This window comes from Oryzias latipes, chromosome 14, assembly GCF_002234675.1.
Source record: "Oryzias latipes chromosome 14, ASM223467v1".
NCBI lineage: Eukaryota > Metazoa > Chordata > Actinopteri > Beloniformes > Adrianichthyidae > Oryzias > Oryzias latipes.
Window position 1 is genome coordinate 24,108,050 of NC_019872.2, and position 139,270 is coordinate 24,247,319.

The 139,270-nt window shown below is 45.3% G+C and overlaps 9 protein-coding genes across 14 annotated transcripts; 4 read left to right on the plus strand and 5 right to left on the minus strand.

Moving 5' to 3' along the window:
- The first annotated feature begins 388 nt into the window (after positions 1-388).
- On the plus strand, positions 389-9,922 carry ncbp3 (nuclear cap binding subunit 3). Its single transcript, XM_004076670.2, has 13 exons — positions 389-709; positions 1,523-1,588; positions 1,929-2,034; positions 2,108-2,233; positions 2,312-2,431; positions 2,509-2,633; positions 3,153-3,261; positions 4,847-4,946; positions 7,196-7,305; positions 7,705-8,011; positions 8,379-8,527; positions 8,597-8,773; positions 9,233-9,922. The coding sequence occupies exons 1-13, from the start codon at positions 530-532 to the stop codon at positions 9,520-9,522; spliced, it is 1,965 nt and encodes a 654-aa protein (XP_004076718.1). The 5' UTR covers positions 389-529; the 3' UTR covers positions 9,523-9,922.
- A 4,623-nt stretch (positions 9,923-14,545) lies between these two features.
- pcf11 (PCF11 cleavage and polyadenylation factor subunit) lies at positions 14,546-25,131 on the plus strand. Its single transcript, XM_011483856.3, has 16 exons — positions 14,546-14,940; positions 17,424-17,549; positions 17,797-17,979; positions 18,981-19,184; positions 19,800-20,746; positions 20,818-20,989; positions 21,056-21,422; positions 21,497-21,640; positions 21,734-22,833; positions 22,906-22,966; positions 23,036-23,279; positions 23,355-23,538; positions 23,955-24,110; positions 24,226-24,318; positions 24,402-24,437; positions 24,519-25,131. The coding sequence occupies exons 1-16, from the start codon at positions 14,773-14,775 to the stop codon at positions 24,747-24,749; spliced, it is 4,416 nt and encodes a 1,471-aa protein (XP_011482158.1). The 5' UTR covers positions 14,546-14,772; the 3' UTR covers positions 24,750-25,131.
- A 66-nt stretch (positions 25,132-25,197) lies between these two features.
- ccdc90b (coiled-coil domain containing 90B) lies at positions 25,198-32,226 on the minus strand. 3 transcript variants are annotated; one of them, XM_004076672.4, is made up of 9 exons: positions 32,001-32,226; positions 29,749-29,868; positions 29,442-29,545; positions 29,169-29,270; positions 28,988-29,029; positions 28,818-28,889; positions 27,274-27,327; positions 25,476-25,590; positions 25,198-25,407 (listed from the first exon to the last, which is right to left on the minus strand). In XM_004076672.4, exons 1-9 carry the CDS (start codon positions 32,050-32,052, stop codon positions 25,352-25,354), a joined length of 717 nt encoding a protein of 238 aa, XP_004076720.1. In that variant the 5' UTR covers positions 32,053-32,226; the 3' UTR covers positions 25,198-25,351. The 3 variants fall into 3 exon arrangements, with proteins under 3 accessions (XP_004076720.1, XP_020564767.1, XP_011482161.1); XM_020709108.1 differs by having other exon boundaries at positions 32,118-32,213; XM_011483859.3 differs by lacking the exon at positions 32,001-32,226 and adding an exon at positions 31,842-31,923.
- Positions 32,065-39,799, plus strand: alg8 (ALG8, alpha-1,3-glucosyltransferase). 4 transcript variants are annotated; one of them, XM_023962580.1, is made up of 14 exons: positions 32,065-32,161; positions 32,640-32,741; positions 33,270-33,348; positions 34,923-35,116; positions 35,506-35,618; positions 35,727-35,794; positions 35,869-35,995; positions 36,201-36,304; positions 37,545-37,665; positions 37,734-37,873; positions 38,056-38,234; positions 38,308-38,405; positions 38,601-38,673; positions 38,898-39,799. In XM_023962580.1, the coding sequence occupies exons 2-14, from the start codon at positions 32,662-32,664 to the stop codon at positions 39,121-39,123; spliced, it is 1,602 nt and encodes a 533-aa protein (XP_023818348.1). In that variant the 5' UTR covers positions 32,065-32,161; positions 32,640-32,661; the 3' UTR covers positions 39,124-39,799. The 4 variants fall into 4 exon arrangements, with proteins under 4 accessions (XP_023818348.1, XP_011482159.1, XP_011482160.1 ...); XM_011483857.2 differs by having other exon boundaries at positions 32,087-32,199; positions 38,898-39,484; XM_011483858.2 differs by having other exon boundaries at positions 32,087-32,199; positions 38,095-38,234; positions 38,898-39,484.
- A 719-nt stretch (positions 39,800-40,518) lies between these two features.
- LOC101164495 (guanylyl cyclase-activating protein 1-like) lies at positions 40,519-47,536 on the minus strand. The gene is made up of 4 exons (XM_004076763.4): positions 45,207-47,536; positions 42,992-43,141; positions 41,182-41,269; positions 40,519-40,941 (listed from the first exon to the last, which is right to left on the minus strand). The coding sequence occupies exons 1-4, from the start codon at positions 45,399-45,401 to the stop codon at positions 40,805-40,807; spliced, it is 570 nt and encodes a 189-aa protein (XP_004076811.1). The 5' UTR covers positions 45,402-47,536; the 3' UTR covers positions 40,519-40,804.
- A 1,267-nt stretch (positions 47,537-48,803) lies between these two features.
- LOC101164741 (capZ-interacting protein) lies at positions 48,804-64,099 on the minus strand. The gene is made up of 6 exons (XM_011483860.3): positions 64,018-64,099; positions 51,014-51,106; positions 50,857-50,922; positions 50,209-50,286; positions 49,890-50,126; positions 48,804-49,804 (listed from the first exon to the last, which is right to left on the minus strand). The coding sequence occupies exons 1-6, from the start codon at positions 64,030-64,032 to the stop codon at positions 49,427-49,429; spliced, it is 867 nt and encodes a 288-aa protein (XP_011482162.1). The 5' UTR covers positions 64,033-64,099; the 3' UTR covers positions 48,804-49,426.
- A 3,342-nt stretch (positions 64,100-67,441) lies between these two features.
- LOC101164993 (stromal interaction molecule 1) lies at positions 67,442-88,926 on the minus strand. The gene is made up of 14 exons (XM_023962634.1): positions 88,798-88,926; positions 87,346-87,477; positions 83,616-83,746; positions 83,402-83,516; positions 82,951-83,062; positions 81,578-81,693; positions 80,115-80,289; positions 75,341-75,518; positions 72,914-73,081; positions 72,069-72,169; positions 71,526-71,761; positions 71,331-71,417; positions 70,161-70,224; positions 67,442-68,253 (listed from the first exon to the last, which is right to left on the minus strand). Exons 2-14 carry the CDS (start codon positions 87,473-87,475, stop codon positions 67,806-67,808), a joined length of 2,061 nt encoding a protein of 686 aa, XP_023818402.1. The 5' UTR covers positions 87,476-87,477; positions 88,798-88,926; the 3' UTR covers positions 67,442-67,805.
- A 5,597-nt stretch (positions 88,927-94,523) lies between these two features.
- Positions 94,524-109,385, plus strand: LOC101162944 (rho-related GTP-binding protein RhoG). The gene is made up of 5 exons (XM_004076673.4): positions 94,524-94,902; positions 102,169-102,270; positions 105,382-105,527; positions 105,727-105,897; positions 107,579-109,385. Exons 3-5 carry the CDS (start codon positions 105,399-105,401, stop codon positions 107,852-107,854), a joined length of 576 nt encoding a protein of 191 aa, XP_004076721.1. The 5' UTR covers positions 94,524-94,902; positions 102,169-102,270; positions 105,382-105,398; the 3' UTR covers positions 107,855-109,385.
- A 2,091-nt stretch (positions 109,386-111,476) lies between these two features.
- LOC101163350 (post-GPI attachment to proteins factor 2) lies at positions 111,477-120,764 on the minus strand. Its single transcript, XM_004076675.3, has 6 exons — positions 120,451-120,764; positions 117,750-117,918; positions 114,810-115,059; positions 114,629-114,735; positions 114,402-114,510; positions 111,477-113,107 (listed from the first exon to the last, which is right to left on the minus strand). Exons 2-6 carry the CDS (start codon positions 117,915-117,917, stop codon positions 112,977-112,979), a joined length of 765 nt encoding a protein of 254 aa, XP_004076723.1. The 5' UTR covers position 117,918; positions 120,451-120,764; the 3' UTR covers positions 111,477-112,976.
- Positions 120,765-139,270: the final 18,506 nt, after the last annotated feature.

The window sequence follows — 139,270 nt, forward strand, 5'->3', positions numbered from 1 at the left end:
GAATGAAGGTCAGCTGGGGGAAAAACAGAGTATCGTTGGCGTTGCTCACTTCATCAACGACCACCGGGCACGGCGGGTCGTTCTGGAACAGGATCCGGGCTGCAGACAGTCTCTCCTCCAGGCTCTGGTGCTGACTGATGTCATAGTTGTTGGAGGCCCAGCCATCAACTTTGACAAACTGACTTTGAACATTTTCAATTCATAGCAATCTGTTTCTGTAATTTTTCTTTTGTAATACATGTATCTATGTACCATCCCCTGGCATTCTCGTTTTTAATGACTGTTGTTCTTGTTATACATATTTGTTCTATTTGTTTTGAACAATAAAGTTTAAGAAAAAAACTTTGACAAACTGACTGTGACGGAACGGTGCGATAGGGGGCGCCAGACCCCCGACTCGGTTACATTCCCGTCAACGAAGAAGAAGAGCAGGGAACGTCTGCCGGGTCACGGTACCACCGCACCGAACCAGTGCCGGGTCACGGTACCACCGCAGCCTCAGCAGCCCTTGTTCGCAGTAGTTAGCGCCATGGCGGCGGTGCGCAGCCTGCGGGTATCGGTGAAACCAGACAGCGGCTCAGAGCACTCGGAACCGGATTCCGAGTCGGACCGAGATGACGCTCGCGAAGCCGAACCGATGGAGGTGGAGGAGGGCGAGGTGGATGCAGAGGATATCTCCGTTAACCGCTCTCTGAAGGAGCTTCTGCCGGTAAGACCCCGAACTACTTAGGCCCGCAGAGCCGGGGACTGGAGTTTTGCTTCAACATACAGAGTCGGCATGCGATTATTACCCGAAGCTCCGTCTAGTAGTTCCAGGAATTAGTCGGTGACGGGCGCCGCTGTTAATGCTCGCTGCAGCCACGGGGATTTTCTCTTTTCTGGGCCCCTTAGCCAATAGAGAGTTGTTGTGTCGCTCACCTGTTGATCTTTACTTACCTAAGAAACGGCGGTGAGTTTGGAGAATCCGTCTAAAAACGTGCATATATTATAAGCAGAGCTTTCTGCGGGGATTCAGCTAAAATGATCGATTAGCTACTGTCAGTCCATTATAATTATAACCCAGTCTCAGGTCCGGGCCAGCCCATTTATGACCTAGTCTAAGTCTGGGTCATTCCATCATGACCCGGTCTTGAACCAGCTCAGTAGCCTTGGGTTAGTGTCCGCCCTGTGACTGGAAGGTCGTGAGTTCAAATCCAGCCCGAGTCATACCAAAGCCTCTAAAAATGGGACCCAATGCCTCCCTGCTTGACACTCAGCATAGGGGTTAGATTGGGGGAGTTAATGAATAACCCCCTATATGGTGGATTAACTTAATCCACCATAAAGTTCCGTCCGAGCGCGGCTGTGTCCGCAGCTCACCGCTCCCCCAGGGGTGGGGTCAAATGTGGAGAACAAATTTCACATACCTAGTTAGGTGTGTGAAAGTTAACGGTACTTTAAGTTGTACTTTTCTTTAGTCTGGCTCGGCCCATTATGACCCGGTCTGGCAGATGACCTAGTTCTGCCCGCTCTGTCTCTGCAGGACACCAGCCGGCGTTACGAGAACAAGGCCGGAGCGTTTATCACCGGGATTGACGTCAACTCAAAGGTACCGCAGCCTCATCACGCAGCTGCCATGTGATCAGCTCGTTGTTGGTAAAAAGCATTGAAAGCATGAAATAAAGTTCCAGTCCAGGTCCAAAAGTGCAAGGCCTCATGAAAAAGAACCTCACTGAATCACCCACCTGGGTGCCGACCTCTCCAAGCCTGGCTTGGGAACGCCTCGTCTCTCCTCAGACTGCTGCCTCTGCCACCCAGACGATCAGAAGAAAGTAGACGTGTGACCTGCCTTCACCTCCAACCACAAACCATTAACTCTGACGTGAAGGAAGCTGTTACCATGGTAGCCAACTACAAACCGGGGTATGACACAGTTGTTTGTGTTTTAGGAGGCGATTGAGAAGAAGGAGAAGCGAGCGCGACGTTTCCATTTCTGCGGCGAGCAGAGCGTCAGTCAGAAGGCCGTCGTCCTGGACAAGGAAACCATAAAGAAAGGTGGGGGTGGCTCCGGGTTTTGTCGTGTCCCGAGGTGGTGTTGGTGTATTGTTGACGTTGTCGTCTGCTTCAGCCATTCCCCGCCTGCGGCTGGAGGCGCTCCACGTCACGGGCGTGGACGACATGAGCACGCAGGACATCTTCGGCTATTTTAAGGAGTATCCTCCCGCCCACATCGAGTGGATTGACGACGCGTCATGTGAGCGCACGAACGTTTGCAGGACGACAGGAAACCCAAAGAGGGTCCTGAGGTTTAACCACCGCTTCCATCCTTCAGGTAACGTGGTCTGGTTGGACGATGACACCTCCATCCGAGCGCTCATCAACACTAGCAGAATGCCCGACCCGGAGGCCGTTACCACGGAGACCGGAGAGCAGCCAGGCAAAGAGAGCAAAGGTCAGCGAGTGGAAACATGCTCTGACTTTCCGAGGCCGCAGTGCAGCCTGGGTAATGGCTCTATCTGCACACAACAGCTCAGCGAGGTCCAGACTCAGAGGATGAGGAAGAGGAGGGTGAGGTGGGCGATGAAGAGGACGGGGCAGCCAGAAGGAGCAGTGAAGTGCAGGAGGAGCAGCAGCCGAAGGAGCGCGGAACACAGGTAGCTGTCACCAACCGCACAAGCTCATTGGTCAGTCAGAGAGTGGGGGGTGGGGGGTCTAAAGCTGCGTTCACACTGAACGGGAGTGAAGCGTCAGAAAGATTCTGGCGAGCGGTGAATATTCTGGCTGAACTTTGGTCACGAATTCGCGTCACGTCAACCAATCAGGGAGTCAGCTTTAGCCCAGGATGCTTTGATGACGTGATCAGCATCTGGAGGCCAAAACCAACATGGAGGACAATCTGACCGCTCTCCTCCTTAACTTTATGATTTTTCTTTTTTCCATAGAGACAAAAATAAAAAAAAATTCTGGGATTTTCCAAACCTTTAGCCCCTCCCACACACAGCAGGAGCGTCAGGTTTACGACAAGCTTCCAGGAGCAAATTTAGCGCGTGTCAAAACGGAGGAAACAAATTCGCCAGGAGAATTGAGTTTGCAGTAAACTCAGCAAGAGGCTGGAGTCAGGAGGAGCTGTTGACACGTTTATGTGTGTGTTTATGTGTGTGTGCACGACTCAGGTGGACGACCTGTCGCGGGCGGAGAGAGAGTCGCTGCTGAGGAACGAGCCGCGGCCCGCCATCAAACCCTTCAAGGGGAACAAGCTGCTGCTGCGCTTCGCCACACAAGGTGAGCCGCCGTGTCTGTGGGGACACGCCCACCAGGACGGCGACTCTCAAACCCTGAAGCCCACCTGAAACCACAAAACCCACTTTTGCAGCACGTTCCAAATTACACCAATGACATTTTTCTGTGATTTCTCTGTAATTGTCAACGCAAACGTCAGTCAGCAGAATGTTCAAGTCAGTAAGCGTTAGAGTATAAATAACGGTAAATGTTACTGAACACAACCTAAAGATAAAACCCTCAAAGTCACTGTTCCACATTATTACACACAACCGAGTTCCACAACATTTGATAGATTCTAAAGAACTGAAAATGGTAGTTTGCTACATGTTCGTATTTACTGAAATGTAAAGCTATTCCAATCAAAAACATCTTCATAGGTCAAGTTCCATTTGAACACAGGACCCCTTATCTTGTAGTAGCTTCACAATTGTTGCATCTATTGAACTTTTTGGAGAGTTTCTGCTTGAATTTCTTTGATGTCAGAATATCCTCCCAGAGCTGCTGTTTGGATTTGAACTGCCTCCAACCCTCAGAGATATTTTACTTGAGGAATTCTCCAAAAGTTCTGAATAGGGTTGAGGCCAGGGGAGGATGGGGGCCAAACCATCAGTTTATCTCCTTTTCTGTCCATAGCAGCCAACGATGCAGAGGTTTTCCTTGCAGCATGGGATGGTGCATTGTCATGCATGAAGAGGATTTTGTTACGGAAAGCACGGTTCTTCTTTTTGTACCATGGAAGAACGTGGTCAGTCAGAAATTCCACCTACTTCAGGGACCCTAAAAGGGCCGACCAGCTCTCTCCCTATGATTCCAGCCCAAACCATGACTCCCCACCTCCTTGCTGACGTCACAGCCTTGTTGGGACATGGTGGCCATCTACCATCCACCCACTACTCCATCCATCTGGACCATCCAGGGTTACACGGCATTCATTAGTGAACAAGACTGTTTGAAAATGAGTCTTCATTATGTCTGGGCCCACTGCAGCCGTTTCTGGTTGTCAGTGTTGTTTGGCGAATAGAAGGTTTACTTAGAACTACAAGCCTCTGGAGTGTCCTACACCTTGATGTTGGTGGGTCCCCAGAGACACCAGCAGTTTCAAATATGTGCTTGCAGCTTTGTCATGGTATTTCAGCAGCGGCTCTCTTAATCCCATGTATTTGTCTGGCAGAAATCTTCCTCATTCTGCCTTTATCTGCAGCAACCCGTCTCTGTTCTGAATCAACCACAGATTTCTTAATAGTACAATGATCACACCTAAATCATTGTGAAATATCTAAGGTTTTTATACCTTCTTCAAGGCATTTCACTATTTCACGGTTCAGCAGCAGAAAGATCCTTTTTTTCTTTCCCATATTGCTTGAAAAAGTTGGTCTGCTTAATAATTTGGAACGTCCTTCTTTAGTTTTTCCTTTAACTAAACTCACCTTTTAAATGAATCTTCGCAATGTCTGAGACTGAAGTCAGTAAAACAATATCATCCATGAAAAACAAATAATTTCATCTTTTTATCGCTTCAATATAAATTGCATAACAACTGGAAACACTGTAGTGTGGTGTTCATGTCGTGTCGTTTTGGTTCCAGATGATAAGAAGGAGCCGGGGGCAGCGCGGCGCAGCAGATACTACATGAAGTACGGAAACCCCAACTATGGAGGCATGAAGGGCATCCTCAGCAACTCCTGGTGAGACTTGCAGACAAGTTAAGATGTTTTTAAAGACCCACAACAGGGAAAATGGTGTTTTTAACATGTTCTTAGAGCATTTTCTGATGTTTGAGAAAAGAGAGAGAGTGAGTGCTGGAATATAACTCCTGTCATTTATATAAGAGTTTTTCTTCCCTGTGTATTTCGTATTGATTTTATTGTGCTTCTACTACAACTGAATTTCCCTACAGGAATTACCTGATTTAACTCTAAACACGTGTTCAATCGTTTTGTAGGTAAAGCCCGGAAACAGTTGTAAAAATGTGTGTAGCTACGCGTGAACACAGGAGTTTGGAAGGCAGAAGCTGGAATCGTGCGTTTCCATAGACTTCTCATTGGAAGTGGTGACTTGAACAGAGCTGCATGCCAGGCTTGGAAAAGGGCTTCTAAAGTGACACAGAGGAAGAAGGATTCAATGGATTTAGTGATTTGAAGCGATGTATAGAGCTTAGCTGACTTGTGACTATGTTCTTTATGCAATGGTCATCTGAAAAATTGTTCATCTGTTGCGCTAATGTAAAAAATAAGTGCACAATAGCTACCAGCACAATGCCAAAGAGAAAAGGCAGATTTAAACAGATGAGTCGATGTTACGGAGGGCAGGAGGGAGAGAATTCCTGAGTTTGGGAAAAGAGTGGCTGAAGGTTTGGCTCAAACTGTTTTACGGTAGTGAAGTGTGTATGGTATATATTCAGTCTATTGTTGTTTATTCCTTTATTAGAATTTGCCTTTCAAGATGAAATGTCCGTTCTAGTTCCTATATTTCTTTGAATACATTTCTCCCAAAAGTGTGACTTGTATAGTGGGATAAAAAAGAATTTAGTCAGATGCTAATTGTGACACTTAAAGATATGAGAGAGGTCTTTAATTTTGCATCATAATTTTACCTCAACTATGAAAGATGAAATGTAAAAAACAAATCTTGAAAATCACATTGTCTGATTTTTAAAGAATTGTTTTGTGAATTATGGTGGAAAATAAGTATTTGGTCGATAGCGTAAAAAAGTTCAACTCAATACTACATTTTACCTTTGTTTGCAATGACGGCAGCCAAATGCTTTCTGTAAGTATTTTGGTCCATTCCTCCATGCAGATCTCCTCTAGAGCAGTGATGTCTTGGTGCTGTCGCTGGGCTAAACAGACTTTCAACTCCCTCCAAAGATTTTCTGTGGGGTTGAGATCTGGAGACTGGCTAGGCCACTCCAGGACCTTGAATTGGTTCTTACGAAGTCACTCCTTCGTTACCCGGGCAACGTGTGTTTGGGATGGTTGTCATGCTGAAAGACTCAGCCACGTATCAGGACGTTGACTGACAGTCTCTATTCTCCAAAGTTTCTGTTTGGTGATAAAGAAACAGTGAAAAGTGACATTTCTGAATGGAAATCAACACTTTTCAAACAATGTGTGAAATGACAAAACAAATGTGTGCACCAGACCCTGCTGTTTAGTAAAATGACACACCAAAAAGAACTTTAAGGAAGGCCGTGGCTCCCAACTGATTTGATTCTTGCAGATTGTTGACTTGCAGAGCAAATACATGGAAAATGCCAGAAAGAAAGGGAATATTCGCACGGAATTTTCCAAACACGTGCTGAACGTTTTTCTTGGCTGCACGAACACAAAGGAAGGGTTACGTTTAGGGTTACGGTTGAGCTGCGTTCACACCGAACGCGACTCGCTCGGCAGACAGAGACCCGCTGTGGGATGGGGAGCCAACTGGCTTGGGCCTCCAGAACTTTATCATATTTCTCTTATTTTCAGCGAGGCAAAAATAAAAAAGGTCCCCTGATTTTTCTTCTTGTTTTTATTTTTACCCTCTCTGGTTAATGCGGGACAGCAAGCCTTCAAACTCGGTCCTAGAGAGATTAAACCAACAACAAAATCCAGCCTTGGACACACTTGAAATGCGTGCGGCGGGCAAAGCAGCAAAGTGCCTTCTTCCCTCGTCTCTCACTTGACCTTGTGCGCCCTGGACGGAGCTTGTGACATCACAGCAGCTCATTAATTCAAACCGATCGTCTTTGTTACAGTTTGATTGACAGCAGTTTAAAAGGAGAAATACTCTGAAATGCATAAATGAAATGATTACATTTGTCATAAGAAAAATGCCACAAGGACATGTCAAACACACAAAAAAAACATGATTTTCATTGAAGGGGACTTTGAGTATCGTTTCCTGCTGACGGTGGAGCTTCATGACGTCCAAACTCTGATTTTTGTCCATTCAGGAAGAGGAGGTACCACAACCGACGCATCCAAAGAGACGTCATCAAAAGCAAGAAGCCTCTGATTGGAGACAACATGGGACACACGCCGCCGTACACGCACCGGCACTCCGGTGAGAACGCCGGGGATCCGGCCCAACTCCATGAGGCTGCATTCACTGACGCATAGTCTTTAGAGTTTCCAGTTTTCAGGTTTTAATCTAAAATTCATTCAGTTTTCAGTCAATCTGAAAGGGCTTTCCTTCAACAAAGAAGCAGAATTTTCTCATAACTGAATTAACCTTTTAACACAGGAAATGTCACCGGTGAATCCTAAATAACGCATGCTCCATCATATCCCATAACTCTTTGATCGTCTACACAATGAACCTAATTCCAGGAAGCTTCAGAATCTCCTGTTTCACCTTTATGGTGTTAAAGGTCAAAGGGTTATGGTAGTTGAAATAAAGTTGGTATAAAGGCTCAAACCAAATAAAGGCGGGGCTAAAAATCTGTACTCTCTCTCCTCTCAGCTGACCTGGTCAACCTGCCTGAGGAGCCCATCAAAGAGGAGGAGGAGGAGGAAGAGGAGGAGGACGCCAGTGACGAGGACATGGACTCTGATGACAGGGTGGTGGAGTTTAAGGACAAAGGAGGCAGCTCACGTTCTGGAGGGGCGGGGCTTCGCAGCAGTGCGGAGCGATCTCCGTCTCCGTGGTCAGAGTCGGATGAGATGGACTACGACCTGGAGCTGAAGATGATCTCCACGCCGTCGCCAAAGAAAAGCAAAAAAATGACCATGTACGCCGACGAGGTGGAGAGCCACCTAAAGAGCATCCGGTGAGCCCCGCCCACCGTCATCTGTAGTCATGTGACACAGTTGGACGGGCTTTTATTGTGTAAAGCAAGTCTTCAGATGGTAAACTTTTGTCTTTAAACTCCATAAATCTTTTTTGAGGGTCAGGAAGTGAGACATGGATCATTATTGGTTTTCAGAAACTAACATTTAAGAAATTTTAATTCATTGGAATCTTAATCGAATAAATGTTAATGTTTTCATCATTGTGGTTCAGCTTGTAGGGTACTTCCTACAGAGTTTCTAAATTATATTGTTGGGGGAGTGTTCAGAAACTGCCGACTCGTCTGCATCAAGCCCGGGTCAGGATGGGTTCAGAAAAGCTTTTATTTTGACGTTTTCCTCTGTCAGGAACCGCATCGGGACATCGGGGACCCAGAGCAGAGCCAAATCCTCATCCCCCTCCAAGTTAACGGACGTCCGGCAGCTGCTGCTGGAGAAGCGGCAGGGGCTGTCCCATCACAGACAGCCCCCCCCTGTGGCCAGCGGCGGGAAGACCGGTGAGGGGCAGCCGCCGCTTCTGCCGGGGTGTGGACTCCGTCCCCTCTGACTCTACGTCTCTCCCGCAGATGTCCGGCAGCGGCTCGGGAAAAGGCGATACTCTCCGGACAGACGCCGCACCCCTTCCCCTGCCTCCCCCAGAGACACGCCCCCAAGCAAAGAGCCAGTCAGAGATGTGCACAGCAGACTTGGCGTGGCCGGTCAAGACAGAGGCGTCTTCTCCAGCTCCAAAGACAGAAAGACGGGTACAGTGTTACCGAGTTACCGTCTAAAAATAACCGAAAATCCTTGAAGTGGAATGTCAGATGATCAAAGCAGTAAATCTCCTCACTACACACTTTTCTCAGACAGACTTAAACATTCTCACACTTTGTTTCTCTCTTTTTTAAACTCTCAAAGTTCAAACCTTCATAGAAATGAAGTATTATAGAATGAAAACAAAGATTTCTGTAACGCATTCTGTACAGGAGACATGGCACTGATGAGATTGATTGACAGTGGTCTGCAGCCAATCAGATGACAAAAAACAGTACGCTGTAAAAAAAATGTAAAAAGACGGCAAAATTGCACTGAAAATATCAGAGAGACGGCAAAAGGTGTACCGCCATGTTGGGAGGGAACACAACAGCAGTCCCGATCTGACTTGCCGAACTCTCCAATCCAGAACGGAGGTTCTCACGTTCTTAATGCCGTTTCCTCCTCAGGCGACCTCTGGAGCAGACTCGGCAACATTGAGCGGCGAGGGAGCGACCACTCGGCTCCGTCCTCCTCCTCTTCAGGTCGGAAAGAAGGCAGCGGGAGAGCAGGCAAGAAAGCAGAGGGTGAGGAGAAGGAGGAGGAGGAGGACGACTCGATGCTGCAGAAGATGTGGGGCGCCATGATCAAACAGAAGCAGGAGCGCCTCGGCCACAAGGGAAAGAAGAGCCGCCTGGACAGCCTGCCGTCGCTGCAGATCGAGATCAGCCGTGACAGCAGCGACGACTCTGACGCCTGAGGACGACTAGGAACTCGGCCAGACTCTCCTGAACTTCAGAGCTCCAGCCGGGCCCAGGCGGCGGACCGGACCTGCTGGTTCTGTCATCGCGTCTGGATTCTCTCTCCTTGAAAATGTTTTTCAGTTTCCTGAACTTCTCAAAGGTGTTGTCTGATGGAGCAAAGCATGACGGGAAACTCTAACCCTGCACCTGCTCTACATCATCGCCATGCATTCCTGTTACCACGGAGACAGACTCCGCCTCCAGCTCTCTTCCTGAAGCAGAGGATCCTCCTGTGTCGGAAGAAAAGTGTGAACTGGATCTCCTGGTGCTGAGTTGGTTGTTTTTTTCTGAAATGTTGTGGGTCCACAGACTCCAAGCTTCATGAATCCTCATTAAAAAGATGGCTGATGTTTTTTATTCCTGATGTTTCTTCTCTGCACGGAAAACCTGCCAGGTTTCAGCCCAGATGGCAACTCCACCTTACGCTCTCAGGCCGCGCTCCGCTTTGATTCTCTTACAGTGCAGAAGTTTCTTTAGATCATTGAAATACTTGCTACTAAATAGACCAGTGAAGTGTACAGTATTTCTATGAAAAGTACTCACAAGAACACCTGATTCAGGCCTGGATGGTCAGACTCACTCTGTCGATGAAAGAAAAACCACACCGGCACTCGGAGAACTTCAGACTGACTGAAGTAATAGCTGCCACAAACAGCGAGTAGGGAGACATCTGCTGGCTGAGCACCAGGAAAAGCCTAAATGCTGCCTATTGTCTCTATGAAGCCCACCTTTGTGTTGTAAATGTTATTTTTTAAGAGGTTTATTGAAGTCATTCAAAGCTTCTGGTATGTTTGATTTTATTTTACTGTAACACATCAAAGTAGCTGCATTTTATTCCTCAGCACTGATGTAAACTTCAGCTCCCCAAGTCTGTTCTCCTCAAACGACACACCAAGATGACAGGCAGAAGCTCAACTCAAAAGTTGGAGTAATTGCCGCCGTGCGTGCAAATCGGTCCTTCAAAACTTCATGCTTGGAAAACCAAAAACAGCCTTGTGTGAAAGAAAAGGCTCCACAGGTGGTTCTTTTAGCTGCATCACGTCTGTGAGGCAAACACTCAGAGAATATGAGTCAGAAGGAAGCAAAAAAAAAGCCCAGCTGTGAATGATAATGAACACAAGACTTCAGCCATGCGGGTTGAGTCGGTCACTGAGGGTCTGCTGAGTTAACAGAGAACGGGAAGGGAAGAAGAAGCTGACAGCAGTAGCAGCAGCTTGAGGTGAAACCAACCACCTTCACACAGTAAATGATGGTCTCTGTGACCATTTCCTGTATGTTGGGCTCATGTCTGTCGGCTCTGGACTTTGATGATAACTTGAGCCCAACGGTCCCGACAGAGCTTGACTTGTGGTTGCACACAGTGGCGTGAAGTCGTAGCAAGGCCCCGCACATGGGTGACTCCAACCACCACCTTTTGGCCCCCGGCCGCTGCTCTGCCTCTGACGGGAAAAAAAATAGATCTAAGAAGGAAGCTTTGCATGTTTTTGTGCTTCTGACTGAGACTTGAGCAGATGTGATCCACTGAAACATCATATGGTGCCCAGCCACCTATCAAACAATCTGGTTCAAGGCCTCCGCCAAGCAAAGGTCGAAGGTGTCCAACATCTTGGCTGATGGGATGGTGCAGACAAACGATGCAACGGTGTTAGCTTCATGGAAAGGAATATTAGATGGTGGTGCTCCCAAGCTTCAGACCTCTATCTGTGTTCCATCAGATATTTTAGAACAGTCTTTGACATGCAACGATGACACGTATTTGTCGTTGGTGGAGGACTAGTAAATAACATGTATTAACTTGGATATCCTGCCCAGACAGACTAGACTGCAGCACATGTCTGTCTGAGGACCGTGTGTTGGTGCAGAGGGCCCCAGAGGTCCTGAGCTTTTGACCTGGGCTCCGACTTAAAGGCTGATCCTAAACCAGTTAGTTAGTTAGTTAGTGGAAGTCAAAAGTCTTGTGCCACATATAACTATTAACAAAATGGTTTGATGAAATGATGAACTTGTTCACCAACTGGTGATCCAACCAAAGATGCTCTCACCACATTGGCAGGATTTTTTGAATGAGGTGAGTTTGCTTAGAACTCCACACACGGCACACGAGTGTTCAGCCCCACGAGAGGCCCATGCTGCAGCTGGTGCAGGTCCCATCGCTCCGTTCAAAGTGTCAGATTCTCAGTGCTGGATTGCTCTCTCTGTCTTTGCTGCGTCTATAGCAGCAAAGCTGGAGGCGGTATTTCCTGCAGACAGGCTTCATGCTGCTGAAAAGCTGAAACCGTAACCCCTTAAAGAGGCTCAAAACCATCCTCTGCAGCCCCTTTCTTTTCATAAGAGTTTTAGCCCACTGCCCTGCTGTTGCCACTGTGGTACTTCTCTTGTAAAAGTGTTCCCAGTTGTCTTTTATTTCTGATTTTACCACTTTAATCCATAGTCACAGACCTGGGTTTTTTTCTAGGACATACAGTAGTTTCTGCAGAGCAGCAGGAGTTCATTAGAAATACACCTCTGAGTTGTGGGCGGGACAGTTGGCGGGGAGCACTGATCTGTTTACATGCTCTCCCCCTAGCTTACAGGTCATCGCAACCCCAACCTAGCCTTACCGGTGCAACAAAAATGGCGCTTGATATTGGAGTTATTTAGCCGTACAGTTTAGATCCAGATTCCAGCTCGGATGAGGAAAACAAAGACTGTCACGGATCTATTTGTCTGACAGTGGATGCATCAGAATGGAGCAGAGCAGGGAGCTTGTGGCCCGCTGAGTATATTTTTACATCACAGATAAGCTTCTTTTCAAAAGTCATTTATTTGTCTCTTCCTGATTCACAACAATTCGAATAAAAAAATACTCAGAAATACAATTTTAATCTTAATTTTCTTTATATGTGTCCCCCATCGTAAGAATAAAGCCCACAAGAACAAACCATAACTTTCAGTTCAATAGAGGTAAATCCAAACAATTATTTCCCACTTCAAAATTGACATTGTGTGGAATTACCTCTGTTTTGGGATCACTCTTCTTTCCATGTGATTACTCTGCATTTAAGTAAAAAAAGAAGATAACATAATGTTATCGATGCCTAGATTTAAACACACAAAGCCTGACTTCTGTGCTTGGACAATTTTAAGGGTTGGTTGGCTGCTAACTTTTAAAGTTTGCAATTATTAAACACTGAAGTTGCTGCTTGGGTCATTTGGAAAAGGACTGCGCATCTCAACTGTTTACTGCCACCAGCCTTGGTGCTGTCAGGGACGGTGATTTAGTTGGATAGTTAGATAAACGGGTCAATGCCATGGGCAAAACCAGGCTTTATTGTCTCTGGCTAGCATCCTCTGCAGCAGGAATAAAACGCTTCATAAATGTGAAACAGGCTTTGATCTCCTTCATGTTTGGACTACTATGTTCTGGATTCTAGTCAATGCTAAAATGCTTACCCCATGTGCTATCCTATGGGGTCCAGATGACCCGATCCTTACATTGATGTGTTATCCCTACCATGACAAAGGTGGATAAAGGTGTATTTCATGTAATCCATGGACACCAGTGAAGATCACAAATCATTGAAGAAAACAGGTTTAGCCCATTGTCTAGTGGGGTCTAGATGACCCAACTCCCAATGTTAAAGTGCTTAGGATAGCACAAGGGTTACAGTCATTTCAAAACTGATCCATTAGTCTCTTAAAAAAACATCAAAATCAGAGCTCTACCCATCATTTGGGCATCTTGTCTTTCTTTCCATATAATACATGATTTTAGCATTTAATCATGTAATGTTTAGCTTTCAGCACATCCCTTCAGGGGTTGCCACAGCAAATCAGCTTTCACTGATTCACACAGGTAGTTTGGCTGAGAGTTTTACACCAGATGACCTTCCTGACACAACCTTGTCTTTTATCTAGGCTGGGGACCAGCACAGGGGGATCCAGACTTGAACCAACCTTGTGGGTACATATTTAGTTAGTAACGCAAAGGGTCTTGCCCAAGGACCCACACTGGATGAAGCTCATTTCATGCCCTGGGAAGTGAACTCTGGTTTCCTGCACGCAGCCAACTAATCCGTCCAGCTGCTTATTTTAGCATTTTGTTATACACCTTTTTAAAATCCTTTTGACAAGCTGGCTTCTCCTTACATTTTGTATTTGGTTTAACGCTAGATGGTCAAGCAATCTTTGAAATGTAAAGGCCTATTCCCGACACACCGGCTGGGCCACCCCAACCTCCACCGGCATAACAGAGGGTTTGTGGCTCTATTTCTACACTCAGTGCTCTGGCATGGTATGCTGGTTTAGTAGGGGATGGCATTCACTGGCATCAGCCATGAGATGGCTTAGGGCTGATGATCGCTAACAGGCCGCTAACATGGACCAACAGCCATTTACCAAGACCACCACCAGAGCAATCCCTGGTGGAGCCATACTTTGGAGCCAGATGGACTCTCGCCATATTTGGACTGGTGTGCTGTGAAAATGCCAAAATGGCCTGAGTAAACAAGAGGAGAGAATGAAGAATGGAAATTAGGGGACCTACTTGGTCAAGGACTGGGGGACAAAATTCAATGAGAGTGGCCTCCATAGTCATGATATTAGGTCTTGTTTAAAAGATCTTTTCTCTTCATTTTCTTTTGTCCATTGTGTGGTCCTATGATGATCTATGTTTGTAGCCTGTTTTCTTATTTTTGTTTTCATTGCAATTAATATCATAATTTAAAATTTTCATTCCTTTATTTATTTTATCTTTTTTTTTTTGCATTCACATTCTAACACAGTTAGGGGGAGCAAACATTTGAAAAACAACGATATAAAAATAATTAAGGACAAGGCAACAATGTTCAGTGTTGTGTTCGTTATATAATGGTGACACATCTTCGTCCTGATTGGTAGAATTGTCTGTCTGTAACCGTGGGAAGCTTCCAAACCAGTGGAGGAGGGGCAAAGTTCAGCCAATTGAATTTGCCTGACGTAATGACAACTATAATAGACTACGGTCACGTGACACCCTTCACTAGTAGTTGAAGTCGCCATTTTGCTTGTCGTCAAAATCGGATCAAGCGCTTCCAACGACGGCAAAAAAAATAAATACGAGTCTGACTTTGTAAGTCTTCGGCTGATAGCGGAACGGTTAGCCGCACGAGTTCACGGACAGTTTGCTGATCGGCGGTGATGCTTCCGGTCAGACTCGTGTAGGTTTCTGCGGCTCAGTCTTCTCGAAGATGGAGGACGGCGCGGCGCGCCAGGACGCGTGTCGGGAGTACCAGTCCTCCCTGGAGGACCTGACGTTCAACAGCAAGCCGCACATCAACATGCTCACCATCCTGGCCGAGGAGAACCTGCAGTTCGCCAAGGATATCGTCGCAATAATTGAAGCTCAAATAACCAAGGTTTTTATGAAATAGAATACTTTATCTTTCAGCTGTAGGCCGAGAAAAGATGGCGGCCAGTGTTGTAGTACCAGCTCAGCACGTTTCATGTCTGCTTGAAGCCGCTGCCCTTAAAATCTCCGTTTGTTTGTGTGACAGTGATTTGAAATATTCGGTGCGCTCATTACATTAAACCTTCTTTGACAACAAGTCAGGCTGATGAAACTCTTGTCGGATTGGCCGCAAGTCGATGTGGTCTCGGCTTCAACCGAAATCAACGCTCGTCGGCGCCGTTTCTGAGTTAATTTTTGCTGTTCTGAATCTCGCGAGACTTGTCATCCGCAACGCCACAATGAAGGGCCATGTTGGCAGATGGCAAAGAAGCCCTCGTTTTGTCATTATTAGTGCGTTCATGTAAACGAGATATTATGTTCTTTAACAGATAACGGCCATTAGTCTGCTGTCCTCCACCATAGAAACAAGATAATCTGACTCGTTCTGTTCTCTGAAAACCGTCAAGTCCCAGAAACGAGAGACAGTCTGCCGTCATGTCGTTCATGAGCAGTTACTTAGTTCTGGTGTCGGTAGGTCTGAGCCACACAGGCTGCAGGCGTGAACACCATCAGCAGTCACATGTTCCACAAACTGTCAGATGATCATTATTGTAATCTGATTACTCATGTTTCATGTTTTTGTGTGATATGTCTACAGGACTTAGTAGAGCGGAGCAACCTTTGACCCTGAAACAGTTAGATCATTTTCTTACTGCTTAAATCCCAGCATGAGGCAAAATACCTCTTCAGATGATTACTTAATGTTTTTGAAGCCAGTAATCTATAAAATGTAGTGTTTAAATATTTATAATTAAATTATAGAAGTGTTGTAATTCTTTTTTTCACTTGTAACACATCATCTATCTTTGACAGCAGCACATGTTGGCTCCTTTCAGATATAAAACCCACCTGCTTCCTGCTGGGGCAGATAGACTGATTTTTTGAATGCAAACCCCGTCACACAGGGCATTTTCTATCATTATTGCTCGGACATCCTAATCTTTTTTTCTCTATTTTGCTATTGATGAAGAACATTGGTGGAGAATTAATTTTAGGAAAAAAAAAATCTATAGATTTGAATGCAATGATGTACTTTGCATCTAAACAGAAACAAGACATTACTGTGTAAGAAGATCTGTTCTTATTCAACAAAATGAACTACTCTGCAATAATCTTTTTCGTCCTTGTACCCAGTTATGACATTTTGAAAATGAGAAAATAAGTGGCAAAACTTACCTTAAAAAAAAAAGCTAAAAAACTGCCGAGCCCCATGGCGGACGAAGAGCTGCAAGTGGATCTGGAGCCTCGTTCTGCAGACCCTGATCTGTCAGTCGGGCCTCAGAACTGTCATTTTTGAAGGCCAGTTGGAAAAAACAAAGTTAGGAGGATTTTTATTGATACGGTTTGGAAATAATTATAAAAATGTTTGTTTAAATCTAGTTACGTCACTGAAACGGACCCTAAAATTAGACTGAAGAAGAGTCCTAATAACAGAGAGCAGGTTTTTAAAGGGAGCGTCTTTGTGGAACGACAATTGGAAAGCAAGCATCGGTTGTTGAAGACCACGGCGTGACCGTGTCAGCATCTGGCGTGCTTCCTCCTCGGTCGGTTGCCGTGGATGCAGCCTCCACATTGATCAGAATTGTAATCTGCGCACGTTGAGGGCCACTGGGAATTGGGGGGTCCTCAGACCCGCCGGCTCCCGGTTGAAGCCGGACCACATCGCTGCCGTTGAACTGTGTTGTTGTGAAGCGCAGCGGCACGGCCCCCCATGCAGGCGCCCACAGAGCAGCCCTCCCTGCATGCTGAAGCTGTGGTGATAACAGCCTCTGCACGAATCCACTCGTGAATCTTGACTTCCTGAATTGTGACTGAATAATATAAATGTTGATAATAAAACATGTGAACTGTGCTTTTTGTCATTTCTTCTTTCCCAGTGTAATTTGTGGTTATGGTTTACATGAGCAGACACGTAGACAGTGACTCAGCTCTTTGGGACAAACGGGTTCAGTCCAGCGCCGCAGCTTACCGCTGCAGACAAATCCATCATTTGCCGAATTTGAGCGCAGAAAAGCTCTGAAAGCTCAGACTGAGTGAAGAGGCTCACGTGGAGCTGAAGTGGCTGATGGGTAAAGTACAAAGAGGGTCCTTCAAGACCCTCTTTGGAGGTAAAGGACTTCTGAGGACTGGACTGTGAACAACAGATTTTTCGTTTTCCTCCTGGAAGGATTCCCGGCGGCTCCTCACAGACTGAAGACGAGTTTTTGGAGCGCTCGGGTCCGCTCAGACCCGCAGACTGCTTTCATGGATAATGTGAAAACGAAAGGAGCTGGACGCTCCGGTTTTCCCGCCGAGCGAGCGAGCGGCTACAACTGTTCTGACTGTTGTGTGTTCTGAAATGTTGCTTTAACCCTTGTTGTGTTCTAAACTTGTCGAGTTCTCTTGCTCCAGGCGCCATCCTCCGAGAAGCTCCCAGTTTTGTACTTAGTGGACTCCATAGTGAAGAATGTCGGAGGAGAGTACCTTGCAGAGTTTGCTAAAAACCTAGTCACTTCATTTATATGTGTCTTTGAAAAGGTACAGTTCTCTTTGATGTGCTCGTTGTTTAAGCACTAATGTTAGCAGCACAGCTCACCTCCCTCCTGTCTGTCTGTTGCTTGCTGTGTGTGAACTCCTGTGTGTAGTTGTGTGCTTGAGATGTCCGGTGGAGGGATAGGCAGCTTTTCCTGCAGACAATGCTAAAAATGTCAAGCAGCTGCTGTGATGCTTTTCTTGAGCTCTGGCCGTTTTGTTTCTGTGGACCAAGTCCTGTCCTCTGTTGTAGGTGGACGAAAACACCCGAAAGAGTCTGTTCAAGCTGCGCTCCACGTGGGACGAGGTGTTCCCCACAAAGAAGCTGTATTTGCTGGACGTCAAGGTCAACTCTCTGGACCCGGCCTGGCCCATCAAGCCGCTCCCGCCCACAGTCAACTCCAGCATCCACATCAACCCAAAGTTTTTTAAGCAGGTGTGTATGCGCAGACGCCTGCGGGTGAGTCTGCAGAACTGACGGGAGCTTTCTGGCTGCACAAAATCCTGGTTCTGACTGGAGCCGCTCCTTCAGAACAGGGGCAGCTCAGTGGCCTTTATGCCGAGACTGTTGGAACCCTAAAATCCCCACAGCTCCAGATCAACGACCGCTAGAATCTTGACTTGATTTACTCGTTTGCTTTGGGTTGTTCTCTGTGAAACGAAATAAAGAGAATTGCTTTTTGCACAAGCGAGCGGACGCTGACCTGAACCTGTACTCCAGTGTGGGGGGTGGGGGTTGTCTGCTGTGCAAAACTTGGGTTAAATAAAGATAATACAAAAACCTGACGGCACCTGGGATGGAGCTGCAAATGTTTACGTTCCTTTTTCTACTCAAGCTAGTTCAGTCGATTCAGCAGAATGAATGTGTGGAGGCCGTGAAAATCCAACTTTTACTTATGAAACGTGATGATCTGCAACTTCAGAAACACGATGGATGTTAACTCCTGGTGAAACGTTTCTTATTTAGCCCCAGAAAACGAGTACATACTGACAATCAGCCACTGATCTGAGTCTTGATTCTGCTTTGGCCTGGATGGGCAAACGGTCTGACATGAGGGGACAAAAGGCGGGAAAAGGCTGAGGTTGTCGTACGATCAGTGTGTGTGTGTATAAAAACTTTTGTTTTAAAGACGTGAAACATTCTTGAATTTTGGATAAAAATGTTTTTGTCTTAAAGTGTTTAAAAGTAAGTGAACTTTTGAATGATTGTGAGACGCGCTTCAGAACCATAAACATCTGATCTGTTTCATTTTGAAGAAGCTCTTCTTTTGCCAACGCTTCATTTCAGCACAAAAACAGGGTTTTACTGCTTTTCTCTTGTACTACACCTGCCCTCAGGTAACCTTGGTAATGGCTGCAAAGCCCCTTTAGCTGGGGTTAAAGATGGTTAAAGGCTAGAGGTCATGCTGGTAAATTGTCGCCCTCCTTCATCTTCAGACTGAGGAGGCGCCCTCTCCACAGCCAGCCCCCGCTCAGCCTCCCCCGCCAGTGGTCACGCCCAAGCCTCCCAGCGCCACGGGACAGTCCAGCCTGACCCAGGAGCAGCTGATCCGCAAGCAGCTGCTGGCCAAGCAGAAGCAGCTTCTGGAGCTGCAGCAGAAGAAGATCGAGCTGGAGCTGGAGCAGACCGAAGCACAGCTTGTGAGCAGATTACCGTCTTTGACCGATTACCTTAGGTGTTCCTTAGAGCCCAGGCAGGAACAGGGAAGCTGAACGACCCTTATATTTTAACTTTGATTTGAATTCAGGGGAAAAAACAGGAGAAAGTACCTTTTGTTATGTAATCTTCCTGTATTTGCTGTGAAAATCAGAACCGGTGTAAAACCAGGAGTGTCAAACTTCAGGCCTGCAGAAAACCTGCTTTATCTGCTGCTGATTACCTGGATCCGGTGTTTGTGTCGTTGAAAGACGCTGCTCCTCAGGCCTGCAGTTTGACACCTGTGGTTTGAATGCCAAGTGTCACATCCCCTACAGGTGTGAATCCACCCTGTGTAATCCCACCCATTTTCCCTGTAAAAAAAAAAAAAAGTAGGAGCCCTTATTTCTCACATTTTCTTTTAAAAAAGCGTGAATTTCACGTACATTTGTCTCAGCTGGACTGAAAGCAGATTACAGCATTAAATCCATTAAATGAACTCTTTTCCATAGAGAAAGGAGAGAGCGACCTGCTTCCGGTTACTCTGGATTTGAACATTTGTTCTGTTTGCATAAAAGTTTTTTATTTTTTATTTATTTATTTTTATTTATTTTTTACAGGCAATCGGATTTAACCTCCAACAAGCTCCTGCGGGTCCCCCACCGGCAGCACCGAGCTTAGCACCCAAGCCCCTCAGCCAAAGCACCTCTGTGATCCGACCCTGGATCCCCCCCCAGCCTCCGACTGACCCAAAGCTTCCCACCCGAGACCCACGTCTGAACCGCCCCGCTCCTCTGACTCCAGCTCAAAGCAAAGAGCCTCCAGCTCCCAGAAAAGAGGTCTCCCCCAGCGTCCAGAATCTCGCCATCATCCCTGAGAAAAGGCTGCCAGAGAAGCCCGTTAAGCCCGATAGAACTAGAACCTTCAGGAAAGACATACTTGATGAGAAATCCAAGAACAAACTGCCAAAAAGCGTCCAGAACCAAAGGGAGGTGGCTGGGCCTGACCCAAAAGTCCCGGAGAAGAAGGATCCTCGGCTGAAGAAGCGACCACTGGAGCGCGGCCCCGAGCCAAAAGAAGACGAGGTAAAGGACAAGAAGAGAAGTAGCGACAAGAAGGAGCGAGATGACACCCCGCGTTCCAACAAGGGCAAGCTGCACAACGGGGCGGCGGCCAAACACGAAGACGTCGGCGACAAGGCCGAGCCGAAGAGCGGGGGCAACGCCCGGACGCACGCCAGGAAACGCACCCGATCGCGGTCACGTTCTCCAAACGCTTCTCCCAAGCGGAAAGACAGGCGGTCGCCCAAAAGCCGACCCAGGAGCAGCTCCCCGTCCCCCCACAAGCCAGGAAAGCCCCGGAGAGTTCGACCCGACAACCTGACCCTGAACAAACCCGGCCACGATGAGCGGCTCGCCCCCAAGAAGAACCAGGCAGACGGCAGGCGGCCCAAAAGGCCTGCAGAGGAACGCCACGGCGAGTCTAGGGACTCCCTCCGCATCAATGATGGGGGGGCCAAGGAGGGTAAGGAGGGTCACCGCTGGAGGAGCGGCTGGGAGAACAAGCAGTAAGTCCAAAGTGATCCATTAGTTCTGGTTCTGGTGGTGTGATGTCGCCTCAGCGTTGTTTGTCTTTCAGCCTGAAGTCAGAAGAGTCTCACCCGAAGGCCGGACCTCTGAGGCACAAACCTTACGGGGGCCCGGCCCGGCCCAGCACCCCTAGAACCCCCAAACACCGCCTCAGCGTGGATGCCAACCTGCAGATCCCGGAAGTCTTGAACTCTGCCTCCAAGAAAGACCTGCTGATGAGGGTACGTCCACAAACACAGACCAGGCCAAGCCCCCACCCCACCCACTAACAGCAGCTTTCTCTGCAGGCCAGCAAACGTGTGGAGAGCGGCGAGATCTCTCAGGAGGACTTCCTGAACATGGCCCACCAGATCAACCACTTATTCCAGTACCAGGAGGAGAAGCAGCTGCGCTCCGAGAGCTGGGACGGACCCGGGGAGTTCCCCACCAAGAAGCAGACAGGGCAGGCCCATGTCTCCATGCCCCACCCCCACATGGACCCCGCCGAGCTGTCCTACTACGAGCACAAGTCCAAACTGAAGAAGACTCAGGTCAACCATCGAACCGCCAACGAAGAGTGGGAGAGCCAGGACTCTCTGGAGGGCGGCGGTGACGCGGAACAAGCCATGCACCCCCCCACACATAAATTCAGCAGACCCCCGAGAGACAGACCAGGTGAGAGAGTCGGGAAAGATCAGAGCTGAAGTTCTGAAGTCAGAGATTCATCCACGCCTTCTGTTGTTTCCCAGGTGAACGCCAGAGCAAAGAGCGGGAGGACTCCCGCCCCCCCCTCGCCCCAATGATTGAGGATTACAACCACGGCAAAGAGTTTCCCACCTTGAAGTCTCTCCCAGATCTCCGCTTCAGGAGGAGGGCCGACCCTCGAAAGTCCAGTAAGTCCTGCAAGCCCAGATCTACTGTCATGTGCCCCCCCCTTGGGGGGGTTCTGTTAGCTACAGGGATTTCTGAACTCCTCCTCCTTCCAGGCGAGCGGGAGTGGACGTCCCCACTGGAGCGGCAACTGTACAAGGAGAAGAAAGGCGGCTACGACGCCCCACGGCGCTACGAGGCCAGACACTCAGAACCCCGCAGACCTGAGGGTGCCCCCCTCCCCGAGGCACTGCCCCACAGAAAATGCCCCAGCCCGGTGGGTCTGGAAGGTCTGGCTCCGCACTTCAGGCGTGAGCCCCTGTCCCCGCCACGACAGGTGAACGCTCCAGACAGTCCGGTGGCGCGCTTCGAGAGCCCCAACAGCGAGCACTCAGACGACGGCCCCCTCATTCTGGATCCCCACATGCCCCCCCAACACATGCTGACGGGGGCACCTTTCCGACCACATGGCAACTCCCCAGGACACACCCCTCCTCACGACGGAGTACACCCTCCTCGATATGGCGGCCCCGCCCTCATCGGGCCTGCCAGGCCACACCCTCCAGGATGGACAGGGGGACACATTGAAGAGCCTCACCATCAGGGGCCAGGCAGGTTTGATGATGGGGGGCCATCTCATCTGATGGTAGATATGACTGAGCCCCCCCAGGGGCCAGGCAGGTTTGGTGCTCCTATTGGCCAGCAGCCGGTGTCGGGCAGGGGGCCGGGCCCTATAGACGGGCCAGTGCAGCATTTTGAGCCCTCTGGTCCCTTCGGCGGTCCCATGGGCTTTCATCAGCAGCAGCGACCCCCCCACTTTGAAGACCTGTCGAACCAACTGAGGCCCCCCCGGCTAGACAACAACGTTTGCTTTGATAGACCCAACCAGCCGGGTCCCCATTTTGACATGGCCAACGCTCCTGTGCAAGGAGGGGGGGCACACTACGATTTCATCCCCGGTCAGCAGGGGCCCCCCAGGTTTGGTCCCCAACCAAACCTGCAGCCTCATGTGAGGCAGATGGCTCCCGATGTTTACAACCACCCGGTGCCCATCCAGCAAAACTTTGCTATGACCCTCCAGCCGTTCCAGGAGCCCATGAACCCTCAGTTCCCCCCCGCGCCAATGGCGACCGGAAACTTCAACCCGCACATCGGCCAGCCGGGCCCCGGGTCCTTCTACAACCCTCCGGCCCCCAACATCAACATGCAGCAGCCGGTGAGCCCCCCGCCCTCATTTATCAGACAATTGTGTTTCTAGGATTCTTCCTGAAAAAAAGCTTTTGTCCAGGTGATGGCGAGCATGAACGCCCCCTTCCTGCCCCCAAACCAGGTGTCGTTTGAGCCGCAATGTGAGTATGCAGTCACGCGCGTACGCCAATGCCACAGCAGGGGCCCCCGTGACCTCTGTGTGTCTGCAGTCCCTCAGGCGGCCGCCAGCGGGGAGCACTTCGGTCAGGTTGACGTCGAGTCTCTCCTGAGCAAACTCATCTCCACTGGCATCATCAAGCCGTCGCAGCCGGACCCCGCCCTCCCCGCCAGCAGCGGTGAGCCTGCAGCTGTGGCCCCCCCTGCCGCACCTGAGCCCGAGGAGGAGGAAGACCAGGAGGTTGAAGAGAACGACATCCCGGACCTTACCGGCTTCAGCATCGATCACATGAAGCTGTGAGTCCCGGCCCGGTTAGGCTCTACGCGACCTCCAAGTGCTCCGCCTCATTCTGTGCTGCCGTGTTCCCTCAGGCGGTACGAGAGCGTGGTAACCAAGCTGTACACGGGGAACCAGTGCTGCCTTTGCAGCATGCGCTTCTCTGCCACGCAGACCGACTTGTACGCCGACCACCTGGACTGGCACTTCCGGCAGAACCACGCCGACAAGCAGGCGAGCAAGAAGGTGACGCATCGGCGCTGGTACTACACTCTGACGGTGAGAGCACAGCACTTCCTGCCCCTTTCACAGTAAAACTTGTCTTATCTATGCTTTGTTTTGAAATATCCTTATGAAAGACAGATTCTGAAAGGTTGGGCTACAAGGGAAAAAGAACTAAAAGGCCACACTTTTTGTTATTTAGCTCCGCCCACTCTGACCTGTTTTGAAGCATTTGTTTCTACATTTCAGGTTTCACTGTCATAGTGCAAAAGCTTTAAAATTAAAGCCCAGTTTCTGAGACTAAACTCTATTGAAATGCAAAAGAACGTATATCAGATTTATCATGTTTTTATTCTGTATAGATGTTTTAAATGACATTAATGGAGAGCATTCAGAAACATCACAGATGTTTGGGTCAAACGTGTGACCGCATTTTGAGCGTCCTCATGAACGGCGTGGCGTCCCTGTTGCAGGATTGGATCGAGTTTGAGGAGATCGCTGACCTGGAGGAGCGAGCCAAGAGTCATTTCTTTGAGAAGGAGAATGAGGAGGTGGTGCAGAAGACCCAAGCAGCGGCCAAGGAGAAGGAGTTTCAGAGTGTGAGAGCCACCAAGGACCAGGTGGGAGAGGTGAGAACCCAGACCTCCATGGAGGGGGCGGTCCTTCCTTTGGATGACGATAAGGGGGTGAGGAGGAGGAAGGTGAGGCTGACGGCGTTCTGAGCTGTGGTTGTTTTGTCTGCAGTCGTGTGAGATCTGTCAGGAACCCTTTGAGACGTACTGGGTGGAGGAAGAGGAGGACTGGTTCTTGAAAAACGCCATTAAAGTGGATGAGAAGGTAGGTGACCCCCCCCCCCCCCTCCCCCCATGCTCCGCCCCTCTTTGTTGTTGTTCCGTTTTAATGTTTGTTTATCTCCACAGAACTTTCACCCATCCTGCTTTGAAGATTACAAAAAGGTGAGTCTACCGTTTCTTTCAGTCCTCTGTTCATCCATCTTCCTCCGTTCACCGTCTCCTCCTCCTCCTCCTCCTCTACAGTCGTCGTACCTCGATGCCACGCCTTCTCCCAGCAAGCTGATGACCGAACACCCGCTCGGGGCTTTTAAAACAGAGCAGGAGTCCACTTCCTGTGCATTGGAGGCAACATCCGTGAAACAGGAAGTGGAGCCTCCACAGGAAACGGATTGTGAACCGTCCTGTTCTGAGGAGACGGTTGGCGGGGCTCCCGAGGCCGTGGTGGACTCTGTGCCGTCAGAAGATCCAGCGTGACCTGCTGCTGCTGCTCGCCATCGTCCTGTGGGGGCGAAGGCCTTTTAGCACTTGAATACATTTTGGTATTTGATCGTGTGGCCGTTTCAGAGCCGCTGTTTCTGTGAAGAAATGTTTCGTTTGCTCAAAGCTGTAAATGATTTAATTTATAAATTAAAGTATTTTTGGTACCTGTGGTCTAACGCTGGTTGAATGCGGAGCGTGGCATCGCTGCAGTTTGAGTCTCAGGTGTTGAAGGTAAGCATCATCTGATTGGTGGCCAGGGACTGAGAAGTTTCCTTTTTTTTGCTTTGATCTTTAATAAACGAGTCTGAAACGTGTTTGTGTGTGATCCACTTCAGTTTGATGTTCAGGTCCAACGTTACAAATAAAGTTTCTGTGGTTCAAAGAGCCGACTGCTGTCTTTCTTTCATGGTTCTGAAAACTTACAGGAATGAACGGACTCCAGTTCCTTACAAGACAATTTATTTAAAAAGTGTCACTTCAGGAGAAGTTCACTGATCAAAAGAAACGCACAAAGATTTCCTTTAATGTGGAGCAAAACATTCACAGACTTATAAAACGAGGTGCAGCAGGAACCGGGCCGCTCCGCTGGAGCTCCTTCACCTCCACAGTCTGTAGAACCCCAAAGAGATGGCCAAGCAGGCGAACAGAGTCGCTGTGGAGGAGCAAACGCTTTAGGATTCATCATGGGACAGTCTGAGCCACACCCCCAGACCAACCCACCTGCCAGGTACCGAATGGTCTCCAGCTTGAGGGACTCCAGCACTGTTTTCAGGGACGCCACCTGCAGGTCAATCTTCTTGTTGATCTCCATGTTGTCGTTTTCCAAGTCGGCTTTCTGAGAACATCAGACGTTGATGTCATCAAGACGCCCATCCGATCCAAAACTGTTGCAAAGCCCTTCGGTGGCGCTTTCTAGTTCATTTGAAAAACGTTGACTAAACGGCTTAAAAACCACAGTGGTTTGTACTTCTAAATTAGATAACTATTTGTCATATTCCTGTTCACATGATTAACATTTATAAGTTTACATTGAGCATTTAATCCTGAATAATATGAAACACCTCATATGAACCCAGATTCAATGCTAACAAAAGTTTTTATTTTCAAACAGACATTTTTATTTTAGCTCTGGTCTCCAAATACGAAATTCACGGTCTGCCCTGTGTAAAGAAATGAGTATCCCACTGCAAAAAAACATTTGAATAAACAGTTAATCTGCATTTCAAGCAATTAGAAGGTTAGAAAGAATGCATGCCGACCAAATCTGGCCCTTTTTGCAAAAAGGTTGGACTAAAAAAAGCTTGCAGAGGGACACAGACCCTAAGCTGCAAACATCTCGACATATAGAACTTCAAAACTCGTTTGACCCAGAATGAAGACTGTTAGAGCAATCATGGACCATCTACAGAATACGGACCTTTCATTTATTATTATAACCATATCTGTAACTTGGTTCAGCTGCGACGAGGAAACTTCCCTTTGAAGAAAATATCTATAAATATATTAATGCAATGTTCTGATCATAAATATTAAGTTTGCTTTGTTACAAGCACTTCATTTAGATACTTGACCTGTCAGTGATTTCTGGAATCTTTTAAAACAATCCATAACAACTTCATCTTCGTTATTTAATATTAATACTTACGGATTTGATAAATATCTTCACTTGGACTGGTGATGTACAAATAAGAAGTTACAAACTGGATTATTGTAACGTAACCCTTGTGCTATCCTAGACACTTTAACATTGGGAGTTGGGTCATCTAGACCCACTAGACAGTGCTCTGATCCTTTTTTCTTTAATGATTTGTGAACCTCACTGGTGTCCATGGATTACATGAAGTCTTTCCACCTTTATCCACCTTTGTCATGGTAGGAAGAACACGTCAATGTAAGGGTGGGGTCATCTAAGATAGCACAAGGGTTAAAAAAAATAAAGCTAAACTGGAAAAGCATATCAGGGAAGGGATTATATAAAGTCGCTTCTTCCTTTTCAAGCAATTAATGAAACCATTTTTGACAAACCTTTCATTTAATTGATTCAGTGTATCGTGTATTGCATCTATAAGTCTTTTTATGATTAAGAGTAACTACAATGGCATCATTTTCATATGGATGTATCTTCTTTTACTTGATTTTAATTATTTTCTAACCAAAGTCACAATCACTCGTCCAAAGTTTTAAACATCTATATATAGATATATACCTTCAGTTTCTTCTTTAGTATTTTTTGTCTTTATTGCTTATAATAAAGTCCAGATCCTCACAACCTTCTACTGTAAACACCACTAGAGGATCTAACCCATCACTTCAAAACCTGGAGAAACAAAAACCTTTGCAGAACTTTTTACACAAAAGGAAGAGAAACATCAAAGCAGTAAAAATACTCTTTGGAGTAGAGTTTTTTGATAAAGTCACTCCCCATGACCCTGGTGAGTGGTGGGGTTCTGTGGGCTCAACAGAGCCATGAACTGAGTTTTAACGTTGTGGCGTTGAGTACGCCCCACAGTTGGGTTACCTTGTGATGGAACTCAGACGTGGCCTCCATCAGCTTCTTCTCCTGTTCAGTGAACTGGCAAAAAAAACACACAATCCGTTTCAGACATCAACTTCTTGATTTGCTGCCTTAAAAGAACAAACACTGAGCTTTCCGTCGCGGGGCGACGGGGATCTTTGGGATGAGGGGTGAGAATTTCCACGGATTCAGATCGGTTTGCTCTGGTCTGGATCTGTGATGTCACAGATCACAGCAGATCTACTTGGAACGCTTTATAGAGATGGTGATTCAAACACAAGAGCATAAATGTCCTCGTGAGCAGATGAAGAAAATCCTTTCCTGATGAATTCTGACAGTCTGTACATGACAGTCTGTCATGTACAGACTGTCATGTACATGGTAGACTGTCTGTACATGACAGACTGCAGAGAGAAGCTTCCAGCCCTGCTGCTGCTGTCACGCTGGAAGGCAAGAACCTTTCAGGTCGAATGTTTCCATCTGGGAAGATAAAGTGAGCTGGACCCTCAGGGCTCCGTTCTTTGTTCCTTGTTTATACCATGGTCCAGGTGAATAATCAATTCTGATTGGCTGCTGGGTGTGCATTAAAAAGTGATAATGCACAGTGATAACTGTACGCCGTAAAAAGAAGTTCCGGTCACATATCTTCAATGTTCTGTATCACTGTGCCGGCTTCTTTAAAACAAACTTTAGCTTCATCATCTGGACAAAAACAAGCGGTAAGAGCTGGCAAAGGGACATTGTCACGGTAAAGTGACAATGCGCCCAACTACATAACAAATAGTCCTCTTTTTGTGAAAAAAGCGATCCAAACAGAAAAAGTAACAATAAAGTACTAAAAATGGATTGAATATGTATTTATTTAGTAAGTGACCATGGTATAAGCGGGTTAATGGCCTTAGAAGTTTGCTTTATCGGAAATAAACGCACCGCGTTTCACGTCGTACGCTTCAGGCTTCCACGGCGTGCATTAAGTAAGGGTTAATGGCCGGCGAAGTATGCATTATCACTTTTTAACGCACGCCGTGGAAGCCTGAACTTGCTTCCGCGAAGTGCATAAAAATTTATAATACACACTTGGAAGGCCATTAACCCGCTTATACCATGGTCACTTACAAATACAAAAGAAATATATAGTAAAGTTTTTAGTCCTTAATTCTGTTTTTTTTTCCGATTTTGGATCTTATTTTTTACAAACTACTATTTGTTACGTGGTTCGGTGCCTTGTCATGGTTTCGTGACAAGGTGCCGAACCACCACTGCAGTCAGGAAGATTTAAGATAGGTGACCGGAACTTCTTTTTGGGGCGTGCGGTTATCACTGTGCGTTATCACTTTTTAAAGCACACACAGCAGCCAATCAGATTCGAGTATTCACCCGGACCGTGGTATAATTTCTGATAATGCGCACTTCGTCTGCCCTTATCCCTTACTTATTTGGTGCTGACTGCAGCTTTGCGGATGACACCTCCATATGTTTTCAGTTGTGACCCGACAGCCTGAGGCTTCACCTGAACTCATGACAAATCGGATCTTCTGAGCGCTCACCATGTCAGAGATCCTGCTTCTCTCCAAGTTGATGTCCAGCTTGGTTTCTGCTCTGACTTTCTCCGTCTCCTCCTGGACAGAAACACCCTCGGAGGTGAACGCCTCTCCTCATACCCAGAGCAGAGGATGGCGAGTAACCTGTTGACGGATAAACTCCACAGGGACCTTACCTTGAGTCTGTTGTGCAGCTGCTCCAGCTCGTGCTTCATTTTCTGCAGAAACAACAGATGTTGTGACGCAGAACCTGCAGAACCTCACAGACTAAAGAAGCTCAGACTGAGGAGACCCTTAAGCAGATTTTTTTTCCAGCTTTAAATATGATGTGAAGTGGTGTTAAGGTAAATCTGTTACTGTGTTCTCAGAGCGCAGGTTGGAGAACTCGCTCTTCTCCAGGATCACCATGTCCTTCCTGATGGAGTCCAGGTGAGACATGATCTGCTGGACTGCGATCTCCTGAAGAAAAATGTATTTTCTATGAACTGTCGTTTAACGTTTTATTCCAGTTTTTAATAGGCATTTTACGATAATAAAGTAAGAGCCAGCAGACAGAGGATGACGGTTTATTTTTACAGAAGCCTCATCTTAACTGCCTAAATAGTGCACACGTCAGCCTGGAGGTCCCACCTGGTGGGCTTTGGTCACCATATCTTTGTAGACGATGTCCATGTTGGCCGTGGTGAGGGTGACCAAAGCAGAAACAATCAGCTCTGCTTGCTGCTTGTCAAAGCCTACACAAGAATATAAACATGTTAGCACACCAGTTCAAGTCCTGAAGTTTCAAGTCTGAATCAAGAGGGTTTGAGAATAAAGAGTTCAAGAAGCATCTAATTATAGATATAGGTTCAGAGATGGGAGAAACAGGTCCCAGACAAACATGAAGTACTAGTCTGTTTGTTTCTAAGGCCATAAAAACATCTCCTGTCTGGCTCACCGCTGGTCTCCAGCTCCGCCGCCATGGCGTGCGAGTCGAAGGTGAGTTTTCGCTGCTCCAGAGGCGTCAGTTCAATCCTCCTGAGGTCGAAGGTTGTCAGCCGAGCTCCAACATGGAAACCTGCCCCACAAACAAACAAATAGTTTTTGCTTTGAGGAGATGTGAGAAGAAACATCAATGATTTATCAGCTGTTTCTCAAGAACTCCTCAAAACATCTTAAATCCGTTTAATCCAAGAACCCAAAGGAAAAACATTGGAGACTCGTTATGATCATTAGTCACAGTTCAGATCACAACTGTCCAGGTCTGTAAGCTTGGTGGAATTGGAACCTTCCCTTCCCAAATTCACAGCAAAGCAGGAAGTACTAAATGTTGCAGTTCTGCAAAGGACCACTTCATCGGAACACGATGAAGCAGGTTCCTATGCACTCTAGCGTTTCATTGAGTCAAAAAGCTGGAAAATCACAAACATGTGATCAACACCACCCAAGATGAAAGACTGCACTTCTAGACGTTTGAGATCGTTCTGTAGTCCCATGAGATTGGTGACTATCAAAAGTGAGTTGAGCTGCTCTGCTACAGGCCCGCTCCTCTGAGTGCAGTTCAAGAGCAAAACTGTTGGGGTCGCCAGTTAAAATAAAGCTTTTTTTAGCGATATGGGGGGACTTTAGGTTCCGGTTGAGGACTTCTGGTTCTGGACATCGATGTCTGCAGCTAGGTCCTCTTGGCCAGACATCAGTAAGTAGCGGTCCGAGTCATCGTTTCAATGGCAACCACTCTTGCTAATCAGGTGCTGAAAGGCCACACCCCTTCCACTTGAAACTTGGGAATCCCTCATTCAAATGTTTTGAACGTGTGATGTGAGACTGACTATTGCTGTTTATTACTCTATGGAGATCTATTCACGTGTGGTTTCTTGGAGCCGGCAGCTACTTCCTGGTTGGAACGCAAGGGAGGGGGCACTCAGTCCAGTCCTCATTCTTCCATATCAAACTGGAATTGTCCAAATCTCCTAGTCAACATTCAGAGTTCCTTTCAGGGAAAACATGGGCAAAGCCCTCATGACAACAAGCCCATACCACGATTCTCCCTCCACCAAACATCACACTTTCAACCGTTGAGTCTGAAAGTATGATTGTGGTGGAACCTCCGAACCCAGAGTTATCCATCAGATGGGCGGATGGAGAAGTGTCCAGACATCCTTAGTTCTAGAGCTGCAACTTTTCCATGTTGTATCCAAACCCTGCAGGCCCTGAAGATGGATGACTGGATGCAACAGTGAGTCTGACGCTGGAAGATGAAGGTGTGATGTTGGATGTTGTCAGAGGTTATCCTCTCCAGCTAGGATGTGAGTTAGAGGAGAAGCAGAAATACTGGAGGGAAACGGATGAGGAGATGCAGAGTAGACTGGAGACTGGATCAGACTTTAGCAGACGTGTGTGAAGGAAACAGGAAGTGATGGAGGAGTTTAAGGTTTTAGGGGTTTATTGCCGTCATAGGAATTTTTCCACAGCAGCTCTCAAGTCAAGGTAAGGATAAGGAACAAAATTTGAGAAAGAGAGGGGTAGAGTAGAAGATACAAATATAAAACAAAAATACAAAAGTATAAAAATATAAAATATTGCAGCGTCCCAACCTTTTTCATTATTACACTTTTGTCAAGTGTTTGACATATTGTGGTAGTTAATTGTTCATTGCACTTTGTGTCCCACCAGTTTGGTGTTTAGGACAGGAATGCAGAAGGACAGGCAGTGGTGGACTTTGCTAAAGAATGAATAACATTGGAGGGAGGAGAACACAAGCCGTGCAGATGTTTGTGCAGATGCTGTAATGTGAGACAGAGCAGCAACAACAATGATGCGGTTGGGGAGAAAGATGAAGGCAGTGAGGAAGATGAAGATGACACGAGCAGAGCAGAGGATCAAATGGTGAAAGTTGAAAAAGAAAGAGCGCTGTGGGGCTTTAAATAAGCTTTGGGGAGAGCAGGAGGTTCTTCCAGATGACTGGACAGCTACAGCTAGAGGATCAGCTGCAGACTAGATCATCTACTGTTTTAGTGACAGAAGTTTCCCTGCTCCACTCCATCCACCTACCAACGTCCAGGACACGCAACCTGGGTTTGTGTCTGTTTGTGTGACTGTTGTTGGCCTGATCACACATCGACCCAGCTCCCTGTTTTCGAAAAGTTGACGTCAGATCTTTACGCAAACACTAGTCCCCCACCCCCCCCTAATTCTTTAACGATGTCCTACCTCTCCGCGTGACCGCCAGCCGCCAAACGCAGCGCCGCAGCAGCGCGTTCATCCCGGAAGTTCCGAACTTCGACAGGTCACGCACGAACACGCAATAACTCCCAAACGCACACTCACATGGAGGCACGGATCCACTACTGAAAGTCGAAGCGCGTGACCAGGTGCTGCGTTCAGGGACACACGACTTTCCAACTGAAAGGTTGTTAGTTTTTGAGCATGTTCGACAAAGATCGACAGCGCCCCATATGGCAGAAATGGCTAACTCAATGTTTACAAAACGAATACTCAATAATAATTCCTATAAATCAATAGAATAGAATAGATTTAAACTTTTTTTTACCTAAAGAACGTGACTTTACTGGATTTACACTAAAAAAAATTGACACTACAAAAAATAAATGTTAGAGAAAAGACAAGTTTATTTCCAGTTCTATGTTGGACAGAATGAGTTTGGAAAATACCTACAAAATAAGGTGGCATTTAACAGATAAACATCTGTGGAATAAACCAAATTCTGGTTTTGTACGCTCGTGGGACTGTGCAAATGTAAAGCATTTATGTCTCTGGAAAGGTTGGGTCAATCAAATCTAAAGTGTGCTTGTTGTTCTGAGGAAGGTTTTAAATAAAGTTTTCATTCAGGCGCGTCATCGGTCGGGCTGTCATGGCGGCGGACGGTTGGAGCTGGTTTCCAGTCTTAGCGGCGGGAGTTTCTCTCTTCAAGTGCCTCTTCATCAGCTCATAGTGAGTGGAACAGTACCGCCATGGACAGCTTTTCTTTAGCGCCTCGGTTCCGGCTCGGTCGAGAATTTGTCGGGCCAGATTAACTGGAGCGCAAAAGAGTCTCTTGTTAGCATATTTGCTAACAGCTGAAAGAGTTCAACCCGTTTCAAAGTCTAGCAGACTTGGACCGCGGTTCGGTTCTGTTCAGCATCAGATTCGAATTGAATTTACCCGTTTCCACGTTCGGCAGGGATGGTTTTCTTTTACAGAACAAGTTTTTCCTCCTCCGCTTTTAGCATGATGTGTCGTAAATCCGCCCGAAGATGGCGCTGTCTCCCGCTAAACTAAAGCTGGCTGAGCTGAGCGGCGGAAATTGTTCTGATCGTCCTGTAGTCATGTTGTTCTGACACACATGGCGCATAATCGTTCAAATCCATAATCAAGGATGTTTATTAGAATGACAGTCATAAGTATTGTCAGGGTTTTTGCCTCCAACAGAGGAGGAAGACTGTGCCCTTCATCATCTGCTCCTGCTGTGTTTGTGTGCAGTCGGTCCACAGACTTCGAGGTCCACAGGAACTGGCTGGCCATCACACACAATCTGCCCGTGTCCCGGTGGTACCATGAGGTCAGTCTCTGCTGCTCTTTGTGTTTGTGTCACCATCTCACGTCAGAAAGATGAACGTTTCACCTCTGAAACGATGTGAAAATAGACATATTCCCTGTTTTCTGCTTCTTCTATTCTGGATTTAACATGAAGTTTTAAACATTGAAATATTTTTTCAAATGCCGGTGAATCAGAAGCAGACAAAAAAATAGTTTTTGTTATGTCTTGCTGCTTCTGCTTTGCTGCATCCCGTCATTCTGCTCACCTGGCAGGTGTGGCCAATGATCTTGATCAGCACCTGCCAGGTATTTAAGTCATAGGAGGCCACAACCAAAGGGAGAGGCATGCAGAGAGAGCAGAGCAGGAGGCTGAGGAGCAGTGGGTTTGAGTTGGAGCTGTGCTGGTTGGTTGTTTCCATCTTGATTCCCTCTTGGTCCTCAGCAGTCTTATACTGCTGGGTTTTGTTATTTTAGTTTGGGGTTGGACCTTGGTAGTCCTTATTTGCGGGCTTTGTTTATTTTGTTTCAATAGTTACATTTTGTTAGGCAGCCTTAGCAGGGAGCTGCTGACTCCGACGGTCAACGTGGCTGAGTCAGTTGTCTCCCTGAATTATTTTCTGTTTGGCCAAGGCTCCAATCCCTTTGTTTTGTCTTTTGTTGGGACCAGCACAGTAATTATTGCTTTCTGTTTTACAGAACACAGGTTATTTCTACCATCTAATAAACCGTGTTCCTAAACTTTGGTGTCCATCGTCCATATGTTTTGGCCCCTTTTTGATTTACCCCTAGACTGGGACAGGTTTGCCTGTCGGGGGCCGTAACAGTTTTCAGCATGCATCCACTGTCGGACAAATGGATCCATGCATGTTTTTATCGTGTGAGCTGGAATCGGGATCTGGATAGCTCCAATATTGCTGCCATTGTTGTTGCACCGGTGTGTGTGTGTGTGTGTTTGTGTGGGTCTGTGTGTGTGTGTGTGCGTGTGCGTGCACGTGCGCGTGTGTGGCTGTAAGCTAGCAGGAGAACATATAAAGAATCACAATCAAAGGCCGGTGTCCTGCATTGGAGCTCCTTGTTGGGTAAACACACCTGATCCAGGTAATCCCCAGCAGGATTTCTGGGAAAGCAGCGGGACACTTGGAGTTTGACACTCGGGGATGATGGGAAGTCAAGGCAGGCTTACTCCACGCCTGAATTTCTGATGATGCTCACATTCTTATAACAGATGCCTAAAAGGCCATTGTCCTGCTTATACTACGGTCACTTACAAAAGAAATGAATATTAAATTCATGCTTAGAGGCGGCTGGATGGCTGGGTGTAGGACTGGTGCGCAGGAAGCCTGGGTTGGGTTCCCTGTCCCTTGAAATTACAGGGTGGTGTCAGGAAGGACATCCGGTGTAGAAACTCTCTGCCAAAGCTCCTGTGTGAATCGGTGATCGGTGAACGCTGATTTGCTGTGAACCTGTGAGGTTCGGGGTTCTTGCTGTCCCTTTTTAGCCCGTGAACGCCTTTATGTTCTCAGAAAGCCCTTAGGCTCATGGTACAATTCCGTGACAAGAGGGCAAACCGTTTCGCCTTCTCTTCCTCACCCGCAGAATTCCTCGGAGTGGACTCTGGATTACCCGCCGCTCTTCGCCTGGTTCGAGTTCGGACTCTCCCACGTGGCGCGGCACTTTGACGGAGACATGCTGCTGCTGCACAAGCAGAACTACGCCAGCCCGCCCACCGTGCTCTTCCAGAGGCTGTCGGTCATCGTCACCGACGGGGTCTTTATCCTCGCCGCCAGAGAGTGAGTCCGAGCCCCGCCCACTGCTAGAGGAAAGGCCGCAACCAACCAGTCCAGTGCAGACTCGCAAACCGGTTAACTGCAGTCTGCTCTTCTCTGCCGATGCTGTTTGAAGAAATATATAAGAAGCGAGGCTGCAACTCTGAGACAGAGTGACAGCTGGAGTGTAACACACAACCACACACACACACACACTGTTCTTCTAGGAACTTTTGATGCTTCCTGGTTTGTTTTGTCAAACTGAGGAGCTGAAAATGTTTGACTGACAGTTTAAATAGTTGAGATGACGATTAGATGAAAAAGACAAGAAGATGAAGGTTCAGATTCTTCACATGTAAGTTTTTACTTGAGCCTGAAGGCATCACACGGTCTGTTTGGCTGTCCTCCTGCAGGTGCTGCAGGTGTGTTCAGACACAGAGAGCCTCTCAGAAGGCTGTCCTGAGCCGGCCGTCCTTCATCCTGGCTGTGCTGCTGCTGTGGAACTTTGGCCTCTTCATCGTGGACCGTATCCTTCAGACCGAGTGGACTCGTACTCTTCCACCAAGGTTCCTAAACACGTCTTTAGCCTGGAGACGATGAAGACTATGCTTCCTTCACCCCCCACCTCACACAGACATCCATTTCCAGTACAACGGCTTTCTGTTTGGTTTCCTGCTCCTGTCTGTGGCCAAGCATCTGCAGGTACAAACCACACGGACCAGGTCTGCTCGCTGACCTCTGACTCATTTGGCTGCTTCTGTCTCGGTGTGGTGCAGGCGCAGCACCTGCAGGGGGCGCTGCTGTTCGCCATCCTTCTGAACCTGAAACACATCTACCTGTATGTTGCTCCGGCGTACGGCGTCTACCTGCTGAGGAGCTACTGCTTCACGGAGAGCAGCACAGGTCTGACAGCCATCCATCCTGAGGAGCCCTGTACACACACACACACACACACACACACACACACACACGTACTTACACACACACACTTCTAAACGTGTCACTAATGAGCAGACAAGACATTAAAGTTGTTAGCTGATTGTTTGTTTGTGCTGCGTCTGCTTGTTTTTGCAGACAGTGAAGTCAGGTGTTGTCTGTGTTTGTGCAGACGGCGGCATTCGGTGGCGGAGCTTCAGCCTGCTGCGTCTGCTGGCTTTGGGCAGTGTGGTGATGGCGGTTTGCGGTCTGTCCTTCGGTCCGTTCATTGTCATGGTGAGTTCAGTGTTTTGGAGCCGAGCTGCACTTTTTCCTTGACAAAAATCCTGCAGCACACCAGCAGCCAAAAAAATGTAAAAGAAGAGAAACTCTGTAGTCTGTATTGTTGGACAGTCTCTCCATGATCTCGCCTGCATTTCTTGCAATAATTGAGGCAACAAAAAACTGAAGTTGCATCCGTTTATCCAGAAAGCTGTGAAAGTTTTCAATAATTTTCAACTAAATTAGTTAAAAATTTGTCTCAGTAGTTTTTCCCTCCATTTTATTAAAATGCAATTTCATATAATCCTAAAAAAACAAAACAAATAAAATGACGTGAACTCTGGAATCTCTGATTTTAATTTCTTTGTTCTCCAACAAAAACCTTGAAGGAGCAAAAAACGGTTTATCTCTGATTTCATCAAGAAGTTTTGAAAACTGATGGAACAGATGTTTGCGTTTGTTGAGCTTCATGACAGTTAACAGCAGCGCAGTAAGAGACACCGTCATATTAACCCACTGCATCATGGGAGTTGTAGTGAAAAGCAGTGGTGCTGATGCCGGACAGACTCACTTTTTCCACAGAATGACACCAGATCCTGCAGGAAGCTGTGGCTGAGCGGATGATCCGTGTGGATCCCTAGCCCCCCGTTCTGCAGAGACATGTGCCGCGGTACCCCCCCCCCCTTTTTTGTTTTAACCTGCGAAAAAGTCACTGCTAGACGCTGCGTGTGGGAGGAGCTACCGTCAAAAGGTTTTCTCGTCCTACTTATGAAACTCCTGGAAGATGACATTCTGGTGAGATGACATTCTGGTGATGGTTAACGTTTTTAGATCAGTGAAAATGTGTCATTTCCCGAGGCACAGTAATGTTCCGTGAGAGATGGTCCGGGGTGCCGCAGGAAATGACACATTTTCACTGATTTAAAAACGTTTACCATCCTCAGAATCCAGTGGTGGACCATGCATCACACACCTGAGCCTTCGGTAGTGCTCCGTCTGAACCACTCAACCCGTCATGAACCATTTTACGGTGCAGAAACCAGCTTTGCATTATAGATGAAAAATTCCTGTAGCCACAATAAATGCCTCTAACTAAACTGAATAAACAAAACAGTAAACATACCCGCCTCAGCAGCAGAGCAGGACTCACACATTCATTTGATTCTAAACTAGACCAAAACGGGAGCAGCAGCTCATCCTCGCACAAACATCTCCTCAGAGGAGAAGGTTCATTTTCACCCTTCTTTTCTTTCAGGGCCAGCTTCCTCAGGTCCTCTCTCGGCTCTTTCCCTTCAAACGGGGTCTCTGTCACGCATACTGGGCCCCAAACGCGTGGGCGCTCTACAACGCTCTGGACAAAGTCCTGGCGACACTCGGTGAGGTCCCGCCCTTCGCTGAAAGATGCTTCCTTAACAGACGCGATGTCTGACTGATGTTTTTGCAGGCGTTCGTCTGAAGCTGCTGAAGGAGGCGGAGCTTCCTCAGGCTTCCATGACGGGTGGACTGGTCCAGGAATTCCAGCACTCTGTGCTTCCCTCTGTCTCTCCCTCTGTCACACTAGTCTGCACTCTTCTGTCCATCCTGGTGAGTTTGGCAGACTGCTGCGCACATTCAGGAGTCCCAGTAACCATGGAAACGGGTCCACAGGCGTAACTGTCTCCGATTTGGGTTTTTTGCTGACTTTCACAGATTATGTTTCTTTGAAATTCAACAACAGCATGCATCAACTTCCACTCTTTCAATAAAGTAACATTTTCATGAAAAAGGTTGAGACAGTTCACTCGTGTGTGTTCCCTCGCCTGAAGCCGGCGCTGGCATCTATATGGAGGCGTCCCCGCGGCGCCCGTGGCTTCCTGCGCTGCCTGCTGCTCTGCGCTCTGGGCTCCTATATGTTCGGCTGGCACGTGCACGAGAAGGCCATCCTCATCGCCATCCTGCCGCTTAGGTCAGCCGCCACCGTTACAGTTTGAGCGAGGGGTGGCGTTGAGGTAATGACCCCCCTCTGTGTCTTCCTTCAGCATCCTGGCTGTGGAAAGCAGAGAGGATGCTGGGATTTTCCTGCTCCTGAGTACTACAGGACATTACTCGCTGTTCCCGCTGCTCTTCACCCCCACAGGTAAGCAAGGCAATGAAGCACTGCAGCTCTGGTCTTCAAGATCCACCACTGTTGTCCAAACATCCACGTTCGTCCTGATGCAGGATGGTCCTGGAAAGGTTCATGTCTTCAAGTTCGAAGGAGAAACTATGAAGCTCCGCCCCCTGAACCCCTGAATGTGTGTAAATGTTGACAATTCTGTTCTCTTTTTCTCAGAGCTGCCAATCAAAGTGTGTCTGATGCTGATGTTCTCCCTGTTCTCCTTCTCCGCTCTCAGGAAGCTGCACAGGTAAGCACAGGTGACGTGGTTTAGAGCCCTCCACCACTTAGTCAGCAGCAGTCGTCCTTTCCATTACCGCCTCAGCAGCAGAGCAGGACTCACACATTCATTTGATTCTAAACTAGACCAAAACAGGAGACCTCTTGTTTTTGCAGTGACGTAAAGCAATCACATCATTTAAAAAACATTGTAGTTTTTGGTAGCTGGTTGACTGCAGATTGCTCTCCCCTCAGTGCTGATGGATCCCTGCTGCACCCCTTGGAGGTCGTGTATCTGCTGGGCTTGGGAATGGTGGCACTGTTCTCCGAGGTGCTATTCCCTCTGTCACCATGGAAACAGAGACTGCCCTTCTTGCCCCTGCTGGCCACTTCGGTGTACTGCTCAGTAGGCGTGTCCTACTCCTTCCTGCGGCTGTATGCCACTTTGCTGCGCTCGGACAGCAAACCCAAACAGCATTAAGGCAGCACGCGGTGTCCTGCACACTCGCATCATCGCGCCGCTCTACCTGCTACCGATGCACGAGGAAAAACGCCAAAGAGGGTCGGTGACGGAGGAGGACGTCCATCTGGCACTTTCTTGTTTTGCTTAAAAGATTCGGTTTCTCAAACCTGCTGAAGCCCGATTATTTTCTGGAGAAATGGATGAAAGACTGTTTTGGAAATTAGGATCTAAGCAAACTAGAGGAAGAAAGGACTTGTCTCTAGAGAATACACAGACCAAAGCACAACACAATAAGTCTACACTATAAGTCCTTTTTTCAACATGGAGGCATAAATGGACGTTGTTACTAAATTAAATAATGCAGAAGTCTTGAACCTGAGCCTTGGGGTACACACCTATGCTTAAGTGAAACCATCTGAAGAAAACCTAAAAGAGTTCAAATGATCCAAATGATTTCCGACGGGAACTTTGTTTAAAAACTTTATTGGTAAGGCAACACAGAACATGGTTGGTTCAAAAGATCAAACGGGAACTCTAAGCTGATGACACGGGTGCTAACCGGCAGCTCAGAGCTTTCTGTAGAAGTTCAGCTGGAACTGAAAGAAGGGAGATCTGATCTCTGAGATGATCCTCAGTCTTCACTGGATCACCATCCTCCTCCTGTTAGGCTCTTTGTTTGATTAAAAAAAAAAAAGGGTTTCCACTTTTAAAGGGGAGGGAATGGAGAGGATGACTGCAGATCAATAAAGGCTCAACTTGACATTAGAACCCAAGTCAAGCACAGGATTATTATTGGCCAACTTTGTTCATTAGGTTTATTTCCAGCGCGAAAATAGGATGAGTTCCTGGTTAAATATGAATGTTAAATCTGGAAATCAGAGACAAACATGTCTGAAAATTCACAAGGACTCTGGAAGAACTTATCTAGCAAATAACTTTCAGGAGGGAGTCTCCGTTTGGAGAGCATGGCGCTCCACTTTGGTCTCCTCCGTCCAAACTGAATGAATTTGATCAGAACTCCGTCTGTTGTCAGCTGTGCTGAAAAGTGCAATAATTTCATAAAATGCTGTCATAGAGGTGCAAACTATTAGAGATTTACAGAGGATTTTTGTTGACGTTTGAAACCAAACATTCATGCAGAGGAACCTGTAGTGTCATTCCACCGATGGCCACTAGAGGCAGGCTCTGAAGAGCCACGACTGGAGTTCACAGCCCCGCCCCCCTCCACACACAGTCCAAGCAGCGTCTGTAGACTCCCAGCATCCCCCTCTGTATCACTTCACAAAGTTTTCCTTCATCTTCTCTTCTCGTTAAAAGTTAACATTTTGGCTTCATGATGCTGCAAACCAGTTGAAGATTTTCAAAATCAAAGAACTCCTAATGTAGCTAAAAACAAGCTAATGAAAACTAGACAAAAATGTCAGTGAAGAAAAGAGCCTTGAGGAGTCTTTTAGCTTTAGTGTTAAATGGTTTTTAGGAAAGATGCTGGATTTGGGTATTAATGTTCATAGATCTAAACAGGAAGTCCAGACAAAAAACGAGAAGCCAGATTGAAAAGAGGAGTCTGAGAGGTGGCTTTGAAGAAAGTTTTGTTTTGTCTCCTGAAAGTTCAGAGTTTGTTCAGGAGCAGGCAGGAGCTTGGAGGCCAGAAGACGTCTGTTTGGCTCCTGGGAGCAGAATTGGGCCGTTCTGAGCACGCTCAGTCTTTGATTTTATTCTCTCTGCCCTTTACGATGATCTCCAGAACCGGGGTCAGGTCCATAAGGTTCTTAAGCATTTCCGTTATGTCTGGATGCTCCTTGGCTCCTTCAATGAACTCCTCCAATGTCAATTCACCTGTGGGGGTCAAAGGTCAGCCGTCACATTCAGATAAAAGCGGCTGCATCTGAAACGACTCAGTGAATCAGCTCGTCTGGAGGGATTTTCTGCTGTCTGTCAGCTGACGTGCTTCTTTTTTCAGACACACTGTGTTGGTTGCCACGGCAACCAAATGGTCTACGCTTCACCTGTGTTGCGCAGGTGCCAATCGTCAGCAGACAGGTGAGTGCACCTGTGTGAACACTAGAGAAAGCTCACCTTCACCCTTCACATCGATCTTCTCAAAGATGAGCGCCACAATCTCTTCAGGGTCAATTTCCCTGTTTCGTGTGATGTCCTGGATGGCCTGTAGGGGGAGACAAAAACAGGCAGCAGCTGTTTCAGTTTAGACGAAGATTTGCCAGACTAGTCTTCATCACTAGAAATCACTGCAAAGATTCAATATTGACCATGTTTCAGACCCAGAGACTAGAGATGTAAATTTGATCTTCTTGGCAGATTATTTTGTTAGCAAGTAAAAACTGACAATACTGGAAAGAAATTTTCATTGAAGTGCTTCTGTTGAGTTTTATGGTGAGAAAAATTACATTTGACAGAAAATGCTCAACTCCATGTTATGAGTTGATGTGAACAGTTTTCTATCATTTCAGTGAAGTTCAAAGCCTGACTTTCGCCGTTCTGATGACCTCCATTCCGCAGCAGTTTCTGTGCTTTCCTGCGACTGGGACAGCTCGCTCCTTCAGCAGATTAACTCTTGTCTAATTTCAGAGATAATCCAGCAGAATCACTGCAGGCTGCTGGTTCCAGCCCAAGCTAGAGGTTTGGAATTTCAGGCACCAGGCAGACCCGCTGTAGTTCTCTTGAAGACTGCAGGTCTGTCGGGGAAACCTGTTTTCAGGCGGACTGAATCTGGAGCAGAACAAAGCTCCGGATCATCAGCAGCCAAAACGAAGCCGCTGTTCCTCTATGAGCCTTTGACCTGTTAAAGGTCCACACTGGCAGAGGTTGAGCCTTTTCTTTCAGATCTTTGGGGTTTCACTCCTTCAGACAGCACCTGACCTTTTCCTCCATGGTTGTGGACCAGCTCGGTTTAAAGGGGGCGGGGCTTTCAGGGAAACGCTCACAGAACCGGACAAGCTTAGCAAGGATTGAAGTTCTCCTGGGTTGATCAGCTCAGACCATTTTAGATGTGCTGGCTCTGTTTCTGAGCTTGGCTTTCACACAAGGAACAAAGGGATTATGGGAGGACTGAGCGGCTTCTGTTTGTAAACGCATCAGGCCCGAGCTCGGCCGGCAGCAGAGAGGAGGGAAGCTCACAGGGGTCATGAAATTCAGAGGAGTCCGGACACAGTTTACAGAACTGCTGAGCTTTCTTCGTTTTTGTCTCATCAGAAGTTCCACCTTTAATCCAGGGTTAACAGTTTTTGATGCCTGTGCATTTGATTAAATCTATTGAAATCCTGATTCTCTGTGTAGAGTCCAGGTCATGTTCTAGACTATAGGGTTCGATCTGGCAGAGGTTTCTCTGCTCGTTCAAGCATCTACAAAGGCAGAAGCAGAATTGAAGAAGCTGCAGGAACCTTTGAGGTCCAGCTGCTCTGAAGAACAGAACCCTGCAGAATCCTAATCCTGATTGTCTGATTTAATATCAGATGAAAGGTAATGAGTTTGGATCTTCTTAAATTGAATTGTTGGCCAAGTTTAAACATAAACACAATCATCAGTGAGCTTGTGCACATTATGCAGTTATTATTTAGAAACCAAGATACACTTTTTACCTGATTTTTAGCAGTAAGTGCTAGTAGTTTGAGTAGTAATCCTGCGGGGTATTATTTTCCTTGAGCAGTTCTTTGAGCTGCTCTTCTGTTCCGACAGGAAACACGACTCGATCAGCTAAAAACCCCATGACTCTTCCTTACTCGTCTTTGTTTTCCTTTGGCCCAGAGTTCTGCATCCTCTCTGTTCAACCTCATCCATCCACCTCTTCAGATCCTCATCAAGGTCTCTTTCATGTCTTCTCTGGACCTCAGTTCTGAGTCCTGATCATAAGGTTCTTCTATGATCTTACCGTGAAGATGGTCTCCAGCTCGTCCTTGTCGATCTTCCCGTTGCCGTCCTGATCGAACAGCTTGAAGTACCACTTCAGCTTCTGGTTGATCTCTCCCTTCAGCAGCAGGCTGATGGCAGCGATGTACTCCACGAAGTCTATGTAGCCGTCCTGCAGACACAAACCCGCCGGCCTGTTAGGATCTGACACGAGGTGAAACTTTAGTGTCAAAGATCTTTCAGCGCTTGGATGTCTGCGCAAAACCAAAGCAGGGAGAGAGAGCTTCATCTTAAACCAGACTTCAAGGCCTTTCAGGTTCAGCTGCAGAAACCTAGACATGATGTAAAAAATAATAAAACAGAACCATAACAAAGTAAATAGAGGCTAAAGACCCCTGAACGGTCCTTTTTGTGTCTTCATGAGGCGGTTCTGCACCTTCAGGCTCCAGGTTCAGTTTGTTGTTCTTTGTGCCGCTCCGGTGCTTGTTGGAGCTCTCTTTGTGGTCCCTGCCTTCATCAGCCTATCAATCAATGCCATCACAGAAGCTCCGCCCACTCTTCAATATGCCACCCAGAGAAGCATTTGGCTTCACAAAACACCTGCACAGCCAACCAGACTGGTGGTTTCTGGTTGGTTCTGCCTCCAGCCTACCAAGGAGCACCAGAATAGTGACTCCGCTTCCTCCTCTTTAGTCCACATAAGGATCTTCTGGAATGTTTGTTTTAAGTTTTAATTGATGAAAACTGCCCTCACTCTGTAGGTCAAAGGTCACCTACTCCCGTTGACTGTTAATAGGAACTGGACTTAGTGACACCCCCCCCCCCCCCCCGCCCCCCTCGATCCAACCAGGAAGTTCCTGCTGGTTCCAAGAGGCCAAAATCCCAAAGACTGCTATAGAGAAATGAACAGCTGTTAGTCATTCTATTGGTCAGAATAACCATTGTGAGTCTGATACACTTTATTAACATGATAATAATCTTGATAGTCTTCTTTTTTTTATTTATACCAGTTTATTCAAGTTATAAACTGACCAATCAGTTGCCTCAGTAAAAGCTTGTGGTCTCACATCAAACGTTCAAAACTTTGATTGACAGATTCACCTCAGCCCACTTTCAAGGGGTAGGGGTGTGGACTTCTAACAAGCTCAGTCCTGATTGGTGAGAGTGGTTGTCATAGAAATGTTGACTCAGACTGACTTGGACCAATCACTGCTCACTAATGTTGTCTGGCTCCAACATGGCGGCGTCCATATCATGAAAAAATGGCGACTGACTTGACTTCATTTGGTTGGAGCTGAAATAAGTGTTTTTGTATGAATGATGTCATACCCACTCAGTCCAGTTCTCTGATACAGACAATGGTTCATCTACTAAAAATAAATGAGCTAAAAGAGAACTGAACGCTTGGGGCTGTTGAGGGTTGTAAGATTTTTCCAGGACCAGAGGTTTAGTAAACTTCGAATAAAAACATGCCAACCGCAACCTGGTCTGTCCCCCACTTTGTGAGTCATGAGCAGATAAATGTGTAAAGACCGCTGTGGAATTAAACAATCACAATAAAAAGCTCAAAAATCACCAAGGAGAGGAGAAAACATCTAACAACAACATCTAACAACAACAACTAACAGAAAGGTCAATAATATGACCTTGAAAGCTGAAAAGACAAATGGATTAATGAAAAAATGATGGAAACAGCTGAATTTTGGTCTCTGGATGCAAAACATTGAAGATTTGAAAAAGTCTTAAAAGACATCTAAAGACCATTTCAGCCAAAAACACAAGTGGCTTTGGAAACCTGAACTGTCTGGTGTGAAAGTCAGAGCCGCTCTGCAGTCTCCGGTTCTCTGCAGATTTGCTCAAAGGAACATCAGGTCTGGGACACTCAGAAGTGAGTCGACGTCTTTGTGTTTTTCAACTCATCTGTGGTTTACCTAAACCGTGTACATCAGAAGGAGAGTCTCTGTTTACCTGCAGATGAACTCTGGTTCGGTTCACTTCAGTGTGAATGCAGACAGAATATTTGAAGTGAGATCTGCGTTTTTTTTTAGCCTGCGGATTGTATTCTGCTTTTTAAAACTTACCTGGACATAACCAGGTTTTGTCATTTTTGCTTGTTTTCATGCAATGATTCTAAAATCAGAGACAAACCTTGTTCTGCATTATTGCCCCTGGAATCAAACCAGCACCTAAACGCCCCACTTTGACAGAGCCGGTTCTGGTCTAATGTGTGAACGCACCCCGTCCATGTCGAAGGTGAAGAAGACCTGCTCCACGTAGCCGTTGGCGTTCTCGGTGATGCCCCTCAGGTTGAGGATGGCCTTCAGCTCGAACAGGGTGATCAGGCCCGACGGAGACTCCCGCATGAACTTGTTGTACCAGTGGTGCATGTCCTCGGCCAGGATGTCGTCCAGATTGGAGCCGTGGTTCCCCATAGTGCAGAACCTGGTGGGGAGGGGGCGTCAGCCGCCGCAGGCCTTTTCCGACCCACCTCAGCTCAAGACACCTGCTGTCCTAGTTTGGGTCCTGAACCAGACACGGACCCGGATAAATGTCCCAAGGATCGGAAGCTGAACCAGTCCAGGCTGCCGTGATTCTGCAGGTAAAGAGCACACCTCAGGACTCTAACAGTCTTAAATCCTGATGGAAGACGCCCGATGGGACCTAAAAATATCCCCCTAACGAGATGAGCTGCTGTCCTGCAGGGCGGTGCTGCGCAGCCTGGGGCGGGTCCAGCTGAGTTCCCCTGAAAGCAGAGATCTGGCTGCTTATGTAAGCGGCTGAACCTCAGACAGAAGGATCTGACCCGAGCTCTGTTCCAGCAGAATCCATACGTTTTGGTTCCTAGAAACGCTCAGAGGTTTTAGTCCCAAAGGTAAGACGGAAAACAATGACTGAATGGAGGCTTTGTTTCCTGTCTGACCTTCCCAGACTAAGCCTTTGATTTGTCACAGCAGCAGATGAAGAACGAGGAGCTCCGACTACATCTGAAGTCATAAACCATTGATCCTTTATTCTACTATTTGGACTCAGTTTGGTCTGTCAGAACTGATTTGTCTCCTGACAGCAGAGTGTGATGATCTACCTGATGTTCTGTTCTACAGTGGAGGAAATAAATATTTGATCTCTTCCTGATTCTGTAGGGTTTTTATCCACTTAAAAAGAAATGGACAGTCTGTCATCCTAATGGTAGAAATGATAGAAAATCACAAAGAAAATCAAGAAATCCGCGTAAAAAGTGTACATGCATTTCTTTGCATTTCATTGGGGGAAATAATTATTTGAACCCTCCTGCCAGAAAGATTTAGTACTTTGAGACTAAACCCTTATTAGCAGCACAGAGGTGAGTCGTTTCTTGTAGATGATGATCAGGTTTCTGCACATATCAGGAAGAACTCTGGTCCACTCTTCTTTACAGATGACTTCTACATCATGCAGACCTGGTCGCTGTTGCTTAGCAACTCTGAGCTTCCGCTCTCTCCAGAGGTTTTCTATAGGATGGAGATCCAAAGACTGACTGTACCACTCCATGACCGTGATCTGCTTCTTCTTCAGCCATTCCTTGGTTGTCTTGGCTAAATTGTTTTGGCTCATTGGCCTGTTGGAAGACCCATCCACCACCATTTTAAGCAAGGCTAGATGTAGGCATAGGTCAGACCACAGGACTCTTTAAAACTTTTAGAACCTAAAACCACAACTACTCCCCCCAAACATGATGGCCAGCTAAGTCCAAAATCTGAAGAAAAAAAATCAAGGGTAATGTTTGGAAAGACAGACGTAAAAATAACATAAAAAAGCATAAATATGCCTCAAAAGGCACAAGCCAGTGTCTTTTTTGTGTTCGTCCCAAGACCGGGTAAATGCAGAAGGGAGTGTCAGGAAGGCAGTGGTGGGCCGTCAGGGCCTTCAAGGTCTTCTCTGAAGGCTTAAAAAACATCTGAATCATGTGTTAATTATATTTTGTCAATGCACTCCTCATTAAATCATTCTAAATGGTCTGTCTATTCTCTTTTATTGTGTTTATGATGGTAATGCTGCCTCCAGACAGATGTATTTTCACATTGGAGCATTTCGTATTTCAGCTGTCCTCTGTTGCCAGGCAGGGTCAGGGCTAAAGAGGTCTTCACTATCCGTTCTGAAAGCCTCCTAATGTGAAATCCTTGTCGAACATTTATTTTCTTCCTCCAATCAGATTTTGAGTTGGTGTCAGCAGGGCCTTCTAGCAGGCTTGGACAACGTCACAGTTTTCTGACCTTCTGATTGAACAGAAGTTTCAGGAAGTCACAAGCAGCCGTTTCCAGTTTGGCACAGAGACACGGAGAACATTTTGACCTGTCTCAGTTAAAAACAAACAATAATCTGATTTTTTGATGAGGGAAATAATAAATACCATGACAACAGTCATGCAGAAAAACACTCAGCTGGTAAAAAGTTTTTTTTCAAATCTTCAGATTTTTGTTTCACATGTTGTGCAGTGGGGTTTTTCCAGGTGAGTCCCTGTGAGCTGCTGCTGCATGAGGAGAGCTGTTGCTGCATGAGGAGAGCTGCTGCTGCATGAGGAGAGCTGCTGCTGCATGAGGAGAGCTGGTGCTGCATGAGGAGAGCTGCTGCTGCATGAGGAGAGCTGCTGCTGCATGAGGACAGCTGGTGCTGCATGAGGAGAGCTGCTGCTGCATGAGGAGAGCTGGTGCTGCATGAGGAGAACTGCTGCATGAGGAGAGCTGGTGCTGCATGAGGACAGTAGCTGCATGAGGAGAGCAGCTGCATGAGGAGAACTGCTGCATGAAGAGAGCTGGTGCTGCATGAAGAGAGCTGGTGCTGCATGAGGAGAGCTGGTGCTGCATGAGGAGAGCAGCTGCATGAGGAGAGCTGGTGCTGCATGAGGAGAGCAGCTGCATGAGGAGAGCTGGTGCTGCATGAGGAGAGCAGCTGCATGAGGAGAGCAGCTGCATGAGGAGAATTGCTGCATGAAGAGAGCTGGTGCTGCATGAAGAGAGCTGGTGCTGCATGAGGAGAGCTGGTGCTGCATGAGGAGAGCAGCTGCATGAGGAGAGCTGGTGCTGCATGAGGAGAGCTGGTGCTGCATGAGGAGAGCAGCTGCATGAGGAGAGCTGGTGCTGCATGAGGAGAGCAGCTGCATGAGGAGAGCAGCTGCATGAGGAGAGCAGCTGCATGAGGAGAGCTGCTGCATGAGGAGAACTGCTGCATGAAGAGAGCTGGTGCTGCATGAGGAGAGCTGGTGCTGCATGAGGAGAGCTGGTGCTGCATGAAGAGAGCTGCTGCTGCATGAGGAGAGCTGCTGCTGCATGAAGAGAGCTGCTGCTGCATGAGGAGAGCAGCTGCATGAAGAGAGCTGCTGCTGCATGAAGAGAGCTGCTGCTGCATGAGGAGAGCTGCTGCTGCATGAGGAGAGCTGCTACTGCATGAGGAGAACTGCTGCATGAGGAGAACTGCTGCATGAGGAGAGCTGGTGCTGCATGAGGAGAGCTGGTGCATGAGGAGAGCTGCTGCATGAGGAGAGCTGCTGCATGAGGAGAGCTGCTGCATGAGGAGAGCTGCTGCATGAAGCGAGCTGCTACTGCATGAAGAGAGCTGCTGCTGCATGAGGAGAGCTGCTGCTGCATGAGGAGAGCTGCTGCTGCATGAGGAGAGCTGCTGCTGCATGAGGAGAGCTGGTGCTGCATGAGGAGAACTGCTGCTGCATGAGGAGAGCTGCTGTTGCATGAGGAGAGCTGCTGCTGCATGAGGAGAGCTGCTGCTGCATGAGGAGAGCTGCTGCTGCATGAGGAGAGCTGCTGTTGGTGGAGTTTATTTTTTATCAATAATAGCATCTACTGTCACTTTTATTAGAAACATTTATTATCGGACTTTCAAAATAAAACTTCAGGTTTTCATGTTGGACTGACACCTGACACCAGCCAGTTTGAACCTGAAACTTTTCAGTATATCTAATGAGATAATCTAATGAGATAATCATCATCATCTTCATCATCTTCATCTTCATCATCATCATCATCATCATCATCATCATCACCATCATCATCATCATCATCTCTCAGAACTCTAAAAGCATCAAACTTAAAAAAAGTTGCACACATCATTGTTTCCGGTGGATGAGCAGAGCTCTGCTCATCAGCTTGTTTCTGATCTAAAGTTAGGAACTCTAGAACCAAAGCGATGAAGAAGTACCTGCCCTGTCCTGCAGGCCTCATCGGCCTCATCGCTGCAGGACGTCCTCCCAGAGGCTTGAAACAAAAGCACCGAACTTTTGGACTCCAAATCGGTTTGAGCAAAGATCAGTGCACTGAGCTGAGTCTGGAGAAACTTTGAAGCTTCCCTGAATCCAATAGAACAGAATTTTCCTTTTCAGGCCAGACATTCTCTGTGTGTTTGTTCTTCCTCTTTGTGTTGTTTGCTGTTTACAGTCATTGTTGTTTGTTTACAGGTATCAAACCTCCCTTTACTCTTCTTTTTCATCTTTTCCAGGTTCTCTTTCAGCTGAATCTTCTTCCTGGTTTTCTTTGCTTTTCTCCTCTTCTACCTTTAAGGAGGATGAAGGAGGCTCTTCTTCCTCTGCTCTTTCTTCTGCTCCTTCTTCCACACTGCTCTTCATCTCCTCTTCATGGATGTCTTCCTGCTGAGGAGGACTTTCTATCTGATCTTCCTTTGGCGGCTCCTCTCCTCCTCCTTCCTGTTCTGTTGCTCTCTCCTCTTCCTCACTGCGGGGGTTTGGCGTTGAGTCTGAGGTGTTGTGGTTGATGCAGGCCTCGTCTCCACTGCTGGACTTCCTGTTGCGACGGGACGGAGGACGGCGGCGGATGGAAACTCGAGCTCTGGCCTGGACAGCAATGGAAGCAAAGACACAAAAGAATCACACAAATGGACTCATGATGGGGCAGGAAGTGACATCAGCTTTGCCTCACCTTGTTAATGCTCGTTAGGATGGCTCCCTCTGCAGCAGAGGGAGGGGCTTCAAAGGAGACGGGGCCTTCTTCTTCAATCACTGGAGAGGATAAAGGGCTGGTGGGGCTTCCCAGGGACACTGTGGTTACCGTGGAGACCAGCGCAGAAGCAGGTGAGGGCGGAGTGAAGGTGAGAGGTGTGGCCCTGATGCCCGGACTCTTCAGAGGGGGGCCCGTCGGAGAGAGAGTGAGGTTGGCCTTGGAGAAAAAGAAAGAAAATATCAGAGTGCAATGCTGACGTTTCACCAGAAGGGGCAGCAGAGTCCAGACTCTAACCTACCTGCAGTTTTTCGATCAAAGCCGAGTTCCTCTTTGGTTTGGAGGACTGAGGAGAAGGGAGGCCTGGAGGGGGCTGAGACTATGGGGTGAGATAACTGTCAATAAGTAATGTATTCATATAAACAAAGTGGAGCACAAATAAATACTTTGTGCACAACCGCTCTGTTAACGAAAACATACGTCACGGGGTCAACCGCCACGTTTACATCAAGTCCTAAAACATCCATTCAACTGAGTGAGTATGCGCCTCATTGATTAAAGTACGCTAGAATTTAACTTTTTAGAATGTGATTGGTCCAGTGGCAGGGAAGTTCTCGTGATACCGAATCTTTGCTGACTAAATACAATAAAATACAGATTATAACAGTGATGTCCTGCCACATTTTGTCAGGCTAGAACAGCTGATCGTTTAAACAATGCACCAGATCTGGAAAAGTGGTGGGAAAAAAGAGCAGCAGACATCCCTCTTTCAGAAGGATTTTGTTATTTCAGTGTTTTAGGAATTTGCAGCAGATGTGATGTAAAACAGTGAATATTTGCTAATATTAAGCTGAATCTGCGGGACTGAAGGCAGGAAGAGGAGGCCCGAGGGCTCAGAGTCACTGAAAAGCGAGGATCTCTGTGGTTTCAGCTTCTCTGCAGGTTTTACCTGCTCGTCTCCTGAAGCTTTGGGAATCTTTAAGGTTTGAGGCGGTCGTCGTCTGACCGGCTTCACCTGCGGAACAAATGATTTCAGGTACAGGAGGCTGAGGGTTCGATTCTCTGATGTCTAACTAGCTGTTGTTGCAGGAACCGATGAAACTCACAGGTTCCTTCTCTGCGTTGATGTTCTGAGCAGCAGACGAGTCCTTGAACTTTTTGGCAAGCTCAAACACTGAGCGTGGGGGCGGGGCTTCCTCCTGAGAAAAGACAGACAGGTGAGTTTCAGGAGTCACTCACGTAAGACGGCTCTAAACAAACACAAATTATGTCAGTTGTAGTGAAAACAAAATTACAAGAAGAGTATTCCTGTAACCTTTAGTGTACTTTAAATGTCCCAATTTAGTCTGAAGAAGTCTTCATTTAGTATGCGCTATACACTACACATGCATGGCCTGTAGTACACTTGCTACTGTACTCAAGTTTACTTAATAAAACAAATATCAAGTGTAGTACTTTTTGCCAAGGGGAAAAGTCCAAAGCATTTGAATAGAACACAGACAAAACAGTTAAGACAAGATAATTAATGCAGCATTTTACAGCTCCAAGCTGAATAAGACAAAGAAAATCCAAAGCTGCAGGGAAAGCAGAATGATGGCCAGCTTTGATAATAATGTCCGTCTCAGTAGATCCTCAATTAACTGAACAAACAGTTATAAAAACAGATCACCAAAGAATACAGAATATAATACTCAAACTATCTGTGGATGTCATCACCTCTGGGCTCTGACACACTGATGATAAAGAAATTCATCATAAACACGGAAAATGTCTGAAAAAAGTTAAACTGTGATCAGAAATAAATGAGACAGATGATTTATAAGCCAAGTGCAAATAAAAAGCAAAATTCATTCATTTCATTTTTGAATCCGTTTGTCCCCTTTCGGGGTCACGGAGCTGCTGAAGCCTTTCCCGGCCACTTGCGGGCGAAGGCTGGGGACATCCTGGACAGGTCGCCAGTCTGTCACAGGGCCACAATCACACACCCGTGGACTCTCACACTCACACCCATGTACAATTTAAAGAAACCAATAAACCTATGAAGCATTTTTTTGGACAGCAAGCCGGAGTCCCTGCAGAAAAACCCGTACATGCAAAAAATCCAAAATGTCTGCTGAATGTTTGAAAGACTGATCTTTTTATCTGAACCTTCTAAGGATTTCAAAGAATACAAAGTCCTTAAATGACAATCTACGGCCCAGAAGTGCAATTTATTCAACGCAAAAACATTTGAAAGATCCCAATGACAATATTTAAAAAAACTACGGTGCCCGCAACCCGACATGGATTAAAAAAAAGCAAACATTTTCGTTCCCACAAGATAATAATACACCTTTTAAGTCATTAATAAACACGGATGGCTTGCCGCTTCCCCATGTAATATTCTGATATACATGTATCCTGTTTTATTTGAATGCACCTCAATTACAGTGACACACTGATTGGTCGAGATGCATTTCGGGATATGTGTGATGCATGATGGGATATATAGCATGTAGCCTTCGGATGTGAAGTGACTGCTAACCAGTATGTTCATAAAAGACAACAAACGCATACATTTATGAAACACGGCTTCAAAAAGCTTCAGTTTCTTTGAGATTTTTGAGGCCCTACATGATTTTACTGTGACTGGAAAAAACACTTGTGTCACACCCTAGACCTGTCGCTTTTCATGCAAGCATTGCTGTCTCTGTTTTAATGGCCATAAGGTTTGAGCCTGCCAGAAAGTGACTTCCTGAACACTGACCTTGCAGCCATATATACAGGTGGGTTTGGTTGTCTGAGCCTGTAGAGGGTCATAGAGGGGAGAGCTGCCTCTTAAGGGGGACGCAGGTTTGTCTTGCAGTTTGCTTGAGGCTCATACTGCCACCGTAACCCTTGTGCTATCCTTGCCACTTGACATTGGGAGTTGGGTCATCTAGACCCACAAGACAGTGCGCTAAACCTTTATTCTTCAATGATTTGTGAACCTCACTGGTGTCCATGGATTACATGAAATCTTTCCACAATTATCCACCTTTGTCATGGTAGGGAGAACACGTCAATGGAAGGGTGGGGTCATATGATAGCACAAGGGTTAAGGAATATCATGAAAATGGAACGTACCATTGTCGTGTGTGTGGTGAGTGTGTCATGAAGTGTTTGTACGGATAATGGAAGTTACATACACATATGACATACAGGTGATGCTGTCGTGCAGTGTCCTCACGCCATGCTCTAGTCGTTAGTGAGGTGTGAGTACTGGTTCTTTACCGACCGCACTCAAATGCTGCACACGCCGGTTGTGCACATGATACCCAAGCGCCTGTGGGATGTGCACACAAACTATAATCTGAGTGTCTAATTTCCTCATTTCTAACAGTCAAACTGCACGCGTTATTTTCTGTCTTGCAACAAAAATAATCTTATCAAGAAAACGTTTCAGTAGCAAAAAAATCTTAATTTAGGAAAACATGTCTTCTAATTCTTAATGAGAGCATTTTTCTAACCAAATTGGTAGATTTTTTCGCTTATTTAAAGAAGTTTTCAAACGTAAAGAGTTGTTGACGTATTTCAACAGGGCCTGTTTTTCATTGTACAAATAAGGGGGGGAGGAGGATTAGGATAAAAAGTGTTGTTTAAATTACAATTTAGATTTAAATCACATTCATACGAAAACTTCAAACAGCTGCTGGTCAAAGGAAGGACCATGAGTTGACGTCAAGTTTAGATCAAGTCTGCAGACAGAGGGAAGAGTGGCACGGTGAAAGGAAAAGATCAGAACACACACACTTACTTACCAAAACAAACACACAATCTCACACAATGACAGCCTGACTCACAGTAGCCAGCTCACACAGTGACACAGGCACATGCAGACTCACACAGCTGCTGATCCATGCTCTCTTCAGCTGATGGCCTCACATAGCTGACATTCTTTAGATAATGAAGTCTCTCATTCTTTCCACAGCAGGCGGTCGTCTTCAAACTGAGGAACAGCCGTTAAGCCACTTCCTGCCTCTGTGTGTGTGTGTCTGTGTGTGTGTGTGGGGGGGTAGATCTTTTGGGGGCCTTCAGGCCTACATCTGAGAAGTTCAGTCATCTATAAGACTTAAGGAGCCTCAGTAGGTTTTGTTCTGATGACTACATCACTTCATAGAAAAGGGAGGTCAGTGAACTAAAAGTCCTGTGTCATGTCGCCGTGCATTCAACAAAACGAAAAAACAAACAAAAAGGTGAGCTTCGTTTTAGTCTGCTCTGTGATTTTCATTTCAATATTTTCAAGAACTACAAAACTATAAGAGCTACCTCTGCCGGTTCCAAGCCCGGTTAGAGAAGGTTGCGTCAGGAAGGGCATCCGGCGTAAAACATTGCCAAATTTACCATGCGACTTGTTCGCTGTGGCGACCCCTGATGGGAGAAGCCGAAAGTGGAAGAAGACAAAACTATAAGATGAGCTGCAATTAAAATGTAAAAAGTAGAAAAGTCACAAAGGATAGACATGAGCTGTTGGGTTGTGTGCTCATCACAATATCACCAGTCTGTTTCGTTCTTCCTACTAACTTTATTCACTAACATTACAGAGAAAAACGTTGGGGAAGTATCAAATATTGATCAGTATTGTTTATTTACTTTGTTTGTGGGTCAGTCCTAACAATATTAGGCACAAAGCATTGAAGTGTGTAGGTGACCTGCTGGATGCTCACGTTGTTTGGTCAGCTTTGCAATTATTTTTTTCTGAATTTCACTATCATTTTTTCTGATTATTGCTATAATGTTTTTAGAACTACAACAGTTGTCGCCGTAAAGTGAGGAGATAAGGACGTCTACAACTTACATTCCACCAACATGTTGGTTCACTCTGAGAGAAAGACCAAGGATATTAGGGATTTCTGTGGAGTTTGTCTTAACAATAATGACATTTTGTGATGTTTTTCAGATTGTTTATGTTGAGTTATTGAAAAACTGCTGTTGTTTGTCTGGGTGGTTTTTTGTACTTCAGTGACGGTCCCTGCCTGCCTCTGCAGATTCCCGTGCAGCCTCACATCAAGGCAAACTCCGGCTGAAACTCGTTTTCTGCATCACCACAGACAAAAACAATCAGTTCATACTGGTCAGTACAACTACAACCAATGTTTTTGTGGTTCCAATACTGCAGCTCATCTCATAGTTTTCATGAGCACATGAGGTTACAGCCCAGGCTTTTTGGAGTTCTTTACTTTTGTCGTTCTTGAAAATACTAGAACGAAAATCACTTGGATTTGGATGAAGATCAGCCGTGTTTTGTTTTTGTCGTTTCTCTTTTTTTTACACACACAAAAAACTATTGAATGCAATAAACTTCCATGTCAGAATCTGTTCACTGACAAATGTGAAACGTTGCACTGCTAGAACTGAAACCACATTAAGTTTAATGACTGGATTTATCCAGTTTCAGTGAGACCAACAGGTTATTTCTTTTTTTACCCCACAATGAGAAAATTCTTCTTGCATTTGACCCATCCCCTGGGGGTAGTGGTGAGCTGCAGACTGGCTGTGCTCAGGGGGCAACGGCTGGCTGGGGAGGACAGGGATCGATCCCCCAACCCTTTGTTGTTGGATGACCTGCTCTACCGCCTGAGCTAAACTGCCGCCCAAATCAATTTCGCAAACCTATATTTGTATTTTTGGCCATTTATAGCATCCCCAAACCTCACGCTGTACCAAAATAAAGAAAACACTAAACAAGACCTGTCAGAGTTCAGGTTTAGTTACATTGAAAATCAGAAGACCACACCTTCTTTTGGTTTGTTTTAATTTTTAACCCTTGTGCTATCCTAGGGACTTTAATGTTGGGAGTTGGGTCATCTAGACCCACTAGACAGTGCTCTGAACCTTTGTTCTTCAATGATTTGTGATCTTCACTGGTGTCCATGGATTACATGAAATCTTTCCACCTTTATCCACCTTTGTCATGGTAGAGAGAACACGTCAATGTAAGGGTGAGGTCATCTAAGTTAGCACAAGGGTTAAATTCTCAAACGTTCATAGAAATTAGGTCCAGGATCTTAGGATGAAAACAAAGATCTGATCGATCACAGATTTCTGTAGATCTGAAGGAAGAGCTCCGCGTCTCTGTTCAGGAGACACGGCACGTAGGAGATTGATTGACAAGGTCTCTAGCCAATCAGGACACAGAACAGGGTGTGCTGTTTAAAAAAAGAAGCTCAGAAAGAATGAGCTAAACCGGGAAAGATGAACTGTGACGTAGAAATGGTAGACTGTCTTCTGTTCTATTTGACAGAGATTTTAGAGGGGTTCAGATCGGGACACAGACTGCAGAAGGGGGGAAGAAAATGTCACATCTTGATCGTGTGGCCAGATAAAAACAAAGAAAAACAAAAACATGGGTCTCTGATATTGTCCAGTGGGGCGGACCAAAGATGGAGTCGGGCCGTAGTTTGCCCATCCCTGATCTAGGATCTCATTTTACAAATATACCTAAAAACTATGTTTGTGAAACAGCTATTTTGCATTTCTGAAACATTTATTGTGAATTTCTGAAACATTTATTGTGTGGTTAGGGGGGGTCGTAAAGAATACTACCAACGTATTCCCTGCGTGTCGTAAAAGGCGACTAAAAGGGACGGAGCGAGAGGACTGGGAATCCTCTCCCCTGTAACTACATTCCTAAATACGGACAGGGTAGAGTTGGGAAGGGGAGATTACCTCCCCAAACCCTTAAGATTGGGTCGTTGAATGTGCGGGGGTGTAGTACAGACGGAAGCAAAAGAGATCTGATTGGAAGGATGTTTGAAAGGAGGGGAATGAGCGTGTTAGCACTGAGTGAGACAAAGATGAAAGGGAAGGGTGAGTGTGTGTTTGGAAGTGTGAGTGGGAGAATGTCTGGTGTAGAGAGCGGGAGAGCAAGAGAAGGTGTGGCTTTGCTGGTGAGCTGTGAGGTGAGACGATGTGTGGTTGAATGGAAGGAGGTTTCACCAAGACTGATATGGGTGAAAGCGAAATTTCGGAAGGAGCTGTGGGTGTTCGTGAGTGCATATGGTCCTGGCAGTGAGAGGAATGAAGAGGAGAGAGTGACCTTCTGGAACGACTTGGATGAGTGCTTGCAAGGATTTGGAGCAAATGTGAATGTAGTGCTGATGGGAGATCTGAATGCTAGAGTGGGTGATGAGAAAATTGAGGGTGTTGTTGGCGGGCATGGTGTTCCTGGAAAGAATGATAATGGTGAGAGACTGATAGGAATGTGCACTGAAAGAGAGATGGTGATTGGGAATACATGGTTCAGAAAGAAAGAGATCCATAAGTATACGTGGGTGAGGCAGAGTGGTGGAAGAGTGATTGACAAAGCACTGATGGATTATGTGGTGGTTTCAAAGGTTGCATGTAGTAGATTGCTAGATGTAAGTGTGAGGAGGGGAGAGTGTGGAGGTATGTCTGATCACTATTTGGTGGAAGGAAGGTTGCGTGTGGGTATGCCATGGGTGAGATCGAGAAAGAGTGGGGAGGCAAGAAAAGTTCTGAGAGTGAGTGTTTTGAAGAACAGAGAGAAAATGTGTGAGTATCAGAAGGAATTAGGTGGCAAGTGGAATATGGTGAAGGAGCAAATGGTTGTTGGAGTGGAGGAAGAATGGCAACAGTTCAAAAGTGCAGTGGTTGGAAGTGCAGAGGAAGTGTGTGGTGTGAGACGTGTTGGGGGTGGTCTAAGAAAGGGAAGTGAATGGTGGTGCGAGGATGTAAGGTTGGCTGTAGCTGAGAAGAGATGTGTGTACGAAGTATGGCTACAGAGAAAGGACAGGGAGTCATATGAGTGTTATAAGGAGAAGAAAAGGGAGGCTAAGAGAGCTGTGCGTGAGGCAAGAGCGGCTGCGGACGAAAGGTGGGGCAGACAGTTGACTGATAATTTTCGAGAAAACAAGAAAATGTTTTGGAAGGAGGTGAAGAGGGTGCGAAAGGGAGTGTCGGGGAGGGAGGAGAAAGTGAAAACAGAGGATGGAAGGATGTTGAATGAGGGGAATGCAGTAAGGAAAAGATGGGCAGAGTATTTCGAGAGGCTGCTGAATGTGGAGGAAGATCGGGATGCTGTGATTGGGATGGATGGAAGGGAAAGTAGACTGAATGTATTGGGAGAGTTGAATGAAACGTTGATTACAGGAGAGGAAGTTGAGCAAGCTGTGGGAAAGTTGAAAGTAGGAAAGGCTGCAGGTGTGGATGGGTGTGCTGGGGAATGCCTGAAGTGTGGTGGAGCGATCGTGATTGAGTGGTTAGTGAGATTGTTGAATGTGTGTTTTGCAAATGGGCAGGTGCCGCTTGATTGGATGAGTGCGTGTGTGGTTCCCCTGTACAAGGGTAAGGGTGATAAGTATGAATGTGGTAGTTTTAGGGGTATTAGTCTGTTGAGTGTTGTAGGCAAAGTATATGGGAGAGTGCTGATTAATAGGGTAGTGGAGGGAACTGAGTGTATGATTGGTGAAGAGCAGTGTGGTTTCAGGAGAGGTAGAGGGTGTGTGGATCAGGTGTTTGTTGTGAGACAGGTGTGTGAAAAGTTTTTGGCTAAGGGGAGGGAGGTGTTTTGGGCATTCATGGATTTAGAGAAGGCGTATGATAGGATTGATAGAGAGGCGTTGTGGGTGGTGTTGAGTATGTATGGTATTGATGGTAGATTGTTGGAAGGTGTGAAGAGTTTCTATAGACACAGTAGAGCGTGTGTGAGAGTGGGAAATAGCATGAGTGAGTGGTTTCCTGTGAGGGTTGGTCTGCGTCAGGGATGCGTGATGTCTCCGTGGTTGTTTAACGTGTATATGGATGGTGTGGTAAAAGAGGTGAATGAAAGGGTGTCAGGTACGGGTGTGAGCATGATAAATACTGACGGCAGTGAATGGAGTGTGAATCAGTTGCTGTTTGCAGATGATACTGCACTAGTGGCTGACTCAGAAGAGAACTTGGGACGTCTGGTTGAGGAGTTTGGAAGGGTGTGCGGCAGAAGGAAGTTGAGAGTGAATGTGGAAAAGAGTAAGGTGATGAGGTGTACGAGGTTAAAGGGTGAACGCAGATTGAATGTGGCATTAAATGGGGAGTTGTTGGAAGAGGTAGAGTGTTTTCAGTATTTAGGGTCGTGTGTCTGTGTGGATGGTGGAATGGGGGGAGAGGTAGAGTTTAGAATGAATGAAGTACGAAAGATATGGGGGGGAATGAAGAGAGTGTTTGAATGTAGATCACTGGGAAAGGATGCAAAAAGGAGATTGTATGAGGGTGTGGTGGTGCCTGCAGCGTTATATGGGGCTGAAACATGGAGTCTGAAAGTGGCGGAAAAGAGGAAGCTGAATGTAGTTGAGATGAGATGTTTGAGGAGTATGTGTGGTGTGACGCGTATGGATCGTATGAGAAATGAAGTTATCCGAGAGAGAACTGGTGTGACGCGAGAGTTGGCTGAAAGAGCAGAGCAAAAGGCACTGGGATGGTTTGGACATGTTGAAAGAATGGAAAGGGAGCGATTGGTGAAAAAGGTATATGAATCTGATGTGAGTGGAGTGAGAATGAGAGGAAGACCGCGAATGGGATGGACAGAGGGTGTAAAAAGAGCGTTGAATGCAAGAGGGATGACTGTGGTGCAGGGGAGAGAGGCTGCTCAGGACAGGGATGGGTGGAGAGAGTTTGTGTATGGATGAATGGATGGGTGTGGTAGAGGTCTGGTCTTGGGATGAAGCGGCAAGGGGAAACCAGCCTTGGCTGAGGCCCTGCAGTGGAGGTGCCCACACTGGGCTGTGCAGCTGACCCTGGTGCAGTGTGGTGTGGCTTAGACCAGATCTCAGACCAGTCGCACGCACATACGCACACACGCACTCACGCACTGAAGGAGGAGGGTTTGGGGAAGAGACAGAGGGAGCTAAAATTGTGTGCCTTGTCTAGGCTACCCCACCTTGGTGGGACACAGCCTTGGTAAATAATAATAATAATAATAATTTGTGAGAAACACTTATTGTGCACATGTGAAACATTTAGTGTGCATTTGTGAAACTCAGTGTGCATTTTCAAATTTAAATAGCACGTTTGCATTAAATTACAGTTGCGATCAGAGCGTGTGTACTTGTGAAACAGGTTGTGTGCATTTCTGATTATTGAGACTGAATTAACTCCATAAAAGGAGTGGCGGGTGGAGCAGCGGGTGGAGCAGCAATTAGTGAAGATGGAGGCAGAGCTGTATGGTTGATTTCTGGACTCTACAAACTCCCCAGAGCTTTCTCTTCTGCCGCAGGAAATGTTTAAAAGCTCAAACTTAACAAGTATAAGCTGATTAACGTCAGTTTTCTATGGTACAAATGTCCATAGCACTCAATCCACAGCCAACCAGTGTTAGCTTTGTTATCGTAAACTCTAAACTCTGCCTCTTCCTTACTTAATTCCAGTTTTTCCATCTGAGCGATTTTGTTGCTGACTCTCCAAAATGCTCATATCGTGTTGATTCTTTCCTAACAGGAAACTCACAGGAAAAGAGAGTCATCAGAGTTCTAAGAAGAGTGATGTGAAGCTTGTGTCTCAGGACAGATGCTGCAGCCAGTGACTCAGCCTCTCCCACACACAGTTATTTTAGTTTTGTGCTCACAGGACAAGAGAGGACCTAACAAAACAGAAGGTATAGGGTGGATTCCCTTCCTGACCCAACCCTCTGCATCTACCCTGACTTGAACCGGCACAGGTCCAAGTCCAAGTCCACTGGTGCTTTGTTGTCTGTCTTCTGCGATGTCTTTATAAAGAACCTGTTTGTACTTATATTATCTTATATATTATCTGCCTCCTGTACTAACCTCTGGCATATTTATGTTGAAGCAGCTGCTGGATGAAGGTAAATATGCTCCAAAAAGAACGCACTTGTAGATTTGATGTGAGAACTTGCACACCAAAAATCTGCATCTGTGTGTTAAAATCTTCTGCTGTGAACTGACAAATTCTCACTAGCATGTGTTCATTTAGAGTTACAACTTCAAATCTGTGATTACAACTGCTCAAATGTGGTTCTGCGTGTGCTGGTGCAAATCACACGTGCGCTCTGAATTCTGACACATTCCAGCGAGAAACTTGTGTCAAAACTGATCTGTGTCCGAAAATTGAACTAGGAGGGGAGAGAGGGTTAGAGGAGGCGGAGTCAGGCAATCAGAGTGCAGCAGTCAGAGGATTTGGTAAAGTTAGAAAAGTCTTCACAGATTCTGACTTCTTGCTTCAATAACTCTTCTGATAAACGTTTAAATGTGACAGAGTATCTGAATCATTTTTTATTAACACAGAGAGTGAACTACAAAAAAGTCAGTGTTTCCCTGCATTTTAATGAGAACTGATCTCTTCGTGATGTAAATGCAGACATGCAGCGAGACGGCTGCCAACAGACCGTCAGCAGGAAAATCATTTTTGTTTTAGCAAGACAACAGCTAGGGCTATCTAGCAGCTTTATTATAAATCATATGTATTATCATATGATAATACATATGATATATACATATGAGGGTTGACCCAGGCGTGGGGCAACCCTCAAAATCCACAAAAGAAATCTCAACCACAGTACTTCCATCATCAGATTCTTCTAAAACATACATTCATTCATCTTCTAAATGCGTTTCGTCCCTTTTGGGGTCACAGTGCTAGAGAACTAAGCAGACTAAACTAAACTGGCATCCCTGCCCTTAGAAGCCCCTTTGCGGTAAGGAAAAACTCCTAAAAAAATGGAATCCGGAAAAATGTACCAGAACTCTTAGAGAGAATTAACTTATCTAACTCTACAACTACATATTTAACCCTTGTGCTATCTCAGATGACCTCACCCTTACATTGACGTGTTCTCTCTACCATGACAAAGGTGGATAAAGGTGGAAAGATTTCATGTAATCCATGGACACCAGTGAAGATCACAAATCATTGAAGAAAAAAGGTTCAGAGCACTGTCTAGTGGGTCTAGATGACCCAACTCCCAATGTTCAAGTGCCTAGGATAGCACAAGGGTTAACCCATTAATGACAATGCTCTTCCTCTGAGAAAGTTTGTTGTTCTGAGCTCAGAAAAATCCGAGGTGCAGAGATTCTCTGAGATCGTTTTCTGTCTTCTGCCAAGGAGAAGGTCATAAAACCATCAGAGAAAATACTGAGAGCTCGTCTGAGTCTTCAGTTGTCAATGTGGGAACATTTACATCAGAGTGCTGTCATCGCACACACGTCTCACCTGAGACTTCTTACGTAAGTTCGAGATATTACTTTGCATGAAAAGAGAGTTTCTGTCGCATTGTTAGCCGTATTAGTTCAGTTGTTGGTAAAACCACCCACCAGGCACTCTATTACGTCCACCTTGCTAGTACCGGGTTGGACCCCCTTTTACCTTCAGAACTGCCTTAATCCTTAGTGGCATCGATTCAACAAGGTTCTGGAAACATTCCTCAGAGAGTTTGGTCCATATTGACATGACAGCATCACACAGTTCATGTCAGATGAACATCCATGATGCCAATCTCCTGTTCCATCACATCCCAAAGGGGATCTATTGGGTTGATGTCTGGCGACTGTGGAGACCATTTGAGTCCAGTGAACTCATTGTCATGTTCAAGAAACCAGTCTGAGATGATTCCAGCTTTATGACATGGAGTCTTATCCTGCAGGAAGTAGCCATTAGAAGATGGTACACTGTGGTCAGAAATGGATGGACACGGTCAGCAACAAAACTCAGGTAGGCTGTGGCATTGGAACAATGCTCAAGTGGTACTAAGGGGGCCAAAGTGTGCCTAAAAAAACCCTTCTGACTGAGTGCTTTTGCAATGTGGACAAAATCAAACTTGTTAAGGTGTCATTTCTAAAATCTAAACTTAAAATGCAGATTTGCTAATCCAAAAAATTATTTTTCATCTTAGAAAAACCTCTAAGATAGAAAAATATTTGATTCTCATCAGAGATTATCTGGAAAAATAAAAGAATGCAAAAAAAAAACAACAACCTCAATCCAAGCCAATTACAAATTCACTCAATCATTCCAGTCCAGCTCTACCCAGACCGTTCCAACTTTGGCATCATAATCATCTGCACAGACAGATCTCACAGACGTTTTTGTAGAAACTCTTTGTGGTGAACTTGAAAAGGTGTAATTCCAGCATGAAACCCCCCAGCGGAGCCCGACCATCGGGCCCGACCACCATGGTTCCAGAGATGGGACCAGAGGACTCTGGCGCTGTATGGATCAACTGTGATTGCTCCAAAGATGAGGCATCATTTACGTAACCCCTCGTGTTGAAAGCACCTCAGTGTGAAACCACAACATAACCAAACTTCAACAACACTGAGCTCTGAACACACAACACAACAGAAACACGCTTCTTTATGCCCACATGCTCTACTTCCTTCATGGATGTAAGGAGGGCTTTCTGCCGTTTTTTGGTCGGGGAGGCATCTCTGCTAAGGTCGTTATGCACAATATGAGGCTGGACAGGGAGAAGACGACCAAGAGAATGATGGAGATCTAGTGACTAGACTTAGAAGAAAAATCTAACTTTGCCTGCAAGAAAAAGCTGCTGAAAGCAGCATCTCATTCCACGTGTAAAATATGGTGTGGGTGTCACCATGGTCGGGGTTTGCTGCTCCACTGCAGAGCTGGACCTCTGAAGTAAAGTGTACCGCTGAACGTCCAGAACCAACAGGTTCAAACATGGAGGAGTCTTCCTGTGAAAGATGGACCGACTGAAACTGCCAACTGCGCAGTGAGAGAACCGCAGGAACAGGAAACGTGAGACAAAATCCGAATTTGTTTTTCAGCTAAGTGCAACGACTGTTTGATCAGAATGCAAATCCTGAGTCCAAACAGATCAGGAGCTGCTGGGGTTAACACGGCAGCTTTAGAGCAGTGGCTATGAAGAAAGAGAAGGGGCCATGCAGCCCTGAGGAACTCCATCAGAGAACAGGCTGCAGCTCTAGGGAGCATTACGGCGGGTCCTGAGAGTCAGAGCATGTTTTTCACAACCTGACAGGTTGTTTTCAGAGTTTGGGTGTAAAAACATCTTTTATAGATAACCCCCTCTCACTTTCCTGTTAGACCTGCAGGAAAACTCCGAGTAAACAACAACACAAACATGAACACAGCAGCAGAAGGAAAAGGCAGCAGAGTTTACCTCCATCCTGCTCATCGTCTCTGTGCCGCTTCGATATGTGGAGTATGTGTGACACAGGGAGGGGGGGGTTAAATATAGACCGGAGTCATGTCAGAGAGAGAGACCTACACTCTTACAGAGAGAGAGAGACAAGGAGGCTCATGTTTGATCACATGATCATCACTTCTGTGTATGTCTCATTCACTTTCAGAGTTTCTGATCGGATCAAAATGGTGTTTTTAACACGATGGAGGACATATATAAAGAAAATGAAGCTTTAAACTGCCTTTCTGAGTGTTTCTTCATCTAAATCATTATAAATCAGGAGCAGATAAAAAATGTCATTTGAAAAGGTTTGCGGTTGTGATGTCCAAACTACAATTAGTGGGATGAAAGCTCCACTTCATTCTAATGGTCAGACAGATAGATCCATGAACTTCTTTGTTTTCCTCGTCTGAGCTGGAATCCGGATCTAAACTGTACGACTGGATAGCTCTGGATTGCTTGCCATTTTTGTTGCACCACTAATGTTAAGTTGGGGGTGTGAGGAACTATAAGCTAGTTGAAGGTGACCAGAGCAGTCTGATAAAGACGAGGAAGTCTCGCCTCTCAAGTTCAAAGCGCCAGCAAACTTCTCCTGGACTTCAAGGTTCTGCACGGTCCTGCCAGACTTCTGTCCTAAAAACATTGTGGGCATGACAGAGTTCCCCAGACTGCTGCCAGACCACTGAATCCACCACGATGAACACATGAGACCCCAAAGAGGAAGGGACTGAGAGTGAAGGCCTGATGATGAGGGCTTGTTCTGGACTCCATGGTTAACTGAAATCTGGATTGGCCTGAGAGGCAGGAAAGGCAAAACACTGGAACAGCTGCTGAAGGACAAAAAGTCGCTCCAGAAACAGCAGCAATAACGGAAACATGAAAGAAGATCAGACAACTGAGTCCACAGCAGCACCAATGGCAGTGGGGTTCCGGGCGTCCCAGGATGAGACCGTTCGGGTTCCTGAACAAAGAAAGTATCTGATCTAGAACCCAAGTAGAAGCCAGCGGACAGAAGAAGGTTTCCAGGGGGGTCCAGTGGAGAAGTGGATTAGGCCTGTAGGAGGACCCCCCCCCCCCATGGAAAAGGGCTGTCTCATCCCAGACTGTCCAAACCAGTGCAGGTTAGAAGACGGAGGATCAACAAGAACAGCAGATAGTTCTGAGTGAAGGCAGGAGTCTGTGGCAGACAGGCGAAGGAGGGATGGAGGGGAGCTTGGACCTCCCTTTACCAAAATAATCATGAAAATCGATTTTTGAAACAGAAAAAGTGTTTTTCTGAGTCACTTTCGTCCTTTTAGCCGGCCGCCTCCTGCACTCTGACAGGAAGTTGAGCCACTGGAGTAGAAAGAAAATCTTCTTTCATTTCTCCTTTTGAGTTTCGTCACTTTGTCTAAAAAATGTCCGATGTTTTCTGGTTACAAATAAAAACGAACAAACCACGAAACACTCGTCTGCTCCAAGTTTCTGACCAATCAGACGCAGCAGTTTGTGCGCGGTTGAAGGAGGAGGGAGGCGCACAGGAAGGAAGCGTGCTGGAGGTGGCAGCCGTCCTTATAAGGCGACAAAAACCTCCGGAAACGAAATGTTTCACAACAGATCAGCTTTTGTCAGGAACAGACTGTGACACGTCAGGCCAGGTCGTGGTCTCAGGCATCCACCAAAGACCCGAACCCTCTATGTTCAACCCCATCCGATTGTTTCACTGGGTCCGGTTTTTAGTAGATGTTCATGATTCCAGCTCATTGGTCTTCTGTAGAACATTTCAGTGCATGTCCTGCTGACGTGTTTTAGAGATGCATGCTGGACAGGTTTTTGTAAACACAGGAACGTCTGTCAGACTTGGTTCCAATCTTCTTCACGGTTTGGACTGAGGATGTCTCATGAACACATGAAATGAGACTGATCTCCTGACTTCACTGACATGATGACGTTCAAGAAGTTCCACCTCTGGCAAACAATCTGCAGGGTTTCAACCATGTGGAGGTTCTGTGCTGTTTTGATGACGAGAACCAAATCATTTCTCTGCTTTCAAGAGCAAAATCCGAGGTCTCCACCTCTTGTAAATGTTTTTATTCTAGAAATGTTCTACGTTCATGAGACCTGCATCCCTACTCTTCTTAAGGCTGTCAGTGTCTCTGTGTTGCCATCTGCTGGTTTTCTTGAGCCTCAGTCTTTTTCGTTAATGCTAAAAGTCTGTGGACCAACTTTGAGTGGGGCAGTCTGCATTTTCCCCACTAGATGTCAGTGAGTCTTCTCCAGGGTTCCTTCAGCGTCCAGGACAGAAAGGCAGAAAGAAGTACAATTAAATAGAATAAAATAAATAATTATATTATATAATATATATAATAAATAAATATAATAAATAAACTTTAATGCTTTTTAATGTCAATGTTACATGCACAACAAAAAATCAGGAAGTGTCATTTCAGTCATATATTCGGAAAAAAGTTAACAGCATAACACAACATTATAGTCAATTTGAGGCAAGTTTAACCCTTGTGCTACCCTAGGCACTTTAACGTTGCAATTTGGGTCATCTAGACCCACTAGACAGTGCTCTGAACTTTTTTTCTTCAATGATTTGTGATCTTCACTGGTGTCCATGGATTACATGTAATCCTCTCCACCTTTATCCACCTTTGTCATGGTAGGGAGAACACGTCAAAGTAAGGGTGGGGTCATCTAAGATAGCACAAGGGTTAAACATGACGCAGAAAAACAAAAAAGCTATCCTCATGCTAGTCTACTTATTGCACATCTAGTCCATTTAGCAGCCCCTCTTTTGTGTGCTTCTGTTTGTTGAACATAGGACATTCTCCCAGTCCTCTTCTGGATCATTTAAATGTTCTCTAGCAAACTTTAGAAGGGCCTGCACATGCACTGGCTTCAGCAGGGGGACATGTCTGGCACTGCAGGGTTTGAGTCCCCGTGTAGTGTGTAACCGATTGTAGTCTTTGTTAGTTTGGGCCCAGCTCTCTGCAGGTCATTCACTAGGTCTAACTTTTGGTTCTGGGATTTTTGCTCACCGTTCTTGTGATCATTCTGTCAGAAGAATCCAAGTGGATCCAGACAATGTGATTTTCTGGATTTTATTTCTCATGTTGAGGTTTACCTATGATGAAAATTACAGCCCTCTCTCATCATGGGAGAACAGGCACAAAGGGTGACTGACTAAATACGTTTTTGGCCCACTGTATATGCTTTTAGTCTAAATATCTTTTAAAATAATTACCTAAAATAATGAATATACATTTATACAATTCTTCATTCTGCTCCCTTCTCTTCATTTTGGACTGTTTACCTCATTCTTGGCCTCAGTTTGTTCAGCAGGTCCGAGTTTCTGGATAAATTCATCTCAGTGAAGCTCCTTCTTGAAACAAATCACAGAAGAAAACAAAAATCAAGGTTTTCTTCATTTATTTATTTGTTCTCCTTTACTTGTAAATTACTTCTATCATACATTTGTACAAAGGTGCTTTCGTTCGTAAATGACTTCAAAATATTTTAGAGCAAATCTGTGTCATAGATTAAATGTAAGTCAGCTGCAGAACGACGTCGAGGAAAAGATCAATAAATATGAATCGATGGTTTGAAACCCGCAGTCTTTAAGCTGCTTTTCTGTGAAAGTTTGAGACTTGAACAGGTCATTCTTGATGTTTCCTGCTCCTCTCTGGTTTGTCTTCTATGGTGCCACTGAATACTTTCTTCCTCCTCAGCTTCAGCTGAGTACCAGGAGGATGAAGAGAGGGATGGAGGGCGGAGCTTCAGTGGCGTTCCTGCTTCTTCTTGAAGATCTTGTTGAAAGCGTTCCTCTTTCGGCTGTTGGAGAACTCGTTCTCCTCCCCGCCCTCCTCCTCCGTGGGGCTCCTCCTGCTTGTGGGTTGGATGCCCGGCCCCCTGACGCTGCCAGATGAGCTGGACGAGGCTGAGGAGGAGAAGGCGAGCGGCCGCTCCACCACGTCAGGAGCGATGCCGAGGGAGCGCGTGGAGCAGGAGGAGCTGAAGGCGCCGGAAGAGCTGCCCCGCAGTTCTCCGAGGCTGGAGCTCTTCTCCAGACCTCCTCCTCCTCCGCCTTTGGTGAGGGTGGAGCCCTGTCCCTGAAGGAGGTGGAGCTTGGATGACAGGAGGTAGGGCTTGGAGTTTGACAGGCCCTGTGATTCGCTGTGAGTGAGTGGGAGGGCGGAGTCAGAGTCTGAGCGGTTCATTATGTCCCTGTGAGAGATAAATCAGACCCTTATCATTTTTTGCTCTCTTCAGTTCTCTGAAGACTTTAAAGCTACGTTCACAACAGCCTCGGGAACGCGGGTTCAAGGCACCGCTTCCAATGAAAAGTCTATGTAAACGCGTCTATGACCATTTCAGGCTTCACCGTTCAAAGCTCTTGCATTCATACATCACTACGTACAAAACACAGAGCCATTAATCGCGTGTTGAAAGTTAAACAAGGTCAAACTTTGACCAGACACTCAGACTTGGTAGTGATGTATGGATGGTGTCCCTTTTAATTCATGAAAGTGTTAACCGTTTGTGAATCGACCAGGAAGGAGAAATTTATAATTGCAGTTTGAGCCCAGCCAGAATTCTATGTCACCAAGTCTTTCATAAATCACAATAAAGCTGTGAAAGATAAAGCCTGAAGCAAGATTCAGCAGCTGGTAGGTGGTAACACAGAAAAGGAAAAAGAAGAAGAAGCCCCTCCCTGCTTGTCTCGTGTGAATACCATATACTGAACGTACATTTTAAAAATGCACGTTTGTCGTGCTCTTGAATGCGCATCACAAGCCCGGAATACAGAATACAGAAATGTTCCTGATTGGTTTAAGTGCAGTGTCACATGATCAACCCGCCAGAACAAAAACAGAGACAAAAGGAGCAGAAGATACTGAGGTGAACGAGATGAGAAAATAATAGTGAAACTCTAGCCTCTGTCACCAAAACATGAATAAACAGATAAAAAACATGACGACTGGTTCACCGACGCCTCGTGAATGTCAACAGCCAAATTGGCATTCAACCTGAATCTTCAACCCAGTCCAGGGCTGAACACTTCAAGTATCTGAGTATCGCACACCGCAGTTTACACATCAAATGTCATCAATAAATCTTGTGCCACTCTAAACTCTGCCAGCTCTAGTCCGCTTTTAATCTAAACCCAGGTTTACATTATTGGTGGGTTAGTTTCTGTTAGTGCTCGGGCACATGTAACCGGGGTACTTACTGCACTCTACAGAGCTTTTGGCGTTTTATTTCAAAATCCAGCACCCTGGAAATTTTCCAGAGGTCTTTGCAAAAAAACCAGTGTGCATCAATGCTCACTTGATTGAACAAAATAGACCACAATGCATCGTGTTTGATAACTATTTGTTATTTGAAAAAATGTATTTCAATATCTCTTTTATAAACCATCCAGGTTTTCATCTTCAGGACACTTTTTTAAATAAAATGTTCACATTTATTAGGCTTTTACTTGGGCAAATTGATTACGTCATGTCTGGTGTATAAAGAATTGTGGGCATGATGTCCAAATTGCGGTAAAAGCCAGGAAAGCACTGGATAGTGCCGTACTATTTAGTATTTTAGGGGTTAGGGAGTATTGAGGAAATTCAGACACAGTCCATGTTTCCACTGAGTGGGTCACTTCCTCTAAAGTGTGGTTTTTTTGTGATGTCATATTTGTGATTGGGCGACGCCCGCCAACAGTGGAACTGAACTGCTCAGAGGAAACGCACAGACTGACACACTTATGCAGAGCAAGATACCCAAAGCTTCTGGAGCGACAGCGCTGCCTCTGGCTCACCACAGCGCCCCCTGTGGCCCTGAGGGTCGCTGCCTCCACAGAGTGGAAGCAGGACGAAGAGGGGAAGAACAAAGCAGACAGATGAGTGGTGGCTTCAGAGCAGGAGGACAAGGACGAGAGGGACGGGAGGGGGGAGACAGAGAGGGGGTGGGGGTCCAGGGAGGGGTGGGACAAAGAGGGGGAGAGGAGTTGAGGAGGAAGAGGTGAGAGCTCCAGGTGGCCAATGGAGTGGCTGCGGTTTTGTCGGCTGCGTCCACTTGGAGGGCGGGACACAGTGAACGGGTCACGCCCTTCTTGGGATATGCCCCGCCCCTCCACCAACCTCTGAGAGCTGAATGCCAGCACGGAGTCTCCAGTCCTCTGTCGCAGGGGCTTCAGGCTCTGAACTGAACAGAACAGAATGTTTTCTGAGCACTTTCACACAAACATCCCGAAAAAAGGCTGTGTGCAAAGCTATTTTATTTGATTCAACTAACAATGTTCACACACGTCAACTCAGATAAGATCGTTTTGAGATTTATTTATCTTGTTCTGTTGTTTGAGGAAAACTAAACTGCTTTAGGAAAAGCCGAGGAAGAAAACTGCTGCTATGAAACAAAAACTCGAACTATATTCTCCAGGAAAAAACACGACTTTTTTTTTGCTTTTAACAGACAAAAAAAAAACCAGATTGAACAAACAAAAAAAACAGGCACAACCCCTAAACTTCAGTTGACCGTCGGGAGATTTTAGTCCAGAGGTTTTCTGAAAACTTTCTGAAAACCTCTGGGTCTTTAAAGGAAAAAGGCGATGTTGTTCTCATGAGTGCAAATTTAGTTTTAGACTTTAAAGAGATTATTTCGTTCAGCAGAACGTTCCTGTGAGCATTAACAGAGAATCCCAGGTAATTAGTTTAGAAAAATCAGGTTTAGGCTCCTCATTCTGGTAAAGGACAAAATGTTTCATCAAAGTGAACATTTAGACTCTTATGTTTATTTTTATATTAATGGAGGAAAGTTAACAGTGTTTTTCAATAAAGAATAAAGTTAATTTATCTGCAAGATAACAAACTGAACCGTCAACCCAGTATTCTTTAAAAATTTAGAAAAGGAAATTTTGCTGATGTAAAATGTAATAAATGACGATGTCATTGCATGGAATTATGAATTTGATCAGTGCACAAAAGTTAGACATTTCAAAAATAGACGCCACCAGCTAATGAACATAATGACAGTGAAGGAAAAAACAAACAACAGAACAAGAAGATGACCAATCAGGTGTTTGAAAGAAACACCTGATTGGTTGGTCACAGGGAGGTGACGGTGCGCTCACGCCTGATTGACAGTTCCTCATGATAATGTTTTGTTTCTACTTTTTCACCAAACTTTCAACTGGGAATAAAATATGACTTCAGATTTGTTTGTTTACTGCTGTTGGTGAAACAAAAAATGTGGATTAAATGTACAATGAGGTCGTTCTAAATTCCACCTCTATCAAAGAGGGAGGAGCTTACCTGACTGTTTCCATGGTGAGTGGGACTCTGCATTGCCACTCAAAGGCCAAAGGTCACTCACTCGCCGGTCCATCTGCCACGCTGCGTCTGTAGGAGCCAATCAGGAGAGAGAAACAGAAGGACCAATCACAAAGGGGTCAACATAAACGTCACATTTATGACGGTAAAGTGTTTTTTCTGGTCCAGCTGAGTTACACTGCATCGTCCCCGGAGACAGGATGTCCTCGTCCATGTCGTCCAAGTCATCTGAGAGTAGGAGATGCTGGGGGGTGGGGGGCCGCAGCCCCAGGAAGGTCGGGTCCAGGTTGAGGGCTGTGGCTAAAGCCCCCAGGCCTGGGTTGTGGACCAGAGCGAAACCCGTCAGAGATTCAATCTGCTGCCAGCGATGGAGTTTTTCACGCAGCGCCGCCGTCACCTCGGCCAGGGCCTGTCTAACGGAGGAGGGAGGGGCTTAACAGGAAGCTTGTTTTTCTGCTGATGCACAAGAACGATGTGAAAAGTCTCCACCAAGAAACAGTTTTTCTCAAATCTCAGCCATTGTTATTTGTTCTATTTTGGAGCTAAAAATGAAAATCAAACCAGTAATTCAACACTGACTGTACAGACTTTCCCTTTTCAAACACTCCTTACAAATGTTTGTTCATTCATCTTTCTTTAAAAGTTTGATCTTCAGAGTTTCTCACATATGTGCAACACTTTGGTGAATTGAAAACACATTTCCACATTAATCTTGCTCACTTGGCAGACAGGATTTTGTGGTCGACGTCATCGAGAGAGGAGCTGTGGGCCACATGAAAGGTTCCGAACAGGGAGCTCCTCTTCTTCTTGATCTTCTCTGCCTGAAACATCATCATCTTCATCATCATCATCATCATCACTACCTTTGTCAGCAGCAGCGCGTTTCTGCAGGACACATGATCGAGAGTGTTTCTGACTGGAGCTCTGATCCAGCGGTCGTCTCACGCTGACAGAATTAACGGAACAAAACGGAGTTTTAGCTGCAGACATGGAGGACCGACGTGACCTACAGAGGTTTCTGGATGTTTCATGACATGATCACGTCCATGAGTGAAGCACAGACCTCTGAGGACCAGAAGACCACAGACAGGTCCCCGGCACATTCTCTGAATCCTTCCTGTTTGTCGTTTTATTTTTTCCTCAGTGATTTTCAATCTTCAGACCGATCTGAAGAGACAGAATATTTTTCTGTGGATCCTGAGGAGAAAAGTACAGAGATGCTCTTTCTGATCCTGCCCTGCATGACTCTGTTCATCTTCATCAGCATCCCCGATCCAGCATCTTCTGCAGCTCTGAATAACCCGGATTAGGGGGCTGGAAAGCTAGTTGGAGCAGCAGGACTGGAATCATTTTCCTGAAATAAGTCAATAAGTAAACTGAAACCTCAAATAATGATCTGACAGAGCTTCATTCCAGGATTTTGTTCTTCAGCTGTGACGGATGAAACAGCTTTAACTGATCAGCTGCTCATCCAAGTAGCTTCTTCAGTTCTAATTGTTGATGGGGAATTGGTGCGGATGCTGATTCCATAAACGCTTCAAACATCAGCCAGGCCTGGTACTCACCCCCTCCTTGGCCTGCAGCAGCTGCCTCTCTGCGCTCTGCTTCTTGCAGTTGTAGTACTGAACTTCGATTTCGTGCGTCAGCTGCAGCCACGTCTGCAGAGCCTCTGGGGGGGTCCAGTGAGCCCGGGACTCCAGTTCCCTCTCTGCCTTCTTCAGCGCCATTCGGACCTGTGCCAAATGCAGAGCTGTACCCTTTGTATGGCAAGCAAACGGTGCCAAAATTTCAGTCAAAAATGTGAACAAGTGCAGACTATTGTGTAGTGCAGGGGTGGCCAACACGCGGCTCTCGGCCAATAAGCATGCGGCGCTTTGCGTCTCATCATATTTTCTATATACTTTGCTTCATTTCATAGTTTTTCCCTCTTAAACCACACTCAAATCCATCAGAGGTATTAAAAATACATAATAAATAATAAAAAAGTAATTTGGCAGTGTGTGTGTTTTGCTCCCGACACATTAGTGACCGCCAATCATCTGCGCGGGTTACGGCCAATGCCGGAAAAAATAACAAAACATTTGATGTGCGTGCAGACTGGTACCCTCATGGTCAAAATGGCAAAATTCAGAGTATAAAGATAAACACAGGACGTTTCTGGAAGAATGGGGTCACGATGTTTATCATTATGAGCTTTTGGAAGCAGTAAATTGTTCATGGCAGAAAAGAACAAAACATATTCTGGTGAAAATGAAAAACTCTTCCTGATCAACACAGATTGTCTCCTTTATTGAAAAGTTGAAGCTTTTCAAAGTGTACATTCAAAATGGCAATCATCCCACTTTCAATCTTTGTGAAGCTCACAGCAGAAAGCTGCAATCCAAATGAATACGGCGCCGAACGTAACGCTGCTTGTGCCACAGGACGGAAACTTTACTTTGCGGTTTGAGGACCTGCGGCAGAAACGACCACAGATCACTTTTCTCATCGACCCTTTAATGCAGAGACTGACACCTACCAGTTGTTGGACTGAACCCACTGAGGCTGCTATGGTGCTGATATTGGTGGTCACACGTCAATTAAATGGCCACACCCACCGTTGAGGGCAAATCAAATCATAAATATTAAAGGGCTTATTCTATCATGCTATTCTTAATCCTTTCAGATTAAACTATATAAATAAATATGATAACATATTAGCTTTGGCATACTAAAGAAAGCATTTGTAAGGAAATATTAGTTATTTTGGCAGCTCATCTTCCTAACCAGAAGTAAAACGACTCCTTCTCTGAGGCTCCGCCTTTCTCTCTTTATGGGTGGCGCCCATTTCATGACGTCATCCTAGAGTCGGCCTCTGCAGCGTGTCTGTGTTTTGCCCACAAAAACAAACATCCAAACTTTTGCAGAGATGGATGTGCCTTACAAAAGGTTTGGGCAGCAGTGGCTAAGGTGGTTGAGCAGGTCGGCCAATGATCGACCAATGATCAAAGCATTATCCCCCCCCCCCCCCCCCCCACACACACACACACAGTCAACCCTTATTGTGTCCTTGGGCGAGACACTTCACCCCCCCTGCCTTCAGTGTGGCTCCACTGGTGTGATGGTCAGAGGCGCTGTAAGCGCGTCCAGGCAGCCACGCCTCAGTCCGTCTCTGATGTAGCCACACATGCATGCGATCACCACGCGTGAATGAGGAGTGAATAAATAATGGATGCAGTACTTTAGTACTTTAGTGGAAAATAATCAAATCCATTTTTATCATTATTATTATTAAATAGTTTTAGCCTCACCGCTAGTTCCATAGAGAAAGTGGCCAAGCTTCAAGGTGTAAGTGAAAGGGTTTCCTCTTCTGTCAGTTAGAACAGTGTTAGTGACAGACATGTGTAGCAAACCAGTTTCCTATTGGTTGCAATGCCTGTCAAAGGTGAGAAAAGCCTTTTCAACCAGAATGAAAGACAGATGCAGAATTAAGGGCTGCTGATGTGATCGTTTTCTCTGTATCCAGTTTTCTTCATATTTTTAATTTATGAATAGAATTGTGGTCTGGACTTCGTTTTTGGACATAGATCCTTGAAGTGAAGTGAAGTTGGATACATTTATCTTCATTTTTGGCAATGCATCCTAAAATTGAAAGCGATTGTAACAATGGCAGCAACACAATAAAACGACTTCCTCCTGGTTGTAGGAACCAACCATTGAAATGACAAAGAGCATCCTTAAAAGATTCATACTATCCACCGAGAGCATAGTGTGTGTTTCCTGTTGCATTCATGAATGCTTATCAGGCTGGAAAGTGAAGCTGTTCATTTTGAGGGATTTTATGCACTTATTCATATATTTTTCAAAATATTTTTGGTGTTTAATGTGTTTTTGACAGCCTGTCAAAATCGGGGGGGGGGGGGGGGGGGGGCATTCTACGTTTTGTGGTGTAAATCCAGATGTCTTTTGGCCCTACTGGCTTGCCGTACCATTGTACGGTTTAGCAGGTTTACCTGTTCTAGCTCCTGCTCGGCATATTTCTGCCGGCTCAGCTCATTCTCCGTCCCCTCACGCAGCTCCCGCAGCCGCTGGGCTTCGTGCTTGGCCGAGTCGATCTCGCTCCTCAGCTCCTCCTCCACCCTCACCTTCTCCACCTGGACCCAGCGCTGCTCCTCCTGAGCCTGCTGTAGTCTGACCAGACACAGACACGCAACATCAAATCAGCTGATCTGAACAAGAAGTTGGGATTATAGTACTGCAGCATCATTGGCACCAGCGCCCAAGGTCCAGTTTGCTGCGGTTCAAGTCCCAGCTGAGGTGTTTCTGTGTGGAGTTTGCATGTTATCCCCGTGCATGCATTGGTTTTCTCCCACCGTCCAAAAACATGCTCCATAGGTTCATTGGTTACTCTAATTCTCCATAGGTGTGAATGACAGTGTGTGTGGGTGTGATTGTGACCCTGTGACAGGCGACCTGTCCAGGGTGTCCCTCTGGCAGCCTTGTGACCTCTGGAGGGATAAAGCGGGTTATCCCTTGTGCTATCCTAGGCACTTTAACATTGGGAGTTGGGTCATCTAGACCCACTAGACAGTGCTCTGAACCTTTTTTCCTCAATGATTTGTGATCTTCACTGGTGTCTATGGATTACATGAAATCTTTCCACCTTTATCCACCTTTGTCATGGTAGGGAGAACACGTCAATGTAAGGGTGGGGTCATCTAAGATAGCACAAGGGTTAAGAAAATGGATGGATGGATGGATGGATAGGTGGATGGATGGATGGAGTCTGCCCAGCTGAAAATATGTCTATGAAGACTGTCAGTCATGTTATCACAGCATTGAGGTCAACTGGACTTTATTTCATCCACAAACTGCTTCTCTGCCCGATCGAGCAGCTTCTTCAGTTCTGCTGATCAGGAATTCCCACATTACCCGACTATCTTTTTGAAAGAAGACCGTCCTCCACCCTCCAGCTCTTCAAACAACCGTACTTTGGTTCAAGATAAAAACAGCAACAAGGGAGCTGCTGTTTAAACCTCAATGACAGCCTGATTTTTTTAAAGAGCAAACATTTATTTGCGGTTTCTGGTTTTGAGTTGGTTAGAGCTTTTTGTCTTGCTTGTGTTGGTTAAGCACTTTTTTTCTACACGTACAGTATATGAAAGAACGTGTCCTATTAAAAACGTCTAGATTTAACACGCCCCTAAAGAAAGAGGAAGCTCAGTCAGTTAAATCAACTGTTGCTTTTTCACACTGGCGGCAACAGGAGGTGCTGTGGTGTGTGTGTGCGTGCAAGTAAGAGTGTGTGTGTGTGTTTGTGTGAGACAAAATATGAAACTATTTTTAGGGACAGAGGAAACCAAACCGATGCTCAAATTGATCCCTAGAGATCAGCTGCTGTGTGTGTGTGTGTGTGTGTGTGTGGGTGTGTGTGTGTTTGTTGTACATGTGCGGGAACCAAAAACTGACAGATGACTAAAATTGGGAGGGTTTTTGTGCCAGTCCTTCCATTATCAGTGTTGGGGTTATGGATTATTAAATCACAATGACTAGACTACAGAAATCCTCATGACTTCATTACTCACATGTTGGTGCAGTGAAACCTAAATAATCAAACAAAGGAATTTGTGTCAACAGTTGTGTCTGACAAGATTTCTTGGTTAAATGAAACAAAACGGACACTAATAAAAGGAAAACCGAGTTACTGACACACGTGCCCTAATGCAGAGTTGGAGATTGGTCGAAGAGGAAGTGAGTGGAAATATGGACATGGACTATTTCGTGGGACCTTCGGCAACTGAAGACATTTGATTATCTGTTGAAAACAAAAGGTAAAAACGTGGCAGATGAGCTGTTTTCCACAGCTCTAGTGTCAATGAGCAACCTGTCTATACACTATGTAGGCTAACATACAATGTACATTTCCTAATGTTTACGCGTTGAAATGAATGAGGTGGTTCTAAAAAGCCGGATTGCCCTTATGTAGCCTCTTTGTTTTTATTTTGAGGGTATCTTGTTTGTGTTGGCTTTATTCCCTTGAGAATTTTTATGTCAGTGGAAAGAAAATAGTGTATTGAAGTAGTGAATTACTTTTTAAATTGAAGAATAAGTAAAATAATAATAAATAACTAATAAAGTCATTAAAATTTCATCCAGTAGCTAAAGTAAAGTAATTAATTACTCTTTAAAAGTAATTTGCCCAACAGTGCCCAGTATTTATGTTTTTGGGTCAAATGTTTTGTAGGGTTCTGGTTAGAGTTGTGTTGTGGTTGGATCAGCTGGTTGACCTTTACGGAAGAGATTCTAGTTCTAAGGTTGATTTCTGAGGCTCAATCGCGTCTGATTGGTTGGTTTGTCTGCTGTCCTCGGTTCTGCACTAAAGCGTGCTTGATTGGTTACTCTGACAGAACCGTGCCGAGGCCGGTTTGCAGCGCTGATCGAGAGCAGAGGACTTTGGCGCCACACGGATCTCCTGAGATCACTAAACGTCACTTCTGCGTGTTTCGTTTAAACACTTTAGGAAGCTACTGAACTGGAGATGATCCTCAGAGGATGACAGGGGGGGGGGGGGGCGCTGTGGTCGGTCGGATATGGCGAAGGGGATAAAAGGTTTCCTCATAACCTAATCAGCTGTTCCTGTCCTCATGTGTCACTATTCAGAGCCAGGATTCTCGTTTTTTACTTCTGGAGTCTCTGCAGAAACACGGACCTGAAGCTTCCCCCACCGTTTTCTGCGGGACAATTTATGAACACGTGTTTGAGCTAAAACAGGAACTTCTTTAAACTAGAAGAACAAGAAGTCATCAGAGGAACTAGCGTGTTTCAGCACGACTGAGTGTGTGTGTGCGAGTGTTTTGACGGCCTCGGCACACACTTTCTGTCTGCAGTGTCCTTATAAGGGCACAGAATAGCCAGCGGCTCGCTCTGCTCTGTCTCAGTCACAGAGTGAGTTATTTCCTCCTCGTGGCAGCAGCTCCTCCACAGTTTTGATTACATTAAATTATGAAATAAACAGAATTGGTCTATTCTTGAAGTTTCTGCTCTGCTGATCCACACAGACATGCAGCAGGTTTCTCAGGGGATGGCGTCTCCGAGCCAGAACGAGCCGATCCTCCACACTTCTGCCTAGTTTATTCCTCTTTATTGAAGGCTGTTCATTGGTGGATATCAATGTTTGAAGGTTCTAAACCCTATGGACTGTCTTGCTTTATGTGATCCTCCAAAGAGCTGCTCACATCCAAGACTTCCTTGCTTTTCCAGGTTTAGATCTAGGTTTTTGGTGCTTGCCATGATGGCATTTAAACCCAGCGGAATGGCTAAACGCTACAGGTTCCCAGCCTCTTGTTATGCTAAGGCCTGGGTCACATGCACCTGTACGGGAGCATGTGACCTGCATTGGTGCAGTGGGTTTTTGGCTTGTCCAGGCGCCGTTGAGGGTCATAGAGAGGAGATGCATCTTAGGTCAGCAGTCTGTGGACCGGTACCGGTCCGTGGGTCATTTGGTACCGGGCCGCACAGAAAGAATAAATCATTTAAAGTACTTCAGTTTTATTTACTTCGTTTGTCAAGTGGAAACCGCCCAGCCAGTAGACAGAAGAGGAGCCTTTGACTTCCACAAAAGAGAAAGCTACATTTAATAGACAATACTTCTTTTTTGCACCATAAGTGTGGGAAGGGGAGAGGATGATGACACCTGAGGGATGTACTAACCATGCATGTCAGAATAAAAGTCCAGGACCCGTATGATCACGTCTTTGATCCATTTTTCTTTGTGGCGTTGCTACAATAATCATCAGCCCACATCCTATAGACCAGTCCGTCAAAACTTTTTGTGATGTCATACTGGTTCGTTAAAAAGGTTGGGGACCACTGTCTTAGGTGGGGCACAGGTGTGTCCTGCAGTTCCCTTTAGCCCCGAGGTCCTGTATCATGCTTTTCTTAAGCCTTTCAGAGTAAACTATATCTATTTACATGATCAAATATTACCTTTGGCACACGAAAGAACCATGTTTTAATCAATTATGAGTTATTTTCGCAACTCATTTTCCTACTCAGAAATAAGACGACTGGATCTCTGTGGCTCCGCCTTTCGCTACATGTGCCGTCCATATTAATGCCCACACGGGAATCCTGCACAAGCAGAGTGTGCACGTAAACGCCCGTAGAATGTCAAAAACACTCAGATTTTCTTAACTTCTTCATTTCTAACAGTTATTTTTAATGCAGTTATCACTCAAACAGCAATGCGGAGGATTTGGAAGGGGTGGAAAAAAAAATCCATATGACACGCCTGCGTCTCACCTACTTCCCCCTTACTTGCCCTTACGTGTTACTTAAGTGTTCACTCCGACGTGTCACCGCAGCATGCCGGTAAAAATCATGTGCATGAACAGCCCATTTTTCCCCCCCAGACAGACCGTATCCACCCATGAGGGCAGTTGTGTGTGAACAGGCAGCTATCAATCGGTCCAAACCGGAAATGGTGACAACAGTTAAATTGTTAGTGGAGTTGAGCTGGTTTTAGGTCCATCAGGGGCGTTTCAGAGGAGTTTCCCTGAAGCAGGCCATCCCTCCTGTGTTTGAAAACCTTCATAAGGAATGTCAAATTCTGGAATCTTCTTCGGAATCTACAAAAGTGCTTGATATTTTTATTTTTCAAAAGAAGGAGTGACTTGCAACCAGCTACTTAGTTTCCATGACTGTGGTAATGTGTGAGAAAATATTTGAGTTATTAACATTTCAGATGGAACTAAGAAGGGCTGCCCCTTGAAGCTGTGCTGGACTCACTTCTCCTGCAGGTCCAGCAGGCTCTGCTCAGCTCTCTGCAGACCTTCCAGGTCCTTCATCAGCTTCCCCATGTCATCTCTGGACTTCCTGGTCTGTGCGTAAGCAAACCAGCAGCCCCCCAGGGCCATCAGGATGGACAAGGCCAGAACCCAATCCTTCCATCGGTTGCGCAGACCTGTTGGCCCAAACAAGAACACAGGCTGTACATAAACAGTGGCAAACAGGAGTCTGCATCAAACCAGCAGAGGGATGACGTGGTGGGAACGCTAGGGGTGGAGCTAAGTGGAGCGCCGCTCCTGATCCGTACCAAGTTTCCTGTCTGCAGATGAGGGGATCTGCACTCAGGGGTCAGTCTGGATTATAATGACAGTTTTTCTTTTTGTCTACATCCACCCGACCTTCCATCCAAACATCTGTCCCATCATCCATCATCTGGGGTTTAGGTCTCAGCTGTCTCTTCCATGAGGACACCAGGGCGTTCCCAAACCAGCAGAGATGTAATCTCTCCGGCGGGCCCAGAAATCTCTGGGGGGGGGGGTGTCTCCCTGTTGGACATTCTTGTAACGCCTCACTATAAAGGCGCTCGACTGGAATGTTCTTCAAATGGTCAGTCCACCTAAACCGTGTCTTAGACCGCGGCAGCCCCCTCTGCCCGTCTGTGGTCTGACCCGCTTGTTAATATTCACAACTCCCGGCCAGAGGAGAGAAATGGAACATTAGCCTCAGACTCAGTTCTCTCTGCAGCACAACAGACAGCACTTCAGGTTTATGCTTCCATTTTTATGAACGGATCCCGTCAAGGATCAGCGGAGCAGAGGATCATGTGTTGGACAGGTTCTTACAGCAGTGATCTCTGGACACTCTGATGGTTAAAATCCATTTATATGTGAGGCTGAACTTCATTTATGTATTCAATGGCTGGGGGGTAATCTAGACTGGGAAAGGAGAAACATGGGTAGGAGAGAAGGAGCATAGGAGGAGAAGGGGCAGAGATCCAAAAACTCTGGATGGACAGAGAGGAGACATCAAGAGGCCTGAGGTTTGACGTAGTCACTCATCTACTCACTCAGCAGCACACAAACACAAAAGAACACACACATTAATGTAGATCCATACACAACTGTGCACACTACATGTACAAGCTCACACCATTGACTGTATCAGAGAACTGGAGCGGGTGAGTGAGTGTGACGTCATCCATAGAAAATGAAGTGGATTAAGAGACGCCGCCATGTTGAAACCAGATATCATCAGGAAGCAGTGATTGGTGCGGGTCAGTCTGAGTTTAACACTTCAACACCTGAGCTTACATTTATTTGACAATCCCAACTCTTTAACCGTAATTCCAGCTGATACAGTCACGGAGAAAAGCGGCGACTACAGGACCAGCTAGAGTCAAGGAGTTACGGCGAAGTCTCCAGGGGTGAAGGGTTAAAGCACAGGCAGGAATCTGGATCACACACCTGGTGGTGGTCCGAACAGCACGGTGTCCAGGGCTTTGAGCTGCAGCTTCTGAGCGTGACCTCGGTCCACGATCTTCAGCAGGGACCCAGTCAGGGTGGTGTTCTTCACTGCCAGCCTGCAAAGAGGAAGCGTAAACTCTGTGGGCAGTGGGAACAGAGAAGCCAACAGCGCCCCCCATGCTCTGCCTCTGCTGTGTCCCAGCAACAGAGTTCCCTCTTTGGAAAGGCAAACACCACAGGACCTCTGGACACCAATCCCATGAGATTCAAACTCCACCTTCATCTGTTCTACAAAGCTAAAGTATGTTTGTGCATGTCAAGAGTTAAGACCCGTTTTAGGAAAATGTTTGCCTTTGAAGAGGTCAAGCATGGTCCTGAGAAACTACTGACTGAAGCTCTACAGATCAAATGACGAGTTATCAGGCTAACAACACTTAGTTCATGTAAACCATGACTCCATGTCAGGCCCGAGCACCGCCAGGATCTACGCCTTTGCTACGCCAGCAGTTTATTTGTTGTAGCTGTAGCTGATGTAGCATTAGCAGCTACACCTGCTCCGGCAGCCCCGTGACCCAGAAGGCGACAGAATGCGTTTAGAAGATGTATGAATGAATTTTGTTTAATGATCTGGATCATCAGATCTTCAGAATTTCTGGAGGGAAAATTAAAAGACTAAAGAAAATTAAATTAGATTTGGTTTAGATGATTTAAACCTTTTCAGCACAAAGTTAATAACTTTGAACCATGGCCGGCCATAGTTCGATTCCCGTCTTGTCAAAGTGGGACACTGAACCCCACCTTGCCTTTGGTGGATGGTTGGCGCCAGTGTTCAGCAGCGGAGCCGGCATCCGTGTGTGGATGGGTGACTGTGTGAATGGGACTGTGACTGTAAAGTGCTTTGGACCTTCAAGGAAGGTAGAAAGCGCTCTGCACATCTTCTGCAAATGGTCAATTTGTTTGGCTTTTTTTTTTATGTCAAGCGCTGATGATTGTAAAAACAATTTGATGTTTGAACCTGAATTTAAAGCTCTGCTGTTGGCATGGCGTTCAGACTAGAAAGGGCTTAAACCGTGACAGCTTTCCTGGGTTTCCGATCGACACAGGTGTGAGGTGTACCTCAGGGAAAGACACGTGAAACCCTGCAGGCACAGCCTGAACGTTTCAGATTGTTGAGGGCAAAGCTTGATGTGGAAACATGCTCTGGTTGCTCTGGCTGCTTGTGAGAAATGTTTCCTGCAGCTGCACTGACTTCATGTTTCCGCTGTTGACCAGGTGACATTATTTTATTTCTAAAAATAAAACAGTATCCACAGGAAACAATCTTTCTTCATTTCTTCATTGATGAAGTGTCAGGTCAGAACCACTGCTAGTACCTGGGCAGAGATCGGCCGTCCAGCTGAAGTTTTTGGAAGCTTTCGCTGTACTGAGGAAGCTCCACGCTGACTGCCAGCCACTCCTCCACCTGTGGCACCGTCCAGTTGTACACTGCGCACACACATGCAGAGCAGGAAATGTATTGAAAAGTCGAGTTTAACTTGACAGCCTTCTCTAGTTTCTTTCTGTTAGTTCTACTCTGTCTGCCAAGCCTTCCCACCTCTTTATTAATCTGATGATGTGCAGAAGGGAATTCTTTCATGATGCTGCTTTCCTCAGCTTAGAAGCCCCTGATCCTGATGGATCTCGGTGTTTGACCACTGACTGTATCAGAGATGAGGACTGAGAGAGTGTACCATGGACCTATATGGACCATGGATCTTTGATCCTGGATGTTCTTAGGGTTGTAACTATGATGTCATAGTATTCAGGGACATTCCTCCTCCTCACCTATAGAGCTCTTCCAGGCGTTCCACATGTCCTCCACGCTGATGTGGAGGTCGGCTCGATGGAAGCTGTTCTGTTTGGCTTTGGAGTCTTTGTACTGAAGGTCCTCCCTGAGAAACTGATAAGAGATGGGTGCCGCATGAACTTCCATCTGATATTCTGCACAGAGGCTGTGCAATTTCAGTGTGGGGATGGGGATGCTTTGGGCTTGGCTCACCTCGTCTGTCTCGGTGGTGTCCACGCTGCCGTCGGCGTCGTCGTCCATCAGTTTGTGGATGCTGCAGATCGCCTCAAAGCTGAGCAGCGAGTCCTCGTTGTGACAGAGTTGCTGGTCTATGACACACAGGTCTGCAACACATCAGGCTTGCTGTTAGAGTCGGGGGGGGGCTCAGCTTTAATCATCCGAAATGACACGTATGCACAGAAAAACCCTTCACAGCAAAATGACACAAACCAGAAGGTTTCACAATGTTCTTTAAAAACCAAAAAGCGGTTTTCTGCAGCGGAAGAACAAGACATGGAAAAGGAAAATTCATCCGAGGATTTTTGAACATCCCTTTCCTTTCTTATAGGTCAGGATCAATCAAGTTGATAGAGTGACTATTTTTCTGTAAAATAAGCTGTAATAAATTGTTAAAACATGTGAAAAACAACAACAAAGCAAGAACAGACAGAAATACTGCAAGCAGAACATAGGATTCAGATTATTGCAGATTAACGTTTATAATCTAGATTAGACGATCTGAAGTGATGCATGAAGATTATGAAGTTTAGGATAATGTTTAGACTTCCATCCATCCATCCATCCATCCATCCATCCATCCATCTTCTTATACAGACTTGGGTCACGGGGGCAGCAGTTTAAGCAGAAACCTCTTTTTCCAGAAACTACCTCCAGTTTTAGCAGAAAACCACCAAGGTGTTACCAGACAAGCCGAGATCCATAGTCCCTCCATCTAATCCTGGGTCTTCTCTAGGGTCTCCTTCTGGTGGGACATGCCCAGAATACCTCCCCAGGGAGATGTTCAGGCGACCGCCAAAGGAGATGCCAGAGCCACCTCAACTTGTTTCTACTCCAAGCTCCTCCCCCTTATCTCTAAGAGAACGCCCAGCAACCCCATGGATGAAACTCACATCTGCGGTTGGGTTCCAACCACAGAAACAACCACTGATGTCCGTCATAGGGTTACAGACGTCGGTTGAATAGTAGGGAACTATCAATCCCCTTTGACACAAGCATCTAGTGGCCATTTGAAGAACTACAACACTTGGCACATCACTTTAAATTTGGGATTGGGAAACAAGACTTAGATTCTGATCAAGGAATGTTCTGGATCTGGATGACATCATCAGATTATGAGACCAGAATTCAGTATTCTGCTCAGCAACTGGATCATTTATGGCCTTTTTAGAGATCTTTAGCACATAAAGGTCATCACCACCTGAGTGCACTTGCTTCTGTTAAATATTCCAATTTGACCTTTTTGTGTTTCTGTTTTAGTTTGTGCTGTGCAGCAGCGGTTCATCCTGATGGGAGTGCATGTTTAGCATGAGAGAGGCTCCAGGCCGTCTCTTCTCTATTGATCTGAAAGGTTGATATTTTGGCTGTTTGATTAAAAACAATAATGAATGTTTCTGTGCTAGTTTAAAATTTATCCAGGAAGTTTTCCCATTTTGTTGGCTTCAATATTTTTAGCTTCCCTTTATTAAAATTCCACTCCGATCACCTTTTGATCTATTTTCAAAGTGTTCCCAGTGGATCTTTTTATTATGCTTATGTCATTTTTAGCCAAAATAAAAAAACATGTCTTTTTCAAATACATAGTTTCTGTAGAGCAGAGTAAGCCCGCCCTCACTTCCCATCATCTGTTTACACTCTCCTGCTAGTTTACAGCCCCTCACAACCCCATCCTAACATTGGAAAAATGGAGGGCAATATCGGAACTATCCAGCCGTACAGTTTAGATCCAGATTCCAGCTCAGACGAGGAAAACAAAGACGTTCATGGATCTATTTGTCTACATCAGAATGGAGCGGAGCAGGGAGCTTGTGGCCTGCTGATTGTTGTTTGTACATAACAACTACAAGCTGCTCCTGATTCACAACAATTTGGACAAAGAAATAGTTAGAAATGAGAGTTTAAGCTTAATTTTCTTTATGCATTCTCCGGCCACTCTGTTACATCCACCTTACTAGTACGGGGTTGGATCCCCTTTTACCTTCAGAACTGCCTTAATCCTTAGTGGCATAGATTCTACAAGGTTCTGGAAACATTCCTCAGAGAGTTTGGTCCATATTGACATGACAGCATCACACAGTTCATGTCAGATTAACATCCATGATGCCAATCTCCCGTTCCATCACATTCCAAAGGTGATCTATTGGGTTGAAATCTGGTTACTGTGGAGACCATTTGAGTCCAGAGTACTCATTGTCATGTTCAAGAAACCAGTCTGAGATGATTCCAGCTTTATGACATGGAGCCTTATCCTGTATGACATGATCAGCAACAATACTCAGGTAGGCTGTGGCGTTGGAACCATGCTCAATTGGCACTAAGTGGTCCAAAGTGCCAAGAAAATATCCCCCACACCATTACACCACCAGCCACTATATAGTGCAGTATATAGGGTGTTCTGCATTTTGTAGTGCTGTCAGAATACTACAGACACAATCAATGCTTTCATGTTGTTCAAGCCAAATTTTGACCCTACCATCTGCATGTGGAAGCAGAAATGGAGACTCATCAGACCAGACAATGATTTTTCCATCTTTTATTGTTCAGTTTTGCTGAGTCTGTGTGAATTGTTGCCTCAGTTTCCTGTTCTTAGCTGACAGGAGAGGCACCCGGTGTGGTCTTCTGCTGCTGTAGTCCAGCTGCCTAAAGGTTGGACGTGTTGTGTGTTCAGAGATGCTCTTCTGCAGTTTATCTGTCTGTTTGTATTTTTCAGATTTGAAAAAAAAAAATTCGATTTGAGTAACAATATCTCCTCACAATGATCAGAAATGTGGCTGATGGAGGTGGATGAGCTAAAGCTGTTTTTCCCCATCATCCTGCAAACAGCAGCCACAGCAAACCCCTTTGTCGGTCTGTTCTGTTGTTGTTGTGTAGTTTGGTTTGCACCTTCCTCACACTTCTCACCGCTGCCTGACAAACAGGCTCAGATCAGGTTTCACTCCGCCATCGCACAAATAACTGCAGGACGCGCATGAGCTGGACTGGGCCGAGCAGCTGGATCAGAACATCATGCTTCAGCAAAGACAAACCAGAACCGCACAAGACATGGTGAACATGTTCAGTCTGAATGCTGATCTTCTCCTGCAGGAGGATCTGAAACTGTTTCTTCTCCTGCATCTGTCTGACGATGACCTCTGACCCTTCTGCAGAACCAACAGAGTCCAATCAGACCGGAGCAGTGAGACTCTGAGTCCAGATCAACCATCAGGACTGAGCGAAAACACTCAAAAGAAGAGTTGGTCTGAAAGCTGTGGAGGCTCTGATCCGCCTCCAAGTTTCCACCACAGAAGAAGACAGGTGAGGCGGGGATTAGGGCGAGCAGCTGGGAGACAGAAATATCCCCTTTTGTTCAAGAGGGCAGGTCAATGTCAGGAGCCTGAACGCATCACTTCCCATCATGCTCTCACTCAGCCCCTGAAGGTGAAATACTGGGCGGAAAAACCCACTAAAGTTTGCATCCCCTTAGCATCAGCTGCACTTCCTGCAAGTGGGGGCGGGGCCAAACGTTTTAGTCTGTCATGGCAGCGATAGTCCTCTTGACACTTCACTTCCTGTGTCATCAAGGCGCCTCTGACAGGAAGCTGTGGTAAGCTGCTAACGGCTAGCCCCCACTCTGTCACAACTACACACACAAACACACACCGGCACAGAGCCTCACACACTCGGACTCATGCTAAACAGAGAAATGTTCTGAAAAATCCAGTCTTACCTGAAGCTCTGTTGCCGGGCAGATCCAAAGGCTTGTCGTCCAGGTGGGTACTGTCACTGCTATCCAAGTGAGTCCCAACACACACATTCAACATGCACACGCACAAAAACCACACACTCACACACTCCATCCCTGAGGAAAGACAGGAAGTCTGTCATCCATTTCAAAGTAAGAGCATTTGTTGAAAATCTTTTGCTTGTAGGAGATATTTCAGTGGTTTTGTGTTTGTCCGTTTCTCATCCAGTCGATCACAGCTCTGAGTCCAACCATGATTCACGTGTAAATGGACCTGAAACAACCAGCGCTTTGCAGCTGCAGGAGCCACAAGTGGACATTTGAGATCTTACTTTGTAAAAAAAAAGCAGACAAATTCAGGGTAGCAGTGGAACGGACAACCTGTCGTCTAATTTCTGGTATCCTGCATGACTCAGAATCTGAATCTCTATGCGCTTCCATGCACTCAAGTAATCTGGTCCCCCAGGGTAACCGGTGCACAGGTTAACTGAAGTTAGCAGGTTACCTGCTTCCTTGGGCTCATGGGAACATACTGAAGGCCAGGATGTTACTATAGGGAGTAATCCGGTTCCCTAACCTCCACCACCTCACAGGAACAACTTCTGTTTTTCAATGCCCAACATCAGGAAGCTTTTTCATCTTCATGTCGAATTTGAATATCCCCTGCAGGTTTCTCTGATCCTGAAAAACTGGACTTTCTCTGCGTTCATGCAAAGATCCTGAAAGCTTCTGCAGCTGAAACTGCAGCACTTCTCACCAGCAGATCTGAACCTTTAGAACCTTAAAGTTCTAGCAGGTTCTGCAGATGTTTCTCAAAACCAGAGTGTCACATGACTGATCACAAACACACAAGAGGTCCAGAACGACTGCAGCCGTTCATCTTATTAGCTGTTCTCCAGGATGAACATTCAATAGATTCAAAAATATCACATTTTTTCATCTGCAATAAGGTCAGAGGTCATCCAGATGCTGACATTCTAGGCAGACAGACAGGTATGCATGCAGACACGGAGGCAGACAGGCAGACTGACAGGCAGACTGACAGGCAGACAAACAGGCAGGCGGACAGACAGACAGCCACATAGTCAGGCAGGCAGACAAAGAGGCAGGCAGACAGGCAGGAAAGTAGGCAGGTAGGCGTGCAGACATACAGGCAGGTGGACAGACAGACAGGCAGGCATAAAGTTAGGCAGACAGGCGGGCAGGCAGACAGGAGGACAGGAAGACAGACAGATAGGTAGGCATGCAGACAGACATACAGGCAGGCGGACAGACAGACAGACAAACAGGCAGGCAGACACATAGACAGGCAGGCAGACAGGCAGACAGGCAGGCAGACAGACAGAGACAGACAGACAGGCAGGCAGACAGACAGAGACAGGCAAGCAGGCAGGCAGGCAGGCAGGCAGGCAGGCAGACAGACAGACAGAGACTCACTTCTCCAGCTGCTTCTTTTTAATCCATCTATCCGCCTGTCTGGATGATCGACAACTCCTTTGATCTCCGCCGCGCGACTCAAACTTAACAAAGTGAAGCTGAAAAGAAAATCACATGAAGCCCCGCCCGCGCTGCGTTCACGGAACCCGGCAGAGCTTGTAATTTTCTTCACAGATCCCGTTTTTGTTATGTCCTGAATGCTCGTCCATCCAGACTTTCTTGGAGTCTTTAGGAGCCCATCTCTGACTCACGAATGGTTAAGTAAACAGCAGCGAACAGAATAAGAAGAATTACTTTTTCAAAGAACCTAAAATACATAAATAAAACAAACACACAAAAATGAGTACATACACAAGACATGCAAAAAAAACAACAAAAACAAACAAAAATAAATTGTTAAGAAAGTCAAGAGAAAAATTACAGCTATCTGGAATTAGTCAATTATTGTAAAGAAATCATTATATGATATTGTAACAACTACAATTAGTAGTTTTGTCATGAGATTGACTTTACTGTCAATTGAAAACACAGTCTTAAAAACGACTATAAAACAAGAAAGGCAAAACAACAAAAACAAACCATTTGGGAAAATACACAGATTATACATGAAATAATTTCAAGAGAAACTATGAATTTCATTCTCTTTTAGAACTTCTAATGCTCATACAGCGGCTTTAGGGAAAGGTTTCAATGTTTCCTGTGTGTTTTGGATGCATCTTTAAGAGGTCAAACCTACAGTTATCACGTGATCAGCACCCCAAAAAGTTTACTTTATGATCTTCTGATCTCCCAGTTCCTGAAGGCACCATGCATCTTCCACAGGGGGAGGATGATGTCGCCGCCCTGTGGCCAAACAGAGATGGTGCAGGCAAAGCTTGAAGTCTGCCAGAGACCAGCCTGCAGAGAGTTTATACTGAGTTGTCAAAAACCTTCTGTCTGCTTGTTGAAAGTTCAACTATGATACATAAAAAAAATCAGAAAGCCGGGAATATCAGTAGGCGGGAAGAGACTAAACCAGTCCTGTAATGCAGTGAAAATACAGTTTCTGTTACCAGTACTCAGGAAGAGCTACAAATATTAAGTTAAGTAAAAAAGCAGTAGCTGGACGGATGACACGCCTTTGACTTCATAAAAATGAAATAAAACAGAATTATTATAAATAAAAACATGAGCAACGTCTCTCCTGTTATTGACTGTGTCACAAGCAGAACCATGTTCATTTCTTCAGCTGGGTCAACTTACAGAGTTGAAAAACCAACTTTGTTGGACTTCCTGATTATGTTTTAGACCAGGAACTCAGGATATTAAACTACCAAGAACCAATAAAGAAGAATATGACATAAAAACTGCTGCTGTCCCTTCAGCTGACGCCAAAAAACGACATTTTACTCACCTAATGTAGCCCCGCCCATTTCCCCCGGCATTTGTTTCTTCACTACAGGTTTCATTGACTTTCATGATAAAAAATTCAAAACTAAGTTTCTTTAGTGAAACTCAGATCAAAAGGAAAAAAGTTTCATTTGACGTGGTTTCAGAACTGTAACAGTTGGAAAATGAATTTGTCATTTTTGTCACTGAACAAGAAAAGCTTTTTGGAAAGAGGAAAAAAAATATCTGATGAGTTTTGTTTTCCTTTTTGTGGAGCTATAATTAAAAAAATAAAATACTTTAAAGGTGCTAAAGCACACCAAAACGTTCAAGGCATCACCTTCCTTTCATGTTTTCAAAATAAAAGCAGACCTTGTACCTTTTAGCTTTTTTGGCTTTTGATCACAGTTTGAAAGTTTGCATGGATTTTAGCTGCAACTTTATCACAACTTTAACTACAGTCACAGCTTGTAGAATCATGAAGAACACCAGGAACACAAGGACTCGGATGAAGGATCTTTCCATCCCCAAATGACTGCAGCATTCAAGGTCTGGTCAATGATTCGATCTTTCTCTTTAAGCTCCAACATCAGTTCATCAAATCAAGAAGTTGATCTTTCTTTGACAGCATGTGTCTGCGTCGAAATGAGCTCTTTATCAGTTTGTAATGTTAGCAAAAACCCTTTTCATGGTTTGAGCTCCGGTTTTGTTGATTTTTAATGACAAGTTGAATCAAAAAGGTTTTTCATAACAAAGAAAGTTTGTTCTTGCATAGAAAATATACAAGGAATTTATAGAAAAAATGGTGTCAGATCAAGTCATGAACTCGGTTACTGGTAAGGATGACCCGATCCGATCACATGATTTGACCTGATCACATATTTTCAGAAGTGATCGGAATTGGATGTCACATCCCAATCAGAGATTGGATATTTATTTTATTATTATTTTGATCAGCCCTGTATAGTTTAAGCTTGTCATTTCAAATAAATGCCCTACTGGAGGTCTGCACATCATGAACGGATCATTGCATTTTAATGCTGTTAAACGCAGCAGAATGCAGCACAGTTGGAACCGGAGGTGCACAAACACAGTTCAGTAAAGTTAACAAAATATTCACAGATATCGACTCAAAAACTCCTTTAATAAACATTTTAAACTGACAGCAAGTATCTCTCTTGTTTGTTTTTTTTAACCCAACTTACAAAGGCATTTCAATAGATAAAAAAATCGGGTTTTTGTTTCTGTTTATTGAGAACAACGCTTTCTGTGACAGAGAGGGAGCCCAACCAGTTTTTGACCTGCATGTCAACTGCTTCTATAACTGCGATTGTATGGAGGGATTTTAGTGCCATGAATCCAAGCGCAACACTCACTGTTTTGAGCGTGAAACTTTTAAATTTTTGTCTGCTCTAAAAATTCTTTTGCACTTGAAACAAAAAAAATGCTCTTGAAACTCCAACACACAATTTTCACTCTGCGCACTCAAAACAGAGCACACTAACCTGATTCAGTCTATGAGTTAATTGGAAGAGTTTCTGACCAATCAGCATCGACGTTCATGTCCTCGTCTGTGATTGGCTGGCTTTTGTGGCACATTTGTAACGCAGTGTCCTGCCATGTTTCGATGGTAGAAGAGAGAGAATTTCTCTCAAGTGAAAATTATTTTGATTGCAATAATTTTTGAGTCTTAAGTAGATTTTTCTGTTTCTAGTGCAAAAAGATTTTTTGGGCTCTCAAAATCGTTAACGTTGTACACTCAAAACAGTGAGTGTTGTGCTTGGATTGATGGCAAAAAAAATCCCTCCATACAATAAATGATGTGGCTGGAGCAACATGTGTAGAGTGTTTAATGCAAAATAAGGCATTTATGAATGTCCATCTATCCCATCCATCTGTTCATCTGTCTATCCATTCGTCCGTCCATTTGTTAGTTCATCTATCTATCCACCAATAGGGGTGTGACAATAACCGCAGCACCGCACGTTTTTTTTCAAAAAGTTTTTTTTGTTGTTGAAAGTTCTGCATAATGTGCGTGATTGGAACACTAAAATAAACACATTAAACACATTCATCTTTGCTGAAAATTTACTTTTTCTGCTAGTCCAGTGTTCAGACTTCAAGGGTTTTTGGGGGAAACCTTTTATTACTGTTCTCCTTCACTCCCTGTGCTGCGCCTCCCACTCCCTCTACGCTGCACGCGCTCCCTCTTCTTACACACACGCGTGATGTTTCAGCAGCACACACACATCCTCATTCCACAACAGAAGCTTCCGTCTCGCCAGGAAATATGACAAATTTACTGCGTTCTAATTATTCATTTCCATTGTATTCATTTCCATTACAAGCTGCGTGCGTTCTTGAGTGCGCGACACGGCCCTCCTGCCGAAGGATTTTGTGTTGGTGGTGGTGGTGGGGGGGTTATTACTGTTTGAGAACTATTTTGTGCAGTGCAAAGTTATATGTCTGTTTAAACAAAGGCGGAGCCTCCTGCCCCGAGTTCAGTCTCGTTTATTACTTTGCAAATTATAAAATTCTGAGAAGATGTCTGTACCAGAGAGCACAGGTGAAGCCTCGCATGCCGCTGGAGAGCGGTCCGCTGCAGAAGAATCAACACACACCCCCCAACACACTCGTGTGCGCTCCTTACTCCCACACACGCCGCGCGCAGACACACACACACATAGTCATTGTACAACACCTGTATAGTTAGTTCATTAGTTAGATAGGTAGTAGTTAGTTGTTACTGTTATTTGTTTATAAAGAATACTACATTGTAATTGTATTAATTTGCGATGCGGCCGCCAGGAGATTTTGTGTTTGCCGTTTTGTGTTTGGGGGGGGCTGCGGTTAACCGCGACACCGCGCCCCCTGCTGGTTCATCACCGGGGTGATCAAAAATCCCACACCGTCACAGGTCTATCCATCAATCAACCCATCCAACTTCTCCCACTTATCCAGTGGACAGCAGTCTAAGCAGGAATACCCAGACCTTCTTCACCACAGAAATATTCTCCAGTTCTGTCTGTTCTCAACCATGAGGTGTATTCCCCTCCAGTGTTCCTTGGATCTTCCAAGTACAACATGCCCAGAAAACCTATCCAGGTCGGAGAATATAGGAGCTGTCTGAAAGAGATGCTTGAGCTAGGGGAAAGGACTTACCTTGTTGTGGAGGAACAGCGGTGACGGAGCTCTTCGCCATATCTCTAAGGGAGTGTCTCAATGGTGAATGAATTGGCTTCATTTTGCTGGAGCCGTAAGTAAGGCATTTCTATGGATGATATCACACTTGCTCAGTCCATTTCACTTATACAGTCAATGGGAATACCTCAAAACATGACAACTGTGCTGTGGGGAGGGGGTGCCGAGAGCAAAGGCAAACCCATGTCAGCTCAATGCCTCTCACCATGAACTACTTTGGAGTAAAAATAGTGTCCAGCAGTTCTTCCAAAGCTCTAATGAAAGACCCCAACAATCTTATTTGAACAGAAAGCTCAATAAATTCCCTAAAAATTCTCAAGCTGATCTATGAATCACTGGTTCTTTCAGAAGGGATCGCACATGTCTCAAGAATGAATTAAAAATGTTGTAGATGTTCATCCTTAGACTGCAGTTTTCAAAAAAAACTAAACTAGAAGTTTCAGAAAAATCCCATTTTTTATTCGTTTAAATATTTTTTCTGGTCTGATTCAGGTTTGGTCCTGATCTGATCCAGATCTGCTGGTTTGGCAGGTGTAAAAGTTCACTTGAACTCTGACTTGGGCCCAAAAAAGAGAGCTCTGGTCCTTTTGATTGAGGGTCTCAGTTCACTTGCAGATGAACTCTTGTGTGGTTAAAATCAGTGTGACTGCAGAGAGACTTTCCATGGACAAAAAAAACGTAGAGAACCAAAGAAATGCAGGGATGTCAGCCCTGTGAGTTTGGAAGAGGAAAAAAAAAACAGCCACAGAGTGAATCTGAAGAAGCAGAAATGATAAAACAGTTAGAAAACATCTGCTGGGGAAAGTGGTGGAGTGAGGGGCTTAGAGATCTTCTTCCTAAGAAGCTTATCAGGAAGTTCTGCTTTTCTTCTCCCTGATTTCATCTGTTCGTTTGGCTGGTTTGGACAGTAGCGTCTTCAAATGAGCAGGTGTTGGAACTACATGATTGTTTCAGGCAGTACTTAGGTTCATTTCAGTCTCCAAACCAAACCCCCCCCAAACCAGAGGAGGTGTGTTCAGGGACTGTCTGGTGGGAAAAGCAGCTGATCTCTGTTTTATTCTGGTTTCTCTCAGACTTTAGAAAAGTTCTGTGCGGCTGAAGCTGATCAGTGATGTGGGACCATCAATAATAAAGATAATCAGTTTCATATGTCAGCAAACAGAAATGTCCACACCTGTCCAGGTGTGGGTCTGGCTGGGTTGGGCGGGGCTGCTCTCTGACTGGCTCTTTAAATGGTTCAGAAATTCAGAAATCTTTTTCTTGCCAAAGTTTCTAAACTGTGAACTAAAACAGTAAAGTCCGTTGTTTCACACGCACGCGCGCTAGCTCGCTAACTTCCTCAAACCAGCACTTCCTCTCTTTGGACTTCCTCGTCTTCCGAAGCCACGCCCACCCGGGTCAGCCTGATAGGGTCCAGCTGTCCCTGCCGCGCGCACACCATCGGTGACACGCTCAGAAGCTGCACGCGCTCCCACACGAACACACCTGTACAAGGAGACAGGAGCTGCGCGCGCAGGAGGAGGAGGCTGATGAACGGTAAGTGTGTGTCCCACGGCCGCGTGCGTTTCCCTAAAGTTTTTTTTTTCATCGTTGACCCCCGCTCAGGACCCCTCACCCCCTCCGTTCCCGATAGATCCTCGGAGCAGCTGATCAATAATGTGCGCGAGCGAGCGTGCGTGTGGTTTGTGTCCCGGCGTTAATGCTCCGACCACTCCCAGCGCGCGCGCGCTTGTCACTTCTTGCTTTTTTGTTCTTCTAGCTTTTTGGCGTAAAAAAAAAGTTCAACTGATCGATGGAGCGCGCTCGAGCCGAGGTGTGCTCCAGAGGAACCGTCAGGGTTTGGCTGCTCTGCCATGACCAGCACCTCCTGAAGATGATCAGTGCCTGAACAGTCTGGATCCGCTCATCACTCCTCTTCCTCTGGGCAGCAGTTTTCTGAGCTGAACCCAAACTGCCACCAACATAAAACCTAAACTCGTCTGTGTTCCCTCTGATGACAAGAACCTGCCATATGATCAATGAAACACCCTGAGCATCACTAACACACTCTTTCAACTCATGACAGTCGGGCATTGATTTGAAATGTTCTTCATCTGAAACCAGCTGTGAGAGGAGGTCCGGTTGGAGGGGGTCCGGTACCTTCACTTCATGCTCTGTTCAGACTTAAGAGGCGATCAGAGGATTCCTTTGCCTGCAGTCAGTGACGCAGCTCTGTCCAGGTGTGAGAGGAAAAGCTCAACACTGATGAGGAAAACGACCAGGTTTAACCTCTTCCTGTCTTCCTGCTCCTCGTTGGAGTCCAAGACTCGTAGAACCGGCTCAGTGTGGTTCTTCTGTGGGTCCGATCGGTCCAAATCTCTCCTGTTTCCTGCTGCTGAGGTGAAGGTGGCTCTGCCTGCCCTCCTTCCACCTCAGCAGTGCCTGTCCTGTTGATGACGTTTGTGTAAGATACCTTCACACATTGGGGGTAAATGTTTTTCCATGAATTTTTGCAGAGGTAGAATCTGCGGTGCAGGAGTAGAGCGGTTGACCTCTTATTGGAAGATTGTGGGTTCAGCTCCTGTTCTGCCCATGTGTGGAAGTGTCCTTGGGCAAGACAGTGGACCCCACATTCCTCCCGGTGGTTCTAGTTTGGCGCCAGTGTTGGGGATGAGTGTGTGAATGAGACGGTGATCTGGGCCTTTGAGGATGAAAGGAAAGCGCTATCTAGGCCAAGTATTCACCATTTCCCATTTTTGGCTTGGCACTTCTTTGACCTGGTGTTTGTTGTGTTTATGCTCCTGGCGTAGTCTGATGTTGAGGCTACGCCAGATGTTTAGCCCTGCTTTGCCTTGGTATTGGTTGCTCTTTCAGCCTTGGTCTAAATTGATGCTGTTTTGTGCCTTGGCCCCAATTTGCATTCAGGTGTTTTGGAGTTTTGACGTGGTTTACTTTTAGCTCTGGTGTAGCCTGGCGTTTGTGGGCATTAGCACAGGTTTAACCCTGGTTGGTGTTTAAGCACATTTCCGCGTTTTAGTGCTTGATTAAATGCTTGGAGAATTTTTTGGTCTTTGGTGAGGACGGATGCTTTTGGGTGTTTTAATGTTGGTTTGGTGGTCAGGATGTGTTCTTCGTTTTATCTCTGGGTCAAAAAGTTCTGGGATGTTTTGCTTCTAATTTGGTTTAAAATGGAAAGTGAAATAAAAGTAGCTGGACAAAGTCAAACGATTAAACGTATCCATCTGGACTGAAGATGAAGTTCTTTGGGCAGATCGGTTCCTCAGGAAAAAGTTCTGGTATCAGCAGAGATTTTGTACTTTATGTGAAATGTCTTTCTTTTTATAACTGGCATGGACAATGACATCACCTCCCGTCATCGGCTGCACGCGCTCGGATGTCAATGCTCGATTGGTGCAGGAAGTCTTCGATTTGTCAGAGAATATTCTGAAGGAGATGATTCATCCCTTCTATTAATACATGCTGCCTCATTTCGGTCCTGTTGTGGACCGGCTCTTGTGGCGTTGGACTAAATGTGGGTTAAACATTTGGACTCTTTCAGATTTTGTTTGTGCTTTAGTCCGATTTTAAAAATGTTCAGTTTCGTTCACGGTTAGTCCACGGATGGAGGACTGCCTGGGACTACCAGACGCTGGAAGCTACTGAAAGTGGGGATGCTTCCAGTGTTCCCGTGTGGTGGTCCCAAGTATAGGGAAAAGCAAGAGGCGGAGTCAGGACGGGCGTCCGACGTAAAACTGACACTGTCACATGTGCGACTTGGAGGGTGATGTGCAGAAGGAAGTGTCGATAAAGGCAAAGAAACTAGTTGATGTGGGATATCTTATCAACCATCATTGGGTTTCAGCCTCCATTCATTCCAGAGTTATCTGGAAAGGTGGGGCTTCTTCAGAAGTGCGTCTCTGAATGACGAAGCTGCATGTTGGTGACAGTCCTGTACTGGGAGCTCATGTCTGTTTCACGCCGCTGCTGAATGAAGACATGTCGGACAAACCCTTCCTGTTTCAGTTTCAGCACGGTTGGTTCCTCTTCGCCTGCTGGGAGGATGAGGAGCACCAGGAAGCTCCGTGTTTGTGTGTTAACCGTGTGCATCTGGGGTTCAGCTTCCATCTGCTTCACGTTTCAGCCTGGGGCTGCTGCTGGGTTCTGGTCGGTCTGAGTAGAGAGTCGCTGCAGATGTGTGCGCATCCAGGCCTCGGATAGCCCAATAAGGTGTGATTTGTTGCCTCTTGTCTGGTTGTGTGACATGTGACGCCCCCAGTCAGCCACATGTCTTCTGGGGCTTTGTCACAATCCAGGGTCCTTTAGGTTTTGGTGCCTCTGGTTGTCTCTGTTTGAGTGAGTGTCAGTGTAGCGCAGGTCTGGGCCTCATTTGGCCTGCTTCGTCACGCCTCACTGTCTTTTTTTTTGTCCTTCAATCACTTGACCGTTGTTGGTTCTGTTGTACTGGGACTGTTGGCTAACGGGTTTTCCCACCATCTACAGGAACCTCTTCAGCATGTTTTTTTACTGTATGTTTTCTGATGTTGCTTATTCGTGTTTTATTTTTGCATTCAAACGTTGAAGTTCCCTTTTTTGTGCGGACGATTCCTGTAACTCGTTCTGTACTGAGCTGGTCTTTCTGACGGAGCGGCTCCTCTTGTGATGGAAACTCCTCCCAGCTGTGAGAACGTTCCGTCAGTCCAGTTTTAGGGCCGAGGCTGCGGGTTTTTGGTTCCCCTGTCAGGAAATTTGTTCTGATCGAGCAGAATTAAATTTAAACACTGAGTGAGAGAAGACAGCTGACATGACGAAACCACAGGGTTCTGTTAGTTCCTGAAACTCAGATTCACGAGTTCAGAAAACCCAGCGAGGAGACGATGGTCTGACAAGAGACAATTCTACAAACCAGAGAAACCTGAAACGAAGCCCCTCGCCTCATCTCAGAGGAGGTGGTCCGGCTTTGACCTTTGCCTGAGTGAGCCTGGGATGCTGTTGCCATGGCAGCAGGTATTGTGCATTTACCTGTAGCTTTGCTCTCAGGGATTTGTAGTTTTTATAGTTCAGCAAGTTAAAATGAAATGGTTATTTCAGATTCTCACGTGATTGTGTCCCCATCAGAGGCTTTTACAAAATCGCCGTGTCAGTTACTCCCGCCTTCTGTGGGTTGCTAATGGCGACTCTTCTTCCTCTTTCAGTCTAATTTTATTCATCCCACACCTCGACTCTGTTCCTGCTCTGTGTTAGCCGTAGACTTCTGAGGTTGCAGATGGGCATGTGTCTGTCAAGGGGGGGGGGGTGCTACAGTGTGTGTTGGGTGTCTGTAGGGCCGGATATGAACATTCATACTGCTTTTTATGGTTGTGATGTCCATGAACGCATCCGGGCTCCTGCGATGTGGACGCCCCAAACATAGCAGGCTTCTGCCCCAGTGACAGCAGCCTCTAGTGCACATCGGTGGAACTGCAATTTAACAACCAAACAGGAATAATTACTTTAAAGGTGTCCAAAATTAGAACAGCTGATTTTGGAGAAAAATAATAAAAACTGTCACAATGAAGTGATGGCCTGTTTGATGCAAGTCTGTACTGAAATATCTGCTGCATTTCACCATGAAGCCACACCGAAAGCTTCCTTTTTTAAGTCTGGGGGTTACAAAAGGCCGTTGTTACGACACTTGATTGGTTGGTTTTGCTGCTCATCTGATCATCTGCAGCCTATTAGCATGTTATCTCCCTCCAGAGATCGTTCACTGCCAGATGCTCTGCAGCACATCAGGTGGTTTCAAAGTGCAAAACAGCTCTGTAGAAGAACGTTTCCTCACTCACGATCTAAAGAGTCCCAAAGAAATCCCCACATTCACAATTTTAAACTCTAGAATAACATAATGAAACTAAACTGGACAGGAACCTGAGTGTCAGTTCCTTTTTATAATAATTAAAAAAAAAATATTCATGCTCTAAACATATTTAATAGGATTTGCTGTCATATAACCTTTTCAAACAAGAGTAAACTTCCAGGAAACAAACACTGGAACATGCCCACAGAGGAGTTTTAATGCTCACTAGTCACCTGTCAATCAAATGTTTGTGCCGTTTCAGTTTTAAGGGTAAATAAAGTTACAAGGTTCAAAAGAGTTTGTTTTTTCACACTCAGAACCCAGATAGAAGCACTGAACTATTGAAAAGACATGAAATCTATAACAAACAAAAATGTTTCCAGTCTCTTTTTGGATCCATCTGACCCCTCATGGGTCACTTTGACCCTGAGCAGCTTTTGAGGACTGCATTTGTTCATCTGTGAGGGGATTTAATGTTTCAACAGGGGCTCTGTGTGTATTGAAGGTTAGAGTTTTGCTCACAAGACACAGCTCAGCGAGAAGATGCTGACCCGGCCCAGAAAGAGGGAAGGGGTGTCCCCAGGGTCTGGGAGGAGTCTCTCCGAGTCCAGCATGGATGACTTCATCTCATAATTTGGTCTCTGTTTTTTCCGTTCTTTGGACTTCAAGTTTGAGATTTTTCACTGACCGTATGGTCAGAGTCTCAAACTGAAACCAATTTTTTCCTCACCGCTACCTCAACGATTGAATAAACCGCTCATATGTTTATCAGAGCATCTATTCTATTTAAATGGACTTAACCACAAAAAAGAATAAAGTTGGTTGAAGGGCCTATATCATGCAAAATCTACTTTTTTTTCTTTTTTGTTTAAGTGTATTTTAATGTTCATTCATCACCATAAACAACCTCAAAGTGGTATTTTGATTCATTCATGCATCTGAGTATTCCTCTAAAAACCTGTTCTCTGAGCACCAGCTCCTCCCAATCCACAAAACGAGTGGATTCTCACATTGTGATGTCACAAACTTTCCTTTTATATACGCAATATGCACATCCATCTTTGCAAAAGTTTGGATTTTGTTTGTTTTCGTGGGCGAAATCCAAACACATTGACGGAGCCTCAGAGAACGAGTTGTCTTACTTCTGGGTTGGAAAAAAAGCTCAAGAAAATGACTGTTAAAGTCGCTTTTTAGTGTGCAAAAGGTAATATACTATCACATACATGGATATAGTTTATTATAAAAAGCTTAAGAATTGCATGATATAGACCCTTTAAACCCGACAAATAAATCGCTTAAAGCTATAACTTACTTTGACTCCGCCTACTACTCTTGAGGCTGTTCTTAAACTTTATGCCAGAGCATCCCTTTGGAGACAGATGATGAATCCTGACTTGGAGGGTGAAATGACATTATGGTGTTCGCTGTCCTTTTTGTAGCTAAAAATTACATTTCTCCCTTGGAAAACCAAAAATATTAGCATAACCTAATACAGGAATCTGCTGTATAATCACATTGTTGGCTCCATTGGTTCTGTGTGCGCTCTTGGCGCCGTCTGTCCGTGCCGTCTCCAGAGGGGTGTTGGTCTCGTATTGTCTATGATTATTGGCGAGTCGGAGCGCCATTGTCGGTGGCCTTGTCCTATCTTTCCCCCAAGTCTTTTTTGTTTGGGTGTTTTGGGAGGACCGGTTAGGTTCACTTACTTGTAGAACATCCCTCTTTGGTTTGGTTATTTTATTGTTCTGTGGTCCCAGTAGATTGTGATTGTACCTTTTAGATGTGTTGGGCGCTTTGTTGGGGGTGGGGTGCTCTGGCATCACTGATAACAAACCAGAAGTGTCAACATAGTGCCCCACCCATTAGTCTTTAACTTAATCCTTTACAGCAGCGGTCCCCAACCCCCTGGGCTGCGGACCGGTACCGGTCCATGGGTCATTTGGTACCGAGCCGCACAGAAAGAATAAATACCTTACATGACTTCCGTTGTATTTATTTCAGAATCTGAAAGATGTTTAATTTTGAAAAATTGCTAGATTCTCTTTTACATCCGCTCTTCTCTGTCTCGTGATAGATTACCGCTAAAATAAAACCCAGGAACACGCAAAATGAGTGGAGAAAAAAAAACTTCTTTGGAAAGTTGCTTTGCCAAAGGGAAAACACCCATCCAGGAGACAGAAGAGGAGCCTTCGACTCCCCCCAAAAAAAGAAAGCTACATTTAATAGACAATACTTCTTTTTTGCACCATGAGTGTGGGAAGGGGAGAGGATGATGACACCTGTGCCATGTATAATGTTATGCGTGTCAAAATAAAAGCTCAGGGTTCGTCTCGTCACATCTCTTTTCCTCCTTCATCGTAGTGTTGCTACAATAATCATACGCCTACGTTTTAAAGACCGGTCCGTGAAAGTTTTGTGTGACGTCATACCGGTCCGTGGCGTTAAAAAGGTTGGGGTCCACTGCTTTACAGGCTTTATCTAAAACATGATCCACACTCACCGGGGGGGGGGGATCGTTACTTTTGTTACTGATTATTTGTACAAGCAGGAAACGGCTTAAATTTCTTTTCAGATGTTTGACGTGTTCCACAGATCTCTTAACACCTGACTGCATTCAAAACCAGATTGTATCTCCATCTCACAGTTTACCCGCATGCACTGCTTCAATTTACCTGTTGTTTTTTATTACATTTGTTTCTCTTTCATAAAGAGTGTCAAAAACTCAAAATATATGATTTTTTTACTGGAGGGGGAGTTTAAGAACTTGAAACTCACAATGTGGATCATATGGTCGCCTCAAGAGTCAATTTCTACATCCTTATTTTTACTTCTGAGCATCAGAATCATTGGGATGAAAATAGTTTTTGTCAGGTTCAGCCGTAGTAACAAAGGGTGTGTGATCCTGATAAGATCACTGCTTTGTTTAAAGCGTTTCCTTCTGCAGAAGTCATTTCCATAAACAGAACTGACACGGGACACACTTCTCTCTGCAGGCTGATATGGATGTGACGGGCATCTGAGCAAACCACGCTGACTGGAAGAAGATAAAGTCTGACGGGCCTGAAGTCAAGAAACTCATCCATCAGCATCTAGAGGTAATGTCCTCCCGGAGAGCTGCTGTGTTTCTGCTGGGGGGCCTTTGTCCTCGACTCAAACAAAAGTATGACCAACACCCAAAAAGATTAGATAAAGAGAAGAGAGGTGAAGTGAGGCATTAAACAAGTTTTCTACTGGTACATATTCAGAAGTTGTAGATTTTTCTTTAAAAGCAAAACATATGTTTTCCTGACAATACTCCTTGGGTATTAGAATGTTCTGACTGGACACATTTGGTCCGCTTAAAGTGAACCAGAGTTCGTTTACCCCGAAAAAAGACCCACTCCAATAATTCAAGCTTTTGTTTTTTTTAACATGTTCTTGCAGAATTTTTCTCATGAATTTAGGATCAGAATTGCGTTTGAGTATTTTCATTTGTTCATTTTTCTTCTAAATCCGTTTTGTTCTCTTTTGGGTCACTGGGCTGCCGGAGCCTATCCCAGCCACTCGCGGGCGAAGGCAGGGGTCATCCTGTAAGGCCATAATCACACACTCGCATTCCCCCTCTGAGACGTTTTAGAGTAACCAACTTATGCAGGGGGAGAACATGCAAACTCCACACAGGGAGGTCCCTCCATTGATGGTTCTGTTTCAGGTCCCCCAGCCAGGACTTGAACCAGGGCCTTCTTGCTGTGAAGCAAAAGCGCTATCCAGTGCACCACCGTGCAGCCCATTTCAGAGTATTTCTTTATTCAAATGCAAAAGCAAATTCAAACCTTGTTTAAAAAAGCTCAAATTTGTGATACAGCAAGCCAAAGTCTCCCTGCTCTGCTCCATTCTGATGCTTCCACTGTCAGACAAATAGATCCATGAACGTCTTTTTTCCTCGTCTGAGCTGGAATCTGGATCAATACTGAATGGCTGGATAGTTCTGATATTGCTGCTACTTTTGTTGCACTGATAATGTTAGGATGGGGTTGTGAGGCAGCGGGAGAGAGTGTGAACAAATGGATGATGGGAAGTGGGGGAGGGGTTGTTTCATGCCACCAGCCCAGGTGAATTTCTAATGAACTCCTGCCACTCTGCAGAAACTATGTCCAAGAATTTTTTTTATTTTTAATTTAATCTAAAACGGCATAATCGTAATTAAAAGACCACTGGCAACTCTTTGAAAATAGATCAGAGGATTAGAGTAGGTCTTTAAGATGCTTTACTGTGCTGAAATTTGAACTATAAAAAGAAAACCGTATAAAGGTTTTGTGATTAATACAGAGCAAATCCAGAATGCCACATCAATGCGAGCTGCAGTAAGAAGGTTTGCCGTCTGTCAGTGTAGTGTACAAAGCACGGACGCGCTACCAGGAAACAGGCGAGTACATCAGGGGGTGTAGGAGGGGCAACAACCCTCAAAATGACTTCCAGCAGGCCACAAAAGTGAACTTGTCTGCTCAAACTGTTAAAAACAGGCTTCATGAGGGCCCACTAAGATTTGCAAATTCGCCAATGGCTCCCTGTGCTCTTTACAGATGAAAGCAGGTTCACACTGAGCACATGTGACAGACTTGACAGTCTGGATTCGCTGTGAAGTACGTTCTCTTGCCTGCAACATTGTCCAACATGACCGGTTGGGCAGTGGGTCAGTAATGGTTTGGGGTGGCATTCTTTGGAGGCCTGCACAACTCTCAATGTGCTCACCAGAGGTAGCCTGACTGCCATGAAGTACCAAAATGAGATTCTCAGACCTTTTGTGAGTCTGTATTCTGGTGTGATTGACCCTGGGTTCCTCCAAATGCAAAAATTTGCTGGACCTCATGTGGCTGGAGGGTGTCAGCAGTTTCTGTTAGACAAAGGTCTTGATGTAATTGACTGTAACACAATACACATTTTCCTTATCTTTTTGATGCTCAATTACATTAATCTAAGATTGTTTTCTCTGAGTTACCAGTGCCAGAGGACCAGTACTGTTTGAATAAGTGAACTATCTTGACAAGGATTGCAAAGCGTAGGACTTCCAATTATTCTTTCTCTCATTGCTCTGCCCTGCCCTTGTAATTCATGGCCAATGACTGAAGAGATCTTTTGTCACACCGTTTTGGTTTTAGTTTGAAACAGAAAAGACCAGTTGAACGGTAGTATGAGTACAGAACAAGTGCAAGGTTCAGGACTTTATCCGGACAAAAATGAGCTGACTCGGTGCAGACAACGTACTTTTCCAGTCTGAATACACCCTAAATGTCGTTGTCTGATTCAGGCTGAGGTAGCTTGGTTGCTATTTGGATACTGGTTTCTGTTAATGACCCACTTTGGCCAGCCGTGGTGCAGAGGTAGAATGGTCTACCTCTGATCAGAATATCGCAGGTTTGGTTCCCACTTTGCCTGCCCATTCGTAACAGTGTCCTTGGGCACGACACTAAATCCCATATAGCTCCTGGTGGTTGTAGGTTGGCCCCAGTGTTCGGCAGTGGAATGTGCGTGTGAGTGGACTGTGACCATAGCACTATGGACCTTCAAGGAAGGTAGTAGAGTGCTATACAAGTGTACACCGTTTACTCGTTTGAGTATCAGCTCTCCCACTGATGGACCTGCATTACAGTACTCTGATTACAGAGAAGCTCACGGTTCGTTGCAGTTCTTGAAGCACCACACCATCATTCCTTCACCTCCATGATTCCCTGGTTTTGTTCTGAACAATCATTTCTTTGGTCTAAGAACTGTGTGGCAGAAGTCCTGATGTTTGATCAGGTACACTTGAAAGAACATTTCTCAAGCATCAAGCTGTGCTGGAAGTGTCGGACACATGGATGCCTCAGTAAGCAAAGCAGCCATTCGTTGTTTTAGATTATGCCTGATGATGTCATCCCAATGTTTGAATAATTGGGTCCTGTGTGGGTAACTAAAACTGTTAAAGGGGGGCCAATGTTGGGGGAGAAAAGATCAGTAAAAATATGTTTGGAACAACCTTTGTGCTTCCTAATGTTCCAGACTGAACCTTCCACATCTCTCTCTCTGTAGGATCATGGACTGTGTGGAAATCTCATAACCTTTTGTCGTAGTAGAAGTAGAATCAAATAAGACTAAAACCTTTTACATGAAACTCCTGTAGCAGAGGCACCGAAGGACAGCCTGTTGTGCCGTTGTTCTTCATCAAGTTCTCACCTGTGTTTTTTCAGCTTGTTGAGGCAGAACCATGCAGACCGTAAAGTGTGTGGTTGTGGGGGATGGTGCCGTGGGGAAGACCTGCCTCCTCATTTCCTACACCACCGGAGCCTTTCCGAAGGAGTACATCCCCACAGTGTTTGACAACTACAGTAGCCAGGTATGTCCTGAAACATCCTCCAAACAGAAGCCTTGTTAAATGTTCCAGCACATTATGGTAGGGGAAACACTGAGATGCAGAAGACTTTTAATCACTGAGATTTAGACGGTTGTGTGATCCAACGAGAGCGCTTTGGGAGGGAATGAGGGTGCACCTGTTTTACCAATAGCTGTGTGATCTTTCTGTGCGGTGTGTTCAGGTGACGGTGGATGGCCGGGTCATCAGTCTGAACCTGTGGGACACAGCGGGTCAGGAGGAGTATGACCGTCTGAGGACTCTTTCTTACCCGCAGACCAACGTCTTTGTCATCTGCTTTTCCATCTCAAGCCCCGCCTCCTTCGAGAACGTCAAACACAAGTGGCACCCAGAGGTCAGCACTCACCCAATTTGTTGTAACTAAATCCATTGTCGGGATATAAAACAAAGAATATGACAGAGTTGACAGAGATGAACTGCAGAGGACTTCCCGTGTTTGAGTGGGACCATCATTTTTTGTACCGAAATGTGTTTGTCACATAGAAGTGGCACGTGTTTTTGTTTTGTCAAATTTTACACGCCTGTTACCAAATCTGTTAACTGAAGGTAAAATTCGTCAAAGCAAAAATTCAAAAAGGAGAGGGGAGATGTAATGCCCGAGACACAAAAATGTCAGATCTGAAAGTACAAACTTTTAGATCAAAAAGCAAAAGACACGGAGAAGGAAAATACACTACTTAAGATAATTTATGGGTATTGTGAAAAGCTTTCACTTCACAGATTTTTGGGGACGGGGGTGGGTGGGGTTGTATTGTGGTGATAGAAGCACTCATTTAGTGTTTTCCACATAATGGCCCAACTGTGGTTCGTTTGTCACTTATTGGGCCCAAAATCAAAAGATTCTAACCCTTTTTCAATGTGGCATCAGTGTCAACATTCTATGGGTATATAAAGCTGATTTAGTCGGCAAGTCATTCCAAGTTCATCATTCAAACAGCCATGAGTGCACTTAATACACGCCTAGTAGACGAGCAGCACCACCTGGCCATACACGTCTTCAGGTTGGTAGTAGACAGTCAGACTTTGAGACTTGCCAAGTCTCAAAGTGTCATCAGCAGAATTGCATCAAGACCCAAAACTATTGACAGAGTTTGGGACAGACCCAGGAGTAGAGCCCCGCCAGTGACAGACCACAACCATGACCAGAACCTAAGGACCTCTGACCTCAGACATGGTCTAGCAAATACCATGGTCTAGCTGCAGGCCTGTTGTGAGGGATACTAGGGTTTCTAGACAAACCAGTCCACCACCCTGACTGGAATGACCGTTGCAGATGACTCCATTGACACCAAGACACCGCCTAGAAAGTTTGCAGAGGACACAAAACCATTTGACCTGGACAGTGCAGCAATGGCTAACCATCCTGTTCACTGAGTGTCGGGTAACATTGTACAGAAATGATGGTCGTCAGCATTGCTGGAAAAGGCGAGGTGAATGATATGCCAAAGTCAACGTGGTCCCCAGGGTTGGCTTTGGTGGAGGAGGTGCAACAGTCTGGCTGGCTTCAACAGTCAGAGCAAAACTGATTTGAATTTGTAGATGATTTAGTCACTGCGCATTCTTACTCAGAGATTTAATTGAAACATCATCATCCACCAATTCCACCAGAACACCCCAACTTTCTGTTCATAGATGATAATGCTCCTCCACATGGTGCCAGAAATGTCACAGCTGGACTTTGGGAAGTGGGAGAGCCTCATATGGTATGGCCAGCAATGACCTCTGACCTAAGCCCCATAGAGCAGGTCTGGTAAAACTGCATGTAGCACTTGTGGGAGAGTGGAAGGAAGTCTCTCAAAACATAATCATGAGGCAGGTGAGGAGCCAAGACATCAATGAAGCGGTCATTGCAACAAATGGAGAAAATACCCGCTACTGATTTGGACCATTTTTATTTAGGACAAACTTGATTATTGTCTTCATTTTGAGGGTAATAAGTATGACAATTGTTTCTTCTCATTCATCATTTGTAATAACATTTTTAAGCATTTTTCTCCTCTTGGTGTCATCACCAGGTGTCCCACCACTGTCCTGGCGTTCCCATCCTCCTGGTGGGCACAAAGAGTGACCTCCGAAACAACGAGGAGCTGGTGAAGAAGCTGAAGGAGCAGAACCAGGCACCCATTAGCCACAGTCAGGGAACTAGCTTGGCACGCCAGATCCAGGCCCTGCGCTACCTGGAGTGTTCGGCCCTGAACCAGGACGGCATTAAGGACGTGTTTGTGGAGGCTGTAAGGGCCTACCTCAACCCGCAGCCCACCGTCAACAAGAGGCCCTGCGTCCTGCTGTGAAGCTGGCCGCCTGCCGCAGAGACTCCTCGAACTCTTTGATGTTTTTTTTAAAACTTTTCTTAGTTTTATATCAGTTAATTAGAAAATTACTGAAACATTTACATTTATAACCTTTAATTTCCAGCAGGTTGTGTGACTTTGTGTCCGGCGTATGGACGTATCTGAGCGCGTGCAGCATTAGCCGGGACCTACAGTTTACCATGAAGAGGTTTATGACCCAGGGCTCGGTTTACTGCTAAAATATTCAGGTTCACAAATGATCATTTGACTAAATAATATTCTACAAATTTCTGTTTCAAAATCCTATTTTAAATTAGGAAATTGACTTTTCCCTAACAAGAGATTAGAGAGAACAGCGAGTCATTTATACAAGTTATGTTTACAATAAAAAGTAAAAAAAAAAAAAAAAAAATTGGCTGTTTCTGTCCTAAGTGCAAGAAATGGATTTAAATCGATAACTCAACCCAAAATTTCCAGCATTTGATGAGCTGAAATCAGTCTGCCCTTTGGCACAAATCATTTGCTCTTTATTAAAAAAAATCTTTTTCTGAGAGTGTAGGTTTCCTGAAATGCATCTGTATCTCTGCTGCTTGTTTTGAGCAAACCAAAGCAGGAGTTTCTGCTGCCTCTTCTGCATTTGTAAAGCTAACCGGCCGCTCCAAAAGGAAGCGGTTCTGAACAGGGAGACAGTGGCAGAAAGTGGGACAAACGGGCAAACTGCTGAGACCCAGACAGGCGGGAAGGTCTCAAAGCTAAATTCAGCAACACAGCTGTCCTATAAACACCCCAATAAAGTCTTCTGCAGCTTTTTCAGAATGACTGAATGGCTTTGAGGCAGAACCTTCCTTGTTTTCAGGACCATGAGCCCATGACTGCTCTTTATCACGCTGCTTCAAACTGCTGTGAATTGTTCCAAAAACAGCTCAAGCGTGGAATCACACCACAAGCAGAACCGCAGAAATCCTTATTTTAAATGTTGCTTAGAAATGCTTTAGAAATTAATAACTTTAAAAATAAACTTTTTGTTACTGTTTTGGTATGAAGTCTTGGTGGTAATCCAATGGCTCTACATCATACTGACAGTCCTATTGGAGCTGGCCCTAATTATATTTTATGGTGCCGCTGTCAGTCAAATCCCCAACAGAATCTTTAATTCAGCCAAATTATGAAAAGAAAGGAAGTTGGCAAGCAACGGAAAGTCATTTTTTTCTTAAACGTCACTGAGCACGAGCAAACAGCTGACGGTGCTTGCCAAAAAGCCATTTATTTGTATTGTTGGCAGCTGATAAATTATTTACCAAAATTAGAAATATCCCGGCACAAACCGCCTGGTTTTTACTGTGAAGAAAGACGATGCTCAAAGGTATTAAAGAATGTAATAAAGTGTTTTAAAAAGTTTCAAGACTAGCCCTAGCAAACATCTGACCCCTGTTTGCTTTAAATAAATTTTAGTCTCATTAACATGATAAAAATGTTCTATTTTCACTGTATATTTTCACTATTAATGCATTAAAATCCTCCTGCCTGCTGTGTTTTGTTACAATGCTCTCATCTGTCATAGCTAAGTGTTAGCATGCTAATGAGGGGTGTGGAATCTTTGATTAACATTCAGAGCTATGCAAAACAGTTATTAGATGGTTATAACAAGATGACCACTTTTATACATTTTCAACTTTCTTTTAATATAACTTTTTCATATTTTTAAAATAATTCTGTTTACATTAACTAAAGTTATCAAATACCTTATTTTCCACAATTTTAACTCTTGTTAAAAAAAAAAAAACATCCCACCTACCGGTACTTTCATCGGACATCTACAGGAAAATGTACGATGTTTGAAAAGTAAAATTACCTCAATAGTACCTCCCAAAAAATTGGTTTAAGTGTTTTGAGAAAACAAAGCACAATGCAATTGGAGATTTAGTGTTTGCAAAGCCAAAATGCTTTGCAAACTCTACATTCTATGTCTGAATTCCCTAACTACTCCCTGGTTAGTGCATGTTTTGTTGGGCTTTCCAAATCTAGAATTCCAAATTCAGTGCCCCGGAAATTTACCAAAAATCTCTGCAAAAAGCCAGCGCCCACCAACGCTCCCTTGGTTGGCTAATGCAGGGCCCGCAATGCATTGTGTATGAACAATTTGTCGTGTCATAAATGTTATGTAAATCTCTATTAATAGAAACAACCAGTTATCATCGGAACACAATGGATTCATTGGTATTCCTCGTATAAAGGTTCATATTTATTAGGTTTTTACTTTGGCGGATGAGCAGAAAATGGCTGCTGCCACAGCACACGGGTTTTTCGCAAAGACTTTTAGAAAATTACACTGGATTTGGAATGATAAGATTTGGACACACCAAAAAAAGCCAAATATATCCAATATAGCGCATTACGTAGTGATGGAATTTAGACATACCCCATCTTCCTCCATTCCGTCCCCTAACTTCTCCGTGCTGAACCTTTTTTCTTCAATGATTTGTGATCTTCACTGGTGTCCATGGATTACATGAAATCCTCTTCACCTTTATCATGGTAGGGTGAACACGTCAATGTAAGGGTGGGGTCATCTAAGATAGCACAAGGGGTATAGCAAACTGAATACTTCTTCCGACCAGATTGGAACATTTTAAGTTTACAATATATAGATGGGACGTAGGTATTAGGGGTGTAACGATTTGTTTTACAGGTTCGATTCACGTAATTTGTGGTTGAAGCTTCGATTCACTTTTTATATTCCATTCACATCTTAGTTTCCTACAGTTCAGCCCACTGTTGTTTTTCCACATCCAAAGAATCCAAAGGGAACATTCTTAGAACATTCTAGCACACTGTGTGGTCACATGACTTTGCTAAGTTCAACGTATTTCCACATCTTGGACTGGAATGATGGATGATCAGTTTTCATCACGCCTGTGTTGTCCGCTGTGATGCACTTGGTTGTTTTTACATGACAGAAAAATAAACCTACCATGTCTCAATCCAAATGGTATTTTCCATAATCGATTATCAGTTTAGCTCATTTTGAAAGGATTTCTTAATGGTTTCGATTGGTCCAATTCAATGTGATTAACAATTTGCCTTAAACAGATTGATCTGGTTGGATCGTTGAATTAAAATTAATTCATCAATACACCCTTAGTAAAAAGTAAACGTCAAATATACTTTCTCACTGTCAGTATAGCCTACTGGTAGTACACCTAACCCTTGTGCTGTCTTAGATGACCCCACCTTTACATTGATTGTGTTCTTCCTACCATGACAAAGGTGGATAAAGGTGGAAAGATTTCATTTAATCCATGGACACCAGTCAAGATCACAAATCATTGAAGAAAAACGGTTCAGAGCACTGTCTAGTGGGTCTAGATGACCCCACTCCCAACGTTACAGTGCCTAGGATAGCACAAGGGTTAAACTACTTTTTGCAAAGGAAAGCTTTCGTCTTGAGCCAAAACTGCGCTTGACTTGACAATTTAAGTCTAGAATTCAAAACAGCTTCGGGACTTTTTAACAGGTTTAGTCCAAAAGTGGGAAAAAAAATGCACACCTGCAGAAAAGTCCTGACGTAATCTGTGACCTGCCGCTTTCAGACGGCCGTGTTTGTCATGAACTGTAAACACAGTTATTATTAAAGCACTTTTATTGTGAGACGAGCTCTTCCTGTTCTGTAAAAGCTGTGGCTTGTTTGTTCAGGTAAATGATGTTCGAGGGAAGTGAGGTTAACAAATAACCTGCAAACAAATAACCCCCCCAAAGCCATGAAAGGGCTCTGTCACAAGAGAAAGGACTCATTCACAAAGGAGCTGATGGTAATCAAACCAGTTTCCATCTCCAACACGAGCTGCTGCACCTCAGGAGGACCTCTCCTGCTCCTCCAATCATTTTCAGATACACTCGATGACTCTTCCTCCTCTCTCAGCAAACCACTAATTCTTAACAAAATGAACGTGAAGCCCTGCATTAAACCTGCAACTGCTCCAATCAAATAGCATGTTCGATGTTTTTAGGAAGAGGACCTTTCCTTCCCTGCGCCTCCTCAAAGGTAGGAGGCTTCTTCCTTTTCCCGCTTCTCCAAAACACGCAGCAGCCGAGGGCCTGGAGGTGGCGCTGCTGGACCACACGGTGAAAGCTTGGAGAACTCGGCAGGAAGATGCTGCTGTTTTTCCCCTCAGATCCTGTTGATGTAGTCTGCAGGATCCCTGTGACTCAGAACGAGACCCCCACCTCCTCTAGGAGAGCTGGGGTCACCATGGAGGAAAGAGTTTCATCTCCTTTTAAGTCAGAGTTCCTCTCAAAGCCGCCTAAATCACAATAGCAACCCAACATAAACGTTGTTGTTCTGGCTGCTGCTTCTGGGTTCTGATCGGAGAGAAACGGGCCAGAATGGTGGAAGGTTGGAAACTGAACCGATACAAAGTCCGGTGTCTTCCTCCAAAGCTCTGTGAATGCCAGGCACAGACACTCGATTGGATGAAATGAGGAAGGTCAATTTCACACACCTGGCTGGGAACCAAGTGACGGGACTTTAACCACAGCACCAGCATGCAGACCTGGAACAGAGCATTCTGTCTCAGAACAGGAAATTACATCACTAATGACCTTTCAGGTCCAGAGGTCTTCTTTCAAAAGATCTTTACGCACAAAAAGTTGCTTAGACGGGTGAGAGGCAGCAAATGTAAAACCTAAAGCGAACATCTGAGAAGACAGAGTCTGTGGAAACCATGAGCACGATTTGAACCAACAGCACCGTAGGTGAGACTAAAGACACATTTACATCTCCTAAACGTTTAATAGTTCATCAAATTCATGATTTGACATAAAATAAATTATAATTGATACTAAAACTGTTTTTCTGAGGGGGCTGAACAGAAACGCTGATGCAGCTGCAGCCCCCATGGAAATGTTTCATTTAAGATTAAAGAGTTTCAAACGGATCATTTCTCTGAGAAAACCTTTCAAATGGGATTTCCCATCATCCATCTGTGGCTGCGGTGCAGAAACACCGACTCGTCACAGAGAAGCCGCTTTGCTCCGATGTTTTCGGCTGTCTGTCTAGATTCCAAGAGCAACTGAAGGCGGAGCAACAGCAGGAGGAGGAGGAGTCTCCTCTGCCCGCACATGCTCAGTAGCGTTTGTCCTCCGGTAGTGTGGCCACCATGACATCTTTGCTGCCAAAGTCCCAGAAGGCGGTCATGTGGAAGGCCATGTTGGAGAAGACCACCATGTACTCGAAGAAGGCGAACACGGTGTAGACTGTAAGACAGGAAGAGGCGGAGTCACGTAAAAAACAAGCTTTTTATGAGGAAGAGGAACCCGAGGATCATCTCTGCAGAACCAGACCTTCTATTTTAATAACATTCCATGCAAAGGAACTATTTTTTGCAATGGCTCACTTTTCATTTCTTTACATAGAAAACAAATGTTTTTACTAGAATTACTGTCAATTTGTCCATTTTTCACGTTGTCCATTCCGTTTGCTTGTGGTAGTTAGCATTAGTACCAATAATTTTCTTGTTTTATTAATTAAACTTAACCAGTAATGAATCTATTTTAAACTGCAGTCGTTTTTCACCTAATAAATGCTAGGAAAAGCCTCATTTTGACATGTTTTCATTTAAATTCTTCACATCACAGTAAAAGATCCAAACCCAACTAAAAACTGGCTTCATGAAGTTTTCCTGATATAACAAACCTTCACTTTTACACCATGAAGGGAGAGTTTTATTTCCAATCTCCAACAACATAGAAAAACCCACAACAACAAAGCATCGGGTCCAGAGTTCTCCAATTTAACACAAAAACAGTCGGAACACTTTTCATGTTGACATAGTTATTCCTCAGTCTGCTGCCATCAGCCCCCTGTGTGCCCCATAATGCAGAGCGTCCGGCTTCATCTCTTCCAGAACAGATGATCGTTGTGGTGTTGTGGGACGGTTTGCTTTGGTTCTGTCTAGAACTACAAGGTTGCATTTTGAAGTCGTCACAGCAGCAGCGCCGCGCGTCACGCGTACACGGCGGTGAGAGCCAGTTCAAATAAATGTTCATGCAAGTAAACCGTTGGACCTTTGTTTTTTATATTAGAGAACACGACGATAATGCGATTAACCTGATTAAAACAAAAAAAAAAAAACGTCCTAATTTGTCTTTAATTAATTAATCTTGATTAATGTGACACCCTCTTCTGGTAGTCCATCTTTATAGTCAACATTTCAGAAATGACCTGGAAAGTGTCACAGAAGGGTCACACGACGGTGTCGCCACAAGTTTACAACCACATCAAGAAAATGAACACAGCTTTTAGAAAATGCTGGGAGTCGTGAATGATTGGTTTTATGAAAGGAGCCTGCGGGCCGGTGGAACCTTTTGGCCTACGGGACGGACTTTGGACATGCCTGGTTATAACGAACCCGTTTATACTATAAAATAATTCACATTATTTTGTTCTGACTACAAAACAGTGTTTTGATATTTGAAGGCGGTTGAATAAAAGTGTAAACTCCGCCTCTTCCTCTCTGCCCTCAGCAGAGGGCGCTCCTCTGCTCCTCACCTCCATCCTCGCAGAACTTATTGTGGCGCCTGAAGCAGTACGCCGCTGCTCCACAGCAGCTGATGTTGAACAGGAAGAGCCGCAGCTTCCAGACGTATGATGTCACCTCCTGAAAGCAGAGATAGGAGGAGAGAGAGCGGTCTGAGGTTCTGGTGGTTCTTTGACATGTTCTGCGTCATTCTGTTGACAGAAGCTCAATCAGAGAGCACCTGAAGGTGTTCTGGTACCTCGGGGTTCAGGTACTGGCGCTTGAGGACAAACCAGAGTCGGCAGGTGACGAGCATGTGCAGCAGCGAGCTGCCCACGAAGACGATGAAGCCGTTTTTGTGATAACCTGCAGACAGAGGAACACGCTCAGTCTCTCCTTCATCAGCTTCGGACCGGGTCGGCCGGCGCCGCCGTACTCACTGTAAGTCTCGGTGGACGACACGTAGGTGAGCAGCAGCAGCCCGGAGTTCTCAGCGATGTTGCAGAGGAGCGCCAGCCCGCTCAGCAGGAGCTCCGGCAGCTTCCTCTCGAAGCGGCGCCGGTAGAAGTTGAAGTAAACCACAGAGAAAAGGTACCGCGGCGCCGAGTGCAGCCCGATGCAGCAGCGCCAGATGTAGCGCTCCGGCACGCGGCTGATAGCGGAGCTGATGGACGGGAGGTAGTTGGAGACCTGAAAGACAGGAAGAGGAGGATGTCATCACAGGACCGGTTCTGTGGTTCTGCTGCAGCTGGCCCCACCCACAGCTGCTGCACCCATTTGTTTTCTTGGACTCGCCCCGCCCGGAGCAATCACTGCTTACTGATGCCATCCAACACAGCGGCGCCCCATCCTGACAAATGACGGTTGAAGTGACGTCACACTCACTCCGTCCAGGTCTCACACACCAGGGGACCCACAGGGGTCTATAAGGAGCCCGGCCACGATTAGAGACCGGTGACCGCTAGCTCCATGTAGAAAGTGGGTGTGTGTGTTAGTCTGGGGGCGGGGCAGAGTCTTCCTGGAAGGGGACAGTCGTTTTCGTGGATTGGGGTGGGGCTGGTGCTCAGAGAGCAGGTTTTTAGAGTAATACAGTAAACCCTTGTTTTTCGCGGGGGTTAGGTTCCAGAAAGAACCCGTGATAGGCAAAATCCGTGAAGTAAATACCTTTATTTTTTTAACAGGTATTATACAATTAAAAACTCTATTATACATTATAAAGAAAGAACAAACCATTTTACAGGCTCAAGCATTTGTTTCACAAATAAAAGTACTTTAGAAAAGTTTTTTCAACAAATAACTTATGTACTGTACTGTCAAATAATAATTTTAATCATCGATGTGAACAGAAGGCTTCAAATCGCGGAGATTAGCCCCGCCCACCGCGACCCGAGAGTAATTAGATTAAACGGGAGGAAATTTAAAATTATTATAAAATAAAATACAAAGTACAGTGGGACAAATAGTGACTCAGGTGTATTTCACTGCTCTTCAGACTGAGCTGCTGCCTCCTGACTCCGCTCTGCAGTGTTTTCTTCTTTTGAAGCCCGCAGTGCAGCTGTGTTTGTTTGGGAGAGGAACATAGTGATAGGCAGTTGTTGTCGCTCTTTTTCTATGGGTTTTAGAGAAACTCCAAATTGCAAGAGAATTTGCACGTACGTGTTGTAAATTTGGCAAGCTGTTTTACGTACGTGCACATATGAAACTGCTGTATCAAAGTGGCACTTTGAGGTTGTTTAGAGCAGTGTTTTTCAACCTTTTCTGAGCCGCGGCACACTTTAAGCTTAAAAAAAATCCCGCGGCACACTAGCATCCAGAAATGAAAAAAAAGGAGAAACTCATAGTCTGTATTGATCTACAGCCCCTCCACAATCTCACATGCATTTTTGTGATAATTATTGCAGAAAAAGCTGGAAGCTGCAGCTGTTTTTCTAAAAGATGTAACAAAAGTTAAGTTAGAAGATTTAAAAAAAGTTTGAAGTGTGTTCGTTGTTTTCAAGACGTTTAACAACAGAACTCCTTTTACGCTGTCACTCTCACAACCCAATGCATCATGGGAGATGTAGTGCATAAAAACGGCCGGCGGAGATCGCTTTTCGGAGCTTCATGGTTTTGTTCACTTGTTCCACGGTCTGATACCGGATTCTGTGGAAAGCTACACCGCTAAAGACGAGCTTTAGCTGCTATTTTTGTTAGAACTGAGCGACTTTACGAGCTAAATCGGGACAAGGAAGTGAAGACTTTAACCACTTCTGATTGGTCAGACTGATGACATGTGATTAAGCCTTCAAGAATGATTGGTGGAGACAGGTAAAGGGGGGGGGACTTTTCCTAAATACAGCCGGAGCTGCAGCTGAATCGCGCTGCCGTCATTCTTATCAAAATGTCTTTAATAAAATAAAATAAAATAAACGCAAAGAAAAAGTATTTTACGATCTTTTATATTCCTAACTCCTCAGTGTTTTATCAGGGCCTGTTTGGATGAACACAGAGCTGAAATCCTGGAGATGGAAAATGTTTTTAGATCAGTTAATGAGGCCAATTTCACACGGCACACTTGACCATCTCCCACGGCACACTAGTGTGCCGCGGCACACTGGTTGAAAAACACTGGTTTAGAGTGAAGAACAAACATTCTAAGACACTTAAAAAGCTCCAAAAGTGGATTTTGCATGATATAGGCAAAAACAAACAAACAAAAAAAAAACATCAAATTTCTTTACTTTTATTTCATTTTATACAAAAAGTAAATTTAAATTTTAAATATTCCATAAGATTTGGCTCCCCATAACAATATATCCTGTCAAAATTATACAAATTCAGAATATGACTACGCTGCAAATCTACCAAAACAAAACCTGAAAATATTGATCAGATTTGTGTTTTTCAGCAATAACTAATCGAATCCTTCTGTTTTCTTTGCTCTTGTGTAAGGATAGTTTACAGTGTTCAGCTGAAGCACTGCATTATGGGATGTGTAGTTAATTTGCTGACAGCACTACGTATTGCTGGGACATTACAACAAACAGTATAAAATGATCTCTATATAATAAACTGGGCGGTCTGCGGGCCTCGTGTTTGACATGTGTCCTATGCAGTCAGTGTTTCTGACACACTTCCTGTTTGCTCCATCCCGATAACCTAAACATACTTCATTGTTTCAAATGGATCCACAGCTCGCCTCACGTGTGTCGCCGTAAGGTCAATGTGACCACACCCACTGAGTCACACGCTCCCTCCTATCTGTGTGGCAGCAGGAATTTCTATTGACGTGCTTACTAAGGATCCTGGAAAAACAGGTCCACAGCTTCAGGAGGAGTTTGGGATTCTAACGGTCACCTGGCAGTGAGAAGATGAGTGGGGGCGGGGCTTGTGTTGGTCACCTGGCAGTGTGTGTAGGTGGAGTCCTCATAGTGGTACAGCACCGAGATGAAGAGGCAGGCGAGGAGGGCCGTCAGGGGCAGCAGAACTGTGGCCACAATAAAGCTGGTGAAAGGCAGCCGGATCAGGGGCCGGTCCCGGTCCACGGTGCTGTACGGCCCGTGGAGCATCCTGCACAGAAACGCCGGGAGGCGGGGCAAAAGAGTAGACGTTGAAAATGAGTGACACGCCACACATTCATGTTCTGAGTGAGAAAAGAGCTGCAGCTTGTCAGTCAGAGTGAAAATGATTTAACTGAAGAAAAAAAGGTGAATGAAAAACCAGACTGTAAATTTAAAAACAAAACAAGATGAAAACGGTTTCAAACTCAAAAGCACAAAATGTAAACCTGAAGGAATTGTTGAAAATTTGAAACATAAAATTGTAAATTTGAGGAAAGAATCATTTGAACTTAAAAGAAATATTGAAAATTTGAAAAAATACTGTAAATTTGAACCTTCAAATAAAACAAAACTTGAAACTTAAAAACTGTTGAATGAAAAAATCATGTTTATTTGTATCAGCTGCTGCTTTGTATTTTCAAGCTAATTTCAGGTGGGGGCGGGGCTTGGAGCCCATTGGCTACCGGGACAAGATTCCCATGATTCCCAAAGAGGTTATGGGGATTTCAGCTCCGACACGGCATCACATAGACGGACACAACATTTTCACACTTTTCTCTCTTGCTTCCGGTCCCACTCCAGCTATACATTTTTCTATTTTCAAATCCTTCCCAGTGGTCTTTTCATTCCGATTATGCTAATTTTTCAAAACAGAGACAGTTAGCGTGGGAAACATAGCTGTTCAAATGAATGCCTAAGTTTGCATTTAAATCATTGTCATAAAATATTGACTGTAATAATTTTTTAAATAGCGTACGGTGTGAAATAAAAAATGGGGATATTTAGGAGTACTTTTGAAGTGTTCTTCCTGGTGTAAATGCATGAAATGCTGCATAGTGCACAGAACCAATCTGGGGAAAAATGCATTTAACGTCGGTAATGTTTAGAGGACTTTTTTGTTAACCTTCCCCTCTTGCAAACGTTGGTCATTTTAATATTAATACATGCAATTGTGTTTTTCAAAGTGAACTTTTGTCTACTGTTGAACCTTTCGCTGCGCGAAGACTTCTCCTTTCTTTTCTCCTGTCTTTCCGACCGTGGTCAGAAGCGCAGGGGAGATTTCCTTCAGGGCCGAAGGGAATTCTCCTTCGGGGTTCACTTCCCGTTGGAAACCCTCAACCTCCAGAGCGGATTAAGAATGACTCCAAAACAGTTATTCTGGGAATGACACCTTCTCTTTATTTAACTAAGTGCTCCATCCTCCGAACACACAATATATACCAAGCACACACCTCTGCTCCTTGCTCACCCCCCCCCCCCCCCCCCCCCGATCTGCACCTGCAATCGCCCCTCCCCTTGTCTCTCGTGGATCGCACCCCGCTCAGCACACACACCTGCAACACTACCCTTGTATTGATCAAGAGGTATAGGTTTATATGGGATTAGAAAGTAAGCAGTGCTAGCAAATCGTGTTTCCAAAAAGTAATTGTTACATTAATCTAATTCAATGTCCCTGATTTCATTTTCATGTAGATGCAATCCTGCAGGAATTAAAAGAACATGGCAGCAGCTAAAAGTCAAAAAAAAATCGAGTCTTCTCAAAATCCTCGTAAATGTAATTCTCTACAAATTAATGCAGCCTCCTCGTCTATTGGGTCCTCCAAAAAAGAACAAGCCATTCTTGTCACTTAGACCGTCTCTGTGTGACGGACATTTGGGCAATGAAGGTTAAAGCGAAAAATACCGCTTCGTCTTTAAAAGGGGGAGGGGACCGGCAGAAACTTTGAGTTTGGAGAATAAAACCTGCTCCCGACCAGGTTAGGTTCACAGCATAAGTAACCATGGATACTGACTCCGAGTAAAAGTTACCTCTCTTTCAGAAACGGGTTTGACTTACTCTGCTTTCTCTGGTTTAACAAACCTCCCATTCTGAAACGGAAAACCCAGGGTTTCCCTGATTTCAGGGTTAACGCACTCAGAGTTTACACTTTACCTCCTTTCTGAAACATTTTTCTACGTCACAAACACGCTCATTTTCTTTTTGTCTGCTCCTGATTCACAACAATTTGAAAAAAATTGGTTAGAAATACATCTTTAATCTTAAACTTTTTTTTATATATATATATGTCTCCTATCATGGGAAAAAATGCTACAAGAACATTTTAAAAATACATTTCTCATCAGTGGGTCTTTAGAGATCATAGCGTTGAGAAGCTGCACGGTGATTGGCTCCTGACAGAAGAAAGGTGCTGATTGGTTGATCCGGTCAGACAGTCTAATGTTGTGATTTTTGTTTGCCTGGTCTGTGTGTTCACTCAGAAAACACTTCTGTGTGTGTCTTTGAGTAGTTAAGAGGACCTTATAGCGTATTAACAGTCAGAAAATGTTGGAGTCTAAATTCCTGTCATATTCTGTTATAATCTTTAAAATCGGAAATCAGGAAAAGAGCGTCTATGGTTCACTTTCCCATGATCAGCAGCTCCCTTCGACCCCGTCATGTTCTGCTCCACCCGTGCAGGTGAGGCACCGGCGCGCTGACGTAACTTAAGCACCTGGCGTTCTGCCTGTGAACGGAGAACCCGCTGACACGCACGATTCTCACCTTCACAGGTGTCCGGCTCGCGCTGACCAGCGGATCCGCCTCGCGGACACATATACCGCCTCGTTCAGCTCATCCGGTTAGCCTCGTACTACTAGCTAGCATGTTGAGCTCAGCTTCGGAACCGCCTTCCGTCCAAGATTTCTGGGTCTCAACAGCGGAGGCGTTTACACGGAGGCAGCTTTACGGGCTCCCCCGACCCGGAAACAGTCTGCTTTCCCTCCTTAACAGCAGTTTTGGTTCAGACCCTCCAGCCGGGCCTCAACGGCTTCCACTTTTCTTGCACTTCCGGGAACGACGTGGATTTCAAAATAAAGTTTCCGGTAAACCATAGAGAAAGAAAGGGTGGAGGGGTGGGGCTGGGGGTTAAACGGGGCAAAGGTCACGTACTGTCATGAGTTTAATGAGTCGGTATTGATCGTATTTAAGCATTTATCGTTATTATTTTTTAAACAACCATTCCCTGGCTTTGCACAACAGACTGTTTATGAGAAGAGTGCAGTTGATACTTTGCACCACAGTTCCTCTACATGTTAGTCCCACATCAACCAGCTGAGATGGTCCACATCTGAGGACTGCATTCCTACAAGGACGAGGGCTGGGTCCTTCACCGACTGGGTAGACCAGATGTTAGCAGCTGTGAATTCCAACAAACCAACACAAGGCTCTGCAACCTGAGGCCCTGGAGCCACATGTGGCTCTCTGGTGAAGGAAAAAGGAAATGTTATTAATTCTAAAAAAAGGACAAATTTATTTGGCGATAAGGCAAATCAAGTAAAACAAAACAGTTGAATAAATTAAACTTTATTTGTACTTACTCGCCTAGGAGGCTCCCACCTACAGGACCCATAACGCTCCAACAATCCATCAAGTGATGCGACTTCGTCTTAACCTTTTGATTATGACGAAGCGTTTAAAAATCTTTTGACAGATTTTTAAACGCTGTGTACCAAAAAAAGGTTTGAGGTCATTTAGCACAATTAGAATTCACAGCAAGATAAGGGCCTGGATGCAGCTTATGGTCCAAAAAATATGTCTGGGTCACTTCGTTAGATCTAGTTTAATTTTTATTTGTTAGGTTTACAAGCTGATAGTTAAGGAGCACCAACAAATACAAGCTGTAGAGGCCTAGTTGTTTTTTCTGTCATTACTGCTGACTTTACATTATGGACGACTACATTTGCTCCCTTTGGATGTGACACATGACAGAAACTATTTCATATTCACAAAAAAGTCTATTTTCTCTTTATATTTGTGTTTTCTTTATGCCAGAAATAAACAACTTAATAAACAACAACTTTCACAATTTGTCATTTTTTTTCAGTTTTATGTGACACTTAAGTAAACAAACAGAAGAATATGTTCTGTCATTTCCATTGATGTTCATTCATGAAGCCAACGGAAATGGTTGGAATAATTGATTCATAATTGGTGTCATGGTTGCATTCAGCTCAAGAAAAAAATAACAGTTTTTACCAGAACCAGCCAGCCTTCAAACAGAAAACACAAACTGATGCATGTTAAGTGTGAACTAACTACATACTAAAACTTAATTGTGAATTCAGCTATACAAGTATGTTTTACTTATGTGATTAATAAAGTAAAATAAATGATATATTTTGTTCTTGTGTCTGTGTCAGGGTTTTAACTATTTCTTTCACAAAGAGAAGAACCACACAGGAAACAAATATTTTTGTTACACTTCTGCAAAAGGAGTCGGTGTGTCACAGCGGACTGTCCTGTGTCCTGTGACAGCACAGGTTATAGGTTGCTTGTATGCATATTGTTAGGTCAAACCTGAGGAAACTGATGTTTCAAGTGATTTTATTTTACAAGTAAATAAAAACAGAAAAAATTAAAATAAAAATCTAAAGTAAAAATGTTTTAAAGTACATCCTGTTAAATTTGTGTGAAAATGAATTTAAGTAATTAAAAAACTAAAGAGAGAAAAAGGAAAGTTTAAGTCTGTTGTGGGCGCGGTGTTAATTAAGGTCCCACTCCCAGCTGTGCGCACCGGAGCAGTTTTCGATGAAGTGCATGCGTAGCGCCAGATCAGGCAGAGATCGTGTACAATCAGAAAACTTGCGATCCGTCTCAAAGAAGCTAGTCCAAAGCCCTGGTTAAAGGCATCAAAACCACGGAGGCAGCCGGTTAGATTCGGTCATAATGCGGGGCATTGTTGGTGTGATCTGCTGTGCGTTAAGCGCCGGCTGCGCGTTTTCCGCGTCAGCTGCCACATCATTAAATGTTTGTTTAGTCCATCATTGAATGTCATTTATAGAAGCACTGCTATTTATGAAATATATGTATTGCTGTATTTTCAATGAATTCCAATGAGTTGCAATGAATTCAATGAAGTTAACTTTTTAACAAATTTATTATGCAAATTGAATTAATCATGGAATCATGAATTTAACTGTTGAGTAATGTTATATATTTATTGTTGTATTTATTGTGGTAAATTGATAAAATATTATGTCTCATTTAGGTTTTTCACCATATATACATATATAACCAGCACCTCGCCATTACTGTTGAAACCTCTCAGGAAATTGAATAAAACAGGACAAAAGGAACAGTGTGTCTGGATGGTGTGTGAAGTCCTGTTCGTAAAACTCCGTGGATGCTTTCCCCTTTCAAGTGGGGCACAATAACTTGACAGTGAAAAACCGAGTGACAATGGAAAACCAGAACCGTATGGAAGTCCAAAAACTGTGAACTGGTTTTGTGTAAAGAAGACAAGTGTTCTAAATAACTTAAGAGCCAAACAAACAAAGCTAAAATGTCTGAGACAGTGAAATCTGTGGAACAACCTAAGGCTGAGAGGACGATAACAAAAAGATCCTTCTTACGTCTCGTCAACACTCCAAAATTACAAAGACATGACTGAAGAGGAATTAAAGGAAAGTTTCAATAAGCTTATCGCTGAGAAAGTCATGAATGTCAATGATGAAGTGGAGATGGGACTCGTTGCAGAGTTAAAGGCAAGGCTGGGCACAGAAGATGATGTGTTAACAGAACAGCAAAGAGGCGACATAACGAAAACTGCAAATGACTGTGAGTCAAAGCTGAGAGAAACCAAAGCTCTCCTTCAAGATACCCTGTGTGACAATTTTGGACATGCTGAATTAACAACTGCTTTCCAAGTAGCTGAAGCTGAGTGTGAACGTGCTGCTGCAATACACCCAGATGGCAACCAGGAGGCATATGACTTCATGCTCACCCACCTAAAGGATATGGTTAAATCTGCAAAAGACACGTACAATCAGTTGAAACGATGGGTTCCATCATATGGTCAAGAGGAGTTCCAAATTCGCCTCAAAACGCTTGACATGATGATCCCAAAGTTAGTTTCCAGAAAATCAGAATTCATTAAAATAAAGATCAGAGAGTCTGAAGAGCAAAGGATTTTTTTTCCCATAAATGTTCCAACGCCTGTCATCAAATTGAAGCCCATGAACCTCCCTAGGTTCGGAGGAAATCAGCGTGACTTCCACAGATGGAGGAAAGAATGGGAGGCCTTTCAGAAGCAGGGTGAACCAACCGGTTCAAGAGAAGTAAAGAAGTACCAGTTGTTAGATAGCCTCGACGAAAGAATCACAAGAAATCTTCGTCTGAATACCTATAACACGGCAGAAGAAATACTTCGAGTTCTAGAGAACCGCTTTGGCAACCAAACTGCTATTGCCATTGAAATAGTGGAAGAGTTGCAAAGAATGCCACCTGTAAAAAGTCATCAATCAAGAAAAATAATTGAATTAGTTCAAGTTGTGGAAAAAGCACTTCTTGACCTAAGTGATCTCGGAGAAACAGGTGCAATAAAAAATCCACTTGTGATAAAATCCATCGAAAGCAAGCTTCCCACAGTGATCAAAAGAGAATGGTTGACGCATGTAGCTGACAGAAGGAATGCTGTTACACCAGATAATCGTTTCGACCGCCTTTTGAGCTTCCTCAAAGATCATGAAGTCATATATGAACAACTAAAACCAACTTTGGGATGATGAACCATTTAGAAGGAAAACCGAGACTGAAATCAAGCACACAAGAACAAGAGCAACTAAATATGACCAAGCGGTGTGTGTAGTCTGTGGTGACAGTAAACACAAGAGGAAACTTTATTTCTGCAAGCAGTTCTGAGGTCTAAAGCTAGAGGAGAAAAAGGCTGCAGTTAAGAAGTTCGTAGCATGCAGAAGGTGCCTGGAGGTCCATGATGATGACTCCTTCTGCAAACCTGCCTTCCTGTGTAAAGGTCAGGTTTGCAAACTTTACAAAATGTCTGCACATCATTTTTGTCTTTTTCCAAATGCTCCTCCCACAAAAACTGAATCAAGTCAAAGGAGGAGCAAGTGGAACCAGAAAGAGAACAAAGTCTGAAAAAATATACTCAGGAACAAGAGGAGTTTTTCAACAAACTTTCACCAGAGTTAGCCAAACCATGCGGAGATGTATTTTCAAATTCGGTCACACGTGCACTTAACTCTATGAAAGAACCAAGTTTGATGGAAGAAAACGGACTAAAAGAGTTCCCAGTAATTATGATGCTGCTGACAGTCACGGCAAATGCTGGACAAAAACTCAGAGCGTTGATTGACCTGGCTTCTGACACAAATTATATCACACATAAAGCTGCAGAAAAATTAAATCTCAGAAGCGAGGAAATAACACTTGTTGTTCATGGAGTAGGGGGGGGAGGGGGCCGGTTTAGCTCGTGCTGGTTTGCGGCGCCTTCCGTCCGTGAAACCAGGGTTCGACTCCGGGCTGCTCCCTGTTCCCTTCTCTACCTCTGTGCCGGTCCCAAGCCCGGTTTGAGAAGGTTGCGTCAGGAAGGGCATCCGGCGTAAAACATTGCCAAGTTTACCATGCGACTTGTTCGCTGTGACGACCCCTGATGGGAGAAGCCAAAAGCCGAAAAAAAGTTCATGGAGTAGGGGGGGATGAAAGTTGGTGTGGAGACAAAAAGATATCTCCTAAGAATCAGGGTACAAACTCCAAAAGGCACCTTAAAATTACATCAGCTGGTATGTTATGGACTTGAAAATATTGCAGACATTCAAAAGCATGTCAAAGCAGAACAGTTGCAGAAGTTCTTTCCAGGAGTACGACTCGCTGAACTTGAGAGACCAAGAGAAATACAACTGCTCATAAGTCATAGAGAAGGACAACTGGTGCCACAAAAAAAAAATCTGTTGGAGATCTTGTGCAGTGGGATGGACCCCTCGGAAAAACAGTGGGCGGAACTCACCCAAAGCTCTTCGAAGATTTGACCCTCTCTGCTCATTAGTCAAGAACCCATTTTGCAAGATCAATGAGAGCCGCTGCAGTAAAATATAAAGAAGTGATCAAAGGCAAATCCAAACAAACGCCACAGAATATCCACAAGACAATGGTACCACAAAAGTCAAATACTGCAACCACCACTCATGACTTCTTCGAATGGTGGAGGTGGGACAGCATTGGTGCTGTGTGTGTTCCTAAATGTGGAGGACGCTGATTTGGAAATTGTCAACCTGGTGGGAAGGAGATGACGCTCGCAGAAGAGAGAGAACTTCAAATAGTGAAAGAAGGCCTTTCCTACTTTGAGGGTGACAGTCACTGCAGCAGACCACACTGGCATGCCAAATACCCTTGCGTGGAAGATCCGTCACTCCTACCAAACAACCGAAAAGCAGTTGAGGCCACTTTTCTCAGAACAGAAAGACAACTGGGCAGAGAACCAGAGTGGAAAAGGGCTTACACCGCTCAAGTCCATGATATGATCGAACATAAAGCAGCACTCAAACTGACTGATGAAATTATCAAAAATTGGACTGGACCAGTGTGGTATGTCAGTCACCTCAATGCACCAAACCCACACTCGGCTACAACTCCAGTAAGACTTGTGTGGAACAGCAGCCAAAAATTCAAAGGGGTCAGTCTAAATGACTTGCTGATGAAAGGTCCTGATGTGCTCAACTTGATCCGCGCTGTTCTTCTGAGGTTCAGGTGTGGAGTTCATGCTGCTTTGGGAGACATATAAAAGATGTACAATTCTGCATGGATGGAGGAGCGGGAAATGCACCTGCACAGGTTTCTCTGGAGGGACTTTGAAATACTAAATATAGAAGACTATGCAATCACCAGAGTAAACATGGGCGATAAACCAGCCGGATGCATTGCACAACTTGCAATGCTTGAAACTGCAAACCTACCTACCTTTGCACATCTTGAATAGGAAAGGAACGTGATCCAACAAAATGCTTATGTTGACGACATACTCATCTCCCACAACAGTTTCGAGCAACTCAAGACTATAACAAAGAATGTGAAGCAGATCCTAAGAAGAGGGGGATTTGAACTCAAACCCTGGGTCTTTTCTAGGCAAAGTGAGGGGCAATAAGAAAACAATGAGTCAAGTAAATCAAAAACAGAACCCATGATTTTGCCAAACCAACTTAAACAAAGTGAAAACAAAGCACTGGGCCTTGGATATGAAGTGGAAGAAGATGAGCTACACATTATGACTGCAATCAACTTCTCAAAGAAGAAAAAGAAGATGCGACTTGGCAAGAATCTTTTGCAAAACCAGGTTAGAGCATCAACTCCTGACCCACTGACAAGACGAGAATTACTAAGTCAAGTGTCAGGATTATACAATCCAGTTGGGTTAGGAACTCCAGTCAAGCAATGAGGTGCTATTCTTGTTCGTAAGGCTTTTCAAGAGGCTAAAATAAAGACGCGCTCAGTTCAAGAAATATGGGATATGGCGCTCTCAGAAAAGCTTCGACAAGATGCTATCTCACTTTCTGAAGAATATGTTCAACTTGCCCTGATCAGATTCCCCAGATCACTGACACCAGTGTGTTTCAAAGATTATCCCTTAGCTATCACGTTTTGTGATGGAAGTGAGCATGCTTATGGTGTGGTAATGTACTTGAGATCACTGTGATCAGGGGACATCCGCAAAAAATCTGGTCTGACCCTGGGACTAACTTTATTGGAGCAAAACCTGTGTTGGAAGAAATGTATAAATTCCTCGACCAGCAGGACAATGGAGGATTGGAAGACTTTTCAGCCAGGAATGGGACAGAGTGGATGTGGAAAATTCATCCAGCCGATTCTCCACACAGGAATGGATCTGCATCAGGGTACAAACTCCAAAAGGCACCTTAAAATCACATCAGGTGGTATGTTATGGACTTGAAAATATTGCAGACATTCAAAAGCATGTCATAGCAGAACAGTTGCAGAAGTTCTTTCCAGGAGTACGACTCGCTGAACTTGAGAGACCAAGAGAAATACAACTGCTCATAAGTCATAGAGAAGGACAACTGGTGCCACAAAAAAAAATCTGTTGGAGACCTTGTGCTGTGGGATGGACAGCACAAGATCAGAAGCTGCGGTAGGCATAATAAAAATAGCGCTCCAAACCATTGGAAAAGAATCTTCATTGAGTTTTAGTGAATTTCAAACTACTTTATCCTTGGCTGCCAACTTTGCAAATGAAAGACTAATTGACGCCAGGACACAAAGCTGAGAAGATTGTTTCTACTACATTTCACCAAACACCCTCTTGCTCCGACGAGCATCCCAAGAAGGACATCCCAAAACTTTTGACTTTGACCGTTATCCCTACATAAGACTCCGAGCCATACAAGCTGAAGTGGACAAGTTCTGGAGAGGATGGAGCCAATTGGCTGGCCCCCACCTGTTTGTTCGGAGCAAGTGGCACACCGCACAAAGAGATGTAGCAGTAGGGGACATTGTGTGGTTAAGTGACCAAAATGCTCTAAGAGGACAATTTAGGCTTGGGAGAGTAGTTGATACGAAACCAGATAGTTAAGGTACAGTTCGGGATGCTATCATTAGCCGCGGTTACATGGGCAGAATATCTTGATCGGATCAATAGTCGGGTTAAAATTCACCCGTGCACATGGGATCAGAAAACCTTTTTCCGATTAGAACAAACGTTCCCATGGCTCACACTTTCGGTCGGAATGAATAATTTGGGCATGCGCAGTAGTGTAAAATCACCCGGATGAGGAAATGGGTCCCGTTGTAAACAAACCGCTGCCACAGACAGACAGCATGTGCAGCAGCTCTGTAATACGAGACGATCTTCCAAACGTGCTTTTATTAATGTTATGAATATTATGAAGCACCTGTTCGCCCCCGCTAGCTCCACTCTGTGAGCGGTCCGAGCTCTGTTCGAACACGGTTCCTGCTGAGTCCTGCAGCCGCTAACCCAGAGCGGCGCAGTCTGAATTCTCCCACACATAACAAAATAAGAAAGGCACACGTAAAATAGCATTCCCCCCGCCCCAAACACAAAATTATAACTCCGGCTCCTCTGCTCATTCGGGTGCCAGTGGAGCGAGTGAGCGTCGGGGGGCACGAAGCGCTCCTGCCCCACATCTCCCTCGTGAGGGGTGTAAGAGAGGCGAGAGCCAGCGGGGCAACAGCGGAGCTGCGCTTTACACGGGGCGTCCGCAGAGCAGCTGGTCGGTCCCGTATGCGCTCCAAAGCTTTCTCTCAGCGAAACACCGTCTATGCATGACGTAAACCAGAGCAGTAGTGACACACGATCGGAATAACCGTTTACATGCTCCACGATCGGATAAATGATCGGTATAACCCACCCATCTCGATCGGAAAGAAATTCTGATCCGAACGAGTCTGATCGGGGCAGAGTATTCCGAACGGCGTGTTTACATGACGCATTTTCTTTCCGATCAGGCGTTCATTCCGATTACTTTTGCCCATGTAAACGCGGCTATTGAGGTTACTCCGAGTTATTGTCCACCTGAGATACAAAGAAGGGATGGGAGGAAGAAGGAAAGTCTGTCAAGTTCTAGAGAAGGCAGGGGAAAAGGAATCGTTTTGCATAGGGATGTTTGGCGTCTAGTTGTTTTGCTTCCTATTGAAGAACAAAAGTAAAGTTAATTTGTTGAAACGTTTGACCTCTAAGTAAACGACATTCTTGGTGCTTCCACTAAAATATCGAGTGGGAGGTGTTAGGTCAAACCTGAGGAAACTGATGTTTCAAGTGATTTTATTTTAAAAGTAAATAAAAACAGAAAAAAAACACAGAAAAAATAAATACACAGGCCATTTGCATGACTTGCTTCCCGCCCATATTTAAATAAATTTGCCTGCTGCCGGGCGAGAGCTCAGAGCAGATCGGATCGGAGACGGGACATGTTGCTGGTTGCTGACTCTTGTGGCTCTCCCCTTGCAAAGGTTTGAACACTTATGCAGACTCTTGTGTGTTTTGTTCTCTTTCCCATTGCACAAACAGGCTCTCTGAGGTCCTGAATCATCAGAACCTGGGGAAGCTGTAGGCGACTTCAACCACAGTCTTACACATTTTTACAAGCAGTGAATCTTAAAAACAGTCTCCAATGTTCTCAAAAGTTTAAGAATCCAGAAAATGCAAGAGTTCAGTGTGTGACCCTCAGTCGTGTTCAGCTTGGATAAAACATATTCCAACGTGAGGGTGTGGACTTTTTGCCAGGAGTAAGCCGGCATGTGTCGAGTTCCATGTTACAGTATAACATCCGTGTTCTTGGGGTAAACGTTAGGCCGTCTTAAAGAAAGGCCAAATTCAAAAAAACACATTCAGCGAAAGCCAAACTAAGGCAGCACATTACAGAACCACAGCCAAGCAGAGAACTTCAACAAGAACCACCACAGTTTTCCAGCTCTCCCTGCACATAGAAAAAAGTCTTAAGACAAGGTACTGTAATGAATTTCTGTTTTGTTTAACAAATGTATTTGTAATTCCCTCGCAGTCAGTCCAGACACAAGTGGTTTTCTTAAACGGGTGTCTTTATTGTCTTACACACACCGTGAGCTATGTGCGCCCATTGTTCTGATGTTGTAGTAGACTTGATTCTTTGGACACGATTAGCTACACACACTTGAAACCTTCTGGCATCATTCTTTATGTAGCCAAGGACAACTGTAGAGTCTGTCCAGAAGAACTCTTGTGAAACTTGAATCTCTAACTCTGCTCGTAGTAGGTCACTGATTCTAACAGCAACAACTGCTGCTGAAAGTTCCAGTCTTGGGATGGTCAGAACATTTTTAGGCGTGACTCTTGACTTGCCCATTAATAAGCAACAGTGGACTTGACCTTGTTGGTTGATAACTCGAAGGTAAGTGCATGCTCCATACCCTGAGATGCTCGTGTCTGCAAAATGGTGAAGTTCATAGCCTTTGACATCTCCAAACTCTGGGGGAGTATGACATCTCTTGATCTGCAGATCAGCTAATCCAGGTAGATCTTTAATCCATGACTCCCACTGAGATTTCAGATGCTCTGGAAGATCTTCATCCCAATCCATTTTATCTCTGCACATCTGCTGGAGAATCTGCTTGCCTAGGAGAACAAATGGTGCGATGAAACCTAGGGGATCATAGATTGAGGCAACGGTGGAAAGAACACCTCTTCTTGTTAATGGGTTAGCTTTGACTTGGACTCTGAACTTAAATGCATCAGATGAAATGCACCATTCAACTCCAAGAGCTCTTTCAATGTGTGGTAAACTTAAAGACATGTCTTGGTCTTTGACTATTGTACGCTCTTCTTCTGGAACTGTTGATATGACTCTTTCACTATTTGACACAAATTTGTGGAGTCTTAACTTGCCAGTAGCGCATAGCGCTCTCGAGTCTCTCACAAGTTGAATGGCTTCACTTTCTGTTGAATCACTTGTCAAACCATCATCGACATAGAAATTTCTTTGAATGAAATCAATGACATTCTCCTTGAAATGAGTTTGCCCTTGTACTGCAAGGTGCTTCAAGCCAAAATTGGCACAGCCAGGGGAAGAAGCTGCTCCAAACAAGTGGACTTTCATTCTGTAGACCGACGGTGTTATGTCCAGGTTTCCTTGCTCCCACCATAAGAAACGCAGGTTGTCCTGGTCGTCTTCTTTGACATGGAATTGGTGAAACATTCGCTCGATGTCACACATGAATGCAATCAACCCCTTGCGAAAGCAACAGAGAACGCCCACCAATGTATTTGTCAAATCAGGCCCTGATAACAGGTGGTCATTAAGAGAGGTGTCTTGATACTTGGCTGAACAGTCAAATACCACTCGAATTTTGCCTGGTTTATGTGGGTGATAGACCCCGTGATGTGGAATATACCATGCAGGACTGTTGCCTAACTCTTCCCTAGGGACCTTTTCTGCATCACCTCGAGAGATGATGTCATCCATAAACCGAACGTAGTCACTGTGCCTTGTCTTTTCTTAATCTCTTCTCCAGACATTTTAAGCGGTGCATTGCACACACTTTGTTGTTTGGTAGCTTGGGTCTTTCATCACAAAATGGCGGTGACATTTCATAGTGACCATTTTCATTCTTTTGAATGCCTTCTCTGAGTTTTGATAAAAACTTAAGATCATCTTGAGACACAGGATTGTCATCAAATTTCCTTTCTGGAAAATCCAACTCAAGTGCTTTAATAATCTCAGAAGAAGTAACATCTCTTACTTTGGTTCTGTTTATGAAGTGGACATTGCTCTGAAGACCAGAAGAAGGTTTGAGATCTGGAATAACCTTCCTCACGACAATGCGATGACTGACCCCGATAGCATGGATTACTTTGTCCGACTATGCTCCAGCCGAGATCAGTACGTTGAGCATACGGTTCATCTTCTTCACCTGACACAATTTCTCTCGGGAGTAGTGCTTGAGAGCAGTTATACCCGATTAACAGACCTACTTCACATTCTTGCAAAGGAGGAATTTCTGCTTGGAGATGTTCAAGATGTGGCCAAGCCCTTGCTGTCTCATATGTTGGAATGTGATTTTTGTTAGCTGGGATGAACTCTCGAGTGAAAGTTGGTGGTAGACTGATCCTCTTACTTGAGTAGAAACCACGCACTTGAAAATCCTTTAGTTCTTGAGACTGAACAACTGTGGTCCTTGACGCCATAGTAGACAGCTCAAGCTTAACTGGATCCTTACTGGTTTTCAGCGTTTCTGCAATTTCACTCAGAACAAAAGTCGTATCACTTTGTGAGTCCAGTAATGCATATGTGAGAACTTCATGTGATGGTTGCTTAGCAGATGAAAGCCAAACAGGAATTATTGCTGCTGTTTGAATATTGCCTTCTTGACGTATAACTCTGTTTGTTGTAGCTGTTGTAATTTTTGGGGCTTGAGCTGGATTCTTTTGGTTGGGTCTTTCATTAGTTGAGTTTGTCTCGTCTTGTGGTGGTCTGTGTTCTTCCTTGCTGCGATCTTCATGTAGGCAAGTAGGATGCCTTTTTTTGCACGTCTCACAGATGCTCCTGTAGTTACAGCCCTTTGACTGATGGCCAGGCTTGAGGCAACCAAAACAAAGCCTTTCTGCTTGAATGAACTTGACTCTGTCTGCAACAGTCTTTTCCAGAAAGGTCCTGCAGTTCTGAAGACAATGTTTGAGTTTCTTGCAAAACATACAAGACAAAGTTGCATTTTCTTGTGATGTTGTAGCTAGTGTTTTAGCTCCTATGTTTCTTTGTCTTGTGTTCTTTAACCTTTCTGAGCCGTCTGACTCACTTTGCTTAAGTGACTGCAACGATGTAACAGGGTTACAGGCAATCTTTGCTTCTCTTGTTAAGAATGAGACAAACTGGCAGAAAGTTGGAAACTTGTTAGTTTCTTCTTCAATTTCGATAACTTTGCGGTTCCAGCTTGCAGTGAGCCAATCTGGTAACTTGGAAAGGATCTTTCTGTTCTCATTACAGTCGTTTAAGATCTCCAATGACTGAATATGAACCATGGCTGCTTCACAACTGCGTAGGAAATCTGCAAAGTCTCTGAGTTCAACACTGTCTTTTGATGTAATTTTGGGCCAAGCATGAAGCTTGTCTCTGTAGGCTTTTGCAATAGTGAATGGGTGCCCGTATCTTTCCCTGCAGCAACATAAGCTGACGCAGTTCCGTGCAAGAAGTATCCATCCAGCGCACTTTTAGCTTGGCCGCTTACATATCTGCGATGGTAGAATATCTTCTCCTTTTCTGGAATGTTCTTTTGGTCAATAAGTGTTTGAAACGCGAGCTTCCAATCACTATATCTTAATGGATCTCCATGAAAGATTGGTGGTTCTGGAACAGGTATTCTACTAACATTTAATGCACCTGCTAGCGCTTTAACAAGCTCTGCTGTACCATCATTTGGAGGTGTGGGTGCAAAATTTGAGGTAGAATGTTCTTGGAGTGGGGGAACACTTATACGTGTGAAGGCTTTGTCTTGTGTGACTGTCTTTGTTATGCTCTTCTTGTGTTCTTCCGTAACACTCATTTTGTCATAGACATGCATTCTTGCTTGAGCTGCACGTAAATCTTTCACCTTTTATAAGTGCTGCAACTTTCTTTTCCTTTCCTCGAATGATCTTTTCAGGGCTATATATTCTTGCTTTTGTTTAGCTTTAAGATTAGCCTCCTCTTCTTCTCTTTGCATTCTCAGCCTAAGTTCTTCTGCTTCTCTTTCTAAACGAAGTCTTCTGGCTAAGGCTTCTTGCTCTGCTGCTCTTTTCCTAACTTCACCTTCAAGTCTTTCAATTTCTATTTGTTCGATTTCTTGTTCCTCCAATACCTTTAAAACAGCTTGGCTTGCGGCTGCATCTGCCAGGGCTTCTTGATGTTTTACAGAGGATCTGCTGGAATGTTCAGAGGTCCGTGACTTACTTATAGTTGACTCAAAGAGAGAGCCTACATCTGGCCATTCTTGGTCCTCCTCTGTAGCCTTTCCTTCCACGTAACTTCCTGTTTTGGATACAACAAACTTAGAGATCTGCACACAGATATCCACTTTGCGACGTGTTTCTTGATCAGGAGCTGTGAGCTGGCGTAAGTCATCGTATGCTTGCTGGACATCTGCAGAAAGGCCTGAAACATCCCCCATAATGTCATTGAGCAGTTCTTCAGTCAAGGGTTCAGATTTTGACAATAACTGCTTGGATGATTTTGCATGTGTTATCCATTTTTCAAAAATGTAATTGAATTTCTGCTGAAGCCCATTGATGCTCTTCTCTGCATAAGTTTTGATCCTTTCGCTTCTCCGTAACTGAGACACAAGTTGGTGTTGGGCTTCAGGATTCGTAACTTGTTCTTCATCAGAAACGATTTGAATGTCTACCCTGGGCTCTGGTTGAACATGGGTCTGACCCTTTTCAGTCATACTAAATGTTGATTAATTAAATTAACTTGTCACTTAAACAGTAGTCTACAGTCTGCTCTTTAAAATTAAATTAAATGCAACATCTATATAACCTTTAACTGTAATAAGATTATAAATGAAACTTTGTCAAAAATAACAAAATAATGCTTAAAGGCTTTCAGGAAAAAATCAAAATAGTAATTGCCAAAACTTGAATTTACAAATAACATGTACCAATATGAAATAAAATATATTTACTCTTTAAATCAAACGTTTGAACTTGCACATAAGAAAGCTATCAAACTTATAAACACATGAAACCGTTTTCTACAAAGACCTTAATTAACTCAGTTCGCTTAATCAACCTTAAATCTTGCTTTTCTTACTTAGACCACACTTAAAAGTGTACAAACGTAGTATGGCTTTGTCTTCCACACTGCTTTTCAAAATGTGCTCTGCTCACGTCCCTGCGTGCAACTGCCGTTTTAGACGTTCCTTGAATGCAACTTCGATCATGCGCCGACGAGCCCACTGGTTCTCTGATATGCCGCCGCCTTGCCATGCGCTGCCCACTCGCGTAGATGAACAGTCCGAGTTCTCACTGTAATTCCCTCGCAGTCAGTCCAGACACAAGTGGTTTTCTTAAACGGGTGTCTTTATTGTCTTACACACACCGTGAAAACTATAGATGTCATGTCTCGTCAAGTTCCTGTCAGTCTCTGTTGTCTCGTGTTTAACTTCCTGTTTTATTTTGTAGGTTTACCTCTCGTTTCAGTCCTTCCTCTCCCTTCCCTTGTCTGTTTCCCCACAGCTGAGCCTGCCTCATCATCCCTGATCGTTTCCACCTGTGCTTCCCCTCCTCATGTATTTATAGCCAGAGTTTCCCTGTGTCCTGTGCCTGATTGTCTTGTTTTCTCCTTGACAAAGCCAAGCCAAGTTTATCAAGGTTTAAGAAATTAAAACAATCTAAAACTCTGCATCTGAGTCCAGCCCTGTGTCTTGCCTTGTGTCAGTACAATCAGGCCAGAATGGACTCAGCAGAGCGCAGCGATTTAGCTTCAGTTCTGCAACGCCTGGAGGCCCGCCTTTCTCAGCAGGAGGACTTCCAGAAGGCCCTGGCATCTCACATGGTGCAGGTCTCCACCCATGTTCAGGATCTCCGCCAGGGTCCGCCCTGGATCACCACACCTCCGGGTGCTTCTGCATCCATCCCTGTTCCTCCCTCTCCCACCATGCCTGCCAGGACTCAGGAAATCAAGATAGCCCCCCCCGATCGTTATTCGGGGGAGCAGGGACTATGTAAGCTCTTTCTGACAGACTGTTCCATTCATTTTGAACATTCCCCCCATGCCTTTGTGTCAGACAGAGCTCGGATCGCCTTCATGATCTGGTAAATGGCGTATACTTATATAGCGCCTTTCTTCCTACAAGGACAAAGCGCTTTACAGTCACAGACCCATTCACCCAGTCACACACACATTCACACACACAGTCACACACTGGTGGTCGCTCCGCTGCCAAACACAGGCGCCCGCCTACCACCAGAGGCAAGGTGGGGTTGAGTGTCTTGCCCAAGGACACTTCGACTCATGGGCGTGCAAGGCGGGAATCGAACCTGCAACCTTACGATCATGGGACGACCGCCCTACCGCTGCACCACGGCCGCCCCTAATCACCAATCTCCCATTTATCGGGGAGGGCTCGTGCTTGGGCCATGGCCGAATGGGCTCGCGACTCTCCACTCTGTTCGTCTCTCATTGCATTCCAGGAGGCTCTTCAGATCACGTTCGATCCGGTGTCTACCAGCCGGGACAAAGCGCGGGAGCTGACCAGCATACGCCAAGGTGGGGACTCCGTCTGTGATTACGCCATTCGATTTCGCACCTTAGCGGCTGAGAGCGGGTGGAACTCGGTGGCGCTGTATGACGTATTCCTCAAGGGTTTGGCTCCGCGCATCCAGGAGCAGCTCATACCTTTGGACTTACTTCCGGGTCTGGACTCCCTGATCGGTCTGGCCATCCGAACAGACAACCGGATCCGTGAGCTGGCTTCCCGACGCAGCAGCGGACCCTCAGGGGGCGGGTCTTCTCACGGGGCTGAGTTCACGGACAGGAGGGATTTCCCTCGTTTCACGGCTGATCCGCCACGCTCCTCAGCGGACCGCAGTGACGAACCCATGCAGGTGGGACGTGCGCGACTTACGGCGGAGGAACGACGGCGCCGCCAGCGGGAGGGTTTGTGCTTTTACTGCGGAGAGCACGGTCTTTCGGTTTTCTCCTGCCCCATGAAGAACCCTGCGACGGTGAGTCACATCACCGCTGCAGACAGACGCACACGGAGCTTCACGCCCCTAGTGGTGACCCACCACGGCGTCACCACAGCTCTCACAGCACTCATAGACTCAGGGGCTGACGTCAGCTTAATGGACTGGAAGCTGGCAGTCGGTTTAGGACTAAAACCTCGTCTCCTAGACAGACCTATCAAGGCCCGTGGTCTTCACGGAAGAGGTCTTTTTAACATCACTCACGTCTCTGAACCTCTCCGACTGTCCATAAATAACCATACTGAATTCATGTCATTTCACCTATTCGAGTGCTCCTCAAGGCAGCTGGTCCTGGGGTATCCTTGGTTGTGTGAGCACAGTCCCCGAGTGGACTGGTCGACGGGGAAAATTCTGGAATGGGGGCCAGATTGTGACAAACACCAAAGTTCAAGTCCCCCAGGTAAATGAAATAACATGAACTATAAACCTGTTCCTGTTCATCCTGCTTCAGGTCCAGAGACCCCGGACCTGAAGAAGGTACCTGCGTGTTACCATCATCTCGCGGAGGTCTTCAGTAAGTCCCGGGCTCTGAGTCTTCCACCTCATCGCCCCTACGATTGTGCCATTAAATTGGTTCCAGCTTCCACTATTCCAAAAGGGCGTCTGTATCCAGTCTCAGCTTCCGAACGTCAGGCTCTGGATAAGTACATCGATGACTCTCTGGCAGCAGGCCTCATCCGTCCTTCCTCATCCGCAGCTGCAGCAGGCTTCTTCTTCGTCGGGAAGAAGGATGGGACCCTCAGACCCTGCATAGACTACAGCGCTCTCAATAATATAACAATTAAAAACAGATATCCATTGCCACTTATGTCCTCTGTTTTTGACCAGCTCCAGCAGGCCAAAGTGTTTACCAAACTAGATCCCCGTAATGCCTATCATCTGGTCAGGATCAGGGAAGGAGACGAGTGGAAGACCGGTTTCAATACACCCAGAGGACATTATGAATACCGGGTCATGCCTTTTGGGCTCACCAATGCTCCCGCCGTGTTCCAGGCCATGATAAATGACGTACTCAGAGACTTCTTGGACCGATTCGTGTACGTCTATTTAGACGACATCCTTATTTACTCCCCCGACCAAGACTCTCACGTCTCCCATGTCTCTGCGGTTCTTCAGCGGCTACTGGAGAACCATCTCTGTGTTAAGGCAGAGAAGAGTGAGTTCCATGTCTCCACCGTTGCCTTTCTAGGGTTCAAAGTGTCTGCAGGAACAGTGGAGATGGATCCAGCCAAGGTCAGCGCAGTGATGGACTGGCCGTCTCCTGACAGCCGTAAGAAACTCCAGCAGTTTCTGGGGTTTGCAAACTTTTATCGACGCTTTATCCGGGGCTTCAGCTCCATTGCTGCGCCCCTCCATGCCTTCACGTCTCCACGTATGCAGTTCCAATGGACGCCGGCGGCCGAGGCCGCCTTCAGAGCTCTGAAACGCCGCTTCACATCTGCTCCGCTGCTTACCCTGCCTGACCCACACCGGCAGTTCGTGGTGGAGGTGGATGCGTCCAATGAGGGGATCGGAGCCGTCCTGTCCCAACGGTCTGAACAGGATGGGAAGATGCACCCCTGTGCGTTCCTGTCTCGGCGTCTCTCATCAGCGGAACGCAATTATGATATCGGCAACCGGGAGTTGCTGGCGGTCAAGGTGGCTCTGGAGGAGTGGCGGCATTGGTTGGAGGGGGCCGAGCACCCCTTCATCGTCTGGACGGACCATAAAAATCTTGAGTATATCCGGAACGCTAAGAGACTTAACGCTCGCCAAGCCCGTTGGCGACTGTTCTTTGACCGCTTTTCTTTTACCCTCTCTTACAGGCGGGGTCCAAGAACGTCAAGCCGGATGCCCTGTCTCGCCGATTCGACCCCGCGCCTGTTGCCAAAGAACCGGAACCTCTCCTTCCGCTGACTTGTGTGGTTGGAGCAGTGTCTTGGCAGATAGAATCAGAGGTAAGGCAGGCTAACGGTGGGGTGCTGACGCCCAGTGGGTGCCCGAGGAATCGCCTGTTCGTTCCCCCGAACCTACGCTCAAGGGTGATTCACTGGGCCCACGCCTCACTGCTTTCCTGTCATCCGGGAGTGCGGCGGACTATGCACGCCATCTCCCGGAGGTTCTGGTGGCCATGCATGGAGCAGGAGGTCCGGGAGTACGTTCCCGCTTGTTCAGTCTGTGCCCGGAATAAGTCCTCCACCGGACGACGCATGGGACTCCTACAGCCTCTTCCCATCCCTTCCAGACCGTGGGCGGAGGTTTCCATGGACTTTGTCACAGGCCTTCCCCTCTCACGTGGTCACAACACGGTTTTGACAGTTGTGGACCGGTTCTCTAAAATGGTCAGGTTCATCGCCCTGCCTAGACTGCCTTCGGCCAAGG

What these genes read in the sequence shown, in the direction of transcription:
- LOC101162944 (XM_004076673.4), top strand. Translation starts at nt 105,399, where the DNA reads ATGCAGACCGTAAAGTGTGTGGTTGTGGGGGATGGTGCCGTGGGGAAG. An exon ending in TTGACAACTACAGTAGCCAG is followed by an intron (nt 105,528 to 105,726) that starts GTATGTCCTGAA and finishes CGGTGTGTTCAG; the next exon opens with GTGACGGTGGATGGCCGGGT. An exon ending in AACACAAGTGGCACCCAGAG is followed by an intron (nt 105,898 to 107,578) that starts GTCAGCACTCAC and finishes TGTCATCACCAG; the next exon opens with GTGTCCCACCACTGTCCTGG.
- LOC101164495 (XM_004076763.4), bottom strand. Translation starts at nt 45,401, where the DNA reads ATGGGGAACCACGGCTCCAATCTGGACGACATCCTGGCCGAGGACATG. An exon ending in TCACCTTCGACATGGACGGG is followed by an intron (nt 43,142 to 45,206) that starts GTGCGTTCACAC and finishes TTGTGTCTGCAG; the next exon opens with GACGGCTACATAGACTTCGT. An exon ending in AGCTGGAGACCATCTTCACG is followed by an intron (nt 41,270 to 42,991) that starts GTAAGATCATAG and finishes CTCCCCCTACAG; the next exon opens with GCCATCCAGGACATCACACG.
- pcf11 (XM_011483856.3), top strand. Translation starts at nt 14,773, where the DNA reads ATGGAGGACGGCGCGGCGCGCCAGGACGCGTGTCGGGAGTACCAGTCC. An exon ending in AGCGGCTGGGAGAACAAGCA is followed by an intron (nt 20,747 to 20,817) that starts GTAAGTCCAAAG and finishes TTTGTCTTTCAG; the next exon opens with CCTGAAGTCAGAAGAGTCTC. An exon ending in ACATCAACATGCAGCAGCCG is followed by an intron (nt 22,834 to 22,905) that starts GTGAGCCCCCCG and finishes GCTTTTGTCCAG; the next exon opens with GTGATGGCGAGCATGAACGC.
- LOC101163350 (XM_004076675.3), bottom strand. Translation starts at nt 117,917, where the DNA reads ATGCTCCACGGGCCGTACAGCACCGTGGACCGGGACCGGCCCCTGATC. An exon ending in GTCGTCCACCGAGACTTACA is followed by an intron (nt 114,736 to 114,809) that starts GTGAGTACGGCG and finishes CTCTGTCTGCAG; the next exon opens with GTTATCACAAAAACGGCTTC. An exon ending in GCCAGTACCTGAACCCCGAG is followed by an intron (nt 114,511 to 114,628) that starts GTACCAGAACAC and finishes CTCTGCTTTCAG; the next exon opens with GAGGTGACATCATACGTCTG.
- LOC101164993 (XM_023962634.1), bottom strand. Translation starts at nt 87,475, where the DNA reads ATGGAGTGTGTGAGTGTGTGGTTTTTGTGCGTGTGCATGTTGAATGTG. An exon ending in GCCCGGCAACAGAGCTTCAG is followed by an intron (nt 83,747 to 87,345) that starts GTAAGACTGGAT and finishes GATGTGTTGCAG; the next exon opens with ACCTGTGTGTCATAGACCAG. An exon ending in CACAAAATCCTGTCTGCCAA is followed by an intron (nt 71,762 to 72,068) that starts GTGAGCAAGATT and finishes CTCCTCCGTTAG; the next exon opens with ACAGGCCCTGGCCGAGGTGA.
- ccdc90b (XM_011483859.3), bottom strand. Translation starts at nt 31,908, where the DNA reads ATGTGTGATCAGGCCAACAACAGTCACACAAACAGACACAAACCCAGG. An exon ending in TGGTGACCAAAGCCCACCAG is followed by an intron (nt 29,271 to 29,441) that starts GTGGGACCTCCA and finishes ATTTTTCTTCAG; the next exon opens with GAGATCGCAGTCCAGCAGAT. An exon ending in CGTCTGAGTTCCATCACAAG is followed by an intron (nt 25,591 to 27,273) that starts GTAACCCAACTG and finishes TGATGTTCTCAG; the next exon opens with AAAGCCGACTTGGAAAACGA.
- alg8 (XM_023962580.1), top strand. Translation starts at nt 32,662, where the DNA reads ATGGCGGCGGACGGTTGGAGCTGGTTTCCAGTCTTAGCGGCGGGAGTT. An exon ending in TCGGTCCGTTCATTGTCATG is followed by an intron (nt 36,305 to 37,544) that starts GTGAGTTCAGTG and finishes CTTTTCTTTCAG; the next exon opens with GGCCAGCTTCCTCAGGTCCT. An exon ending in GCTCTCAGGAAGCTGCACAG is followed by an intron (nt 38,674 to 38,897) that starts GTAAGCACAGGT and finishes CTCTCCCCTCAG; the next exon opens with TGCTGATGGATCCCTGCTGC.
- ncbp3 (XM_004076670.2), top strand. Translation starts at nt 530, where the DNA reads ATGGCGGCGGTGCGCAGCCTGCGGGTATCGGTGAAACCAGACAGCGGC. An exon ending in GCCAGGCAAAGAGAGCAAAG is followed by an intron (nt 2,432 to 2,508) that starts GTCAGCGAGTGG and finishes TGCACACAACAG; the next exon opens with CTCAGCGAGGTCCAGACTCA. An exon ending in AGCCACCTAAAGAGCATCCG is followed by an intron (nt 8,012 to 8,378) that starts GTGAGCCCCGCC and finishes TTCCTCTGTCAG; the next exon opens with GAACCGCATCGGGACATCGG.
- LOC101164741 (XM_011483860.3), bottom strand. An exon ending in TCAACGCAGAGAAGGAACCT is followed by an intron (nt 50,923 to 51,013) that starts GTGAGTTTCATC and finishes TTTGTTCCGCAG; the next exon opens with GTGAAGCCGGTCAGACGACG. An exon ending in TCCTAACGAGCATTAACAAG is followed by an intron (nt 49,805 to 49,889) that starts GTGAGGCAAAGC and finishes ATTGCTGTCCAG; the next exon opens with GCCAGAGCTCGAGTTTCCAT.